General features: G+C 45.1%; 3 protein-coding genes across 5 annotated transcripts; 2 read left to right on the plus strand and 1 right to left on the minus strand.

The window, feature by feature from the left end:
* The first annotated feature begins 3,996 nt into the window (after positions 1-3,996).
* Positions 3,997-64,380, plus strand: LOC121358799. 3 transcript variants are annotated; one of them, XM_041477263.1, is made up of 5 exons: positions 3,997-4,604; positions 23,320-23,395; positions 24,656-25,146; positions 47,478-47,531; positions 62,004-64,380. In XM_041477263.1, exons 1-5 carry the CDS (start codon positions 4,500-4,502, stop codon positions 62,130-62,132), a joined length of 855 nt encoding a protein of 284 aa, XP_041333197.1. In that variant the 5' UTR covers positions 3,997-4,499; the 3' UTR covers positions 62,133-64,380. The 3 variants fall into 3 exon arrangements, with proteins under 3 accessions (XP_041333197.1, XP_041333198.1, XP_041333199.1); XM_041477264.1 differs by having other exon boundaries at positions 47,481-47,531; XM_041477265.1 differs by lacking the exon at positions 47,478-47,531.
* Positions 64,381-97,424: 33,044 nt separating this feature from the next.
* On the minus strand, positions 97,425-113,984 carry LOC121358568 (solute carrier family 4 member 1 adaptor protein). Its single transcript, XM_041476857.1, has 14 exons — positions 113,303-113,984; positions 112,408-112,591; positions 111,608-111,730; positions 110,650-110,710; positions 109,663-109,802; positions 109,377-109,537; positions 108,758-108,827; positions 104,907-105,096; positions 104,009-104,120; positions 103,184-103,421; positions 102,353-102,427; positions 101,271-101,341; positions 99,063-99,135; positions 97,425-97,875 (listed from the first exon to the last, which is right to left on the minus strand). The coding sequence occupies exons 1-14, from the start codon at positions 113,828-113,830 to the stop codon at positions 97,826-97,828; spliced, it is 2,076 nt and encodes a 691-aa protein (XP_041332791.1). The 5' UTR covers positions 113,831-113,984; the 3' UTR covers positions 97,425-97,825.
* A 19-nt stretch (positions 113,985-114,003) lies between these two features.
* SUPT7L (SPT7 like, STAGA complex subunit gamma) lies at positions 114,004-131,993 on the plus strand. Its single transcript, XM_041476858.1, has 5 exons — positions 114,004-114,130; positions 114,354-115,015; positions 121,790-122,114; positions 123,575-123,812; positions 126,766-131,993. Exons 2-5 carry the CDS (start codon positions 114,603-114,605, stop codon positions 127,026-127,028), a joined length of 1,239 nt encoding a protein of 412 aa, XP_041332792.1. The 5' UTR covers positions 114,004-114,130; positions 114,354-114,602; the 3' UTR covers positions 127,029-131,993.
* Positions 131,994-142,154: the final 10,161 nt, after the last annotated feature.

Consider the following 142,154-nt stretch of genomic DNA (forward strand, 5'->3'; position numbering starts at 1 on the left):
TGCCTGTCCCATCCTCCTGGTATAAAAGACCACACAGTCAGAGCTTGGAGAGCCCTTGTGTGTGCTGCAGCTTCAGCCCTGCAGCTGGGTCAGCGGGTGTTTGTGCTTAGTTTGGCCTGTGTTAAGGCAGGCATTGTGCAGAGGCCGAGCCAGAGATGATCCCTTCTGGAGGAGCTCACAGGCTCAGCAGTTCACATGCCAGGAGGAGGAATGCCCTGTGGTTCCTGCTAGAAGTGACTGGTGGCTGGCTAGGGACAAGGCTTGGTGCCCTTTATCTGTTTTGTCAGTCACACTGTTCTGGGAACAATTCTCATTATTTTTTGTGGATTGTCCTTCTCTTCTGCTTTTATCTACATACATTGGACTGTGTTTGAATCTGTTGGTGGATGGCCCTGCTCTGGAGCACCATTCAACATGTGCCTAGCTTTGGGTTCACATCTTCCTCCAAGCAAGTTCCAGGCTCAGCTTTGATTCTGCTCCTGCCCTCCTGTTCTCTTGTAGCATTTTCCTTGGCAGATGCTCCTTCCCTGCCTGGAACTGGCAGTACCTCCAGTGTCTGTCTTGCACACCACCCGGTTAGGGTCATAAGCAAGCAGGAATGGATGGGGTTTTTCCAGCTCAGCCTGGTGTCCCTGGGTGTAATGCGGGGAGATCCCCAACAGATGGCACTTGAAGCTCTTCCCTGGCTGGCTTTTCCCTCCAGCCTCGCGATGCTCAGACCCGTGTACGCACAGATGCAGCATGAGCCTGTTACGGCACGGTGTGTGGGAAAAGGAGACCAAAAAGCGGTTCACTGTGTAACAAGGGGCGAGCAAATCCCCAGGTGACTTCAAAGGGTGAAAAAAGCATCTCTTTCCTTTTGAGAAGGCTTGGCCAGGCCTGCCTAATGAGGCTTTCTGCACCCACACACATATTCCTGTTCTTGCACCTGGCAATGTCAGTGGTACACCTTGGGCAGGATAAACTGCAGAAAGGATTAGCTTGTCCTCTGAGCACAAGAGGAAACACAGCCCAGAGGGAATCTGTGCATTAAACTAATCCTCACTGCATTTTCTTCACCCCTACTGCCTGTCTCCCCATTGCACTGTTTGGTCAGGATTCCCACAGAGGAATGTGTCCAAAGGAAAGTAAGATGAGGCACAGCAGACATCCAGCAATATCTTCCCCATGGCAGCAGTGGGCAGGAACATGTGGAAGTGAACCAGTACCCTGCCTCAGCTCACAGTCCCCTGCCCTCTCCCTGTCACCTCAGTGCCATGTGTTCTTGCAGGGAAAACTTGCCACTTGCCTCTTTTCTGCTCCTGGTCTGACCATGAGGAACTTAAAGAGCTCTACAAGAAATACTGGAGCAGGCATATGGGTTTACCCTAAATGTTCATGCTTTTGTCATGTGACCAGAGGAAACTTGAACTAGGTTTGAGATTTGAGATTTGGTTTGAACCCAGTAGGCAGATCAAAACTCCAGGGGTGAGAAACCCACACGAACCAAAACCAGAGCAGAGTGATCACATGAGATGCTTGGGAACAGAAACCACTGAATTTTGCATAGCTCCAGCAGTGTGATCTCGTAACAGGCTAGATTACAGTCTGGGCACATATGGCTTAGGGACCAGGAGGTACCACTTCTATTCTAGGATCTTCCACAGCTTTTCTCAGTGACCTTCAGAAAGTCAAGTAACCTTCTCTGACTTGGGTTTTTTTCTTTGGGAATAATACTATGACTTACCCTTGGAAAATATTTTGCTATCCTCAGATAGAAGTTACTTGGTAGTGTTCTGCAACCTGTGTGTGGAGGAGCAATGTCTCCAGCCCTTTCAGGAAGCTTTCTTTCCACTATGTGATGCAGCAGTGTGACTTGTCATCTACTGAGAACCCATTCAGCATGTTGAGCCTCATCCTCAGGGCACAGATCACCTAAGACAAGGGTTGCAGCAGTAGGTTGTAGCTCTGCTTTCTGTGATGGTTTCTTTTCCTCTGGGGGGTCTGCTAAATTGCTTGTCGCTGGTTGCAGCAGTGTGTCACTGTGCCTTATTCAGAGAAGATGCTGGATGCCATGGATTGATGATTCTGGTCATATGAAATACAAAGCAAGAAAGAAACAGCTGCTCTGCAGGTATTTGCTGAAACACATAGAGGTAAAGGTTGCAGAAGCAGGATTTGTAGAATTAGTTTCCCTCAAATTGCAAGTGCCCCAAAAAAGCTTCATCAGCACTTGGTTTTGCTGCTTGCCCTGAGAAGGCCTGGCCCTGCAGCTGGTTAGGAAGTCTAGCACCAACCCTTCCCAGGCTGGGGTCCACACTGCTGTCCTGTGCTGTGGTGGGGTGGGGTGAGCTCATGTAGAGCCTGTGATGTGTTACAGTTGGGATGGCAGGTTCTGCCCTTCTCTGTTTCAGGGAGCTTTTTCAGCTTCATCTGTTCTGAAACAAAAACTAGGCCCTAGAGTTGATTGATCTCTGAATGGGAATGCAATCATACACAGTAGTTTAAGCTGATTGTGGTTTATGGGTTATATCTTACAGACCATTACAAGGACAGTCAGTGTCTCCAGAGCTGAAATAAGGATTGAATAAAGGCTTGGGGAATTTCGCTTTATATGGAAAAAAAAAAAAAAAAAAAAAAGGAAAAAATTATAAGAGAGTCTCAGTTGTTGGACTTTCGGATATACATTGGTTATTGGTTAGGTCCCAGAAATAATTCTTATCTAACATGAAATAAAATATTGCATATTTATATGGAGGATTTCTGGTTTCAGTCAGCGTTTTACTCCCTCCTACTGGATGCAGGATGCCAGACTAGTAATCTGCCCATGTGCACTATTCTCTGGTTTTTTAAATCCATGCAATAAGAAAAGCAGAAGTACCTACAGCAATATGTGGTGGCTTAGAGTCATAAGGTTGGATTGTGATTTCAATTTGCTGTGAACTCGGGGAAAACTAGGTGAAAACTAGGTGAAAAAGTCCTTGGTGTGAATGCAGAAGGCACAGAACAAGTATGGTTTAACAGATGGACAGTTTCCTACTGCAGACATCTTCTAAGAAGGCACTATCTGAAAAGCAAAATTTTTGCTTTCTGGCTCAGGCTCTGTGCTTGTTGTACTCATTCAAGAAAAAATACTTTGCTAAGTGGAGCTGAACCGAGGCCCTTTCCCCTGCAGCAAAGATGTGCTCTCTCTTTTCCACAGTCAGCACTTTAGGAGTGCTCTTATCTTGTTACAGGCCTGCTGGCTGAGAACTGGGAACCCACAGTTAACCAGCCTGCGCTCCTCTGGAATTTGTACACAAGCAGAGACCTCTGCAATGCTTCCTAGCTTGTCCCAGGAGGAAGGTTGGGACAAAAGATTCTGCTGGCCCCCAGGGACGGGTGATGGCCAAAAGGGACCTTTCACCTAGACACGGGGAGTTCATCGCCGGCACGGAGCTGGCAGTGGGTGAAAGCCCTTTGTTGTTACTGCCGGCAAACGTGTCGGCGGCTTCCTGTGCGTTCAAAGTGGCCGGGAGCCTATCAGTCAGCCCCGGATAACTTTCCTGACTGTTTTGCCAGGGAGGTGCTGGGGGACTGCCCATGGAAATGGGGCACCTTGTGCCCGAGGATGGCCTGTGCAGCAGGAGCTGGTGCTGGCCTGGCCCTGCGCTTGCGTTTCTGTGGGGAAAGGCTGTGGCGAGCTTCCCTGCTGCTGCAGGCGCCGTGCAAGTTCCCGGGGTGGCTCAAGGAACTCGAGACAGGACCCACGAGCCCTCCCTATGGATCTGTGCTCTGAATGGGAGGACAGGACAGACGGCTCACGGCATCCCGTTTTGGGATCCCTGGACTGAGCGGGCGGCAAGCCAGGATGCGGTAGCGCAGAGGCAGCTACCAGTCCCCTATATGCCGAGCAGAGCCCGCCCAGGTCGGGGAACTCAAGGACCGCCAGCGGTCGGGAAGGGCCGGTGACCCTTTAAGCGGAGTCCCCGCCCCGTCCCGCCCCGTCGGGCCAATGTGCGCCGCGGCTGCCGCGCCGCTTGTTACAAGTTTCCCGTGGCGGCGGTGCCGGAGGGAGCCCGGCGTGGTGGCGGGCCGCGGCAGCAGCGGGGCGCGATGCCCGGTGCCTGCCCGGGGCTGACCGGGCGGGAGCGCTGCCATGAGCGGAGCCCGGCGGCTCGGCCAGGGAGCTCTGCCGTCCCGCAGTGAGCACTCTGCGCCGAGTGTCTCTTGTCCCCTGCAGCACGCTGCCAGCTGGTACCTCCCTCCTTTCTGAAGCGTAACTGAGGAGGGGGTGGAAGGCAGAGGAAGTTTGGTGCTCAGTTTTTTTCCGCAGGCTTTGGAGAGGGATCCCCTTTGCGTCCCAGCGCGGAGGGCTGCAGGACGGGGTGCGGTGGCGGAGGGCAGAGGGGCAGAGCCGGGAGCGGCCGTGCGGAGCCGTGCCCCGCCGCCGCGTACCTGGCGTGCTGGATGCGAGCTCCGCGCAGCTCCGCCGAGCGTAGCGGCAGCGGCGCGGCAGATGCAGATGAGTGCGTGTGTGTATGCTTAACCCTTTCTTGGCTCCTCGGATTTGTACCATGCTGAAGATCCTCACCAAAAAGCTCAGGAACCAGAGTTTGAACGAAATTCAACCTTTCCAGCTAAAGGTAAGAGAAGCCGGTTTTGTCTCCGTTGTTTTTTTGTCCCCTTCAGGTAACTAGTAAGAGGGCCTTGAGAAGCTGGAAACTTGCAGTGTTTATTATGCTGGGTCAGTTTCCTCTCAGCCAGTGTGCTCAGGAGGAACTGGCCTAGGCTGTATTCCTGTTACTTAAAGTCCCGTTCCTTTGCACTCAGAATTACCCTGCACAATTCAGATAATACAGAAAGGTGTATGAAGACAGATGCAACTGTCTGTTCTTTAGAATGTTTTCCTTTTGATGGGATTCACATTGTGTAGGCATTTGCCTAGATACCCTTGTACGTGGGCAATCTGGAGCCTCTCAGCCCTTTCCAGGCTAGAACCCCACTGTGCTAGGTACTGTACAAACATGATTTACCTAAAATGCCTTTCAGCTCGTTATTTGCATTTCTCTCTCTTCTGGTCCTAAGGCCAGAATCTGAGCTGAAGTTTGCAGGCTGGATCATTGCTTTGACCCATAGCTTTCCAGATTCTTCTTGTACATCCGTTTTTAATGTTTAAAATAAAACTGAGGACCACAGATTCAGGATAAGAACTGTCTAAGCCCTTCCTGCCAAATATAAAGAGGAATTTTTGAGCCATATACTGCGGGATAAAAATGGAGCCATGACGAATGAGAAAAAAATACCAGATCCTGATTTGGCAAAATTGTTGTGAACCAAGGGATATCCTCTGAAATCAGCAGAGTTACTCTGGATTTGCACCAGTACTGTGGGAAGTGCAGCACCTGGCCCCAAATAAAAGAAGGGATCTGGGAAAAATAGCAGCCCTCGTTGCCTGAGTTGGGGGCTGGGGATTCGTATACCAGACTCTAGTGGAGTCTTTTGTATGTGTTACACAGAGGCTCATTGCCGTGTGGCTGCACTTCTGCGCAGTCACTCTGGACAGGCTGATGGCAACTTTGATGAAACATCAGCACTGTTTCTAACAAAGTTTGCTGTACTTCTTCCTCTGGGGATTGCACATTCTGTGGCTCTCAGGGGAGGCTGGGTTAGATTTTATTTTTGGAAGTAAAGTAAGGGCAGTGCTGTAGGTTGTAGTGGATTGATTCAGTGCAGAGTATTTGCAGAGGCAGTGAGGGTTTTTTTAACACTGTGTTTCTGGGCCTTAGGCTGCAATCTCCTCCTTTAGCTTTATTGTTTGTCTCTTGGAGCCTCAGGTCGTGAAACCGCGAGAATCTTTGGAAGGAGCTCTCAGAGGCAGATACAGCCTTCAGGATGCTTGGAGGTCTGCAGGAAAATGTGCATGAGTGGGCATCTGCAGCCATTTTGTTCATGTTAATGCCAAGGTTGTGCTGCAGACAGGTGGTCTGCATTTTTGCAGGCTTAGTGGAGACAGTCAAGCTTGCACTGTGCCTTGCTTGCAAGGCTTTTGCATAGCCCATCAGAGCTGTCTTTGCAGCCTGCAGTGGGGAGTGCTACAATGACTGGTACACATGTGTATGGGCAGAAAGCCAGACTTGCAAACTCTGAGTTTAAATCTGTTTTGTAGGTCTTTGGGGACCATGTGCAGCTGCCTGGTCTTGGTTGAGCCTTGCAGCAGCATACTAATTGCTTAATGGAGTGTGCAGTGCTGTGTCTTAGGTGTTGGACCAGAGCTCCTTGCAGGTATGGACCCTGGGTAGGTGTCACAGGGGGTGAGCAGTGTGGAAGCTTCTGGTGGCTGTGCTGTGCATGGACCCTGTGTCAAGGCCAAATGTCCTGTACCATTTTGCTCTACTGCCCTCATGATGTGGGGCTGCCAGGCACTGACCAGACTCAGCCTTCTTGGCCTTGGTCCGTGTCTATGCGGGCCTGTACGTATTCTGGCTTGTATGGTCAATGCATTAGTTAAAAGGTCCAGTGTGCTGTCATTGAAACCTAGTAAAAACCTAGGTAAGAGCACAGAACCAGGTCTGTAGAGGTCTGTAGCCCTGTAAGTGGAGAATGAGCATCAAGTTTGGATAGAGTAAGAATTGATCTACATTCACCACCCAAACCAAGTGCTTTCTGAGCTTTAATAACAGTGTGCTTAGCTGCTCATCTCCTTCATTGCCCACTTGCTTTAGCACTTTGGGTTTTTTGGGAAGTTCCCAAATTGAAGGAAAAGCAAGCTGCTGTTGTGCTTCTAGGTTACAACTGTACTGAAATTAGCCAAAGTCTCAGGAGACTGTCCTTGGGTAAACTGTCAACTCATTTTTACAAGTGTGGAAGATTTGACCAATCTTGGATTGGCATCAAGCTTTGGAAGTATTTTCAGGATGAAATTTCTGCCCACTGTAAAGGTTTTATTTTTGTAAGAAGTGTCCCAAATTGGTTTAGTGTGGCTGTAATAGGTCCTCCTAGTTTTCCCCTGCTTGGAGAAGCTGAGAGGATGCCATGTCCTTCTGTAAGTGAAACCACAAAATATGCAATCTTTGGGTGTTGATGTAATGGACTTCTCCTTTTCCATTCTAAAGCTGGCCTTTGGGCAGTTGGCAGCTAGGGCTGCTCAGAGGACTTTGACTCGAGATGTGCTGGTGTCTCTCAGAAAGTGTCCTTCCATTTCCCTTTCACCAGAAGTCACCATGGTGGGAAGGGGAGGACTGACTGACACTTCACCTGATGTTGGGTTAGCCTGATCAGCCAGTAGTTCCTGATAAGGGTGGCTGGGCTGTCAAGTGTGATAGGGTTCAAATTTGAGTGCCTCGCCTTGGAAGACAGCTGACCTTGCTTCACAGAATACCAGAATGGGTAAGGTTGGAAGGAATCACAGTTCCGGAATCATCTGTTCCAGGTTCCCTGCTCAAGCAGGGTCATGGTAGAGCACATGGCACAGGATAGTGCCCAGACAACTCTTGAATATCTTTAGTGAGGGAGACTCCACAACCTCTCTGGGCTTGGTCACCTACACAGTAAAGAAGTTCTTCCTTGTGTTCAGGTGGAACTTCCTGTGCATCTATCTGTTCCTGCCTGTTGCCCCTTGTCCTATTGCTCAGCACCATTGAGAAGAGCCTGGTTCCATCTTCTTGACACCCCCTCTTCAGGTATTTATATACATTGGTGAGATTCTCTCTGTTGCCTCTCTTTGAAACTGTTGAAACTGACCAGGTCCAGATCCCTCAGCCTCTCCTGCTAAGAGAGATGTTCCAGTCCTTTAATCATCTTTGTTACCCTCCACTGGACCCACTCAGGAGCTCCAGGTCTCTCTTGTACTGAGGAGCCCAGAACTGGACACAGCACTCCAGGTGTGGCCTCACCAGGGCTGAGTAGAGGGGCAGGATCACCTCCTCGACCTGCTGGCAGTGCTCTTCCTAATGCACCCCAGGACAGCACTGCCCTCCTTGGCCGCAGGACACGCTGCTGGCTCATGGATGGCTTGTTGTCCAACAGGACCCCAAGGTCCTTCTCCACAGAGCTGCTTTCCAGCATGTCAGCCACAGCTGTCATCTATGTGCTGGTCCATGGGGTTATTCTTCCTTAGGTGCAGAACTCTGCACTTACCTTTGTTGAATTTCAGAAGGTTCCTCTGTGCCCATCTCTCCAACCTGTCCTTCTGAAGGGCTGCACAGCCCTCTGGGGTATCAGCCACTCCTCCCAATTTTGTGACATCAGTGAACTCAATGAGGAGGCATCTGTCCCTTCATCCAAGTCATCGATGAGTGAGTTAAACAATATTGAGCCCAATACTGAACTTTGTAGGATACCTCTAATGACAGGCCTTCAGCCAGACCATCTACCACTGATTATGACCATCAGCCAGTTCTCAATCCGCCTCACTGTCCACTCATCTTGTCCACGCTTCCTGAGTTTGCCTATGAGGATGTTGTGAGAGACTGTGTTGGAAGTCTTGCTGAAGTCAATGTAGACAATATCCACTGCTCTCCCTTTATCCAGCCAGGTAGTTTTTTCCTTTTAGGAGGCAATTGGGTTTGTCAGGCATGACATTGGTAAATTCATGCTGACTACTCCTTGTCCTCCATGTGGATAGACATGGCCTCCAGAATGAGGCATTCCATCACACATTTCTGGGGATTGAGGTGAGGCACACTGGCAGGTGTTAGTTCCCTAACTCCTAATTCTTGCCTTTTTTGAAGACTGGGATAACATTTGCTTTTTTCCAGTTCTCAGGCACCTCTCGTGATCGCCATGACCTTCCAAAGATGATCGTGACTGGCCTAGCCCCATGGTATTTGCCAGCTTTCTCAACATTTGTGGAAGCATCTCATCAGAGCCTGTGGATTTGTGGATGTCAAGTTTTCTGAGGTGTCTTTTCCATTGGATACTTGTGCCCCTGTAGCAGGGGCAGCATGTCTGCTCCTGAGCTCTTAGCACAGCCTGTTAGCTTAAGAGCTTCAGCTCTTCAATCTTCAGCTTCTGTGGCTCAATCCAAAAAAGGAGAGGGCATTGCCTGGTGCCTCAGTCTTTGGTCTACCACTTGCTTCAATGGTCTGTTGTTATTGGCTAGATATTAGGCCAAATTCAGGAACCTTTTTGGCTGCTTTTGAGCCAGAAGTGGGTCTGACTTTACAGGTTAAGGATCATCTTTGATAATGGCTGGCAACTGGGTCTGTTTCAGAGCAGTTGAGACAGGACAAAAAAGTGAGATCAGAGGTGTGTCCCACACAGTAGTGAAATGCTTCAAAACCAGGAAAGTGAGAGGGACCTGTAACTCAATGCCTGATTTTTTTTTTTTTTTTTGTGTTAGTTGTCCAGTACTACAGTCTAGTGTAGTTTTTTATTATTTTCTTTCCTAGTTTTAGACTCGTAGCCCTGAGAAGCACTTCCTGAACTATTAAGTCAGGCTGATCAAGGAGCTTTTAAAATGCATATCTTGGGCTTGCATCTGGGTTTGTGATGGAGAACTGATATTGAGCCCTTAGAAGTGTTCTCTAACCAGCCCCATGAGCTTTCTGCAAATCAAATGTCTTATTCATCCCCACAGTTTGGGGTAGGGGTTTCTCACACAAATGTGTTTCTTCCAAGTTTCTCTTTAACTCTTGGGGCCTTGCTATTTATGTAGTGGCTCAAGTGTGGGTGTCTGTTTTCTGAGCTTTGCTTGCAAGCAAGCTCCTTCGGGCAGGGAGCATCTGGCTGGAACAAGTCTGTGCATTGCCAGTCAAACTAAGCCCTTAATTAGTGGCCCTAGGTGTTATCAGAATGAAACAGTTGGATTGTGGTGTGTTAAAAAATTAACTGGCTGGAACATGCAGCTAAAGAAGACTGAGCCCTTTAAAGGTGGCAATTTCATTCCAACTTGCTGTTGACACAAACAACTTTGGAGGTGATACAACTGATGTTCTAATCAACAAAAGTTGTTAAATTACTTATATACTTGGCATATTCACTTTGGTCGTGGGCAGACATAGTACAGGTACATTTGTCACTTCCTTAATGTTGATCAGTGATACAAAGTCAAATGTGAGTGTTCTGGTGACAGGGAACTCTTCTACATAACTTTAGCCTTGTACTTGCTTAAAGGGAATTGTGTGCTAGGTGCTAACACAGCCACTGTGTCAGTTGTCTTCATGTACTCTTGCAGCTTATATGTGTGCATACACAGCACTGGGGGCCAGAAAGTCATCCCAGTTATTTTCTGCTGGCATCTCTACCTGGAATCAGCTATGAGACTCTGGTCTGGCTGGCCAGCCCTGACAGGCAACTGGGAATCATCTTCATCCTCCCTGTATGAAGGGGATTCAGCTGGCTGTGCAAAGTGAACCTCAAGGCTGCAGGCAGTGAGTCCTGCAGTCAGCTTGTTACTCTGTGGAGTTGGGAGCATTATTTTTTTTCTCAGACCAAAAAAAGGAGTGGAGTAGCAATATTATTGATGCACGGTGCGTATGCTTTCAAAGATCTGCAGAAGTGCTCAGGCTTATTATGAATGAGGACAGGCTGATTTCTGCCTTCCTTTGGGCTGACTGCTTGTTGTGTGTCACAGGTCTTCGGCTTGGTGCAGGGAACATTTAGCTTTGAATGCTGTGGTGTATGCAGGTTTTCTCTCCTTTGTTGGTTTTCCAGCAGATGCCACAGGTTCATTCCTCTAAAGCTAGAGGACTCTGTTTTACATTGAAATTTTGCTTTTCTTCCTGTTACACCAGCTGGCTAAGTTAGATGCTTCTGGTTTGTCATAATTTCAGGAAAGTCACAAATGCGTGAATCTAAGTGTGCAAGTACAATTTTGACTTTTGGAGTACCTATGAATATGCGTGAAGTTAAACTTGTGATAATTTGGACTGGAAATATGTAGGTTTGTGGCTTAGAAAGGCTGTGATAGATACTTAGCTAAGGCAAAGAATAGAAGAGGCAATCCCAGTCACTTTAAGCCTTAGGTTTTTGAGACTTTTGCCTAAGGCATTGTAAAATAATAGGTTTGCAATTCTTTCTACTTGACTTTGAAGATCTGAATCTTTGAGGGTTGTCATCTTTTCTGTGCAGACATTCAGCACTGATAATCTCCTGTAATGACTTAATTCCAAAGAGTGATACTTCAGACAAATTGCAGATAACTACATATACAGCATGATTCGTTGACATTGAGGTAGTTTGTTGAGACATTCTCTCAGCTGGCCTTTATGACTGATAGGAAACTGTGGACTAGCTTAAAAAAAGTCCACCTCCCAAAGGCACAAATAAATCTCATTACTTTGTCTTGTATTTCCCAATTGTTGGTTTTTATTTGAATGAAAAACTAAATTCTGAAAAGTCAGTGCTATGTATTTAACTTGGGGATTTCAGTGAAAATGGATTATTTTTCTTTGCTGAATAGTGCAGTTCTTCATTTCCTGCTGTCATGCATTGTCCTACAAGTTCCAAATTGTCAAACTGTTTGGGATGCTAAATGTCTTCTTGAGCACGTAAAGAGCTCATATTTGACATGAAAACAGAAAGCAAAACCAGGTCATTATTTATTTTAATTATATGGCTTTCACAAAAAAGTAGGTTCACCTTTTCTTTTATTGTAAAAAGAAGGCATGCATCTGCTTAGGAGAATTCTGTGGAGTGGTGGGTGGGCAGAACACCGCTCTACTGTAGTGTGTCAGCCTGGCCAGCTTCCCTGGCTGTTCCTGGAGCATGCCTGGGGTCACAGCAGTGTTGTTGGGCTTCCTCGGAATGGGAACCAAGGGCTGTATTCCCTTTTCAGTGGGAAATAACACTCCCACACACATTGTAGGCAGCGCCAACCCCTCCCACCCCCGTGCCTTTATCTGTAGCCCCTGTTCTCCTGTTGAGTGGGATTCAGGTTGCCGGGTGATCCAGCTCTTCCTAGCAACCGGCATCACAGGTATGTGTGTGCTGGGCTGCGCGCTGCCGCAGGAGCCGCTGTGCGTGGCCGTGGGCAGCGCCTGTCTGTGCTCCTGCCACCGCTGGCCAGCAGTCAGCCAGCCGAGCTGCTTGTGAATAGGCACCAGCACCACCCACAAGTACTCAGCGGGAACACCCAGGCAAGGATTTAGAGAAAAGCCAATTAGTTGTGACCTTTATCTGCGCTGAAAGCATTCCCTGTGCAGCGAACTCTGCTGTGACCCAGGCCTGAAAGTCGATGTAAAGGACATATGGCCCAGTGTGACCTGTGCAGAGCCAGTCTGGGCACAGGGCTGCCCAGGCTGTGGGGATGCAGCAAGCAGGTGAAGCACAGCTCTTCTGGTTGGGCATGGTCACTCCTTGGGGGCGGACAGCTCAGGGTCTCTAGGCATTTCTTCCCCCTCTTGGTGTGTTCTTGCTTTTTGTGCCCATTATAACCTCCTCTCTGCCATGGGCTGGTCTGTTTGGACACAGACTTGGCATCCATATGTGCCCCAGTCTATATGTCACACTGAATTGTTCAGTTCCTATAGGACAGGCATTTTTAAGCTGGGGCATCTTAGGAGCTGGCTGAGGCAGAGGGAGCAGATCTTACATGATTAGTAGGGTTGTTTTTTTGTTTTGTTGGTTTTTTGGTTTGTAGGGTTTTGTTGTTGTTGTTTTAATCTCCTTTGTAGTCACTGCACGCCAAGTGCTCAGCCAGGTGAACTTTTGCTGTCCTGTTGAGCAGCTCTAGCAGAACTGGAATGCCACAATAGAGTACCCTTGTAAAGAACTCACATGGTTAGTTCTCTGAACCATCCCTGATGGCTTTATGGAGGGTGAAATACCATGGATGCTTATGGAAACTTCCTCTTGGACTTGTATGTAAGAAAGTTATCTTGCTTGGTAGATTTGCACCGAAGTGGTCACATGGCTGTATGTGCAGTAATCCAAATCCTGGTTCTTTCTAGCTATTCTGTGTTAGCACAACAGAATGTCATCTAACGGTGGCAGGAGCTAAAAGCCCAAAGAAGATTTTGGATTTTTGAGTGCTTTACAAAGCAGCTGGTGTGGACCAGCCCCTTGTTTCTTTGTTTCCAGCCCTCTCCTCCCCCAGTGCTCTTCTCCAGGCAGCTCGTCATCCAGGCTCAGCCTGCTGCCGGGAATCCAGCTTGCCAAGGCCTGAGCTGTGGTCCTGGGAGCAGATCCATGTCTGTGCATCTGGCATGCACCCTTCAGATGAGTGTTGTGAGCCAGCAGATGTGGTGAAACTTGGGGAAGTATCCCTAAGGCATGGTAGCCTGCTAGGCTGTGGGTTGCCTTCCTCAAACAGCGTGACTGGGTTAGTTGGTCCTTGTGCCCAGCAAACACGCCTGAGAAAAGCCTCTGCAGCTTTGCCTGGATTCACCTCCCCATCCTAGCTCCAGCATCAGACCATATGAGAAGAACTATGAGTTCAGGGCTTGAAACACTTTCTGAGGAGGAAAAGGAAACCAATTCCTGAGGTCTCCAGAGGAGGCTTTTATTAGTCACGTCTCCTGTTTCATCTATAGGTTCACCTGAGGTTTGTTGCCTGACTTCAGGGTAGATGGTCCTTATCTAAATTTAGATTTTTGAAAAGATGGGAGATGGCTGGTATTTGTGAGATGTCCAAATACCTCAATGTTCATAAATATCCACAATGAGAATAGGTGGGCCTTGGTTTCTGATATATCTAGGGACCAAATGATTGCTTGGTAGCTGATTAATTGATTTGTCTGGGCTACAAACCTGGTTTTGAGTCAGGATTTCAAGGAGATCGCACAATTTGAGGTGTTGATAGCACAAAGATCCTATCCCTTCACACTTATTTTGTTCAGCAGTCTGTCTCATCTTACCCCTTCCTAACGGGGTCACATTGTTTCCATGATGCATGCTGGTTTTTATTTAACTGATGTCCTTGCTTCTTGGCATGAAACAATCTGCCAAGCTCTATATGGACATAAGATGAGAATAAAATTTCCTTTGGTTGAATGGGGAATTTCCCATCTTAAGGAAAGGTGCCAGACAGGCAACTAAGTTCTCCAGTTTGCTAAGAGTGTGTCTGGATGTAAGCTGGAAAAATATAAAATAATCCTTCCATATCCTGTCACCCAGTTATTACACATAAAGCCAAGTGGTTATTCCAGACAGTTGTCTGCAGCTAGACTATTCTTGTGTGTGCCATTTTTTTTTTAAATATAGTTTTTTCTTTATTCCTATGAGTTGGTTATTCCAAGGGAATAAATTTCTATGGTCAAAGGCTAATTAAGAGGAAAGAACAGAGGTATTTGGTGTGAAGCATATAAACTGAAATAATTTAGAGGCTTGAAAAATCAGCAGCTTCCATGTACACATTTTTTTTTTGTTCACAGAGAACCCTTTTTGTTCTGGCTTGGACAGAGCAAATCACTTTTGGGAAGCCCCTCAATGGTGTTTTGCGGAGGGCTGCAGTGCAGTGCAGCTTTTCCTATCTTGCCCCTGAACTGATACATGGGGATGCTAATTTAGTATGTAGTGCTTGGACACTGTCTCAGTAGCACTCTGTGGTGGGGTGGGTTGGACCTGGCAGAACACTGTCACACTTTGCTGTGTGCATCCCCCTTATGTTGTGACATTGCAAGTAATTGCATGGTGCTCTGTTCTGCTTCCATGAATGGGATTTAGGAGCATCCATCCCATGTCAGACCTACAGTTTCCCCCAGTAGCCTATCCTCCTGAATTAGTAACCTAGTAAGTTTCTTCTGCCTAAACCTGTTGATTTTACACCACCATATCTGTGTAGGGTTATTTACATCCAGAACATCCTGTGGCAGAGTATTTCACACCTTAACTACACCTGCCAAATGATCACCTGTTATTTGTTTAGGACATAACTCATACTAATTTAATTTTGTGCCTCCTGTCCTGTATATTGGAGAAGAGAGTGAATATTCAAATTCTGTCTTTGTGAATATTCAAATTCTGTCTTCTTTTCTAGGTCACCCCTCCATGTGTGGGATGATCTGACAACCCATTTGTCAGATTTTCCCAACTAGGAACCGCTTGAAATCACAAAATATTTACCAGAAAAGGATCTGGTGCAGTGAGAGACATTGCAAGTTGTGACATGCTCCTGACTCTTACTTTGAAGGTGCCTGACCAGACGGATCAAAGACCTGGTCTGAAAGGATTAACCTACTGGTTTGCCCTCTGATAAAACACAAGAAGTTTGGTGTAAATCCATAGAGATGAAACAGCTCTCATCTGCTTGCACTCAGAGGGGTTAATGTGAGATTTTGAGGGGAGGAGAAGCCTGAAATGTCTCATGTGCTCCAAATGTATTTTCCAGCCTGACTGTAAGGCATTGTTCCTTGTGTTTGCAAATGTGGCTAATGTAGTTCTTTATGGCTGAGCAGAGGTGAGTGTCGAGTGAGGTCTCCCAACACAAGCAGCTTCTCCTTAGCTAAGGAAGTATCTCAGGGCAAAGGCAGTTGCCCTCTGAGTCTTTTGAGTAGGGAGTGGAAAAACTGTTACCAGATGTGTTGTTTATGCCAGCTGCTGTCAGCCGTGCTTCCCTGGTTGAGGGGGCTCATGGAATGCTGAGGAGCTGCTGTAAACTGCCTGAGAAGTTGGCCTGTGCAAAGAAACCTTTTCCCATCACAGCAATGTAGTAACTGAGCCAGGCTGATGGGATGGGGTATGGGTCGGGAGGGGGGGGTGTATTTAAATCCCCGTGGCCAAGGCTGGAATGGTTGGCAGTGGTGTGAGCAGCGAGCTCCCGTCCTCCCTCCTAATTTAAATGCATTACAGATAAGATCAGCTATTAGAGGTGCCTCTCCAGTTGTAGGTGTCCCTTGTACTGTCTTCCTCTTATGTCTGAGAGGGTTTTAAACCTCCGATAAATAGTGTTGCTTTTAATCTGACTATTTGGAGCTGAGGTTTAGCAGCAAATGGGCTGTAAATTACAGATGGAGCTAAGTCACTGTGTTTTAGTGCAGCGTGGATGAGGCCCTGTAAAGAAGGTCTTTAATCCTTTTTGTCTTCCTGGATTGCTGTGCTTTGTGGTGTCAACCCTGCTGAGTGACGCTGCTCCTGCCGGGTGTGAGCCAGGCGATTGCCAGGGCTCCAAGCTGAGAGCTGTCAGGGGAGTGGACCTCCTTTGCAAAGGGGTCTCTTTGCATCACAACTGCGTTGCTGCTTCTTTCTGATACGTTTCTTTGTTCTCATCTGAGCTATGTTGTCTCCCTTCATGGGATGAGAAAGCTAACAGGTGAACGCCACCCTCACAAGAATCCTTGAAATTTGTGTAGGAATTAGCCATAGCTCTCTTTATTGCAGCAGCAAAGCTATAAGTAGAGTAACAGAGCTATTGAGAAGCTCATAGTGTGATTCTGTCACATGCAGGTGACTGCCAGCTGGGGCAGGCTGGGCTGGGTATCTGCGAGGAGCAGAAGCTGAGTGTGGGAGGAATGTAGGAGGTTGGTGGGACACTTACTGGGCAGTGGCACAGCTGGGAGCTTTATGTGCAGGTAGAAGTGGAGTTGGAGGAGTGTATGGTTTCAATGGTTATAGCAGAGCTATAAGCCTCAACTAGCCTCTTAAGCTAACAACATAAGGATAGTTTGAGAATTTTGTAAAAGTTCTTGCTACCAGAAGGAGTGATACATATCACAGCATGGAGCTGCACCGTTCCCCTGGCTCCCATGCTGAAGAAGTGGTCTTACTTTGGAACTCAGTGGTCTGGGAAGTCAAGAAGGAAATTGAAGGATTAAAGACTCTACTTCCGTGGTAACACCTTTGTTACCAGACCCCATCCACCTGCTGAGTGAGGGCTGTAGTGACTTTATCTCTATTTTTAACAAGTGAAATTTATAACATTGAAACCATGGCTCCAAACATGACTGCAGCTATGTTCTATCAGAGAGGTTCTTGTTCTCATAGTGGCTTTGAGGATAAATAAACTTAATAATGTTCTCTCAGATTTGAGTATTTTGTGTGGTAAGGAACAGAGTCTGGGTGGTTTTTGTCTAGGAGGCCTTTTAAAGACTAAGTTTTTAATTGATAGCATTCATTTTTTGCCTTTTGTTGTCACAGAAGCATGATGCCTGATAGGAGGAGTGAGTGCCTCTATATGGGTGCCTATACCATTGGTAGAACTAAGTCTGTTCTAGGCTGTTTGCAAGTAATTATTTCTATTTCAGGTGGAATTTAAAAGCTTGATCTTAGTTTTATTCTTGTAACAATATTTGCCCAGAGTTCCTGAGAACAGACCCAGAGTGGGTAGGAGTCTCAATTGCAGGCATCAGCTGTATTCACTTCCCTGGCACTGGGGAACGTGGGATATTTACTTTCTGGTGCCTGTGCACACCAAGTGTTCAAGCACCGTAGGCTCACTGGTGGTGTAAACATACTTTTCTGGATTAATGGTAAAGCACTGGGACTTGCTGGGTTTCTCGGGGGTTTTTTGTTTGGTTGGTTTCTGTTTTGTAAACCCTCTGGTGTTTTTATCTTTACTTTCCTTCTGAAAAATCATCTCAGCTTAGCCCTGGGAAGAGCAGGGGAAGATTTTGAAAAAGAGGTTTGTACACTCTGACTGCTGCAAAGAGAACTAATGTGGGGCACATGAGAGAGTGCAGAGAGTCAGTTGTGTTGGCGTGAACCATGTTTTGACCAGTGAAAACAGCAACCCTTTCCAGGGCTGAAGCCAGCCCCACTGCACTTGTCTGCATAGAGTCCTCTGGCTTACTCTGCTTGCAGATGAGGATCCCCAGCACTAGGGTAGTGTATCTCTGCTTTAGTTCTAGTCAGATTTGTCCACAGGTGCCATTTCTTTCCAGAAGCTGTAGACAGTATGGTCAATACACACCTATGTATTTGTGGAAGTGCAGGTGGATGAGGGAGACGATTTAAAATGGTAAGAGGACCAAGCATGTGCCTCCTCACACCCACACACCACTCATATCCTTACTGTTCTGTGTAGGCCTTGTGCCTTCCTTTCAAGATCTAGGTAGCCCAATTTAAGCCCATGCTTCTGGAAATGCAGGTCAGTCATTGCTCCTCAGAACAGAAGCTTGGCTTCCATGTTCTTTGATTAATGACTGCCACCACTTGCATCCTGAAAGTTGCCAGTGACAACCATGTTTGACTGTTTTTGTTCAGCACTGAACAAAAATAATAACTGTATTGTTAAAGCATTGCAGATTTGTCTACCTGGAGTGACTCTCTGCTTCCCTCACATCTGTGAAACCACTGACAATTAATACACTCCAGGCTCATGCAGAAGCTGGCATTCCTACAACAGGCATTTTGCTGTACTTGGCATAGGTAGGGCTTAGAAAACAAGGGCCTCAGGGAATGCTGTATCCCACTGGCCCATCCCAGCTTTCATTTACCCAACAGCTGCTCTGTCAAGCAGGACCATGTTCAAGGGTTATGAGCCCTGGATTTGACTGTAGCCATGTGCAAGGAAATGGTGAATAGAGTTTGAAGGCAGACCTACTGTGATAATTAAAGAGGAACATAGTAACATGGAAAAAATATTCTAGAAGAGCTTTTCCAAACCAGGACGGTTCTTGCTGGGAATTTAGCTGTTGAAGGACCCCAGCTGTAAACCCCAGATATAGCCTGGGCAGTCACATCTCATATGTGGGTGTTTGAAGATTGAACTGAACTTTAACTTGGCAACTTTTCTTCAGGAGACAACCAGCCTGTTGTACTAGCATATATTCTTCCTGATATTCACTGAATATCTCTCAAAATTAAAGGAGATGTTGGGAAAGGAGTTGCACATTAATTTGAAGGTCTTTTGACTCATTCCTTCCTTCTTCCTAATGTTCCATGGCTCAAAACTGCCTTTCAGTGTCTCATCTACCTTGTTTTCCAACTCTCTCTAATTCAGAGTCTCTTATAGTTGGCAGGATGGCACCTCCCTCATTCAAGATCAGGCAGTGTCCCGTGGCAACTGTACCAGTTGTTGACTTGGAAAAATAACACTAGGGAAATTCAGTGAAATGTTTTTGCTAAAGCCAAGCAATGGAAATGGAGAAGAGCCAGCAGCAGAGCCCTGTGCTGTAGGTTGCCCATGTCTGTAGCAGCTGCTCTGTAGGCAGTGTGGCAGGGGGGAGGTGAGTGAGTACTGGTTTCATTTCTCCAGTCTGAAGTCTGAAGAAATGGAAATCAGTTCCCCATCACAGAGATACCAGTAGTTGTTGTTGAGCTCATCCATTGCTTTCTGGTTTTGTGCCAGGAACCGGGGTGTGAGACCAACTTAGCAGAGTCTCTTTCCAGGGCTCTTGGAAGGGACTTCACTTAGTTGCAGAGATTCCCTGGAGTGGCTGGCCTGAAGTGAGCAAGCCTGGGTCACAAACAGCCTTGTATGTGCAGCACAGGCAGCATTGGCCTCTGCCAGGGAAACTGCCTCCCTGGAGGTAAACTCCCTCCTTCCCTCCCTCCTTTACTCCCAGAGGGAGGTTGGGAATGATGCCCTCCAGCCTGTGTACATTCTTCATTCAAGCTGGGAACAAGGGGTTGCCTGTGGTCAGTTGTATCTTTGTATTATCTCTTCCTCATAAACATACCTATGCTGAACCAAACCATGCTGTTGGTATTTTAGGTTTTTGGGACAATGCAGCCTTTAAGTGGAGCCTGGTGGGAGAGTTTTAGTCTGTCTTAAATTTGAGATTTCTTATCCTTTGTAAGCTCACAGATGATTTTTAATGTCATTGCTTTTGATTGTATGATAGCAGGATAATTTCTCTTCTGGAAGCCAAACCAAGAGGAACTCCACCTTAACATAATGGGACTTTTTAATTATCTGAGGTATTTCAGAGCTTTAGACTTTGAGGGTGATGTGACCCTTTAGGACCTGGACAGTTTCAATTGCAGTTTGTTACTCAGTTGACAAGCAGCAGTGTCATCAGAAGGACATATTTTTCTGTCTCTAGTTTATTTCTTGTATCTCCTAATTTGTCTTTCATGTTAAAACTCCCTCAGAAGTGTAAGCTTTACTCTTAAGTTTTCCTTAAATACCATCTGGTTATTTTACACCAAGCTGTATTTCCTTACTAGAGATGGATGAGAAATGAAATGCATGGGGAAGTCAGTTTGTTTCTGTCTGGAACAGAAGAAGTCCTTATCCTGACTGAAGGTGTGTCAGGTGCCTGAGCTGAAGTTCCCAGGTGTAACACTGGGTGGTCCTCATCAACAGGAGGCTGCTTTCTGATGCATTTACTGAAGAAAGACTGAAGGGTGGATGGCCACCTGTCCTTTGGTTTTTGGCTTCTTTTGTGCCATAGGTTGTAAACATTTACACATTTATGTGAATTGAAGAATTTTTTTTTCTATTCTTTTCAATTTTGCATGTTAAAGCACATAGTGTGTTGGGCAGAGTCCTGGCAACTTTTCTAGTTGTTCCAGCTTGAGCAAGAGCTTGGACTATTGTGACACCAAGAGGAGTCTTTCAGTATAAACAGTTCTGCAATTGATGTGCTGTGAATGAAGCCATGATCTGGTGGGACTTTTGATGTGAAGTTTTTGAATCTTCTGCTACAGCAGTGTCACAGTTCTGAATTTCTGAGGAAAATGAGGCTGTGCTGCCTTGGACAAAAGTAAATCTGTGGCTAATATATGGGAGGCTGGAGGCCTGAACACAGTACTGCTGTGTTTAGTGAAATGTTTTTGAATGTTTAGGAGAGGGTACTGTTAAAGCCTGGGAAGAGTCAAAGGAGAAAGTATTTATCTCCAACTAGTCAGAGCATTAGTCTTTGATTCCACAGATCTCTAGTTTTTGGAAAGTCTTGTTATCCAGACTGACAGAGAATCTTTTTTTTACCGCGAAAAAAAATTTTTTTTTTTTTTTTTTTTTTTTTTTTTTTTTTTTTTTTTTTTTTATCTTCCATTAATCTTTGCCTATGTGAGGTATTGTGACAAGGAGTTTCAGGTAAAAAATTTCAGCTCTGCAAGATTAATGATTAGCCTGCTATGAATGGTGGTTCTCTGTTGGGGGACATGAGAGCTAGAGTCTCTTGTTTGAAAGATTTTTCTTTCAGGTGCTCTGAAGAAAACCTCTAGCAGAGTGTTTAAGGCAACTCACAAGGGTATTGGTCTGGTTGCCTGAGGGACTGGGGAGGACTCAGTAGAGGAGAGTTATCCATATGAGGCCAAGGGATGGTAAAATTTCACTTGTACAGGGAAGAGTGAATATTTTGGGAGCCTGTGACCTTCAAACCAAAGACCTTCAAATGTCAGTCGTTGACTCAAATTGAGCTCCTGTCTTAAGCATCTCAAGCCAGTGATATTGTGCAGTAGCTGTTTGACCTGCATGTGCTAGATGTCATTGGTTTTTTTTTTTTGAAGCAGTGCCATGCCATATATTGACATTCACATTGTACAGAAACTGAAGCTGCTAGGTTTCCCACGCAGAGCTGCTAAACCTCCCTGAAAACCCTGCCGTGTCCAAATGAAAGGTTTTTATGTGGGAATGAGGCACAGACTAAGGTCAGTACCTCTCGAGTTAGAAAGGGAGCCTTAGCTTTTATAACAGAGACAGGACCTCTGTCTGTCTGTACAGCAGCTACACAATGGCACCTCAGTGTCAGCTGTCCCCTCTGTGAACTACCATGGTACAAACAAGGTATTATACCTGCTCTGGGGACAACTAGAAGTCTCTGTGTTTGGCAGTGTTCCTCAGTGCCAGCTGCCTTTATTAAATGATGCATGTGTGTGAACACATACAAGAAAATTGTAGTTGTAGAAGGAAAAACAATGTCCTCCGTTTACTTCAGGAATATCTGCACCGGGGATAAATCTGCAATCTGACTTGCCTGATTCATCTTTTGACAGTTGAGAACATAGTTTAAAGACTAGCAAGGAAGGAAAATATATTTTGATTTCTCAAAGGGCAATGTAAATACAGAAGGGTGAAAGGTAGCTTTAAAGGAGGAGGGGGGAAAAAAGGTGTCAACATGCTTTTGAGGGGAACAAAATGCCACAAACACAATCCTGGAGGATGGTCACAAAATAGGTGTGTTGATTTAATAGCTGTCAAATTCAGTATCAGTCAGAATTCCTCAACTATTACTATTTCTCTGCATCAGCAGTGTGTCTTTCATAGACACCTAGGTAAGTTTAGCTGCTCTTTTGTGTCTTTGGGTGGCTGAAACACTACAAAGACATCTCCCCAGGGTGGTGGAGGTAAAATGGGTCCAAATCAGTGTAATGACTGCATGCTTGCCCCCTCTTCGTAAAAGTCAAGCACAGCGCATCAAAGGTGTAAAATGGAAATGGCATGTAACCTTTTGAAATGTACTGCCATTAGATTCTGTTGTCAGCAAGTATTTTGAGGCAGCTAAGAATGATGGCCATGTTTGTTATTCTGAATAAAAAGTTGTAAGAAATAATGAAGTTCATCTTGCCATGATCATGTTATTCCAGAACTGTTTCTTATAAAGGTTTCTTTTAAGTATTGCATTTTCCTTTGACTCACTTGGTTTTGGCTGCTGCCAGAGACACATACTAAGCTGTGTAGCTCAGTGGTTTGATCTAATAACTTCCAGGTAGGCTCTATGCGGCTGAACAAAAGTCACTTTAGTAACAAGGTAGGTGGGATTTCCTCTGTATAGGAAACTCAGAAGCAGTGTAATCTATCTGACCTATAAAAGCTTGGTTTCAGACCTCTAAATCCTCTCAGCTACCAGGTTTGTTCAGTGTTAGACATCTTTTGAGGGAGTAAGTGGCTTGAAGTCCATTGGCTGACACAGAGCAGATGTTCCTGAAAAGTCTTGACATTGACAAAATATGTGAATTGTTAATCTTGGAGCATTCAAAGGTGTTCAGTGGTACTGTAAATTATATCTTGGAGGGGACAGCTTAACAGTATTGTCTGTGTTTCTGTGAAATCATGTTTCTTTTATTTCTATTAAATACTTCAGGGCTGTCCTGTAGGAAAGCAAGGTGAGTCTGTTCTGTGGTGGATTGTGTGTGAACTTCAAGGGGGAAGTGTGGGTACATACACAGGATGGCTAAAGCTAACGTGCCACTTCCATTTGTGGGTGCCTTGCAAGTGCTGTTGACAGGATGTGTCTTTATCTCGGCAGTGGAGATTTTGGAGATTCAGTTATCCACGTGATGTGGATGTGGTAGGCCATGATGGTTGTAAGCTACATGTCTGGGAAGTGAAAGGCAGGATATTTTGTACTTGGGAAAGATCTGGCAGGGCAGTGTGGTGGAAACAGCAGTAGTCCATGTGTTGTGTGAAGATATGATGGGAGATTTGGGCTGGGATAGAGGATGTGTATACAGGAAGGTGCTATGGCTGGGCGTGTGTGGTTAGGTGAGGTGGATGCCTCCAGGATATGAGAGGGGGATGGTGGGGGAAGTGGCTTGGGCAGCAATATTCAGTGTTCATGATGAAGCCTTTTCTTTCTCCTTGTCCCCTCCTAGATCTCCTATCCCCCAAGTGATGAGGACAGCGATGACTCTGAGGGAGAGAACCAGGAACTTGCTCAGATCGACAGAGGTAAAGGGATGAAGATAGAAGGATCCCGGGATACTACGGCTGAAGTCAGTTTTTCTTTTCACTCGTGCTCTTGCAAGTGCCTCCTTTTCAGTCCCCAATGTACCACAATCAGATGCATTAAATCAGTCACCTTTGAAGTATTTGGGACCTCACAGGGAGAGGCTGGTATTATCAGATGCTGCAGTTGCATTTTTACCACCAGAAATAGACATTGTTATCTATGTGTTAAAGTCCCAGTGCTGGAGACATGGGGCAGAGATGGTCCACAATTGTGCCAGCAGGAGAGCTGGGACTAAAAATTTATCTTCTATTCCGTGCTTTTGCACTTGTGTCATCTTTGTTCTGGGTTTCCTCATCCTTGCTATTTTGAGTTTTAACCTTCAGTTTATTAATTCCCCTGGACTCATTATTTGATCATCTCTCTCCCTTCCTCCTAGACTGTTGGTATTGTGCAGCCCTATTCTTGCATCTAGTGAGAGTCTTTGATAGAGATGATACAGGTGCTCTGCTGTTGTTTTTGGTCTTGATATGAAGTTGCTTAGAACTGCAGGTGAAATCTGTAGTAAATGCATCTCTTAAATTACACTAAGTTTGCTGTTAGTGTGTGCCCTGTGCCCAGGCTGAACCAGATTCTTATGCAGAGGAAGCAGAAGTTCAGTTCCTGACCACAGGACATATCCTGTTAGAATTCAAATCCCTGTTCCATATGCTTAGCATAAAAAGACATCAGCAGAAGAGATAAAGCATGCCTAGCTTGTGCCTGAAGACAGGCTCTCTTGTGTGACAAGTCTTGTAACAGAGGACTTTGATTTCCAGAAACCAGATCTCATTTATTTGAGCCATAAAGGTGACACTTAAGGTAGTGTAACTTACTTGGCTCTTCTGCCCTGAGAACTGGTAACTAGAAGTTCATGTTTTTGGTTAGAGGCAAGTGCCTAGCAATACATTTGTAGGCTTGTCTCCACCTTGAGGAGGTGAGGTGGGTGACAGATCTGTGTTCTTTCTCTGGAGCTAGACTTCCAAGTGATGGTTTGAAAGGGGATGGCATTTAGCAGTCTGGTCTGAAAAAAGTCTGGAAACTTGCAAAGGGAAGCATTCAGCTGGAGGGTGTTTCATCTGGGAAAGAGAAGGTGGAGAAACAGCTCAGAAGTTTACTTGGGAGGAGATGAAAGCAGCAGGTCAGGAGAAAACACGCCCATTTTATATAGGCTGTGGGACGCAGATCTGCTCTGCCACTTCTCAATCTCCTCCTCCCTCTAGAGAGAAGACGGAATTGTACCCTGACTCCTCTGGCCACCAACCAGCTCCAGAACCAGGAGAGCCAATGCTGCAAGGTTCGGGCCCTCTTCCATGCCAGCCTTGACCGCCACAGCTCGGAAGAGGAGCTGGAGCGCATCAACCGAGAGTTTGCCGCGGAGAAGCGGAAGTGGTCCCAGGTCAGCCGGCTCACCTGCTGCAGCGACGGCAACAACACCTCCTCCAGTGATGAAGAAGTGAAGAACTTGTGCGCCATGTCCTTCCGGCCCGTGGCAGAGCAGGGCGATGGCCTCCAGGCCAGCCCGAGCCCCGTGCTGTTCAGTGCCTCCCCTCCCAAGAGACTCCAGCCCCTGGTGCGCAGCCCGGCCTCCGGATCTTTAATCTTCACAAGCGTTGGGGCGGGCCTTGAGCAAGTCATGCCTTGTAAGAGACATCGACAGGGATATGGGGATAAGGTCAGCAGGCCCAGCCTTGACCTGGAAAAAATGCAGCAGGTAAGGCAGAACTTCATGTGAGGAAAGCAGCATTGCTTGAGAAAAAGGCGTGGTAAGCAAAGACAGAATAGGGTTATTGAGGCGAGAATCAGTAAATTCATAGGGCTGCTTCTTGTGGTCTTGTCTTCAGGGGCACACCTTCAGGGTACTTCTGCTGTGTCTCTAGGATAAAATTGGGGTAAGTGTAGATACCCCTCCTGAGAGGTAAAGGCACTGCTTCTTGGTTCCTGCTCTGCTTGGGCTGCTCTCTTGCTACCCCAGGAGGAAGGCAGCACTCGTACTGTCCAGTTCATTGCATGGCACAGAAACAAAATCACTGGCATTTGCTTTCATCGAGTTATCACTGCTTCCATGATCTGACCTATGTCACTTACTCCAAAATAAATTAATTGCTTAGCATGTATAAAAAGAGCCTTTGGTGAAAGTGGTTGTCGACGTGATGATGATAGGAATTTCCACACTTGTTGACCTCCTTGGGCCTAGATCTCTTCATGCCTCCTAGGAGTTCTATAGTGATGTAAAGGAGTGCTTGTTTACCTTCTTAACACTGTACAAACTGCTTACAGTTTGCTCTAGATGCAGTTACTCTTGATTTTTCAGGACTTTAATTTGGCCTGGGACTGAGGCATGGAAATGCTAGAAGTCTGCCTTGTCTCTGCAGAGCCTGGGAAATGGGGCAGGCTGCCCTGTGCATTTCCCATCTGGCGCCTCTCTTTCAAAAGGCCTTGCTGTAGAGTTAGTATTTCATGTCTCCATTATTTTTCTATTTGCTCTGGTGTAGTGTCAGTTTAAAAGGGTATCTGCAGACATCTGCTGGCCCTGGTATGTTGCAGTAAGTTAAAAACAATTATTTTCAGTTGTGAATTTCCTCTCATTAGGAAAGAATTTCACTGCCTCTGGTTTGTTGGACGTACTAGTTTTAACCTTGCTTGCAACAATTCCTTTAACCCTACAAGATGGACCCACTAAAAGAAAGGACTATGCGTTTATTTTCCAAGAACCCTAAAAGTGAGATTTCTGTTTCCCTATTATGTTGTTGGTTTTTCTCAGTCCTGCTGGCAGCATACATCCCATGAATACATAATGCAGAGACTTGTGCTTTCAGTACGGTTTTCCTCACCCCCTTTTCAACCTTCTAGCCAAGTTTCTGCTCACAGAACATTCAAAAGGCCCAGTCTTGCATTTCACATCACCCAAATCTTCTACTGATACTGACAGACTTTAATTAGTCTCACATCCTTACGAGAGAAGAAGAAAGCTGCTAAGCCTGTGCCCAGCCATCTATTTTTTCAGAATGCACATAAGTAAATGGGAAAATGTTTCTTTTGGCCCAGGTGATTTCTCTGATTTGGATGCCAGGCATAGCATCTGCCTGCTCTCCCTTAAGCATCTTTCAGCACTGTCTTGAGAAGTGTATTGATAAAGGTTAGGGGCTAATTTAAATGAGCTTTCCAAACTGCTGGTTTTTTTTGCGGGGGGGGGAAACCTTGCGAGAATTATTGGCTTCCTTGTCTATTTGCTCTCTACACTTCTGGATTAATTGTGGCAAAGATTTTTGCAAAAGAAGTTGAAACCTGGAGGGGAGATGGCAGTGTGTTTTTAAAATAACATTTTTACTGTGATGTCATTAATATTCCATGGTTGTGGAATCCATGTTATATAGAAAGGATAGTCAGCTGGTGGCTTTAATTTGACAGAAAGTGTACTGAGGGCACAACATGACGTGACACACACATGCACAGTGAGATGTAGCCTGAATATTTTATTTGGTCATTTGTATTATTTTTGTAGTTTGAATTGGTTAACGTTCAGCCAGTAACATGTTGAAGCTTTATGATGAGTCTTTGCTTTCTACCTGTACTTATTTCTCCTATGAAAATCATTCAGGGCCCCCATTCCCCACTTATAAAATGGGACCAGGGTGTTTGTATTTTAGTCTGTTTCCATTTTCCAACAAAAATGGCTCTTAACTGCCTGGGTGGTGTGTGGCATCCTGTGTTTCTTAGTCAGGTAAATGATGCATATGAGGAATGTTAATATTAAACAGGCTACTCGAAGGCTTCATCTGGGCTTCAAACATCAAGCTTTTCTTGCTTTGTGATTCTTATCCTTCCATCATATGCATGCCCATGAGAGCACAGCTGAAAAGTTTATCAGCTAGACATTTTTTTTTGAGCAGCAGATGTGGCTTTCACTCTTATCCCTGAGCCTTACTTCTCATCCCTGCAGCTCTGTGCGGCTGACAGAAGACAAAGAGTATCAGGCAAGATGAATTCGTGCCTGAAGCAAATGTGCTGTGAGACAAGAAGACACTTTGAGGGTGTGATGTGGTATGGGTAACTCAAGGGTGGATGAAGAGATGCCAAATGCTTTGCATCAAATTCTGTTTATGTTGGATGGTGATGGAATGTTGGTCCAGAAGGTTGTGGTGTAGAATGGATCTGTGTTGGGATGTTTAAGAAGATTCTGCTTCTTCCCATGGGTCAGTGGCAAGTGGTGTCCAAATGCCTCCCTGTATTCCAGTGATTTGGTGCCCTTTGATAAAAAAGGGGAGCAAATTTGGGAGACAAGTGGGTTGGGGGCAGTCAGAGTGCTTTAAAGAAGTCGGGGAATTGCTGTCCTTTCTTGGCCTGTGAATAAATGGAAATCTCCATCATCCATGCCTCCTGCAGCAGGGAAGGCTGTACGAGGAGCAGGTTTAAAAAGCCTTGTTTTGGTTAGATGCCAGGCTATGCCTTTCCAGCTTCACAGGGTACAGTAATTCAGCCCTTCTATGTCCCAGACATGAGTTTGGACTGTTGGCAGATGTATTTCCCACCCTGGCTGGTCAGCTGGCCACCCAGTGTCTCTCTGTTGAGGCTGAGTGACGATATTTCAATGCATGCTTTTCTCTTCACTTGTCCAAAGGAGTAGAAAATTAGCTCAGAAGACTTCTATTCTTTCCCTTAATTGGGCAGAAATGCCCTGGCTTGTGCAGACACTCGCTTTGCTGCAGTGAATGCCCTCTCCCAGCACCCCTTGATCATGGTCCCTGGACAGACACATCATTGCATGCAGGCCCTGCTGCCAGCCACTTGCTATTTAATGAAGCCTGCTGTCACCCTGCATGGCTGCTACCACTTTAGCATATCTGACTTTTTTGGCAATGCTGAGAGCACAAAGTCAGGGAGAGCAGGGATATCCTTGGGTTCAAGATGAAGGCACCAGGTTCACCTGAGGCATAAGGAAGTCTAGGGTGTCACAAAGACTTCTTGGAGCTGCTGAGCTCATTCCCAGGGGACTAATTGCTCTTGGCATGTTGTGTAAACAGAGAGGAAGTAAAGGATCCTCCTGTGCTATTCAGTGGGACTGCCAGGAACACCTTTGAAATCTACTTAAAGAAGCTTGTGAAGTCAGAGTGTAGTATTTGCAGGCAGAGAGATCTCTTGGAGGGAAAACCGCTTTGGGGTAGCACAACAAGCAATCCAAATTCTTTGTGTGGGAAGGTGCCTGATACAGAAAGCATAATTTTGAAGTACAAGGCAAAGAGGATGGGTACATGGGTATGTTTCCAGGTACGTTGCAAAGTGATTAGATAGGTCTGAGCAAGACATGAAACCTTTCTGCTGTGGTTTGCCTGCTTGTATAGACAGAATCAGAAATTCATAGCATATCTTGAGTTGGAAACAAACCACAAGTTCAAATCCTGGCCCTGCACAGGACAGCACCAAGAATCACACCATGTGCCTGAGAGTGTTGTCCAAATGCTTTTTGAACCTTGGCAGGGTTGGTGCCATGGCCACTAACCTAGAGAGCCTCTTAGAGTGCCGAGCTACCCTCTGGGTGAAGAACCTTTTCTTATATCCAACCCAAACCTCCCCTGACACAGTTTCAGGCCATTTCCTTGGATCTGGTCACTGGTCACCATGGAGAAGAGAGCAGTGCCTGCCCCCCTGCTTCCCCTCATAAGGAAGTTCTAGACTGTAATGAGGTGTCCTTTCAGTCTCCTCTTCTTCAGGCTGAACAAGCCAAGTGATCTCAGCTGCTCTTTATTTGGCTTCTTCTACAGAGTGCTGATACCATTTTCTTTTTGGAGGCTTAGTGCCTTCTTTAAAACGCAATGAGATGCTAGCATGAAAAAGGCTATCTGAGAAGAGAAAAACGCATCCTAGGCTAACATTTGGATTGTTCATTGCAGTGTCTGCACCCCCTTTAGTGGTGATGAGTGGATCTTCATCTTGACTTGACACTGGAATGGCGTGGATAAAGTGCCTGATGAGAATCCTAATTTGGGTTTAACTGTGTAATATCAAGACCATCTTCCTTCTGCTATGTTTCAATATTCGCATTTTGGTTGGACTGATTATTGGTGGGGTGATCAGCACTGAAAATGTCCTCTGAGTCAATACTGGTTGCACAGAGGCTGCAGAACACCACTGGCCACACGTGACCAAGGACCCAGTGTGTGACCCTGGTGCACTGGGGTCTGGGCTTTGGGCTGCTAATGGCTCCAGGGTGATATTTCCATATCCTTAGCACAGCTGGGTTTTGCCCTTGCCTGTCTCTCCAGGTCTTGACAAATAGCTTCCAGATAGCTTCCACGTGTGAGCTTGTGAGTCCTTTTCACCTCTTGGCCTCCCATTGGAATCCAGGCCTTTTCAGAATTGTTACCATCTGTTTGCCCATCTGAGCTTCTCTCTGTGGTGAGAGGGTGCCAGAAAATCTTCTGCTGGTTCTGGTGGTAGTTTCAGCACAGTCTCTGCCCTGGGCCTCACTCTCCAGAATGACTGAGTGGAGTTCAGGGGCCTGTGCTGGGCATAGTGGCTTACACCAATTCTTAAGGGGCCCAGTACCAGAATTTGTCTCTCAGGTGTGGGAAGTTGGGCCGTAGCAGTTCTTTGTCTGTGGGCTTGTTGAAGCAACATAGTAAAGAAAGTGTTGCAGAAACTGGTTGCATCAGTAGAGAATGAGAAATTCTGCTTCTGGTAACCCCCTGCAATTTTGCTTTAATTTTTCACTCCGAGAAATATGCTGCAGCAGCTGTTCTTCCAGCACAGAAGTGCTGGTCTCAACCCTGACAGTGTTTGGCACTGAAGTGGCCAGAAAACAAATGTTATGTGTGGCTGCTGCAAGGCAGTCCTAGCATGAGGAAATTTGGGGCTGAACATGATCGATGATATTGTCTGGTCTGCTTGCCTGTGAGGATGCAGTTCCATGGTGGGAGGCTCTGGGACTCTAGACATGTACCATATGAGTGGGAGATGGGCATGGTACAGGTGTCTTGTTCTTTGCATCTTTGGAAGAGCTGGGGGGATGTTCTCGGGTGGTTTGATCTGTGTTGTAAAGACTGGCTCAGTGCTGGCTAGCTGATGTTCAGTTTGCTGACATCAGACACTGATAGTCTGACAGTGCTGGGGAGAAAAGTGTGCTGTCTGGGAGGTGGAGTGAGACTCAATAGCAGGGGAAATCATGAGGAACTCCACCTAGCCCCAAGGAGGTGATTATGACTCTACCATGCAGCAGATACCTCTGTCTCTGTGTCTCATAAGTGTTCCCTGGATGGTTATCTAAACATTATGCAAAAACATTAGGAAGTGCCTGTGTGCAGCTGCAGCTGGGTGAATCGGAATGTAAGAGAGGAGTAACCCATGTACAACTTGGCTTAGCTGCTTCTTAAAAAGCATAATGATTTCCTTCCGGAAGAGACAAGTAAATTGACTGTGTTGTCTTTTCACTGACAGTAGGGTTCATCTTGCTGCCAGCTTGTAAATGCCAAAGGCAAGGCAGGCAGGATGTCCTAGTCCTAAATTCTGGGCATCAACCAGTGTACCAGAGATTAGAGCATTCTTACAGAATGGTTGAGGTTGGAGAGGCCCTCTGGAAGTTATACAGCCTGTATATCAACAGCTTCTCCAAGAGGATCTGTGTTCTCTGTGCGTTGTTGAAATACAGAATTAATTTTAGTGGAAGTCCACTCCTGTTCTGCCTTGCCCCATGGCATCTGTTGATACTGTGTTCACCTTTCAGGTGTGCTACTAGCAGATTTTCATTCTGAGCACATGCCCCTCTTTGCACCTCTTCCACTGTTGTATGAGCCCTGGCACAGAATGTGTAGTCCATTCCTAGAGCCAAATGCTTCTGTTCTTCTCCCTTGATGTTTTCCTTCCTTGTTTTATCTCAGTGCAATTTTGTTCCATTTTTGTAACGTGCAAAGGGACAACAGTTCAAGAGGGAGATGGACAAATGACCTGCTGTCTGGAAGTACTTATCAGTCTCTCTTTCCTGGGGTATGTGGCTGTGTAATTTTGCTGCCTTTTTCTGGAAGCTCTGGAAGCTTGTGTGCTGGTGAATATATCCATCTGGACTACCAAGGGAGGGTGAGCCAGTAGCTAGAACATATGCTGAGACATCTGAAATGTGGTTCCTTGAGGTGCTACTGCAAATCATGAAAGAGCAGGAATTAGGTTGGTTGGTTGGTCAGGGTCATTTGGGTAACACCAGAGAGCTTAGTTGAGCAAAAGGAAGATGAGGGAAGGAAATTTGATGTGGCTGAAGTCTGAGAAGCAGCAGTGATCTGTGGAATAGGAAGGTTAAGAATGGCAGAGACAGATCTGGAAGAGACTATTTTTGTTACATTAAGATTCCCAAAGGGACAATAATAGCACCTGGCAGAAGTGGCAGAAAATTATGAGCCTGAAGTTCAAGCCAAGGGCTTATCATTTAGATTGGCAGGCTTGCTGGCTACCTTCCCAACCCTGCTGTCCTTCTTTTTTTTCCTCAAAGCTCTAAAGCCTGGAAAGAAGGTATTAAACTAGAGCTGAGTCTTTGGCTGCAGTCCAAAGAAAGGAGATCAAATGGGCATATGGGCATCACTGGCATGTGGCCTTGGGATGTGACTTGGGGAGAAGTCCTGGGTGATGCTGTGTAGGACTTGAACTCTTGGTTTGACTCTGATGGTTAGGTAGGCCTGGGAGGAGCAAATTGGGAAGGAGGTAAAACACTTCCATTGGAAGCATCTGCCAGAAGTTCTGCATGTGAATGGACAAGGCTGGGGTTTTGACCTCTAGCATTTTGCTTTCAAAGCACCACATGTAATAGTTCCTACAGAACTAATAGAAGGAAGAGCCCAGCCTCCCATATCTGCTAGCTGTGTTTTATGGTGAGCTGCCAGCTAGCCACAGGAAACATCACTCAGCAAAACCGAGAGCTCCTAAGTGCTGCAACAACACAACTGGTTAAAATGTGATTGATTTGTGGAGTGAGCAGCAGTCACAGAGTGGGTGCTGGATTGGATCCCCAAGGGTGGCCATTCTGCAGCATATCACTGTTCTGTCTCTTGTGTGTTGACTTCTGGTCCTTTTCAAATAAGGTTTTCTGAAGGATATTTTCTTTCTTGTTTTTATACAGTACTGTGTAGGAGGATAATGTTGGCATGTTATTTCCCAGTTCCTGAGTTCAGCCCAAGTAATCTCAAGAGCCTGACAGATTAAAAAGTTTTGCTGTGACCTGTGTATATGTTTCAAAAACACCAGCTTGGAGATGCTGCTTGGAAGCGAAGGTCAGGGCTTTCTCTGCAGTACTCTCCTCTTCTGCAGTAGCACTGGATTGTCCTCACCTCCCCCAGCCTTGCTGTGTCTGCACTAGAGGGGCTGCCTGGGTTGTCCCAGTGTGGCTGTTGAGTTGGCCAGATACCTCTCCCTGCCCCCTCCTCCCTCAGCTTGTGGCTCACTGTGATACAAATATCTCATCCTTGCCTGGGGAGAGAAGGAGTGTGCAGGCGGCTCCACCATATGCTGTCACTGCCCAAGTCGTATTTGGTCTGCGAGTGAGCAGATCGCTCTTTAGATGTAATAAGTTGCATCTTTTGCTTGTGGTAGTGACCTCTGAAAAGGAGAGAGCCTTACCGTTTGGTTCTTTGGAGGGCCAGTGAAGTGGCTTGAGGAAACTGGAGAGGGTGAATGGCTATTTAGAACCAATCTGGTTATTCCTCATATAGTCCAGAGGGCATCTGATGGTGGTGGCTGTTTTCTGCTTGATTTTCTGACTTTGTTGTATAGGTTAAGAAACTGAAATAAGCAGTAGAGATGATTAAGTTTTTTTCCTTTGTTCCTACTTTACCACCACTAAGTGTTGAATTCTCTTAGAATTCAGCAGCTACAAGATAACAGGGGCTGCTGTTGCTTAGAATTCAGATGGTTATAGAGTTGTTCAAAGCACTGTACAGAAGAGACGGTAGCAAGGAATAGAAAACAAGAGCTTGGTTTTCCTTAGTTTTTCCCTGGCATTGCTTAGTGCTGTATCTGTGAACCAGAACACCTTCCTTGCCCATCACGGCGTGGCACTGGTGTCTGAGAGGTGACACGGGTGTGCTCTGCACCCAGCAGTCTCCCATGGGGCACTGCCCATGAGCGAGAAGGAAGGAGGGGAGTGGTAGTATGAGTGGTAACAGCAGCAACAGAGCAGTCATGTGATGGTGCCGATTAACTATTGATATTGGGTGTTTGTGCTCCAGTTTGTCACCACACATGGAGAGCAAGCAGCTTGTCCAGAGCATGTCTGAGTCTTGAAAACGCAGCAGCCATTACTGCTCAATAGGCAGAAGCTGGCTGAGCTTTTAAGGCCAAGCCCGTGACTAGAGTAAACACTCTGGGAAATGCTGTATTTGAGACAAGCTTTGGAGTGGTAGAATAGCCAGCCTGGCTGTCAACAACACAGCTGTCCTTGGCGTGGGCTGGGGTTTAGCTCTGATTTTCTGCCTTAGCTCTGAATAACCTCTCCATTGTTGGCTCACATGAGAACCGCACTGCTGGGCTCTGCTCGCGCTTTCTTTCAGCCTGTTGATGTCAATGGGAGTTTTGGGCATTGGTCCACAGCTCATCTCACAGGGGGGAGGCACTCAATAGAGGCATCTACTTCTCATGTAGATGGAGACTGAGTTAAACCAGAGCAAATTGCCTTGTAAAACTCCCTGCCCTTTTCCAGAGCTGTGAGCCCAGATACACTTCTCATTGAGCTGCAATTTGTTTTGAAGAAATGCTGACCAATAAGGGAGAGACAAACACTCCCTCTTCAAGCCAAAAAAACATGTAACAACACTTTTTCTAAATTAAAGATTTCAAAAACATAGGTGTCCTGGGGGCCATAGGTAAATTGAAACACAAATGAAGACAGTTAAGAGAAACCCTCTGAAACTTGCTGGTTTTCCTCATTGCAAACAACCTTTTTGGTTTCCTGCTGGACTTTAACTGCTTATGCAAAGCAGTTTTCATAGGAATGAATTTGTAAAACTGAGCTTTGTCTAGAGTGTTAGGAACTTAATGTAAATGAAGTCTGTGGTCATGTCTATACTAGGAAAGGCTGTATTTTTAATTCAAAAACATGCTTGTGTTTTAAAATCCTGGCATACGCTTGCAAGCTATAATTTCACCTTCACATGTTTAATTATGAAAAAATCAGGTTGATCTGCTGCATAAAGGATAAACCCCTAAAATGCTTTGCAAGTTACTTTGCAGTCTTATTGTAAGCATGCTCTTTTTGACAGCAAAACAAAATTATTTTAAACAAAATAAAAATTGTCTACCTATGGAGGCTTTAGAAACTCCCTCTCTTGCCTGTGACTTCAGAGGCCAATCTGCCATGATGGTATGTGGGCATGTTATGGTTAAGAAACAAGAAACAGTTTTAAAAAAATAATTTTCCAAATTTCAAATCTAGTTGATCTCTGTAATTCCTAATACAGGTAGAAATATCTCTAAAATGGAGCTAGTCAGATGTCTGATTTTTCTCACTTCTGTAAACCTGTTCCTTATGTTTCAGGTGATGTGATTTGCAGCTGGGAGAGCAACCATAGGTCAGGGAATGCCCTGAGTTTTTTCAGGAAAGTTTGTTACAGCTACTGTTTGCTGTATGTGCCAGAAAGACAGACAGACCTCACACAAGAACATGGTGTACCTGACTGGATGATAAGACTGTATATTGATCATTCTTTAAAGTGAGTCTTTAAGTTGCAGTGCTTTGTTCAGAGCTCTGGTGGAAATAGCACAGTGAGTTCATGGTATGTTTGTTTTCATTGTAGTACTGAATTTGGTGTGTTATCCAGTCAAGCTTTTAACTAATTTTCAACTTAATATAATTTCTTGTTTTCCTCTGAATAACATAACCAACCCTTTTAGTTTCAAATTATTGTTAGCGGAATGAGTGCAATTATGAGCACTGAAAGTGGTGCTCTTGGAAAATATTTTCTAAGCAGAAAGACTTACAGTACAACTATTCTAGCATTCTTATCTCTTCTCTTTCATGGTACACCAATGTTCTATTCAAGCCTGACTGCTACAAGAAATGTGAAAGGTGATTTTGCTGTGCTGGTTTGTCCTGTTTGCATTTTGCACTCTTACTGTGGGCAGTTGTGCTAAGCAGTAGGGCTGAATGAAAGGTATAACCACAAGAAGCTGAAAAAAAGCCAGATTGCTATCTCATGATGGGGCTGCTGGTAGGGTTAGAGGTAGAAAACAGCTGTAACTACTGCTTCAACGGTGAGACTTGTCTGTGTTGCTCAGTCCACTGTATGAAACTCTGTACTGACCTGAGGCACTGGTTCATTTGCTTTCCAGATGCAAGCATTAAAATCATTCAAACACCCTCAAAACTATTAATATAATTGGATGTAAACTTCTGCTTTTGTTACCAACCTTTCTCTCTACAGAGGATCCTAATGAACTTGGTCTTGAGACATTCTGATCACTTTTGAATGTGTTAATCTGTACTTTTGTCCTTCTGCAGTGTGGTGAGTGAAGGAGCACTCTTAGTCCTAGGGCATGACTGTTTTGTAAGCATGAGATGGGCTGAAATCCTGAGCTGAAAGAAGGAAAAACTGATATGATTTGTGCATTAAAACTGATGCACAAATCATATCATGCATGCATGTGTTATGAATACTGACATGTGTTATACAGGCTCTGATACGATCTTGCAAGCTATTGAGTTGATGGTTTATTTCTAACTATTTGGAAAGTGGATCTTGATGCAGACAATGGAGTGGCATGCTTGAGGACAGCAGTTCTCCAACAAATACTTCATTCATGCACAGCTCTGAGGGTTGCTGTGCTCTGCTAACACCTGTTCAGAAGGGCAATGATCTGCTTCTGGCTCTGATGGTGCCTCACTACCCTCACATATGGGAGTTTCAAAAAGTTGCAGGAGTAATGTGTATCCTGGGCTGATACCCATGGGCAAGTAGAGATGCTGAAGCTCACTCAGCTCATTGGAGTGTCCAGGGGAGAAACACTGATTGCTGGATTGGTTGTATTGTTTCTTGCACTGGAGATGGTTCCCTGGACCAGCCTTACACCATCTGAAGCCATGTGCACTGTTGAGGATGTGAATGAAAGGATGCAAAATGGTATCAGAATCTGCAAGTACTGATCAGCAGCACTGAAGGGAGATATATGCCTACTTAAGAGGAAGGACAGTGCCCCAGGCGAGAGATACTGGCTCCTCTGGAATATTTGCAGGTTGTTCACATGGGTACAGGCCTAGGCCAGCCCTTTCACTGTTGGTAGGTCAAACCCCATCACAAGTTCTAAGTTTCAACACTCAGGCACCACCTGAGCAAGACCCTGTGTGCTGTGTGGCGTTGTGCTGTGAGGCACGTGTGGGCAGGCCCTGCTGCATGTGGGCATGGGAGAGCAATCTCCAAGTGCAGTCATTAGTTATGTTCTGCATAAATGGATTAGCTCCCTGGAGTAAGAGGCCTTTATGCTATTAGCTGCCTAGCTGCTTCAGCATGCTCTTCTTCCCTATTGAACCTCACAGCACTAGTGTGTGAGGTTCAGCAGGGAAGAAGAGCAGGGGAACAAGTAGGTGATTGGGTGGGGAATGTGGGAACGGTTGGCTTATGTCATCATTTCTCTCTGTGTTGGTTGGTGTTGTACTACTCCCACTACATGGATGTCTGTAGGCAAAAATGCTATCTCAGGTTTGTTAATCATCTTCTGGTTTCCAATTTCTAATTTAGTATTTGTTTATTTTCATGTGCTTGTGCAAGCACATGAGATTTCCCCAACAGACATAGTGAAAGGAGAATATGCTCAAGTATTTTGCAGGTCAGTGCAGACATGATACATGTGTGTGTCTTTCAAGGAGAAGAAGAGGAACTCTGTTGCCCTGTGCTCAGAGCCTGAGCAAGCCCTGTGGCTTGGGATGTTTGCTTCTGTAAGACAGGCTTGTTTTGGCTTTCCAAAGCTGTTTATATAGTCAGTCTGCATTTGGCTTTTTCAGTTTTCCTGCTGTCCATAAATCCAAGTTCTCATCTGAAGATGTGACCTTATGTGTTTTCTGCTTAAAGTTCCACTTGTGAGTGCTCCCAGCAGCACCAGATGAACCCAAGGCAAGGGTTCCCACAGGGTAATGTCATTTGCACTCAGCTGGAGAGTGTGGGAGGCAATTCAGAGCCACCTTTTGAGGTTCCTGTTGTGAAGATCCAGGCCATTGACAAATCCTTTATTCATTTAGTGCAATGTGTATATCTCATGTTGCCCTATTTTTGAGAAGCTCCACTAAGTCAAATCCTCTGGCTAAAAATCTCATTAATAGGTACATATTCCAGGTTCTCCTCACAGGAAACCCACTGATCTCTACTGGATATTTTCTGTGGTGGATTAGGTAGATTTTGTGTGGGTTTTACACCTCCTGAAAAGTTCCTTGTACTAACTTTGGGGCAGGGTTTTGGACTGACAAACAAGCATTTAAGTCTAAGAGTTTCTACTTTTAAACATAAATACTTAATATGAACATCTAAAATGTTCTAGTTGTTTCAAAACCAGGAAGAAATTGGCTTAAAAATTTAGAATTGAAACCATTCTGAGCTGGTTGTTTTGGCCTGTTTTTTTCCTTTCACCATCCACACACACATCTATCCTTTCATGTGGCAAACCTGTGTGAGCATGCAGTCTCTTCTGGAAATCTGGTATTCTGTATGCTTGGCTGTTCACTTTGTGGCTGGTGTGCAAGAGGCCCTGTGGCATGCACAGAGCATTTGGAATGTCTTGTAGTTTTTTCAGCTACCCAAGGATAGCTTAAAGGCATGCACTTTTATCCCTGTGTCCTCTGGGTTTGGAGCAGCTATCTGTGGATTCTCTTCCTCTCCATGTCCCTGTAATGTCACAGCTGACAAGAGTTGGTACCTTTCAGTTATTTCAGTTTTTCTTCTTCTTTCCCAGGGTATGCAGCTGTGTGATTTTCAGAGCTCTCTGCATCTCCCTGTTTAAAGGGGAACTGTGTTTACTGTATTGCCTGACTTGTGCTGATGTCTTAACCCCTCCTTAGGGCACTTGGGGACAGCATTTAAACAGCAAAGGGTGGAAGAGTCTGGGACTGCTTGTTTCAAGCCCCCAGCACTGCCATCTCCCATGTGCTGCAGCAGCAGTGGTGAGGGGAGTGGGACAAAGCTGCAGGAGGCAGTGTGCCTTCTGCTTAGCTCTGTTTGAAAAGTCTGTGGGGAGGGAGGGCTTTGGAGTCATGTCCAAGCCAAGGCCTCAGTTAGAAGTGAGATAAACTATAGAGACATCAGATGATATGTTAGACTAGACTGGACATTCCCTGTGGACAACTTTGGAGCCAAGGCCAGAAAGGAAGGGAGGAAACAGTCACGTTGGCCTTACTGAATTAAAAGATTTGTAAGCTTTTTCTCAGGAGCTGCTACCATGCCTGCCAGCTGTGAAACTAGACACCCCCCCCCCCCCCCCCCCCAGTCCCTTTGCACCCCTCCTCCTCCACAGACTCTAGTGAGCAGGAGGGGCAAGCCCAACATTTGAACTTTGGTAGCTTTGGCATGTGCAGATGAGTGATAGGGAATTAATGAATCCTCTCCTTTCTTTACGTTTTTGTTACTCCACAGGTGCTGGAGTTTTTGATCAGGTCTATTTCCTGCACAAGTGGAGCTTTGGGTTTTTTCCAGGCCTCAAAGAAAACTCAGTGAGGGATTTGGGGTTGGCATGGAGTGAATAGATGAACCATCTGATGTACCCTGCAGATCAGCAGACTCAAGACTCTGCCAGACCAGCAGGGAAAGCGGCTGCTACGCCAGAGATGCTCCGTGGATAGTGTTTGCTTCCTCCATCCCCAAATTCCAATCAAAGGGCTAGTGGTAAAAGTGCCAGGGCAAATACAGCCTGTTTTATCTGTTCCGAAAGGGACAGGGCTTCTGTACAGGTACAGAGTGTATCTGATAACTGTGTGCCACAAAGAAGACAGAGAGGCAGTAGAAAACCAGTCACCTACAGGCAGGCAGACAGTCTGTTTGCTTAGACCACAGCTGTGTGAGTAGGTAGCTGTGTTTGTTAGCTGTGGCTCTAGTGTGATATGCAGGGAAAACTTCAAAAAGCAGCCTGAAATTTGAATAATTTTATCTGTTCTCTGGGCCTTGGGAATAGTGAGAATTCAGAAGTTCTGCCAGGCGGCAGACCTTGCTGGCCAGACTTAGCTCACTCTCTTCTGTAGCAGGCATTGACCAGGCCAGGAGCCTGGTGCCACTCTGCAGTGGTCACTTGCACATCGCCTTTCTGGGGCTGCAGTGCAACTGGGTTTTGCTTAATTAGAGGGCAGTTACTGGTCAGACTAACTTGCTGTTCTGCCAGTTTGTATTTGCTGTAGGCTCTCGCTCATTTCTCTTCAGCAGTGATAGCTGAGCCCTTTCCAGTAGTGCACGAAATGAGGTGATTAATGATAACCCTGCTGGAAAGGATTTTGGTGACCACAGGAATTCATTTGTTTTGGTTTTCATGGGCCACTGTTTGCCAAGTGCAAGTCCTTGCAATACATCTTTTTTTATAAGGCCTTGCCTGACTTTTTTTTTTTAACTGGGAGTTGTTCTCAATGATCACTTAATAATCAGCATTTCCTCTGCTGCCTTGTCCAGATACACTAAGTTGTCAGTGTTTGCACTATATGGAGGCTGAGGATTTTTGGCCCTTGCTGGCAGAGGATGATGCCTGGGTAACTGGGACTCCCATCTAGGTGGAGATGGGAGCTCTTTATGACATTGTTAAGAGACCAGGTATGTTGATGTTTAGAAGGGGCTTCTGATGGACTGAGGATAAATGTGGCAAAAAAAGCATGAATGACTAATTCAACAGAATATTTAACTAGAAATGACTTTCAAAAGAGTTAAGAGGCTTTTCACGATGTTCCACACTATCACCACAGCTTAGTGTTTGGATGCTAGGGTTTGTTTTTGTAGGAGGGGACTGTTGGCCAAACCATTTGAGTTGGCCTGTATTTTAAAATGCTGTGAGGCCATTTAACTTCTGATGGAGAAATCTGGAGACTGTGACTAATGATAATTGTAATTTAAAGCTATGCCTGAACTATAGCCTTCCTGTTGCTGTGCTGCTTCAGGGGCTGGGCAGGGAGCTTGTGTTTGTGTCTGGCACATGGATGCTTTGCACCCCTGGGCCCAGACAGTGGGTGATCCCCTGGCACCGGGCATCCCCAGTGATGCAAATGCAGAGTTACCCTCAGGTGCCTGCTGGGAAAGCTTGGCCCTCTGGTTTGTCTGCCAATTTAAGTCATGTCTGCCTGGGAGCCTGAGCCTGGATGGGGGTTGGTGTCAGCTGGAGCTTCTTCAGCTGAAAAGCAGCAAGGAGGAGCCTGTCACTTTACTGTTTTTTCTGTACGGTTTTTGCACTGCAGGGCTAAGAGGTGATGCCCATGTCCTAGCAACACTTCTCAGTGCCAAGGAATTAAAAAACCCAGTCCAAAATCAACCTACAAAGTAGATTTTTTTTTTTTTTTTTTTTTTTTTTTTTTTTTTTTTTTTTTTTTTTTTTTTTCTCCTGTTATTCTCCTAAACTCATTGGGACAGCAGACCTGGCTTTGTTCCTTGCAGAAAACTCATCTCTGTGTTGGCCAAAGGACAGGAGCCACGGCCCTCCTCCCTTGTGCCCTGCCACGCGGGCATGAGGCACTGCTCTCCTGGGTGGAGGATGTCTCTAAAGCAGTGGGCACGGGGCTGTGATGTTTAAGCCTGAAGGTGCACGGAGCTGTTGTGTTGGGCCTTGCTACTGAAGTGGGGCTGTGCTGGGCTTTCACATCTGGCCTGTGTAAGCACTGCCTTTGTGGGTAGCCGGTCCCCCTGCTTTAATTCAGCCTGTGCTCTCGAGAGGGCCTTGCTGGATCGCTGTTCTTCAGCAGCAGGGGGAGGCTGCCGCTGGTTTGCCGGCGTGTGCCTGCCCGTTCTGCCGGGGAGCAGCTGCGGGCCTGCGGCCCCGGTGCTGTCCCGGTGCCACGCCGTGGGACGGAGGTGGGGCCCGGTCAAGCAGAAGCCTACAGCCACAGTGTGCTGCACAATGGCCACTTTGTGCGGCACCCTGACCTCATCTGCCCACTGCGCTGCAGCTGCACCCCTGCCCCTGCCTTAACCCTCTGCAGCTCTCCCCGCCCAGCAGTGCTGGGGTAGGGGACAGGCTTGCAGCAGCAGGGTAAAGCTGTTCCTGCTGGCCCAAACCTGGCGCTGAGGGCTGCTAGGAAAGGAGATGAGGCAGGCTCTTTGCTCTGCAATGCCTTCCCAGGGCAGGAAAAAGGGCCACAGGGCTGTGCTTCCCTGGCTGGCTCGCTGGGTGTAATGGGATTGGTGTCAGGCTGGAGCTCACATGTAAGCATTGCCTCTGCACCAGCATCCGCTTCACCTCGCTATCCCAAGACTTTCTTATTGAGGCCCCTGCAGTCCTCAGCTTAATGGGCCATGCAGCTGCCTCCCTGCCTTGCTGTGAGGCGATGTTCTCTGTGCACATTGCATCACTGGGCATGGTTTTTCCCTTTTCATCAGCCCTCTGCTGTGGGTTAGAGTGCAATTTCTCCTCACACTGTACTGTTTCTTCTTTGGTCTTTTTTTTTTTTTTTTTTTTTTTTTTTTGTTTGAACAAAGCAAACACAGCAAGCAACATCATGGGTTTGTTTGTTTCTGTGCTAGACTTTCAAGCTTGGTCTGCCTTGTTCCTGGAAGACTCTGGACAACTGGGAAGCTGGCTGGTAGGGTTAACAGCATAGAAGTAAAACAGGGGTAATGGAGCTGAGGAGGCTTTTTCTGAAAATTTGGACTGTTTAAACTTTGTATCCTGTCAAGAGCCTTAAGATGTTAACGAGAAACAGAAATGTCCATACCTTTAAAGTGCACTTGTCCTGTGAAGGGTCATTAGCAAAACTAAAGAAAGGCAGACTTCTGGCCTGCTTGATGTTCTTTGGAAAGTTTGGTCTTTGAGTCAAATTAAAGCACAGTTACTGAATACAGATTTTTTTTTTTAACTTTGAAAATCTCTTTCATTAAGCAAGTGAAAATCCCTGCAATATTCTTATATTGTAACAAGTTGTATATAAGTATGTAGCATTTGATGAAGTGTGTCATTAGCTGATGGGTTATGTTGAGAAACTGAGAGTTCCTGTGCTCTTTTGCTTGTTTTTCCTCAGGCTAAACTAGTCTGAGGAAACCAGTAGCAGTTAAACTGTGTCCAACCCTGGACAGACGCCTAAGTTTAAAACTGTGACCAGATAATAAAATAAATATCAATTTACACCCTGCCCCCCACAACACTAATGGACAAAAGAGTTGTTCTGTTTTGTGGAGGTAGTGAAAATGAAACTATTCTAGAACCAGAATTGTGTATATAAAAAGCAGATGTATGATGAAAAGTGTTTATTAATATCTGTTATTGTAAAATATTTTACATTGTATGCTGGTTTGAGTTTGTTCAAACTCTTAAACATTTGAAAATTAAGTTGTGATGCCTGTCTTTAAACTGTGTGTTGACGGAGTTTTAAATACTTTTGAACTGTTTTGAACTGTTGCAGCAGTGTGACATAAATGCATTAATCCTGGGGATATCAGTATTCCTAGAGTGATCTTGCATTAAGAATGCCTGTATTTTGATTGTTAATATATATTCCAGTCATCTGGGTGGTGCAGTTTGTATAGAATAGCTCTGTGGTGGCTTTTGTGCATAAGCAAATGCAGGAATTCACCATTTCCTTCTGGGTTAGTTCAGAACTGCTCAAGTCAGTGTTGGAGGACTTGGAGCACTGCTGCTTAAGCACTTGGAGGTATTTCCTGCAGCAAGGCTGGATTTGAGAGCTGTGCTCCAAGAGAAGCAGGGCTAGTGGCTCATTTCTGCTCTGATGGGGGTATTTTGATGTGGCAGTGATGTGCGGCAGAGCCACACGTGTGGCAGATCAGGGGTTCATTACATTTCATTCAGTTAATATGTGATTCTGTTCTTCCAGTCCCTGCAACTCTCATTTGAATCCAGGCTCAGGACTGAGAGAGTCTCTGGGTTATGAGCAGGAGGTGAGATTGGTGGGCGGGTTCTTGAGCTGAACTGATTCTGCTGCTTTCTGGAGGGTTAACCCTGAAGCGTTTCAATTTAGCTTTGCTTTTAGAGCGAGGCATAACTCTTGTGTCCTCAAAAAGGCTTTAACATTTCCTTAGTCATACCATTTCCTCCTTTTAGTAGAAGTCACAATAGATAGCAAAATAAACTTCCCTTCATGCAAATAATAGTGTTTCCAAGCTGTATTTTTCAGCTCTGATGCTAGCAGTTCTGTCAGAGACCAGCAGGAAGGACTTTTTAATTGAAATAGGGACACTGCCTCTTCTTCCATTTCATTTTCTGCAGGTGGAAGAAAGTTTTGGAAACCATCTCCTATGGTTTTATTCTCAGCTCTGCTACTAAAATCCTCCATGACCTTTGACAAATCTCTGCTCTGCTCATTGTCGTAACTCCCAGACAATAGCTTGAGGAAATAAAACTGCACTTTCACATTGGTGTAGTAGTTAGGAATGATCCCAGGGTTACTAAATTGAATATGTCACCTTTCTTTATAGGCCGTTTCTCCTGCTTTAGGCTACTGCAAGCCAAATAAATGTTATTTCAGCTCTGCCTTGTGTCTGTGTAAATAGGAGTTAATGAGTTGCTGCATCTCGTGGTTGGCTTGTGACGTGGAGGTCTCCAGAGGGAGGATGAGGAGAGACTGCCATGGAAAGTCCCTGGCTGTTGCTAGGCAGCACTGCATTTTAGCTTCCCTGTCCGAAAGTCTGTGCTCAGGTTTGGCAAGAAAAGGGAAGACTGAGGGATGGAAAACCATTCAAAGATGGCTTGACTTACTTTTTCTAAAGAGTGGCTCTACTGTGCTGGGTGCAGAAAGAGTGTGGCTGCAAGTGAGGTGGAAGCAATTTAATTAAATAGAATAATATTTGATAACTTGCCTTCCATGTATTCATTCTCAGCTGCAGGATCATGTGGCTGGCTTGCTCTCTCTCTCCAGCTCTCTGTTTCAGATTTTATTATGATGTGGGATCTGGAAGCTGTGAGAGTGCAGCAGAAGTGGTCTTGCTCTGCTTTCAGTCTAAGTGGAAATAAGAGAGCTCCAGGATGCTTCATATGCTGAGGTTTATGCTCCAGTTTAACAGTCTGTGGATGTGGGGATGTCATGTTTTTATTTTTCTACTTAGTTCATCAAGAGGAGCGCCAGGAACAAAGAGGAAACACAAGAGGAACAAAAATTATGTAGGGTGTCAAGACACTTGCTGCACAATGAGACCTTTGCAAATGTATCAGTAGCGTAACTAGTGGTAAGATTCTTGTATAATTAAAGCTTATCACAACAGCATCACTAAAAGAGCACTTCTGTTTCCTACCAGAAGAGCAGGACTTGGGATACAGCTCAGCACTTGAATTTCTCTTGGAAGAGTCTGGCTGGTTGTCCCATCTATCTGCAGGCTAGCTCAAACCTTTTATTCATTCTTTCATTCACATTCTGTTGGTCCTCCCTGTATTTTAATGTAAGGCCAGGATGGGTAAACATCTTGCTGCCTCTGCTGATTTTACTTGGGAAATAATGTCTTTTGTTGCATCCTGATGAAGTCCTTGGGGGACCTGTGGATGTGACCATGCTAGGCATTTTATCCCACTGGACTGTACTGGAAGGTGTTTTACTTGCTCCTTGGCCAGCAGAGCTCTGTTTTTCCCCTTTCAGCAGAGGATTCTGTTGTGCTCACTGAGGTGATGTAGAATTTTGTGTCACAGCCCCACTTCATCCTGGGTGTTCAGCCAAGTACCACTCACTATAAAGCTCAGCTTTACAGTAGCCTTGGGAAGCTGAGGGTCTCACTTGAAGTCAAAAAGCTTGTAGTCATATGGGATGCAGCAGGGTTGTGTTCTGCTCCAACAGCATTCTTCCCCTAAAGGATGAGGCTCAAAATCATTAATACTTATTCTAATTTTCATTGCTCAACCTGACTTTGTCTTGCACATTTTATCCCACCTGTGGGCTTGTGGCTTGAGCTATCTAGTCTACTCTTCCTCATCCTACCAACCAACATTTCACAGCACCTGGAAGAGCAACTTAAGGAGAGACCAAAACTTGGCAAGACCTCACAGCTCCTCACTTTGCTCTTCCTTGCACCCTGGGTTTTGTCAGCCCTACCAAGGTCTCCTTCCTTCTGTAAAGGAAGGAGGCCTTAAGAAAGGCAGTGACCTCACAATAAATACCAGCCTTACCACAGTGCCTTGCAACCTGGCTGGGAGCTGAGTCCTGCAATATTTTATATGAATTCCCAGGATTACTTGTTTAGTTGGACAGCTGTGGGCTGGGCTAGTTCAGTTCAGCAGTTCCCTTTGTCTCCTGACTGGTTTGTGCAGAAAACTGTTGGGTCCTTTTGGGTTAGAAACCTTGGAGCTGTGCTGCCAGGTCAAACCTGGGATCAGAGCAGTCAGGCATGGCTACTGTTGAATAACAGAGACAGCAGTAGGATTCACCTGCTGAAGGATTAACAGAAAAAGCTCAAAATCCTTGCAGCACCTCCTTTCTTCCCCCATGCATGCTTGGATAGTAAAATACACTATCCTTGAGCCCCAAACTATTCATGTGAAAGTTTCAAAGTGGGACGAGTGTGTGCCAAGTTCTGGATTTTAGATCAAAGAGGCTGATGTGCTTAGAAATGCTGGGTGGATCTCTAACTCCCTCTCCAAGTTTTGGGCAGTAATGTGGATTGGGACTGCAAAGACGTGCTTATGGGATGTAGAGTGGCAGAGGGCGGTGGAGGAATGGGACTACTTCCCACCTCCCAGCAGTACTTTCTACTGGAAAAATAATAAATACTTTCACCTAAGCACTGACTTCAATTTTAGGGTGGTGCTTTTTCTTCTGAATTTTTTTGGGTGTTGTTTGTATGTTTTGGATTTTTTTTAGCTTTTTGAGTTTCCAAGCCTCCCTGTACTGTGTTGCTTTTTATCTTGCTTTGTGCTAAAGAAAGCAGAAGGATAACAAACAAACAAAAAGAGAAAATAGAAAGGTCTCACTATTTACCACTCATATTGGTAAAATGGTGGGATGTCTTTCTGCAGCCTTTAAGAGCTTCATCTGAAAAACACTTCAGTTGCTTTGTAAAAGCATGTGATTGTGGGGAGTGTTTTCCCATACTTCACACAGCTTTCCAACTGCAGAAGTGTTGAAAACAGAAGTGAGGAAAATTTTTTATTTCTTTCAAAAGCTGATGGAGAAGATTCTTCCTGATGTGCCTCCCTCACCAGGTTTTTCAGTATGAAAAATGCAGTTAAAGTATTTTTTTTAAATGAAGGAACTCTTCTCTTGAAGACTTGTTTTTCCACTTGGGAGTTGTTTTGTGACAATTTTTTGAGGGGAAAGAATGATTTTATTTACTTGCCAGCTTTCAAAACGCTGCCTCAAAACTGGGATAGAACTTCAACTCATCTGTTTATTTCTGTAATTTCGCAGAATAATTGCTGGTTCAAGTATATCCTCTTTGCTAAGTTGTGTGGTTCATGTTATGACAACTTTAATGACTCTTGTAATATATGGCAAAGAGATTTAGAACTGCAGGCAGGTGCTTTTGCCTTGGGTTTTTTTTTTTCATTCTAAATAAATAAGCATAATGAAATATCTGTTTAATAATGGGAACATCCACATTTACATGAAATAGACCATTTTTTCCTTTGTAAAGGAAGATAAATTCACCTGCTTCAGGGCGAAATTTAACCACTAATTGATGGAAATTAAGAAGATATTTCCTTTCAGGCAGTTGTTCTATCTTTTTCCTTGTGAAATTTCTTGTATGTTCTTTCAAAACCTAGGCCAGAGGACTCTATGCAGGCTGTGAGACAGCCTCAGATTAGGTTGATTTACTTGCTGGCCACCTTTGGTAATTCTTAATCTTTCATATCCCACTTAAACATCCATCCATCTTGTTTTAATGAAGTGTTGATTAAAAGGGACTCCTTACAATATCCCTCTTTCTGTTCATTCATGCTATTTCTACTAATCCCTGGATTCTACTTCTCTTTCAGAAGATGCTGCTCAAGAAGAATTGTGGAGCGAAGACTAGAGTAATTAAAATTCGTGTAAGTTGCCCTTTTCTGGTGCAGTTCCTTCATCTTTCCACATATACCTAATGTGATTCTCACTGAACATCTGTGTCCAGAAGATGATTTCTAGAGATTTCTTTTGGCTTGATCAGCTGCATAACAAAAGTTGCTAGTGTGGAGTATGGAATGTAGTTGCAGTTTAGGTTAGGGTGCTGACAAGGCTAATAATACATTGTCTTTTCCATTTTGGAGACCGTGGTTTCAAAGCTTCCTTGGTGTCAAAGTCTACATCCCATGCTGTGAGCTCATACAGCATAGCTGTCTGGTAGGGTGTCACTTGGATCTTCTTCACCAAGTGGTGTTTGGTGGGGGTGAGAGGTCTGGTGGATAGCTGGGGAAAAGGGACTGTACCTGCATTGTGTGCTGGTGTTTGCAGAACCAGATGGGATATGGGACTGGGTGATGACAGGTAAGAGCTACATTGCTTGGGTGGCTTTTTAGCTGGGATGAAGCTGCAGTGTCCTGAGTCTCTCCATGCTTGGCAGCCTGCATCCCTGTCATATATGCTCAAGTCTCATCCTTGTAGATTTTGTTACCTGCACCTCTGAGAGTTTTGTCTTTAGCAGCACATTCCTGGACTCATCAGCCAACCCCTGCTTCCTCTGTGGGTACCTTGTATTTCTTTTGGTCAGTGCTGTATGGTTGTGTGGGAGATGTATCCTGGGCTGAATCAAAGAGAAATGGGACAAGTAGGTTGAGGGAGGTGATTCTCCTGCTCTGCTCTGCTCTGGTGAGACCCCACCTGAGACTCCCAGCTGGCATGCTGCATCCAGCTCTGGAGTCCCTAAACAAAGAGAGACATGTAACTGTTGGAGCAACAGTTACAGCCAGAGGAGGGCTGTGAAGTTGTTAAGAGGACTGCAGCACCTTCCCTACAAAGACAGGCTGACAGAGCAGGGGCTGCTCTGCCTGGAGAAAATAAGGCTCCTAGGCAACTTTGTACCACCTTCCAGTAGCTAAAGGGGGCTATGAGTGAGCTGGAGAGGGACTTTTCACAGGGATGTGTAGCAATAGAACAAGGGGGAATGACTCTAAGCTGAAGGACAGTAGATTTAGATTAAATTTTGTGAGGAAATTCTTTACAGTGAAGGTGATGGATGTACTGGAGCAGGTTGCCCAGAGAAGTTGTGGCTGCCCCATCCCTGAAAGAAGAATTGTGGCCAGGATGGATGGGGTTCTGAGCAACTTGGTCTAGTAGAAGGTGTCCTTGTCACAGCAGGGGCATTGGAACTAGATGATCCTGAAGGACCCCTACAACCAAAAATATTCTAAGATTCTTTTGTTTATTTGTGACCTTGCATGTTGTCACCAAAGCAGGTGTACCTCAGTCCACATGATCCTCCATGTTTGTGATACACAGGCAAAAATAGGTTAGGGGGAAGAAAACAAATAGTCTTCATGATGAAGCTGCTGTTTTCACTGCAGTGTCTTTTATAGCCTTGCAAGAGGGATGAATGACAGACCAGGAGCCTCTCAAGGTTTTTACCTTGCCCAGCAGGCAATAGGAACACTGCCTTTGTGTACCCAGCAGTGCTGCAGTTGATAAGCATGCTGTTGGATGTCCTTGCCCATCGCTGCTCTGGAAATGAATTCGGTGTCTGAGACAAGGAGGAGCAGGTAGAGCTGGCTAGAGCCTGGTACACAGCTGGGGGTGGTATTTTTCTGACTTCTCAAGCACCTTCTGTCAGGGCTCTTCAGTCCTGTCTTCCAGCAACCCCACAGTGACCCAGTACTTCTGATTGCATAATTAATCTTGATCTCTTATGTTCTTTCATCTGCTTCTGCCTGGATTGTTTTCAATGTAGTTGTGTCCTTCTGTGCCCCGCAAGCTCTCCCCAGGCTTGTGCCTGTCCTTCAGACCTGCCAGCTGTCTAATCCTGCTGCAATGTTTTAGCACATCTTGTTTATCACCTTCCTTTATGCCTGCCCCGTGCTCTTTCATTGGGTTTTTTTCTGGGTGTCTGTCCCTGGACACCAGCTATTTCCAGCGGTGCTTGGTGATGGTTCTGTAGTCCCTTGGGTTTCAGTGATGCCTCAGTGAGGTGGTTTCCTGACACCTTAAGCTCATTATTGTGGCTTACTATTGTGTCCCTGGAGAATCTGAAAGGAGAATTATCCCTTTGCTCCTTGAGCCCATGTCAACTTGCAGTAAAATAAGCAGCAGAAACTGAGAGCACACTTTTCTAACAGATGGCACAAAATCCACTCTTCTCTGGCCAGCCTTGCCAAGCTGGGACATTGCCTCTCCACCTGAGGCACTTGTGGCTTCCATGATAATAGCACGTGATACTTCACAGCCTCTTGCTGGTCTGTTGTGGTGGCAGAGTTGTTAAGTAAAGGTGCATTTTTGCCTCCATTTTTCAAGGGATTGTGAATGCCCACTTTTGTGTACCCAGCTGAGAAAGGAAGCAGCAGATCCCTGGCAGAACTCTTTGCTGAAGTGCCTCCGCTCTGGAAACAGCTGAGAGAGATCAATACTTCTGAAAAACAGTGCTGTGCTCTCATCACATAAAGGGAAACCTCAATCCAGCCAGCAGGACATGCTTGGCATGGTATTCCTTCTCAGTGTTGCCCAGCAGCCAAAGAAGGGGTAACGGGCACAAGTAGAAATGTAAGTTATTCAGGTTGCCCAGAGAAATTGTGGCATCTCTGTCCATGGAAAGAGCCACTGTGGGCCAGGATGCAGTCCTGGGCAACAGGCTCCTGCTGACCCTGCTCAGAGGAGGGGGTTTGAACTCAGCTATCTCTAGAGCAACATCAAGACTTCTGTGATTTCTGGGTCTTGTCCATAGCGGAGTCAAAGCACTCTAGGTACCTAGGTTCTATTGGAAGGGCTATTCTAAGGCCCTGCTGAATGTGGCATTTTGCCAAGAGTGATAGCAGGAGGCAAGGTGAGAGGCTTGGCTCTCTATTGCTGAGGGTCTGGTGGCACAGATTCATTGTTGGAACCTGTCCATTGTGGTGAGGGTAGAAGAAATGAAGACAGATCTCATATTGATGGGTTGATGAGCTGTCACAGGAGGAACCAGGCAGCTGTCTGTGTGTCTGAACAGGAAACATCACCATGTGAACCACTTTGCTTGTGTCACTGTGGCACTGATGTGCAAGTGTTCCTGTTTCAGCTCAGGAAGAGTCTCTTTCTGAACTGAGATGGTCACAGATACCCAGACAGTGTACAGCTGGATGAACAGGCAGTGAGTGAACTGATCTGAGGAGCAGGCAGGATATCTAGTGGCTTGTGCGAGGGATTTGAAGCAAGGATCCTTGCTTTCTCCCTTCAGTTTTCCTGCTGCTGAATAACTTGTAGGAGAAAGGATCTTGCTTATTCCATCTTGTGTGAGGGCAGTGAAGACAGTGACTTGGTAATATCATCAGTGAAGCATTTTCATCCTGTTCTTGCTGAGATCAGTGTCTCCATGTGGTTGTGATATGATGCCTGCTTTTAAAAAACCCTCCTCCTGGCTGATACTGCAGTTGCCTTGACATCTTGGTGCTTTGTTGCGTGTCAGTGTGAAAGGTGTTGTTTTCTCATGCATCATTGCGGCTGTTCCTTCCTCTGTCTTCTGCTGGAAAAGTCTCCCATGGGAAGGTGAGATGGAGGGGCAGTATCTTTGCCCTCTGGCATGGAAACACAGCTACAGCCTTTGGAAATGTTTGTGGTCCTTGGTAGTCTTTCCTAAACAGGTGACCTGCTGCTGTTAAGCAGTTTTTTGCTGCTGTTTTAACACTAAGGTGTCACCTTGCTCTTGTTTCCTGTGCTTCAGTTTCCCAAGGGCCAGCTGGGGTGGTGATCAGCTACAGCCTTTCCACTCACTCAGTGGTTCTTAAGTGGGATGATGGGATAGTGATGTGACTACTCCAAGAACCTAACAGTTATGGAAGAGAGATTGATAGCCTTTTCTAATGTGCAGCAGCTCAGTTTGAAATGTTTTCAGGAATAGCAGCTGTGAGAGGTGGCAGCCTACAGTGAAGAGCAAATAATATTAAAAAAGAAATCTTCCTTCTGTTCCCACCCAGTAAAGGATAATGGAACAGAAGAATCATCCCCTGTGGGCAAGTGAGCAGCGATAGATTAGAGGTGACAGCACATACATGAACTATGGATTTGTACATAATAGTTAAATGTAGCAAAGCGCATGCCACTGCAAGGTTGGGGCAGATGTTGGCCTGTGTGCAGGTGGCACATGAGCTGGGCAGTGTGAGTGTACAGACCTGGTCCCTGGTGCCCCACAGTGTCAGCCAGTGTCGTGTCTGTAACTGGAAGCGAGGCACTGGGAGTGGGGAGGGGCACACACATGTTGTGGGTGTTTTGGTGTCCCGAGTGCGTTCGTGTAGTGAGGTGTGTTTTGCAATGGAGACAATTCCTCAGCACTGGAAGGAGGATGACTGGGTGACCATGTGCTCATGGGGGGTAAGTCTGCCCTAGACCAGGCTTGGCCAGCTCTGAATGCAGAGACCTGTCTTCCAGTCTATCTGTAATATCAACAGTCTTCAATTCTCTAGGCCATCTTGGGATGAAGGTTAAAAGTCTGTCACTTATCCCTGGTTTTGTTCTTCCTTGACAAACTTCTACATGCAGTCTCTGAATGGGATTAGTGGAGCTGAGCTTGTCTTAACAGCAGTAGGTGGGTAGAAGGCACCCAGGGGCTTACCAGTTGTGTCTCAAGGATCTTGTTGGGGCTAGCAGAAAGGAAGGAAGGATTTCAAGGCCAATCTGATAACCTGGCTGATCAGAGAGATGTTTTCTGCTATGTAAAAATAAGAATTTTAAATCAGAACATAAACCTCTTGTGCTCTTGCCTTGATCTTATCAATGTTGAGAACGCCTCCTGCTTGGACAGGGGCCAGATCCCTCGAATGACTTTCCTATCTCTTACCTCTTACTCTGCATCCTAAAAGGCCACTGCAGAAACATGCTGGCTTTCCTTCTTCTAAAACAAGGGACCTTTTCAGCTTGGAGCTGAACAGGAGATATGCTGGCCAGAGCCTTCTGGGCAGATGCCTGAGCTATTCACAAGTGCAAGGCATACCAGGTGACAGAGCAGTATTGATGCAAACCTCTTGTTCTGGCTGAGCAGCACTAAGTAAAGATTTCTAAAAAATCAGAAGGTTCAGTGTGTGTATACACAGACACACACACACACATATATACATATATATATAAAACCACAGATGTTGCTCCTTCCATCACAGGCTCCCAAGGAGCTGTGCAAGCATTTATCATTGGATGCATCTAAATATGCAGAGTGAGTTACACTGAGAAACCAGCAGAAGGTGCAACTCATTTGAAGAGAGGGTGACAAGAACTTTAGGCCACGTGTCCTTATTCATACCGTATAATAAATGTAAACACCCAGGGTATCTCAGGCAGCAGAAATCCCAAACTGCAGCTTACAAACAGTTTCTCAAACCTTCCAGGTTGTTTCTAGTATGTGACTATCTAAACCTGACCCTGATCTTGGAATCTACAAGAGAGACTTCCCTCCCTGGCCAGTCACATGCTTGGATTACTTTATGGTGAGAAGCCCCTCATGGAGATTTTGGTGTTCCATTTTCCCCTGTGGTGTCTTGGCTACAGTTGATGGTCATCCCTCTGCTGAGCAAAATGGAGAAGGCCCTCTGCTAAGTGGGAGCATGAATATCACTTTGGGTATCCTACACTCCTCCCAGCCCAGCTACTGAACTGCCTGCTGAAGATGACAGTTGGTTCTGGAGAACACCAGCCCTTGTTCTGAATAATTCCTGACAAAAGACTTTGTCCGGAGTTTCCTCAGTGTGGCGAAGGGTCCTGTGTAGCCAAGGGGGCAATGCCTTTGTCTGTTAAAAACTATTCCAAATACCTGGCTTTTACTAGATTTCATGGCAAAGGCTAACCAGCCTTTAGTCTGCCCATAGTAGGTAGAAGTGGGACTGTCATGTCTCTCTTCTGTTTCTGTAAGGATGAGAACATCTGTTGCTTCCTGCTTTTCATAAATTTCTGCCTTCACACCTGTTGAATCATCTAAGTGCCCACAGAACAGACTTTGTGGAATAACCAAGAGCTCTGTAATCCACACAGCACCATGAAAGTAGCAAGTGGCTGTTGAGTGAGGAGGCTGACTTCCTATTTTCAGCACTGTTCCTGCTTTGTGGTCTGGTGTGGGTTGTGGGTCTGGTTTTAGAACATGGGGAGGTGGGGAGTGGTAGAAACAAGGTGCAGCCCAATTGTTTCTGGGACAGCCTTGTGTGTCAATGGTGGCTATGGCTAGTGGCACTGTGGTTCAAGGAAATGGAAAATGGCAAGGCATGTTTCACAGAGAGAGGGTGAGATTTAAGGACTTCTGGATCATATCTGGGCAATGGAGCAGAGAGAGAGATGTAGGGGATGGCACAGGGTCACAGAGAGCCACTGTTCTCTGTCAGAGCTTCACGTCCAAGATGGCTGATTAGGCACGTCTGCTCACTGTATCCAGGCCCACTGCAGCTGTTCCTGCTCCCTTTTTGTTCACGTGGCTGTGGGAACCTGGCGCCCGTTGCCTCTCCCAGTCCCTAGAGCTGTGATCCTCTTTTCCCACACACCTCTCCCATAATACACCCACTTCCTGCACTTGGCCTCCACAGCTGGGGTGGTTTGTCCAGAGGCAAGTGCACTATGTCAGCATGTGTTCGCAGCCTGCTCATGCCAGGCTAATTAATCCTCACTTTGCAGGTTTAATTTGTGTACCCTTCAAGTTGAAAGCAGCGTGCTGCTCTGTGCCAGCCTGCCTGGCCAGAGGGAATCTGCTTGTCCTGGCCTCATGCAAACTGGAAGCTGCACACGCCCAAGTACACACCACGTGCCGGCTCTGTGGGAAGCACGGTACCTGCGCTTCCTGGCCCCGAGGGAGGAGGACTCTGAGGCAGCTAGTGGGATCCCTCTGAGAGGAGGGTGTTCCTGCTGCACAGTAAGGGCTGGAACAGGAGGGCGGAGAGGAAAGAGAGGGTAAGGTAGTGTCACTTGGGTAAGACCAAAACTAAGGACTCGGATGCACTTGGAGATTTAGGGCCAGATTGTGGCTTGTCTGTGTTTGTTTGGAGCTACTCTTGCCTCTTCTCCTGCTCAGGCACACACAGAGCCTGTAGTATTTGCAGGAACTGCTGCAGGAAGCACAGGCAACTTCTTATCAGAAGGAAAAATGTGGGTGCGAGACATGGCTCACTAGTAGGGAAATACAGGTTCATGCACTTGTTCCTAAGGTATTTGTTTTGTCTTCACAGCATGATCTTTACTGGGACCCTGGAGTGGTGGGTTCCCCAGCTTGGCCAGGGAGCAACGACAGACTGCCCCTGTGAATGACCCATCTGTCCCTTTTAAGCCTCTTTCCTTCAGGTTGTCAGGCAGGCAAAATCAAAGCTTGCAGTCAGCTTTGTCAAAGACGTATCTAAAGATGTGTGAGAGAGGAGAAGAAAGGCTTATCATGCTGGTGCCAGCAAGGATCCAGAGCGGAAAATGCCTATTTCTGGGCAAGTAACCAACAAGCATCTGCTAGGCCCTTTGAAGTACCTTCCAAAAAGGTTCAGTGTTGTCTGTCTGGTGGCACCTCTGTAAGGCTGGTAGTTGCCACCTGACAACTCTGCACACACATTTGCAAACGTTTGATTTTTTTAAAATTTTTTTTAAACCTTTCCAAGAGGAACAGTGATGTGTTTGTAAACCATTGAACTGCTCTTTGCAATGTGGTGGTATGGAAAAAAATAGGTGTTAGGCAGCCTTATGTTGGTGATGGCAGACAGGTCTTTCAGTCTTTTAGGGGAGTGTGATGAAAATCATAAGAAAACAGTACCCACTTCGAAGTCTTGGGTTCCTTTTCAGAACAACATTTGGAGATTATCTTTTTGTTCTTGCAAGAGAAAGGAAAAGAGTAGTCATAAAATGAAGTTCTGGCTATTTTGAAGCTATTCCTTGAAATAAAATTCTATATGAACCTGGGAGAGGAGGACAAACTTTCAGGAGGAAAGGAGTTTGCCTGTGAAAATTTCTTCCTTGAGCTGCTCCGGGTCTGTGACTGGAATAAATTGTTAGAGGCCCTATCGGAGTTAATGAATAAGCAGTTAAATGTGAATTGTTGCTCCACTGGAGGAGCTGGTCCTGCTTGCCAACGACTATTTCTTGAAAACTGCCTGAAGCAAGACTGTAATTGAAAAGAAATCGCCTCTCATCAGAAGGTTGAAACACCTAGAAGTTAATTAATTCATCCTGGCTGTAGTGTACTGTTGTGCCTTAACCCCATGACGAAGTTGCTAGCTTGCTACCCTGGTGGGTTGGGGGAGAGAATTGGGAGGGTGAATGTCAGATGTCTTGTGGGGTGGGATAAAGACGATTTAATAGAGAAAGCAAAAACTGTGCATGCAGGCAAAGCAAAACAAGGAATTCATTCACTGCTTCCCGTAGGCAGGCAGGTGTTCAGCCTTCTCCAGGAAAGTAGGACTGCATCATGGCTACTTGGGAAAGCAAAACACCAGCTTATGCCATCATGTGGTATGGAGAAGTCCTTTTTCCAGTTTGGGTCAGATGTCCTGGTGGTTTGCTTCCCAGCTTCTCATGGCCTTCCAAACCTTCTCACTGTCACGGCATGAGAAGCTGAGAAGTCCTTACCTTAGTATAAACACTGCTTAACAGACTGATATTTTTAGTTATTGCTGTCACCATTATTCTCATCCTCAATCTAAGCCAAAGGATACACTAGCTACTAGGCAGAAAATTAATGTTATCCCAGCAGAAACCAGGACATGTATGTATTATGCGTTGAAGAAACTGAGGCAGAGATGTTGGGAAGTGGCCTGGGCAGAACCATGTTTGGAATTACAGATGTAACTAGGAGCAGGCATGTGGGTCCTCTTCCCTTGCTGATGGTTTCACACATCCAAGTTGAAGAGTGAAGAAGTTTATTTTCTAGCACCTAGCAGGGGTGAGAGGAAGGAGGACAAAGTGGAGTTAAATCAGTGTACCTGTAAATGTTCCTCTGACGGTCTGACAGCCTTTACTCTTTCTGTGCCCTGCCTGAATATTGGTGCTACCTCTGACTTTGCCCATTCCTGGGCAAGGCAGCTGTCTCACAGAGAGGCAGCATCCCAGGCAAGCATCTGTCCCTGCCAAAGCTATTCTGGGGATTTATTCCTTTCCACACGGGGTGGTGGTGGAAATCGGATGCGCCTTTACAACTTGCAATTACATGGTGCCTTTCATCCCAAAGGACTTTTAACAAGTGAGTCTACAGACTGCAAAGGGATCATTCACCCACCACTGGAAGGCAGCATCCTTTAAATGGAGCTCAGCAGCACTGGGGCCCAAGAGTAGGAAAGAAGGGACTCCTTTGCTGGATTGGCCTTGAGTAGGGACAGGTTGGCAGAGTGCGCAAGCTGATCTGGTTTTGAATCCCACCTGGATACTAGAGCTCTTGAGAAAGAGGACCAAAGAGTCCTCTTAGTGTTCCATCTCCCCCAGCACACCACTCCCTTCAAAGACATTGTTGTGTTGGGTAGCTGCATTTCCCCACTCCTGTGGGGATTGTCATTTCCATAGCTGAAAGCTCACTGTGCTCACTTTGGCTTTGTCCAGAAAGGAGAACTGTGATTGTATGGAATCATGAGACCAAAATCATGTTACTGTCTGCATTTGAGATATTTTCCCAGACTTCATAGAAGTAAGTGACCTGTTTCTAGGAGGAATATGGCTTCATATTAATAGATTTAGCTTTATGTGTTTGTCTTCTTCCTTATACTCTTTCCTTGCCAAAATGTACAGTTATGTTACAGGTGGGTTTATGGAACAGTTGTGCACTTGTCTGTTTTCTGAGAGCTGCTAATATGATTGAAATCAGCATTTCTTCTGTGATGTTTGATCTTACTGGCCTTCTTTGAGGCACCTCCCTCCACTCACTATATTTAGGTGTGCTTCTTTGTTAATACACTTCAGATATGTTTCAAACCTTGTTGTTTATTTGCCCCCCTGTATTTAAAGGTGATAATGCTATTGGTGAGAACAGTACATGTTGGCAGGAGTGTACATGTAGGCTCATGTACACGGGTGAAGAGGCATCCTTGACCAAGGTGGTTTGTGGATAGTGGCTTGAAACATGTACCTCCCTTAGGAGCTCATCTAACCCAAATCAGGTGTGCAGTAGGGCAGTGTGGGTATCTTCAGGTGCTGGAGCTACCTTGTGTTCTGACCAGCTGTACAAGCCAGTGATGAGCTGTGGTGCCTTAGACCATCCCCTGGATACTGTGAAGTTCTGGCTCTGAATGGCTTGAATTACTTTACAAGCAAGCAAGATTTGAGTGGAACAGCCCTCCTTGTGATTTCTGAGTCAGGAGTCTGTGTGTGCACAGAGGGATGTGCACAAGTGACCAGGGAAACGCCTGTGTACTGGGGAGAATCTGAGGCAGGTGAGTATGTGCAAGTGAGCACGTGTGTTTGACAGAGTATGTCTGAGCCTGTGTGCTCTCCTGTGGCAGCCGTGTGAGTCTGACTCGGGCCACTCTCCAGCTGTGTAAATACATTGCTTAGCAAATTGAGGGCTCTGGTTAATGATTTCCATTAGCACAGGGCCCATATTAGGCTCCGTTCTGTGAGCAGTACCCAGCTGTCTGAATGCCATTAGAGTGAACACATGAGCCTTTAATGTCAAGTGAGTATTGTTTGTGCTCTGAGGAGCTTCTGCAGGAGCTGGCCTGGGGTTGCTCACCAGGGGCTGTCAGGCAGGTTTATGGCAAGCTCCCTGGGGACCTGCTGCAGTGGCAACAACTCCTAACACCCCTCCCTAGTCAAAGCAAAGTCCCAGGCATGGTGTGCCCAAGGAGAAGGGCAGGCTGGTGAGGATGCTTGCCCAGACTACAGGGAGGCAGGTGGCTCAAGCAATAGGGTGGCAGGAATGTTCCCCTCTCTGGCAGCTGGCTCTATCCATTTTTGTTCTGGAAGTACATCTACAGAGCTTTGCCTTGTGCTACTCATCAGGACCAGACCACCACATGCTGTGATCCCAAATGGTGTCTTGGACTAAGCCAGATCAGACCTGGTCATCTTTAGAGCTGGATATGAACTCCATTCTAAAAATGCTTTTCTGCAAGAAGAGAGATGAGGGATTTGTAAGTTTCTTACCTCCAGCAAGGTCGGTACCAGAGGTGCTGTTCTGTCAGTCAGGGAGCAGGTGCACAAGGATCCTGTATAGCTCAGGGTTATAAAGGAGTGCAGATTGGTCAGGGTGTTGCTATGGATGAGAGCAGTCAGGTTACTGCCTCTCCTGTTACTGCCTGCAGTTGTGCACAGGCCCGTTCTCTCTCTGCCCTTGTCTGCGGTTGTTGAAAGCCAGTGGTCCTCTTGTGGCTGCTTGAGAGGTGCCATGATGAAGAGGCAGGATTGAGTGCATTTTGAGCCTCACTTGCAGCTGTGTGACTACCCATCAATCTCAGCATCCTCCTGTGTCTTCTCACATCCCTGACCTTCAGCCTCACCTGTTCTGTGCCCATCATCCTGGCAGTGCCCTGGGAAGGCTCTCTGCCCCACACATTGGCCCCAGAAAAAGACCCAGAGAGAAACCATAGCACAGCTTTCCACACAAAGCCTGGTGAGTTTTGTAGATGACTTTTGTCTGTCCTTTGGGCCCGTCTTTCCCCAGCCTCTTCATCTGCCGTCTGCCAGAAATGAACAGATTCAGCTGCCTTCCCTAATCCTGTCTGGCATTTCAAAATGGAGGGGACTGCCAGGTTCTTTGTTCCCATTCCCTCTTGGCACTGGCAGGGGACCTTCTCTGCTCTGGAGAAGGACAAATGTGCTGATTTATTCTGCCCCTTAGCTTTGAATAGGGGTTGCTATGTTACCTTCCAGCTCTGAGGCCTGCCAGAGCATACACCATATATAACCCCACAGCAGGTGGCTATTGAGTAAAGGCCCTTAAATCTGCCTCTCTTGTTTCTTATGCTGCTGGCCAAGGTGTCAGGGGGATGTAGCAGGGCATGATTTGCTGGCTGAAACTCCAGGCACAGCTGATGCCAAGCACCATGTTGGCATTTTCCATTCTCGAGTGCCTGTCTTAATTTGCAGAAGAGATACCAACTAGGCAGGAACATGCTGCTCACACTGGCTTTTAGAGGTCTTTCCTGACATAAAGGCTGCTGCCCATCGGGGCTGAGCTGTGACCAAGAGCCTTGGAGACAAGAGGCTTCGAGATCCTGCTGTAGTTGTTGCAGCACTTAGGGCCTGGCTTGGACACTTCCTTAGCTCACTCTGATTTGCTGTGTGTGTTTGGATGAGACAAACCATCTGAGCAGCTTTTAGGGGATATTTGTGTGTTGCTGTCTTGTGATGACAAGTTAAAACTTAGGCAGAGGAGAGGTGGAGGCATCAAAACATCATGTTGCCATGCTGTTAGGTGTGTGATAGACCTGGATCTGAAGTGCTCAAATGAACTCTGTCTTCTGTGAGACAGTAGAGTTGGTAATTGTTCCTAAAAAGCCTAATTCTTTGAGGAACAGTCCCACAGTGCAGGCTAAGCAAAGGAGACCACAGTTCTAGTTAGGAAAGGTCTAGAAAAAGAACAGGGAGTCACATAACAACGGAGCCCAGTGTGAATCACATGCAATGTTAAGAGTTGGAAGTGACCTTAAAGATCATCTAACTCTAATTCCACCTGCCATGGTAGGGACACCTGCCATCAGACCAGGCTGCTCAAGGCCTTATCCAGCCTCATCTTGAGCCCTGCCAGGGTTGGGGCATTCACAACCTCCCTGGGCAACCTGTTCCAGTGTCTCATCACTCTCACAAGAAAGAATGTCTTCCTAATATCTAGACTAAAATTTGACCTCTTCCAATTTGTACCCATAACTCCTTATCTTGTCACTACAATTCTTGAGGAAGAGTCTCTCTCTGGCTTCCCTGTAGACCCTTTCCAGGTACTGGAAGGTCCCTGTGAGGTCTCCGTGCTACATTTTTCCCTCCAGGCTCCAACTTTCTCAGCCTGTCTTCACTGGGGAGATGCTCCAGTCCTCTGAACAACTTCATGTCTTCCTCTGGACTTGCTCCAGCAATTTCATGTCCTCCTTCTGTTGGAGACTCCACAGCTAGATACAATAGTCCAAGTGGGGTCTCACCAAGAGCAGAATAGGGCGGGAGAATCACTTCCTTTGACCTGCTGGCTGTTTTGATGCAGCCCAAGATTCCACTGGCTTTCTGAGCTGTGAGTGCACAGTGCTAACCCACCTTGAGTTTTTCATCAACCACCACCCCCAAGTCCTTTCCTGCAGGGCTGCTCTCAATCACTTCTCTGCCCTGAAAATCTGTAGGTTTTTGGGTTTTTTTCCTAACCTGTTTCTCATCGGGTTTTTTCCTAACCTCTGTGAAAACAGTGGTCAAGTCCTTCCCAAGAGTGTTAGAAGTGCCATAAGAATAGGGGACGTTTGCATGAGTTTCTGAGCTGCTGAACTTCCCACGTGTTCCTTGGGAATGAACTCTACAGAATCATGATTAAACACCTTCCTGGACCCTAGAGCAGTGAGACCTCCTCTCCTGACCAGAAATTTTCAGTGAAATAGCTGTCCCACTAGTGCTTCTCCTTGCATAAGGAAAGAAACAAACCAAAGTTCCTGAAAAGTTAAATGAAAGCTCTTCACATTTAACAGAGTGGAATTACTTCTTTGGCATGATAATTTCTCTGGAATCTACATATCTTAGCACAGCCTAGTGGAAAACAGCATTTCTGTCCTGTCACACAGTGCAGGGAGTACATGGCTATTTCTGGCCTCCTTACTGTGGACCTGCTCTGAACACTGGGAGCAAAAGGGGAGAGAATGGTTTTTAGTGGCCATGGTAAAACCAGTCTGTAAGGCCTTGGGGGTGGAATGTTTTCCTCCAAGCAATTCTCAGCCATTCCTCCTCAAACTTTAGAGTCTGGAACCAGAGCCCTGGAGAGCTTCAGCATGCCTGGGACTTTAAGAAAGAGTGGCTTGTAAATCCTTATTGGAGAGCTGTTGAAAAATGCGGCTGCAGATGTGTTTCCAGAGATAACTTGGTTTGTTTCCATGCTCTAAAAGTGTACCAGATCTTACTTCAAGGCCAAGTGAATTTAGCTTTTTGATGTGAACCTTTTGGTAGTGATGCTTTTCTGACCGGGCTGCTCTAAATGCATCATAGATATCCTGTTTCATTTAGTGACTACAGATGCCTACATGGACCCTAGTCAGGTGGATCCTAGGGACCTTAGTCCTGGAGGAAGGGAGGTGTGTCTGCTTTTTATCTTGAAGGGTACGAGCAAGGATGTGAGCAAAGTGCTCGCACTGCTTATGTTTGTGCCATTTGCTGCAAGTGCAGGCATGACCACCTATTCAAGGAGGTGTAATTGTATCAGAGGGGGGCATGACAAAGTACTCAAGGCAGGAACTTCACCCTTTGCAGGTGAGATGAGCACTGACTTCATGTGTCTTTTTATTCCCCTGCAGAGCATCAGCGGAGGCCGCCCGCCGTCCCACTTTATGTACGATCCCTCCACTTTTGCCTTCCGTTCCCTCAGCACCTTGAAGCCGCTGAGCCCGATAGCTCCAGTGGAAGAACCGTCATGTGCCTACTGAAGGAGTTTCTCCAAAAAAACCTCAGGAACTATCAACCAGTGTCCTGCCTGGCAGGGAGAAGGGGAGGTGGTGATACCCAAGGCGGGGGGTGGGAGAAGAAGGGGCAATGACACATCTTTGCAATGCAGCTGCTCTGGCAGGAGGAAGCGAATGGCCTGGCAGCAGTGCCTGTTCTCATACTACTGATGGATCCCAGCAGTGGCAGAGGGGAGTGAGTTTTGTCTTTCAGGGCAAAGCAAACCAGTCAGGTCCACAAACTGCAATAACTGCCACCAAGGCAGTGTCAAACATGAGGATGGTGGCAAATGAAGATATCCAGGAGGTGTTCAGGGGTTAGTATGACCTGCATGGCAGCAGGGATGAGTGATCAAGCTGTGAAACCAAATCCAGTCAGTTTCCCAAGGATACCTGGGTCTATAGTGCTTTGCTCTAGACCTGACACTTCTCCCACTCAGAAGTGAGCTCAGGATTGGAGAAGGAGGCTATACACAGCTGCTTGCAAAACAAGATCCCTCTCTGAGAATTGTTATAATTGCATTCACATCAAGCTCTCTCAAGTGGAAAACCCTAGGACAAGGAGGTGTATGGAGGAGTAACTGGCACATTTAGCTGTGCGTTCCAGATGATCTGCTGGCAGTTTGGTGATCGTACTGTCCAAAAAGAGATTGAAATGGGAGAGTGAGACATCCATAGGTAGATCTGGGGTTAGAATAAAATTCTAGAATTGGAAGGTCTGTGTTGAGCTATCCAGGGAAATGCAGCAGCCACCTTCAGTCGTCTCAGCATCGTCAAAGAGAAGAACTTGGGGGTGACTGTGTGCTCATGGGTCTCCTCTCTGCTGAGGCAGTGTGTGTTCTGGGGTATGTAACACTTCTCCATAGTATTGTCCCACTACATGATGGTGGAGGTAAGTGGTGCCACCAAACCTAAACCAATTTAATGTCTCCAGCAAGCTTTCCACCCGCCTTGTTTATGCTAGCTCTTAAATTCAGGTACTCTCTTCTGGTATCAGTGGGACAGTATTCTCAGATGAAGCAAGCAGTGGGAAAAAGTCGATTTTGTGGCTGTTGGTGGAAGAAACAGGAGGGGAGTTTTGAGTGAAGGTGGGGGGTGTTTCTCCACAGACAGTTCTGAGGCTGTTGGGACCATGCTAGGCCTTGCTACCACTGGTGTTGGGCTGGGATCTGTCCTCAAGGCATGTGTGTGTCTTGTGCCAAAGGCAGGAGTTAACAGAACAAGCTCTCACCTTTCCTGTTGAGGCAGGGGAACAAAGCCTTTCCTCTTGCTGCACCTGGTGGAGAGAGTAACCTCTTGCTGTAGGCATTGCCCACCATGAGCCTGTACCTGAGTGCAAGGGGAAGCAAGTAGTTTGTCCAGAGGAGCAACTGTGAGTAATACAAAATAATTTTTGTTTTTTTAAATTTGCCTCAGTGTAGAGTCTTTGCTGCTGCTCTTTGGTTGAGACCAATGGTCAGTCCAGCTGCCAGTAGGAGGATATCCAGTGAGCTGGTCTGGGCCCTTCACTGAGACCCCTGGGAAAGTCCAAAGGCTGTAGGCTTGGGGACCTGAATCTCCCACCCCCCCGCCTCTTCTCCCTAACTCCTGTTATTCAGGCAGGCAGAGCAGCTGGGCAAGGTGGTGAGGGGATGTCTGTCCTGATGCTGTCCCAGCTCTGCCTGCTGTTTGGCTCTGGACTGTGACAGCTGGGTCACCCCCTGCACCAGCATCACCTCCAAGAGGTCACTTGTGTTTACGTGAGGGACCTCTGGCAGACCATCATGGTTCCCTGCAAGTCCCTGTTTCCAAGAGAGTGCAGTTCCTCTGCGGATTGCTCCTGCCCCTGTAGAAATTCTGCTTATCTTGTTTTGATGGCACACCCCAGCTCTTTAACTGCTGCCAGATCAAGCTGCCCAGTGCAGGACAGGAAGCATTGCTCCTTTGGACCAAATCCCTGTGCTCAGGAGATGGGACAGCCATAGCCTGGTACCCATCTAAGAGGCACATTCCTTGTGCAAATGGCTGGGGTGGCAGCCTTCTGTATGGCTCTGCAGCCTCCGGCTTTGCTCAGCAAGAGCTGCCAAGGTGCTGGGGCCCAGAGGTGTGTTCCTGCCAGCCAGTCGGTGGGGCAGGCTGCCTTGCCCCAGCTGGGAGCAGGGAACAGGGATGTCCTGCTAATATTGTTGCCTTTTACTACTTTTGTAACTTTTCTGTCTTTTCTTTTTCAATCTGAAGAAAAAATAAAAAATTTAAAACCCCACAGTGAAAGAAAGTGTAAGAGCTGCTATATTCACACTTCTGGTGGGTCTGGTGCATTTGCCATCTTCTGGGTGTTTGTGGGTGGGGGTATGGAGGGGGTGGAGTAGAGTGAGCTATGACACAGTGCAGCCACTCCCAAGCACTCCACAATGCAAGGAGGCCACCTCTGCAGGTGAATGGCTTTGGAAATGAAGAGCTTGTCCAAAATGAATGCCAGGTTCTTTGTATGTATACCTGCTCCATTTGAGGTATGGTGTATTGTCCCTCACTGGTGCTTCCCTCACCAAGATTGTGCTTTGGCTTTTGAGTAACTGTCCAAATGGTCTTTGGCTTGTAATTTTGAGTTCAGGAAGTCTTGCATGTCTGTCCTGAGAGTCTCCACAGCCCTTTTGTTTACAGCCAGAGTACTTTTCCTTCTCTATAATTTAGCTGTAGTTCATCCCTTTCTCTGGATTTTGCTCTCTGTGCTCCATCTCGGGTATTTGTAATGTGCATTCCCCACCCCTTGTTATTTACTTGAGCTAATTCCTGTCTCTCCCTCACTCCTAACTCTGTATCTTCACTAGCATCTCACAAGGCTATTACCTATGTCCCCTTTTCCAAGGCCTCCTGAGAGATATTAGCATAAATTCCCTTAGCAGCCCTACTTAGATTCATTCCCAGGAGGCCTTTTCCATTCTTCCCTCCAAGCTCTGATCTCCTCTAGGCTTCTTGCCATCTCTCTTATCTTGAAGTCCTCCCCTCTCTGTCAGCTGCAGCTTGTTAATTGGCCTTGGCCAATTTTGCAAGGGTTGTATGGTGCCTTGCTGGCTCCCCCGAGCCCTTGCTCTTGTCCCTCCCTTACAGAATGCTTTCCTCTGGGATGCTTCTTCCAGCACAGCCTGATCCCTCAGCGCACCCGCCCTTGGAGCCCCAGATGCCGTCAAAACCGTGGTGGTGGCTATGACTCCACAAACACTGATCGTCTGTAGGCTCTGCCAGGTCAAGCTTGTTGTCAGTCTGTTTTGTGTATTTAGAGAGGGATGCACTGCCCTTGTATCCGCTGGGCTGGAGTATGGACACCTGGCGCTCCAAAGCCAGGGGACAGCTGGTGAAGGCCCGGAAGCTGGCATACAGCTTGGCATTGCACAGCCAGCCCAGCACCAAGGTAAGCTGGGGGTACAGCTGCTGTCCCTGGGCTCTCATCTGGGCCCCCTGCATCTGTTTGGAGTTAGTTCAATTGTGCCCACCCATCATCTCTCCCTGCAAGCTGGACCTCTGGGTTAACAGCAGAACAGGGCAGTTTTTGTGGTGAAACATGGTGGTAAACTGCAATATGGCAACAACTCTGAAGCTCAAGGAAGGCGGGTTAGGGGTATTCATGAAGATCTTACAGGGTACTTTTCAGTTGTAGGTACCACTGTTACTGACAAAGGAGAGTGGGGATGTTGGCCTCCTTTGGATGCCAGACCCTGGCATGTGGGAACAGTTTCCCAAAGCCCCCTGCAGAAGGTAGCAGAAACAAGGGAAATGAGAGCTGAGCTGTGGTCTTTGAGCCAAAGTCCTTGCTGTAGCCACTGCCCTCTGTTGCGGCCTCTGGCATCTGTCCTGCAGGGCTGATCACCTCTGTGGCTTCCAACCAGCTTGTGCAAACACTTCCTCCTCTGCCAGAGAGGGCAGGGATGCCGGCTGAGGTCTGAGCGCTGTCAGCACAGTCAGCTTGGTGTGGGTCCCTCAGGACCTCTACTTTGCTGGAGCTCCTGGCTTCCCATCAGGTTTGGGTCCTGGCTCAGCATGGGACCCTGTAACTTCTAAGCTGAGTCCTTTTTCTGCTCTGAGCCATCTTGCTTGGAGATGTGCAGGTGTTTCCCTTCAGAGCAGAAAACACCCTGTGAAGAGAGCAGGGCTGTTGTGCCAGAGTGCAGCTCAGCTGTGTTAACTATCTGCAGGAGGCTGAATGGGGACAAGCGGCTGTTTGAAGAGCTTGGCTACAGCTCCTCTATGATTTAAGCAGGACCATTTAAGCTAATACTGTTCTCCAATTAAAGCAAATTAATTAGTGCTAAGGCCTTTTAAAAATAGCAGAGAAGAATGAAGATCACAGCAGTGGCAAAATGGATTGTTACATGTGTACCCTGAGCCTCGGTGAGTCCCTTTGCAGCCAGCACACAGGATTGTCTCTTCTTTGCATTGTCCTAACATTTTCTGACATATATGTATGTACATGCATGCACACATGTAATATATATATTTCTGTCTCACTGTGTTTCATTTGTGCAGAAATCTCTGTCCTCTGACAGTCACTCATGAGCAGGGTGCCCTGTGCTCACCTGCCTGGCTCAGTCTTTGACAGGGCTCTGTATGAAGCCCCTCTGTGGCACACTCACCAACTCTGTGCTGCAAAGCTTGGAAAACCCACCCTGTTTCCAGCTGCATGCTGAGTGTTCACCCATCTGCCCACCTATGGGATTGACTAGATAAATGGATAAAACTGGCAGTGCCGCTGGGGCCAGGGTTTTCACCCCAGGCTTGATGGAGGCCACTGAAACATAGCTTGGGACAGGAAAAATTGAGAAGCAGAAGTTCCATTTCCAGGAGCTGCATAGCATGTTGAGGCAAGGTGTGGGGTGGAAGAATGCATTGAAGGGTGTGTATCAAGTTAGGATTGAATGGGGTATGTGCTGATAAAGCATGGATATATAGACACAGTGCATTTACAGTGGCATTTATATGCCTGTAGTGTTTGTATTCATGGCATATTAGTTATATTTTAATCAGGACGTATTGGAGGAGTAAAGACAAAGGGGCATGCAAGCATGCAAGTGTGGTTCTGGAAGGATGGATGCTGGTGGATGTGCAGCTGGAACTCAATACTAGGTGATCTCAATACAAATTAGAGTGTGATTGTATGCTGCTGCTTCTCAGACAAGAACTGCAGGGGCATCAAATAAAAGTAGCAGGTGTCAGGTTCAAAGCAAACAACCAGAGGCAGATCTGCACAGAGTGTGTGGTTGCACTCTGGACCCCTATGCCACAGGATGCTGTGGCTGCTTGGTTTTTACACTGCTACAGACTTGAAAAGAAAGAAAGAAAAACAAATACTACCTAGGAAACTGCATGCACAAATACCCCCTCTGGTTGAGGAGGGTGGTGACATAGGGGCATTTTCTGGGGTAGGTTACTGTGTGCCAGTCCCATCTCTGCCCCCTCCTCAGTGGCAGGGACTGCTCCTGCCAGGGTTCCAGGTGGGGCAGTAGCTCCAAACAGGCACATGCACCAGCAACTGACCCTGCTGTGCCAGCACTGCCTTGTATGCATGTTCATTGCCTTTACACTTCCAAGAATTTCTCCCTGGGCAGGCCTCAGTGGTGACTGGGCCTCACGTGTTTGATGGTGAGGCCGGGGTGGCCACATTCACCTCCTGCACTGCTCCTCAGGGAGTGCTTGAAACCTGAGCCACTCACTGATCTACCTGCATGGCTGCAGTGGGCATCCTACAGATCCTCTCTGCCCTCAGTGTGGGGGTGCTGGGGCCTGCTAGGAGAGCCCTGGCTCATCAGGGCTGTCTGGCATCCATCATGTCCCTTGGCACAGCCAGGCTGAGCCTGAATCATCTGTGGTCACTGTGTGCAGGGGTTGGTCACAAAGGCATAGCTCAGGCTCAGGTTTCTGAAGTGTGTGAGGTCTGTCCACAGTGGCAGGCCAGTGTTCCTGTGTCACAGGAACAAAGTGAGTTTGGTTTGAACACTGCTGAAGGCTTATGCTGGGTATGTTATGCATGGAATTATCTTTTGAAATTTAGGAACATGTTAGGAAAGCAAGGACAAGCATCCTCCAGTGATGGGTAACCCTCATGTGATGGGTAACCCTCAACCCAGCAAGCCAGAGAGGATGCAGCTGAAGCAGCAAGGCTCTGAACATCAGTGATGATGAGAACGTTTAAGCATGTCGGTATCGCACCATTTCCTGAGCTAGATTTCAGTGGGCTTATTCAAGCAAGGGGGTGAGGAAACTGGAGTTGTAGATGCTTTGAGAGCTTACTCTGGCTGTAGCTGCATGCCAGCCTGGCAGGACCTGACCACATGTTTTCAGTTAACCTGGGGCAGGATGTGCAGGCAGCTCCAGACACATGAGGAGCCCAAAGATCTGTTTGCTTTTGTGGCTGCTCACATCAGTGCCTGCTGTAGCAACAGCTGGCTCTGTTGGTAGGTTGGCCAGAACTGTTTGCATGTTCCTCTCTGACATGCTCACAGCAGAGCAGCTCCGAGGCTGGATGAGTGGATGAACTGAAAGTGCCCTGGGAGCTGGATGCCAAGTAGGGAGGTGAATGGGGACAACAAAGCCCCTTTGAAAGGAACGTGGTTGCCATCTGCAGTGGGAGAAAAGTTGCTTTCTACCAAAGGGTCCCCTAGGAGCAATGCCTGTCTTGCCCTGGCATGTCCTGCAGACACTCCAAGGCATGCTGGTCAGCATCTGTCCTTGTTCTAGTGGCCTGGAAGTGTGTTGTGACACAGGCCTTTGCTCCCCACTGAGGGATGGTGAGTACTGCTGGTGCGACACCTGTGCTGCTGGGCCTACAGCTCTCCTATTTGTGTGCTCCTGCAAGTGTTTGAAGCACCTTTGCTAAGTTTTTCCCAAATGGGTTGCCAAATTGTTCTACCCTGAGTGGTTTCTTTGCCAGTGGGTGACATTTGGCAATGTGTTGGTCAGGGTCTTGTCCAAGACCAGGCTGCTCAGCAAACCTGGCCTTGGCAGTGCCACCAAGCCAAACACATCAGGGCCAAACCTCAGTCATATATAGCTCTTGTGAAGCCTGAAAGCCTTTTTCAGATCTTTGCCACGGAGCCTCCACAGGCCCTGTTTTGAACAGAGATGTTTTGTCCTTTCTAGGTTTTAAACAGTTCCCCAAAACAAACCCTCTGCTATTTACCAGCGTTGTTTTCTTTCTGGTGTTGAATGCTGATAAATAATCAGACCCATTATATTGTATTCGTATCTGCCCTGGTAGCAAATAATTACCACAATTACTACCAAATCAAAATGCTTCTGTTTCTCCTGGTGTCATTAGCATGTCCCAAACATTTTGTTCTTGTGGTTGAAAGTGCAGTAATAACATAGTCCAAGTGCAACACCCGGAGCGGAGCTTCCCAGCACAGCAAGCTTCCCAGCCATGATTGCCTCTGAGATGCTGCTAATTTTCAATCACAGTGTCAGATCCTCTTCTACCGCAGGGAGAGCAACTGCTTAGCCTGTGATTTACCCAATTTATTCCGGTAATAACCGGGTTGGCTGTGTAGCCATCTGTCTGCTTTGCGTGCTCCTCCTGCCCCCGCCCTCCTCCAGCACACAGACTGAGCCGTGCCTGTGCCCTTGCGGAGCAGAGGGAAGGCACCGCTTTGCCTAGGCCATGAAGCAGGTCTGTGTCCACCGAGAAGGGAAGAAATGTTCCTCCCTGTCTCTGCTGACCTCTAGATGCCAGGACTGCCAGCAGTGGGGTCTGCTGCAGTTATTTCCATCAAGTAGGGCAGGAAAGATCCCTTTTCAGATAGGGCAGGGTGGATTATCGAGATTTGGTGGCACTTTGGCCCAAGTGAAGGGAGCTATGGCCCAAGTTTGTGAGGGGGAAACTAAGGTAGGGAGCAGCTGAGGGGGGAAACTGAGGGAGCAGCTGAGGCAAGGACTGAACACAAAGATAGGGGAAAGATATACATCAGCCTGAAACTGAATCCACAGATATGAAAACCATCATGGTCACATGGCTCTGTCTGTGAAGAAAAACATTGTATTGACTGGATCATTATAAAGCTTCTAATTAAAGAGCAGACTCCTCTCTGCCCTGTGTAATGTTACTCAAACAGACCTGCACACATCTCCTTCAAAGCAGATTTCAGTCAGGGTGCAGCCCTAGATCAACAGTCATTCAGAATCAGTATTGCTTGAAACCACTGGGTAAAATCAAATATAAATAGAGCAGAGAGCATTTGAAGCAATTAGGGTCTCGGGGGAGATTCAGTCCCCATAACGAAGCCAAGGAAAGGGGAGATGATGCATCATGTCTGTAATGCAGCGAGGACATGCAGAAGCTGGATTACTCAGAAAACTTGGAGCAGCACATATGGTTCCTATTAAATCACCTGACCTTTCCATCTCCACTGGTATTTCTGGGGCTTTCATTTACTGTAGTGCTCTACAAACTGTAGACTTATGATTGCCCCTGGGACACAGCACAATATTTGAGGTAAATAGGCTTTTACTTGTGCACACCAAAACAACAAATTTTCTGGCTATTTTTGAACCCCACTGATACTGCACAGAGGAAAGATCCTCCCTTTGGAGCTGAAATGCAGAACAGAGTAAGCAAAGAGTTTAGGTCCTTAGGGAGATCACTCGTTGCACAAAGACTTTCAGCTGTGGCTGGAATGGAAAGGGAAGCAGGTGGCAGAAGTGTTGGCACTAACTGGCATGCTTGATGTAGGTACTGATGGGTAGTTCACCACCACAATTGATCTCAAGTGAGTGGGATCATCTGAAGCACGAGTTAAAAGAAGAAAATGTTCTATAATTTGTGGCCATGGGAATCCAATTTCTTTGTGCCTAAAGCAGTGCTGTCTAAACACCATGAGCAAGGTATTCAGAGGGGCTTCACACTTCCCATTGCTCCTTCAGTGAGCTTTGTCCACGTGCCAAAGGATGTTACAGCTGTTCTTCAGGTGAGTGGGGAGCTGGGGCAGCTGAGTGGCTTTGCCCAGTGCTGGGTTAGGCTATAGGAACCAGGCCTACACCCCTGTCCAGGGTGTGCAGGATGAGAGCTGTGAGTGAGTGCCTCTCCAGCCCCACTCATGAGGGAACGCTGCTCCATCAAGCTCCTCTGTTCTAGACCCAGGATTTCAGGGTAGCTCACCAAAGGCACCTCCTGGTGCTGAGCTGGGGATGCTGCCAAGGGCTTCCTGCATGAGCTGGCCTTTGCTCTGTGAGTGGTGCTGCTGCTCTGTGGAGCTGAGGCTGGCCAGGGCTCACTGCAGAGTGTCTGGAAATGCCCTGGACATGAACCAGAGACTTTGGGCTTCTCAGCTGGGGTCATCTGCTGTGTGGTTGCTTACCACTGTAAAAGGCTGGGCACCATGGACTGGGTAACTCCTCATCTCACCTTCCCATGGCATCTTTGCCTGGCAAAGTTTTAGCCCTTTCCTTACAGAAGCCACTCAGAAATTAATCTTCTAAGACCTGTACAGTTTGGAAACCCCCATCAGGCTTTGGAGATGCCAGCATTGCCTCTGCCTGATGGCTGAGCTCAAAGGTGGCCTGGCCTTGACAATCCTACATCAACCAGGAGAACAGCACATTGTCCTGGTGCTGGCACTACCAAATTCACTGACTCCAAAGGAAGAGTATTTATCTTCCCTCTGAGAAATGAAAAGTTTCTTGATGTCTGAATCACTCCCTTGCTTCCCTTTGTGTCAGGTAAATAATTTGGGCTTCCTGGGCTTGTGACAGAAAGAGCAGGGATGGAAATAAACAGGGTGTAGCTCAAGTCATCCTTTCATGTCATGATCTTGGCTGGGCCAGGCTGTTGGGGATGTGCAGCTTTGGTGGGGACTCCCTTCATGGTGAGGACAGAGCAAAGGTTCCATTTCTCTTTGATGCCGTGTCCAGGTGTCCCACCACAGCTGCCAGCACAGACTTGCCCCTGTATCTCTGAACAGAAGAAAGACCCTGAGACCAATGCCAGGCAGATGGGGATGTGCCTGAGCTGATGTGGTCCGGAACAAAAGATGTCCCTTGAAGATGGTGGAGCATGTGGAGCTGCCTTCCAGTCAGCAGTTCCCTATGGGGCCTGCAGGCAACATGAGCCTCCTGCTTCTCAAGGACTTAGCTGGGGCAGCCACGTTGCTGATTCTGGGGCAAAATAGGAGTGGGCAGGAGGGCGGCACTGGCCATGCTAACAAACTGCTATTCCCAATCACTTCCTGAAGAGGAAAAGCAAACAGCAAATATCTGCTTGATTTCTCTTTTTTTTTTTTTTTCTTTGATAAGCCAAGAGAAGGAGTGGCAGCAGATACCCATTTGCAGCTCAGGGGTGTGCAACAAAGAAGTGCCTGCAGCCAAAAAAGCAGGACTGGTAGTGCCTGAGAGGAAGAAGAGGTTCTTCTCCCTGTGGATTTACAAAGTCTTGGCTCACAAAACAGGAGGACAAAGTGCATTGCCAAAACGGCATCATGCTTAATGTCTGGGTCAGAGAAGCTCCAGCTGAGCCCAGGCAGCCCCTTCCACTTCCCCACCTCTTGAGAGCTGGCCAGCAGCCGGGGGCCAGGCCAGCACCTCACCCCGGCACTGACAGGAAGGTGAAAGAACCGTGGGAAAACCCAGCTCTGGTTGCTGCTGTCAGCCTGGCAGCAGCTGCAGTATGGAGAATATTCCTCTGCCCATGGGCCTGCCCCACCCTGCCGTGGTCTGCCTCAGCTGTATGAAGGCAGCAGCAAAGGCTGTCCCAAGGGAGCAGGGAGTGATGGATGACTCAGCCGGCCCAAGTGCCTGACTGCTGCACACGAGGACCAGCTTCAGAGCAAGTGCTGGGTGCTGCAGCTGGGTCATCTCAGTACTGTGCTAAGCCCATGGAGCACGAGCAGGTCCCTGTTGCCTGTGCTTGTTGCACGGGCACTCAGAGCACAGCTCTGCCCCATCCTCTGCCAACGCAGTGCCTGGCACTGCTGGGGCTGTCCCCAGGGGCGATCATGTAAAGCCAGCCCTCACCTTCTCCCTTGTCCAGGGCACCTTGCACTCTGCTGTAAAAGCAGCCTTTCCCCATGTGCCCCTGTGCCTTGCCATTTACTACACTGCAAGGGGAAAAGGTGGCTCTGGCACTTTCTGGGATTTTGGGATGTGATGCAGCATAGTCAGTGGGGTGGGCTCAGAGAACACCAGCACCAGGGAGACGGCAAATCTCCCATGGTACAGTGCCCTATGTGTAATAAAAACCTAGCAGTCCATTCTAGTCAAAGCAAAGAGAGCCCTTTGGAAAAGCCTGCCTTAAGAGGACATGCTGTTCCCAGAGCATCCTACAGCCCCCTGATGATGCTGCAGTTGGTGTCAGTGCACACAGTAAACTGCTACAGTATTAGCAGCCCCAGAGATTACAAAATCTTAAAGAAAGCATCAAAACTCACAGCACTGGCTTTAAAAATAGATTTAAAACTCTGCAGTTTGAACTCTGGCTACTCTGGCTTTTGAAAACTTTTGGATTTAGCTGGTCTGCATTTTTAGGTACCCTTTGCATTGCAATGGCAAGGTCACAATAATTACAGCAGAGAAAGGAGTTTATTTCTTGAAGGGTGTTGAGATTATCATATATTTATATTTAGAGGGAGGGGGCTTTAACAGTTCTCTAGGCCCTGAGTCTGTTAAAAATTTCAACAGCCCCTGACCAGATAACAGATTAACCTCAGACCAGTTTATCTGTGTGGTTACTGATCACCTGCTCTAAATAAGCAAGTAGTGGACTTGCCTTTTCAAGGAAATCTACATGTTTGCAGATGTGCTGACAGAGCATAATTTCCACTGGAAATATTGGCAAGGAGGAGGGAGAAAGTGAAGTGAATCTCAATGCCCAGGAAAGCATAAAGGCAGGCTGATAAATAATCAGGTGGTGAAACAGCTACTTGGCAGTAAGTGGCAATAACTGGTGAGGCAATTGCAGTGCAGTAAAGCCCAATAAGAAAATATGATGTCATGCGTGGCCCTGCTTGGCCAAAGTGTGCCACTCCCTGCAGAAAATAGCAAAGAACTGTAAAAACAAAATATGTTTGTGTTTCAACTGGAAACTGAGGCAATAATCACTATAGTGAAGTAGCAACCAAGCTCTTGGTGAGACATTTAATTTTTTCTCCCAAGGAAGACTCTGCTGCACATTGGCTGGGGAGGCTGGAAGCTGGGACACAAAGCGAACATTGGCTGCCTCTTTATGTGCTCCAGCCTCTGGGGCTGGAGCAAACATAGAGGGAGGCCCTGAGGGTGTGTTCCAGAGGACCCACAGCCTTGTGTGCCATGGTCCTTTCTCCTCTCCCAGCTCCTCCATATCAAACTGGAGAGTGAGCCATCAGGAGATGCAAAAATATAAATATATAGGGTTTAGAGCCTCATGTAATGGCTGTGTGTGGGGAGGAACAGTGTATCTGAAGATGTGGAAATCTTCCCAAAATCCTTGCAGGGAGATACATCAGAAGGTCAGACTCGCCATGAAAGTGAAAACCAGGGAGTGAAGTTTGCAAGTTTGGTACCATGGTTTTTGCTCCTGATTTTGCAGGTATCTATTGCTGCACAGCAATCCCTGTGCCAACAGTGTTTCTTGCTGGGCATCCTCAAAAGCAAAGCCCCTACAATTGCCAGCCTCTAGCAGTGCTTCCACTTGTCCCAAATTTCTGCTGAGAGATCCATGGAAGCTGCCAAGGCCCCACCCCAGAGACAGCCACCCTTCATAGGGAAGATGGGGTCAGGTTCCATCAATACTTGTGGAACAGTTTGGGGTGAATTACAGAAACATAATGATTCTTTTGATTCTGGGGAAGATTTCCCAAACCTCCTCACTGATCCAGTCCAACTTCAACTCCACTTCTGTCTGTCAATCAGCACCAGGCTGCTGCTGACAGTGGGGTGACAGGGTTTGTTTTCCCACCTTCACCACTCAGGTTTAAAAAGCAAATCAGACCCTTTAAAAAGATCCAAAGAAGAAGACAAACAAAGCACCCACCAGCCTATGTTAGAGATGTTATGAATTGCTTTTGAAGATGCTTGTTTGCCTGCATAAGGACAGAAGTGCCTTCCTCTAACAATGCTGCAGAAAAAAAAACACCGTCCCCCAAGTTTGGGGTGCTCTGGAGGGCAGCCATGCTGGAATTGTGATTAAGTGTTTTGGGCCATGCCTTTCACTGCAGCCTGCCAGATAAATATTTACAGCTGACCACGGAGAAGCAGGGGGGGGAAGGAAAGAAGACATCTGTAAATTCTTTGGAGTCTTGCTGCGTTTTAATTTTAATTTCATTCTCTTTTTTTGTTGTTTTTCCATCCACACATCATTGTCTCTTTCTCTCAACCCACAGACAGCTAAAGAAAAGAGTTTTGAGAGAAAGAGGTTATTTCTAAAACCTCAGGGGACGGATCCTGCTTGCAGTGACCGTGTGATAAACCAGTGCTGCAGAGAGCAGACCACAACCTTTGGTTTACTAACTGGCGTAAATCTAATGTAACATTATTGATCTCTGTGGATTTACTCTCAGCCTCATTGCCTCCTCCCTTGTTTTCTTCACAGCTCGCTTTATCCATGCGAAGTCACTGCCTCTGTGGCTGCAATATGCCAGTAAATTGCAGTGTTACACCCACTTCTCAATGGTGTAAATGATTCCCTCTGTTTGGCCTCTGTTTTCAGAAGAAAGCAATTCTCCATGCCCAGTGGGAAAGCATCAGCCACAGCCTCAGCCAGAGCATCTCCTCCCACTGCCCCCAGCCTGCCAAGGTGTCCACAGCTGAGCCCTGCAAAGAGGGGGCAACCTGGAATGGATTATGTGAGTGAGGGCCCTTCGCCCTGGGGGCTCTGTGCATCTTGATCTGTGAGCATATTGTCCTGCTCAGAAACATATGCAGGAATCTGTAGCTGTAAAAGCCACTGCACCACCCTGTAATCCAGCCCAGATGTGCCTCTCCTTTCATGGCACACTCAAGGGACCCCTCCAAGCTGAGGCAGGCAGGGATGGAAAGCACTGCTCATGTTCCCTCACCCCAGTGAAAAGTGACCCTTGCAGAGGTCCAGAACAAGAAGGCTGGTGGGGACAATTGACTTTGGGATGGGGATTGGAGCAGCAGGAGTCAAGTGATGCTGGTCCTGGTGCACAGGCTGGGAGGCTGGCGAGCTTGGGGCCCCTCTGAGAGTCAGACATGAGCGTGTGCAATGCAAATGCTGCTCTCACCTGAGCTCCCAAAGCTTGGTGCGGAGATCATGCAGGCAGCTGAGCCTGCAGTGATAATGTGGTGGGGGCTGCTCACCTCCTTAAAGGCTTCAGACCTGAGAAACAGAGGCCAGGTAATGAGAGTCTGGGGAGTGGAATTAATGCTGATCCATTTGGAAGAACAGGGGAAAGAGTTTATGTTTTCTTGTAGGTCATGTTTGCAAGTGAGCTACCAGGATCTCCTGATCCCCATGTGGTAGCAGCTTGGGCTTGAGGCTTATCCCTGCTTTTATCAGTGACCTTCTGAGTAGCCAAAAAAGTAGCATTTCAAAAAAACTTCTGTGATGGCTGCAAAGTCATCTGGGAAGTTACTCTTTCTGTTAGTGTCATAAAGCTGCATGGCCCTAAATAGAAAGTGTGGAGGCAAAGGTCTTGCCCCCAGGGCTTTGCAGTCTCAGCACAAAGAGTGCGGTTATAAAGCAAGTCACGGAGTCCAGGAAGGAAATTTATGGCTCGGGAGATGGATAAATAATACGCCAAGATCAACAGCAGTGGTAATGTTGAATCGTACCGAGTGGAGTTGCTCTGCTATTACAGGGCTGTAACAGGCTTGGAACCTTGCACTGCAATGAGCCAGCTGCTGGAGAGCTGCTGCAGCAGTGAGGCCCTGCCATGGGCACCACCAACTCCTGGCAGCCTGAAGAGGCTGTTTGGATGGGGGAGAGCAGTGCCACTCACCAGGGATGTGTCCTCCCAGCACGACCCTGCTCCTGGGGTCAGCGCTGGCTCGTGATGAAGACAGGGGTTTTACAGTCACGATCTCATGCATCACCTCCCAGTGGTGATGTGACCTCATGGTGTGCTGACATGGCTCTGACTCTTCTTTTGTCGACCATCTGGAAGCCTTTTGGGCCCCCAGATGTGGTGAGAGGAGGATTAGGGTTTGTGTAGCTCTTGGAGGTGGAAGGAGACAAAATTTCAAATCTTGGCAGTTTTTTGTGGCTCTTCTCAGCTTTCCCATCCACCTCCTTACTTCTGTTTGACTTTCTTCTCTCATGCTGGAAAGTAAAGTCACTCCACTGTTTACTTTCTCTGTTCCCTGCCCAAGTTGTTAAACATGTCCTAGGTCACCCCTACTAATGGATAAAAGAGTGGTGGAAATCCATTTGTGGATGTGTCTCAAAGGAGAGGTTGGAAAAACATGTCAGAAGCACTGCAGGGATAGCTGATGTACTCTTGGGATTGGTGATGGATTAAACAACCTCCCATAGTGTTTTCCAGCCTTAATTTCTGAGCTCCTCCGACCCCTAAGTTCTGTGCTGTACAGAACATGTAGCCAGTGTTTAGTGCCATACTTATTCTCCATGTGCACTGTCTGAAAGCAGAATGAATTGTTTGGGGGAACATCCCAGCCGCCCCCAGCTGCTCCCAGGCACTGTACAACCATCCCCTGTGCATGACCTGAGACACCAGAGACAAACTTAACCCCTCTCCTCGGGGTTTGCCCTTTGAATACTCTTGAAGCTCCAGCTCCTGGCGTGCTGTGCTGACACGTGGCTCTCATCTCCCACATCCTCAAAGCAATGACAACAGGGCTCCTGAGGGGAGAGGAAAGCTTGTGTGTAGCTTTCACAGCAAGAAAGCAAACCCAAGACCTCAATCCTTTAAAAAGAAATCTTACATTTTAAGAAGGATCTTCTGATTTTGGTAGGGACAATTGCCTGAAGCTTGGCTTATACAATCCTCATGGTTAGAAGACCTAGTGTGAGAGGGATCTGAGAAGCAGCTGGTGAACAAGACCTTCTTAAGACCTTTCCAGGCTAAAAGGAGCCTGGAAAATTATTATGGAAGGATCCATAGTGGGCAGCGGAGGATCAGCATTTTGCTCAGCCCTTCTGCCTATGACACAGACCTGCATCTGTCCAAACACTGGCGCTCCCCTCCGCTGGCCGACTCCATCCAAGGAGGGGCAGCACGGTTCGCGTCCGTCTCCCGCAGGGATGGAGAGCTCCCCGCTTCCCTGCGTGTCAGGCTGGCTCCCTGCAGCTTGCCCCGGCTCAGGTTTCAGGCTCTGGGCTCCGCGTGTGTGCACTCGCTTGTGCTTTTAACTCACTCTGAAGTCTTCGCAGGAAATTAATTTGTGTCAAACGACTGGGTTTTGTCCTCCCTTTGGTTTCATGAGGGCAGGGGCTGGAGGATGCTGTTGATTCAGAATGCTGCAGCTACTGCCCTGCTCTTCTGGCCCCACAGCTGTGTGTGCCTGGTGCAGCTTTTCTCCAGAATCAACTAAGTAAGGGGAAACCTTCTGGTGACAGCTCAACCATTCTGGGCATAGTTATCAGGAATGAGCCCAAAAAAGCAGCAGAAGTTGTTATTCTGGAGTTTGAATTGATTCTTGCACAATAGCAGGGTAGCAAGTGGCTGGATTATCCAGAAAATGGGTAAGAATAACAGGCAGCAACCTTCTGTGTGTTCCTCAGGATGTAACATCTCCATCACACAGCAAGTGCTGCAGCTGATCTGTTTGCAGTGTAGGGGATGTGCCCGTGGATCTCCTCACTCCTATCGTGATCCTGTCAGTTCATGGAAACCAAAGAGGTTTGATCCAGGTTGGCTCTTGGCTGAGAGTCCTAGGAGAAGAGGCCAGGGTGTCTCCAGACGTGACCACTTCTTTTCTGGCTCGGTAGGATTGATCTCTGTAGCCTGCTGTGACAGAGCTCTGTGAGTACTGACTCCTGGAGCCTGAGCTGATGAAACAGGGCCTTCACATTTCTGTGACCAGGAAATATGAGCCTGGGCCACACATGCCTCTCACAGCCAGATTTCACTCTATTTCTTTGAGCTGTGGATTTTTTTTTTTTTTCTTGTCCCAAATTGCTATGCTTAGAGATCCCATTTACTTGCTAATCTACAGCAATTTTACTGGCCCAGGGCAGCTGTATTTGGGAATTGAATGAGTGATGCACTGGTGATTAACGTGCAGTTCAGAAATGCTCTGCATCCCTTCAGCTCAATGGCTGTGGGAGGCCATAGTGGACTCAGCTATACAGCCACTAGAGTGGTGAAGTGATCACATCATTATTTTTCCACTGTCAACAACTGTCTGTGAACCCCACAGGCAAAGTGTCCAGAGCAGGCTTACACAAAGGATGACAAATAGCTATTGCCCTCACTTGCTCTGCCAGTTCAGGGCTGAAGGCTGCGTAGTAGAACTCATGGACGTGACCCTGCTGAGGTTCTTGTGGGTACAAGGAAGATATGCAATAAAGTTCCTTTCCTCTTCTCTCACTGTGCTTAAAAAACCCCAAGCCCTATTGCTTATAACCACTTCCTGCCCCTATCACTGAACAATTAATTCTGCCACTGTGACCTTAAATGATGCTGTTTACCAGGGTTGCAGTGGTCACATCTCTGACGATGTCCTTTTACCAAAAGAGCTTTGCTCACATGTGCATCCCTGAGTGGGTGCACGTCGCGTGTTACAGCCATCCATGACCTCCCTCATGCCCATCACCAGCGGTGGAGAACAACCTCCCATGGCATGGTGGGTTCAGCAGGACGTGCAAGTGCATCAGGGTGTGCACACGGCTGCAGTGGGGGTACCAAGCTGAAGATCAAAGGGAAAATGAATCTCTAAAATGTCTCATTTATAAAGTGTATTGCTGTTGCACTGCTGACCTTGGGCCCCAGATTTATTGTCTCAGCACACTTCAGAGATATTTGTTGTAGATTAAAAATGGAAGAAATAGGAAGGGGGCCAGGTATGTGGATTACTGAGTAAAAATAGAAGCTCTCACATTTGTTTGTTGTATGAATTTAGGTTTTGTTGCTTTCTTCTCCTGCTAATTCTTTTCTCCCCTCCCCCTTTCATTTATTCCTAAGAGCCAAGGGGTCACGTCTGTGTTTTCTTGTGTGGCCGCACGCAGTATGTCCTGACAGCTCTGCTATCTCTTAGGTAGAAACTGAGATTATCCAGGCATGGCTTTTGGAAAGGAAAACTCACTACAGGCAAATCTGCTTCGCTTTTAGTACTGGAGGTACCATTTAATCTCAGCCCCTGACTGTTTCTCTTCCCACAGCTCCTCTGCTTGGAGGAAAGTCATCAACTCAACACATGACAAACAAATTAACTCTTTTTTGTGGCCACATATTTTCAAAAGAAGAGCAGTTCTTTGGATCCTGCTCAGCTGGTTGTGTAACGCAGCCCAGAGAGCCTGGGCCGTGGTGTGAAGCTTACTGGCATGGCAAGGTTGGCATGTCCCTGGCAGGATCTGACCGGGCACTGGCTGTGATGGTGCTGTGGGCAGGCACAGAATGCACTTACACTGCCTGGGCCCATGCAGGGGCTTGTGAAGAGCTTCTGCCCTCACTGACTACTTATATACTGACCTTCCCACCAAACCAGTCTCCAGTCACTCCTTTCTGTAGTGTAGCTGGGATGATGGTGGGAGGCAGCAGGGGAGAGCATGTGCTGTGAGGGGGAGAGATGAGAAGCGTAAACCCACAACTTTTTTTCACCTTTAATTGCCAGCATTGAGCTCTTTCTCTGAGTTCCAGTGGGCTGATGGAGGTTTGCTCACACTATCACGATCTGACTTTGCCATGGAATGAGGCAGGTTTGTCCACATTCACAACTGAAAGTACAAGATCTCAAATACTTCTCCTCACCACCTCTTACTGATTATCTCCTGGGCTAAATGTGCTGGATATGTCCTCACTGTGGCACTGGCTATGTCTTGTAAGGCAAAAAATCTCTGGGTATCAAGCATTCAGTACCAACAGAGCACCTTTCTACAAAAGCTTACACTGTAGGTTGAGAAGACAGCCACAAGGAAGGAGATACAGATCCAGAGAGGGGAAGTGCTGAAGTCTTTTGAGCCAGAGATTGTATCAAATGCCTTGTGTTTGATTTATGGTTCTGGTTCTCCATAAAGCTTTACTCCAAATGGTAAATTCCCCTTGCAACTCTGAGCCCTTCCTAGCAGGCCTGGGCAAATTTAAAGGGCTAAGATTTGGGATCCTACATCCTATCACTTGAAGGGAGCATAATCTTTGTGCTAAGTGTCAGCCCTAGCTGTGTGAATCTTAAAGCCACAACTATAAGCAGCCACAACTATAATACTTCATCCATCTTATGACCCTCTTAGGAGGCAGAGCATCCCACATAAGTCCCCTGCTAATGCCTATCTCTCAGGGATTCCTGACAGCCATCCAGTAGCTTTCAGCTGAAGAGCTGGAAGCTATGGCCATCTTGCTGGATGCCAGGATCCCCACTCAGCTGTGTTTGTGGTGTTGGGTAATCTTATGAGTGCTCTCCCCACACCTATCTTGTCACCTTTTACCTCTGCATCCTGCTGTCCATTGCAAAGGCTGTGGTACATTAAAAAATCTCTGTCTCCAGTGAGGTTTAGGTATAGATTTTAATATCATAATTACAGCATGTAAACAAAATACCACTCGATTATTGAAACCATATTCAGTGAAGCTTAGCTCCCATGCAAGAGATACATATGAATTTAATTGCTGTTAGACCTCTGCAAATATACTTTCAGGGAGGCACTGGTATTATTTAACACACAGATCAAAACAACTACTGAAATCTAGAGCCGATGCTGGAGATTAATCAGCGGGCTTTGGCCATTTCACTGCACAACCGGTTATTTGTGGGACGCTTCCTGCATTTTGGCAGCTGGTACAACAATGTCACGCCCATGGCATCCAGCTCCAGCCATTGCTCAGACCCATCCAGGGCCTTCCCTTAACCTGTCCTCCTCGTGGGAGAGCAGCTGGGACATAGCTGCTCTTACCAACAGTGACCAGGCTGTCTTTCATACCGGCAGGATCAGCACTGGGAATAGGCTTGTGAATGCCAGTGGAGCTGGGTGCTGCTGTGGGGACAGGAGGGCAATGCCACCTTTGCCAGGATCTCCTCTGGCTGTGATGGGCAGTGTGTCCATCACATCCCTCTCCTGCGGCTGCTGTTGTCTGCAGCTTGGCTGCTCCCTTCTGCTGCTGACATCTGGAGCAACAATGTATACAAAGTCTTTACAGAGCAAAAACATACACAGAAGAAGGAGATTAGGTTCTTTTGAGCCTCTTCCAGGCCCAGCCTCCCCCAGAGCTCTTTGCTATGTTTTGCTTTGTACACTGGGAGGAAAAGAGCTTGGGTAGAGAAGAAAGGACATTTTGCAGGTTAATGAAGCCTAGATTTGATGCAGGTGTTGCTTCCTGGGTCTTTCAAACCCTGGTGACAATTGAAGATGTTTTGCAGAGCCCAGAGGGTGGTGGGGAAGCTTGGGACAGCTTACAGACGTGTGCTTTCCCTGGTCTTTCCAGCCTGAAAACCCAGCGATGGCTGTCTTTGGCTGACTGCAGCAGGACCCCTGCAAAAGCAGTGAGCTCGCCGAGGCAGAGCCCCCGTGGCCTGTGGGCACCGCCGGGAAGTGCCAGGGCAGCAGCGGTGGTGGCACGGAGCTCCAGCGTGAGCCCTGGCTGGGGAGCGCCCAGTGAAGGACAGCAGTGTCCCTCCCTGACTGCCAGTGCTGCCCACCTCACCAGGAAGAGCTTTGTCACCTCACAAATACCGTCCTTAAAATTTGAGGTGCTGTTATTCTCATTTTACATACAGATCCTCAAAAATGTTTAGCTATCCAATTTCCTGCTCAATTGAGAACTCAGTACCTAAATTCCTACTTGGACCTAGGTAATTTGCTGATAATATGCTGCAAATGAAATTTTGGCCTTCCAAACTGTTTGCTGGTGGCCTTACCCCGAAGCATCTGTTTCTGACAGAGTACAGGCCGCTGCTCCCACATGAGGCAGCCGAAGAGCTTGTGGCTCCTTGGTGGGGCTCACCTCTGCCTCCAGCCCTGCTGGTGCTCCCCTGTGGCACCGGGAGGGCCTGAGATGCTGTGGGGATGGGCTTGTGCTCAGAGGAGATAGGACATCAGAGTCCTGGCCACACACAGCAGGAGATATTCTACAGCTTCTCCCCCTTCTTCTCTGCCCCCTCCTCCCCCAGCAATGGGGTGCCACCCTGTTGTTTTTGGCAGTTCCCAGTGGGAATAATTACATTGTGCATGCCTTAAATTCCCTCTTTTGCAATGACAACTGGATGCAATTTCCTTTGGAGTCTCACAAATGAAGCTCTCACATTGTTGGAAGCCATTCAGTGAGTGCTGCAATATGTTCAGAGGTGGCTGCTTCTCAGCAGGACCCCAAGAGATTTCTAGAAACCTTCCTGTTGTGTGGCTGTTGTGCACCTCGGGACCCACTCAGCAGGTGACAGAGGGGAGCAGGGTCTTTCAGCTAAATGCAAGCCTGTTATTGCCACGCTGCAGAATACCAAGATAGCCCGGTTGGAGGCACACACTCACATGAGAGAGAGTGTGAAATGCAGATCTGAAGGTTTAAAGATTTCATATGCTGTTGGGATTTTACTCAGGAAATGCCAAACCAGAACTGAAACCTGTGCTTGATGTCTGATTCTCATTCATGCTTAACATAAATATTGCTCTTGCTAACCAAACATTCCCCGGAACAGCTCTACGGAGCTGAGTCTCTGCAGAGGACTTTATGGACAAGTTTTGGCCTTTGCCTGTGACAGCAAGGGACTTAGATACAGCCCAGGTCTCTTCCGTTCTCATTGCCCCATGATGAAAGAGGGAGACTCACCAGGGCAGGCTGCTCAGGGAAGTGACTTTTGAGACCACATGCACGTGCATTAAGGTGGTCTGTTTGGTAGGAGGGGAAATAGTCCTTTTCATCTGGAGATGCTGAGATAATAAAAAATATTTCCTCCAGCAAAAGGCTGGAGGACATGGAGGAAAATGCTCTTCTGATAATGAAAAGCACCACATCCCTCCTTGCTACACACTGTGCTGTGCTGAAGATGGCCAGCACTGGGCCACCAGGCTCAGCACCAAGTCAGGCTCTGAGCGACCTGAGCTAGCTGGACATGTCCCTGCTCACTGCAGGGGCGTGCACAGGTGATCTTTAAAGGTCCCTCCTACCCAAACCTTCTATGGTTTGGTGCTACTTTCAGACTTCTCCTGTTGACTTGCAAAGGTTTTCATGCCAACACCCCACCGAAGTGCTTGACCACTGAAGGACAGCCTACAACACCCTTCCAGAAGGTTCTCCAGGCAGCTCCTGAAAAAGCATGATAACTCTAGAGACCTGATGAAACCCAGCTCCTGCCTGTGTGGGCAAATGGTCTGTGCAGTGTACATCAGGAGAGGAGAGGAGAGGAGAGGAGAGGAGAGGAGAGGAGAATGCCTCTAGGACTTGCAAAAACAATGTCCAAGGGAGGTAAATGACAGACAGAGGAGGAGCAATACGTATTGTGGTTGGAGAGAAGGGGTAAAAGAAAGAGCCTGCTTCTCTCATTTGTAATTTGGGAGGGAGGTCTTGCACAGATAGTTTATTCCAAGGTCCTGATCTTTGCCCTATCTGGGGAACACAGGAATTAACTCAGATATTAAGCAAATGCTTTGGTCTCACTGGAAAGCAGCTTGCACTTATGTGGAGCAAGTGTGGCCTTGGGCAAAAGTCCATGTCAAACAGCACCTTGGGGAAACTGTGCACATGGTTTTGGATAAAGAAATGCCATCTCAGTCCTTGAGCATGGTGGGAAAGAAGCTGCCTTAATGGCTGAGTATGGAGGAAACCAGCATGGCCCAGTAGAGCAGTGGGGATATTTTGGGAGCTCTGCTGGGCTATGGTCACCTGAGAGGGTCAGCTGTCCCACAGTGCTTGATGAGCAGAGCTGCCCTCCCAACAACAGTGCTGGGCAGGTAGTGCTGTGTTTGTGTCACTGTTTTTTTCCCATTTCCTGACAGCCATAGCACCTCAGGTGTCCTTAAGGCATGGCAGCCATCCCTCTGTGCTCTGACACAGCACAGTCCTTGCCAGCCTGCAGTCCATGCAGTTCTCAGGCATCCAACAATACTCAGCAAATGTACAAAGTGCAATACAAACCATAACATTCCTGCATTCGCAGTCCAGTGTGTGCAATCAAAGCTGGGGAATGAAGAGGAATAAACAGGCACTTAGAGCTGAGGTTCACTTTTACCTGGGCCTAAGTACAAATCACTTGGTGACTGTGCCACAGGATGCCTTCAGTTTATTCAGGAAAGGCTTAGCAGACCTTTGAATAAAGCACATACAAGATGCTGGTCCAATATTTTCAAGGCAGAAGCTTGGAGAGCAAGATGGGAGCATGGTAAGCACATGGTCCTGAGGTGTTCCAGGTGCTCAGAGTCAAATAAACTCTGCTCTGCCATTCAAGACTCTGTGGGACCTAAGGACTGCTGCTGTCCTTTGAGGAGTTCATCAAGGCTGTGCTCCTTTCTGTGGACACTGCAGGATTGTGTTCTGCCCAACATTGCAGGCTGATAGGGACACTGCTGAGTAAGGGCTTATGGAGCACTGGGAACAAGAGAAAAATGTCTCAACTTCAATAGCTTCAGTAGAAAAAAAACCTTTCTGCATACAGGGTGGAATATGATGGTGCTGGCCACACTCAAACCCAAGAGCAGCTACAGGTTACAATGGCTTTCCAATACCTGCTCTAATTTCTTTCTGGTTTCACAGCTTACTTGCTGTGGGAAGAGGAAATTTGCCCCAAAAGGAGGGAACCAGGGCATTTGCTTTATTTATACTTCATTTTCCTCAGTGATTGTTTATTCTTGGGGAACATCATTACCCATCCAGTCATCAAAGCATCAGGTTCTCATAGTCAATGTCCTGGCCTTGGACTGTAACCACAAAAAAATGGAAGAGTTCACTTTGCTGTGGACATTTTGGGTGTTGGCAATATTTGGAGATACAGTCCCATGCTGGTGGTGCCTGTGTGGTCTAATTAGCCTTCATTGCTACTCTCGCCTGCCCTTCTTCCATGTTAATTTATGTGTCCCAAGACGTGCCTGCGCATCTGTTCCTTATTTCCTGGGTATGCATCTATTTTCTTGCTGAGTACTGAAAGGGAAGGAGATGAAATGCATTGAAGATCTTGATTTACAGCTTCAGCATTTCCTTAAATCTGTTAAGAACTGTGTTTTCATGTCCCTCTCCTCTCTACCCTCTGTGATGGCAGTGAGACACCCAGCCTGGCATGCTGGAACATGAGCACCAAAGCAGAGAGAGACCCTGTCACTTCCCTGACCACAGCCAATAATGGGCACTGTCTGCCCTGCACCCAGTCCTGAGTTCACTTTTTGGGATATCTTGACCCTCCAGTGCAGCATTGTACACTCACCATTTGGTTCTTCCAGCAACACTCCTGTGTCATTTTGAAGTCGGTGATGTAACTGGAGGTGGTGATGCACAGGGACTACTTTGGGATGCAGCTTGTCTAAGACAAGGAGGAAAAGATGGGAGCAGGTCAGAGCAACTTCAGCTCAAACAGCCACCACGCTGTCTGACCCCATGGCTGCCCAGCTGCCTCTTCCTTGTGATGCTTTGCTACAAGGAAGAAACTTCTGTCAGTGGAACAGATCTAACCTAACTCTACAATGAATTTCATCACATTTTTTCTCCTTCACTTGCTGTGCTTTGTCCAGTGATGCTTCTCATGTGCACATGTCAGAGCAAGCCTGTGCTGCCAGAAGAGGGGGGACAACTCAAAGGCAAAGCTCAGGACAGGGTGATTCCCTGAACAGAGTGACAGCCAGACTACTCCAGGATGTCACAGCCTCGACTGGACTGTTCTGTCCACTAAGCCTTCATGTTTGGTTTACTGTATCAGTCAGGATCACAGGGAAAAGCAGCTGCTGGTTGATCCAAAATGTTGATGTCAGTGGTTGATTAGGAAAAATCTGTCAGGGTGCACCTGCCTCTCAATCCCTTGAAAAGGGACTTCTTTTGGTGGTGGGTCCTTCCTGGTTCCCCAACAGCACATACTTGCACATACTTGCCAGTCCATGCTGCTGCGATGAGAGGGCTTTGAGTCAGCTGGGATAGCACATCCAAGAGAGGTCGCTGAGATATGTCATCCCTTCCTGCTGCTCTGAGGTCCTGTGTGACTACTAGCAAGCTTTCCCAAGCAGGAATTATGGCACTCTGGAGTCCACTGAACCATTTCTCCTGCGCTTCCTCAGGCCTTTCCTCTCAATTACATTAAAACTGCCGAAGTCATGGGAAGAGCATTTCTCAGCTTGTGGAAAAGCCTTTATTTAGGTGTAGGAAGCAGCTTGTTTGAACAGGTTGTGTCCAACCACTCTCCTCACTTCACCCTTGCCTGGGCATGTACGAGGAAAGGAAAAACAGAGACCAGTTTGTGCTCTTGGCTGTTTTGGGGAATCCTGCCACTGCACGGGTCAAACCCATGTGCTTGGGCCTCTGGGGATCAGCAGAGGTAGAAGACATCTGGAGGTTTTCTGGAAGACTTCTGGAGGAGGCAGCAGGACTTGCACTCCTGACCAGGATAATTTTTTTTTGGGAGACTGAAGAGCAAACATCTATTAGCTTTAATTTTGCTGGCAAAGGAAGGTGGCAGGCACCTGGGAGAAGCTCCCCCCTCACCTGTGGCACATGAAAGTTCCCTACCAGGCTCGCAGACACACTTGGGTTGGAGGAGGGAGCCCATACATCCTGGGGGGACTCCCTGGCAAAGCTGGCATGAGCCATTCATGATGGAACACGAGCTGAGGACCCTGCAGGGCACCCCAGTGTCATCCCCCTGCCGTGGCTGGCCTGAGGAGTCTGTGTCAGTTGAACCCAGCCTGCTGCTTGGAAAACCCCTGGCTGTGCCATGGGACTAAGTGAAATATCATTTCCCAGCCTAATGGACAGATTGTTAAATATACAATGATTTACCAGCTCTTTCACTGCAATAACTGTTCACACATTGTCTCTTTGCCTCTTTCACTGTTTTTATGATTCACGCTGTTTGGTTGCCCAATCGACATTTCCAAAATGAGGTTTTCCTTCCTCATTTCTCCCCTTTGACAGTTTATAGGCCTGAGAGAAGTTTTTCCAATCACGATAATATCTTCATGTTTTGTTGACAAAAGGTCAACCTAGGAATAAGCCAAACTGGTTTTAGGAAAAATATTTGCTTATTTAGTAAGGGGATGTGTGTAGGAGATCAAATTTATGAGGGTGAAATTGAATCTGGTTGTTTGAAGGATTCTGAAATAAAAGCTTCCCACCCACTCACAAGAGGAAGAACAAGATTAATAAATTGCTTTAGGCTGAAGCAGAATGTAGAAATAAACTAAGTTTTTGTGCAAAAGGTAATAGGATCCAAAGAAAGAAGTAAAACCAGAGCTTAAGAGACAACAACCCCTTCACTGACTCATGCACTGTGTTCATTTCACACTATCATTCCTTGCAGAAGAAAGGTCATCATCAGGTTCCCCAGTATCTGACCTTCCAGTTTCACAGCATCCATCCTTACCTGTTGGTCAAACACTTGCTCAGTCTCAGAAAAGGAAGATCTGGTAGCTACACTGGTCACCTAGCCAGGGAATCCCTCCCGTAGCATGATTTCTCTGGTTTGACTTTACATTATAGTTCTAAAACAGGCCTCTCACACCTTTTCATGAGAATGGCCCATGCCAGGAGCCCTACTCAGTTCAAGAGTAATTTGCACGAATAGCACTGCTGAACACGTGTGTTTGGAGGGTCTTGTCCCAAAGATCTTCTCTCTTTTTTCTGAAAAGACTAGCCAACAGTGCAACAGGTTAAGTCACACTTTTCCATACTGAATATGAAGACGGAATGTGCTACATACATGCATATATATTTTAAAACTCTATATGTGAATGTGCATGTGTATGTATATACTTGTATGTGAATTAGAATAATTCAGGCTGGAAAACCCCTCTAGAGGGGTGCTTTCAACCCCTCTGGAGGTGATCATGTTTAATCCCTGGAAAGACAGCCCAACCTGATTGTTCAGGCCCTTGTCCAGTTGTGGTGAGCCCTTCCAGATGTGAAGAAAATCCCCTGATATCTAATTGGAATTTTCTTTCCTGCACCTTGTGACTGCTGCCTCTGTCCTACCACCATGCACCTCTGAGGACAGTCTGACATACATATGAGTGTATCTGGGCACACACACACACACATACACATACAAACACACACACAAGGTTTCTTTTGTCCTTGCTCTGTGCATCTGAGAGATAACAAGCAAGCGGACTTTGCTCTGCCCCAGTGCAACTATTCCTATTTCTAGTAAACTCCGAGGGACTGTGGGGAGGATCTGGCATTTTCTTCCTTCTCCTGCTGTTGCACAGCTCCAGTTCCTTTGTATTATTTAGACACATGCCCCCCTCATGGCTTGGGACATGACATTTATTTCCTTTTGAAGCATGATTATTACAAAACACGAATTGGAGCAAGAACTACAGTAAAAAAAAAAAAAAAACCTCTTTAATGAAGTCCCATTGACACTGGATGCTTGTTAAAAAGCTTAACAAAACATTAAGCAGGTCTTTGCAACTATTAGAAACAAAGATGAGCCATTATTGAAAGTGTTCAACTGGTTTGGTTTAACCCTACTGTCATGCGTGACACATTTTGGCAATTCTAGATAAGGAAGAGGCAGGATTCAAAAATGAAATAAAATTTGCTGGAGATGTTATATAATTTTTAAACAAGATAACAATATTGGTTTTAGGTTCTTGTTATTGTTTGTAGATATTCTGCCTCTCTTTCTGTATGTAGCCACCACAGATCATGAGTGCAGGACTGGAGATGAGCTATCATCAAATCCTGCTGGACACAGGACTTGCTTGGGCACAGCTGCATCTGTCTTGGGCTTAGAGCCAGAAGAAGAATGAGGCCAAACTATCTCCCAGCATAGAGGCAAAAATGATGAAGCTGTTTGATTGTGAAACAATCTTCTTGCTGGGAAAGCTGCTTGGGATTTCATAGTTGTTTTGTCCTCAAACACACCACAGCTGCTGTGACCTGGCCTGTGAAAGGATGATTAGAGAGAAATGCATGGCCAGCGCTCACAGGCACGGTATCTATTTCTGATAGAGGTAAATGGAGATTAATCTATCTGTACCTGTGGACCTCCCAGCCAATTTTCTCCCTAATGGATGGTAGAGGTTTTTTCATTCATGCTTTTCTCACTTTGTAACATGAAAGCAATCACACAGTGAGAGCTGTAACCTCTCACCATTACTCTAAGAGCACATCTTCACATTTGTCTTTGGGGAACAATCAGGCCTATTCCAAGAGGATTTTAGTTACTCCAGTGCCACAACAGCTAACCAGCATAATTTTTTTGAAATAATAAAATTGTATCTCCTGCCCATTTGCTCTCAGTGGCCCATCAAAGTATATAGTGAGCTTTTTTATAGTTATTACAAACATACCTCAAATTCTGCCCTTTTCTACACAAGAGAGCTCCGGTCATCCTCCCCTCTCTCCCTCCCACTCCAAACACCAACCCCATCTCCAGAGGGAGGAGAAACTTGGCTGCACCTGGCTAACAAAGCTCTTCACAAAGGCCTTACATGTACTGCCAGTGTCTCTCAGAGAGATCACACTCCCCAAGTACAGCTGCATTTCTGTAAAATTAGCCACACTTCACTGCTGGATGTGTTGGGCAGCAAGAGGTAAATGCCATAGAGAAGTCAGAAGTTGGGAGTAGGTCAGGGTGCAATCTCAGTAGCTGATTCTGCTTGGGCCAGAGCCTAAACTGTTTAGTACTTGTCTGTGTGTTTTGAGCAGTCAAGGAGAATGTGCATCAGAGCATCAGTGCTTCACAACATGTCTCCTTGTCTGACTGCTTTCCAAGAGCAGATGACAGTTCTCAGGCAAATCTGCTAATTTGGAGGGAGAAAATGGTTTCATCTGTCTTGCGGCGAGACACCTGAGAAGCCAAGGGAGCTGTTTCAGGAGAAAGCACAGAGAAGGTCTGTGTACTTACAGCTGTGCTTTCAACACAGGAAAATAAATCATCTTTCCACCACAGAACCCATTATAGTTACCCTCACATGTAAGAGCAATTAGGATGTTACTGCCTTTCTGTCACAGAGTAGCCTGAAGAGGTGTAATGGGAGTAGGGTTATTATTTGTGGTTGGGGAATAAGGGTATGAATGAGTGAATTATGAGATTTCAGATAAATAATCCTCTTTGCTTTTTGCAAAGAGGTGTTGTCCCACCCCATCACAAGCTTACAACTCTGCTATTTCCTGCCCAAAGAAATTCATAAGAGCAAATATCGACTCTTCCCTGACTCCTCTCTAACGAGGGAGAACAAGAAGGGAGAAATTTGGCAGTGGCTGTTTGGTGTTGTGCCACTTCATACTGCTGGCTCAGAAGCCAGCAGCCTGTTCAGTTCTGCCCAAATGCAAACACACCTCCTGCCCAGGACAGCTGCGTGAGCCAGCCCTTGCTGGCAGAGGTAAGGGCACAGCATGGAGCTAAACCTGGTTTAGCCACAGATACTGCCCACTTTGTTCTGTGCTGGATGGACCCCCCCAAAAAGAAATATGTGACAGATCCAAAGAAAAGGAGCAGCTAGGAGACAGGTGTGTGTCCTCTCCAGTCTACTTTCCCAAAAGAAAACAAACACCAAAAATGGTTCAGGTTCCACTGGGATTGGAGGCTCCTCTCAAATCTTTGAAATACAAATTCAGATTTAGTTTCTGCTTCATGGATGGGAAAAAATCATGGTTCAGGCTGGTTTCTGGTTAAGTTCAACTCCTAGCAGAACCCCTCCTGTAACTCAGAAGCAGGACAAAAGTATGATGGAGGTGTTTTGCCATATGGGTAAGTAGAGTTGGGCTTGAGAATGAAGATGAATAAAGGAAGAGACTCAGCACAATGATGTCCTGTCCCATGGGAAACAATGAAGCTTGAACTGACTTCAGTATACAGGAAAAGCAGTAGTGGAACAGAGAAACAGCAGCAGCAGCAGTCAAACAGTCTAAGATCAAATTAAATCAGGAAAGCTGTTGTCAAGGGGTGGCTTCAAGAGGTGTCTGTTAGTCCCTGGCTTCTGCATGAAAAGAAAATGATCACTTGTCAAACAGAAGAAACTCAGAGAAGCAACTGGATAAATCTTTCCCTTTAGGAATTGCCTTTTTGGAGCAAACTCTAGTCTGCTTGTATTACACATGCCAGCTCTTAAAACCTTCTGTATATATGAAGATTTTTGATTCACACAAACATCAATTTTTGTCAGAGTCCACGTGCTGCATTTAAACCAAAGCACTGCACAGCAAGAATGTATTTGTGTACAGGGGTGTGAACATGATCCATACATCAAGAGAAGCTCTTTGCCTTGGGTGTGGGGCAGCTGATGAGCCTTCTAATGTGCATCCAAGCACCCTCATTGCTGGGTTGGGTTTTGATCTGCTGTTCCATGAGCCTAATCGCCATTAGACTTCCCTTGAGCAGTCACCTGCAGGAGGATTCATATCATATGCTATTCTTAGCTCACATATCTCATTTCTGGGTGTTACAAGAAACTGGATTAGAAACAGGTAATCAGCATGAACAAGTGAGCTGCTTGAAATGCCCTAAGACTGCAGTTTCAGCAGTCTGCATCCAGCAAAAGAATAAACCAGAGTTTCAAGTGGTTTAACAGGTCAAAGCAAAGGAACAAAGTAATATATTCATGGTTGAAAGAGTGCATATACACCTGCATGTACATCCACACAGCTGCACAACAATCAACAAAACACTTCCACAATTTAAAAGCATAATTATGCAAATTAGGCTGATATATAGATCTTTTTTTTGACTTAAAGAACATTTTTAACGTCTTACATCACATTGACTTCACTGAAAATGAAAGTGAGAGCTCATAAGACAGCATTTCATTTTCAGAATGTAAAAAAGTAAACCTAAAAATGTCCCCCCTCATCAAGTCTACAGCTATGCTGAGTGTACTTTGTACCTCAGAACAGCAGAACGTGATGCTACGCAGGTATCAAAAATATATATTCTTCATGCATGGAACTGCAGCCAGCTGCCCAAACATTAGGTGCTCAAGGGCCTTAGGGCATTGATGCCTCATAAATTTAAGAGTATGTATTAGGTGACTACAGAACTGGAAGTTTTTTAGCAGTGGAAAGTAAGTATGATAATGAGGTAAACACATGTTCCAAAGAAAATACGAGCTAATCATGCCCTCTGTACAGGAGACAGCAGCTTTAAACAATCACCTGGGGAATGCTGGAGCAAGGCCTGCAAGCTGCTACAGGATGGGCTCCTTGTTAATGACATCTCCCTGTATTCTGTAGCTTTTTAATCCTGCAAACAGTTTGACAAGTAGGTGATCATGGTGTTCTGCTCCTTTGACTGCTTTGAAGAACCTTTTGAATGCTCCTTTCTGTTCCAAAAAGTGGTGTGCTACATGCAGCCTCAGTTTTCCTTAGACGAGTAAGAGAAAGCATCCTTCAGGGACCATAACCACAGAAAAAGCTGGGATTCCTCCTTGGGTCGCAGGACACCTCAGGTGTGGTGAGGTCTGTGCATCGTGGGCTCCATCTGGAGGTTGTATGCTCTAATCTGTGCTTTCGGAAGAAATGGAGAGAAAATGCAGCAGTGCTGGGTCAAAGTCACCAAGTCATCGGGAAAACAATGATCTTGCAAGCTGATGTGCTGATGTGGAGGTGTCACACAGAGATTGGTGGGTGGTGGATGAGCTTTACTTGCCCTTGATAAGGGGAACCTTACAGCCATGCCTGAGATGAAGCCTTTGCTGTAAGTTTCCTTATGCATTGGTCAATGCAGCAAGCACAGCCAAGACTGTCCTGTCAGACTACTTATGGTGGAAGCAGCTGCCCTCACAAGTCTCCAGGGTGTGTATTTAAAAGTCTGTCTCTACCCCCACCTTCAAATGTAAAGAGGATGGTAAAGGAGACATTGGCCTGATCTGTGGCTTCCACAGAGCAAACAAGCAGTGGGAATGGTCACTCCAGAGGTTCAGGGTGAGGTAGCACGTGAAAAATGAGAGGTTTGGTAATTTGAATGAGGTTCTGATGCATGAAGCTCACAAAGCACTTGTTTGAGACGGGACAGGGTAAGTTCCTGATGACTTATTCCAAATTGCTGCTGCTGGTGGTGTTGCTCAGATCTTTCCTACAGCTTCCACTGCAGTCTTCCGCTGGTATCTTAAGCAATAGGAATTCTGACAGAAGTTTCAGACTGAGTCATTATGCTTGTGCAAAGTCAAAGAGAACTGAGGTGTGACCAGGCTTTCCTCCCACTACTCTGACAGTAAAAGCTGTTGGGAGTGGGGTACATAGGACCTCACAGCCTATCTCTGTTCTAATGTTATACAAAAATCAGTTCTGCATGGTTAAACCCCAACAGTGATGGTTCTTTCCATTTTGCCAGAGGTCTCAAGAGTGCTTTAGCAGTGAGGGGTTGGAGTGGTGTAGAACTGTTGAGCAGAGCAAGAGAGCTCCATGAAAAACCAGTGTTCTGTGCACAGGAAGGTCACGCTCAGTGGGTTCTCTTTGTTTGAGGACCTGCTGCATATTAATGTACTTATCATCCTCTTACCTGAATAGAAAAAAAGTGCCAGGGGATTCTTAAGCCAAGGAACCGATCTAGATATCCCAGGGGCCTTTTCCTCTTCTGACACAGTGAACATCATTGTGGGATTAGGGAGGTCAGGAAAAGTCTTTGGGGTGAGAAATGTCTGTGACATTTGCTATACACCCTATAATCACAGCCATAGCTGTAAATATTATTGCCAGCTCTGCTTGCTGCGTGACCACGCACTTAACACAGCCAGGAGAAGGAGATGCCCCAGCTGCAGACTGCTGCATGGGCCTGGGGAACCCAGACTGCTTTGCTGTGATTTTATGTGGAAAAGCAGCTCAAAGGTAGAGACTGGAAGGGCAGTCTGTACCATGAACAGGCCTGCAACACAAGCCAGCAGCAGAGCTCCATGTCTGGGATCAAAACCCCATGAGCAGGGCAGGGCTCTCCTCTTGAGATGGAACGTGCAGGAAACCATGCATGCCCAAATTACCATGGAGTCAGTGCCAGATGCCCCATGGGATGAAGGAGTGCCATGGAAAACTTAAGGAGAATGGGAGCTTTAAGAGACACGTGGACTTTAGTCAGCTGCTTAATGACAAGTTTCAGGGCTACACTTCTGTAATGCCAGAGGCTATGATGGCTGCTCCATTGTCAGGCAGCTTCTGAAAGAAAATACATGTCTGCAATTAATTACCCAGGGTGTTAAACTGATGTGCAAGCTGAGTTTTCATTTTCATAGACTTTTACATTTTTTAGTCATTAAACTAAGCAGTCTTCTCTAAGTTGGGAAAGTTATTTCCTGCATTTTTTCAACAAAAAAATCAGTTACATAGGCCCACTTCCACAAGAGGATTATTATAGACTGCACAGGGTGGTGCTTAAGGAAAAAAAAAGTACTTTTTGACATGTACATAGACCATCAGGACATCTCTAACTTGCAGGAAGAGCTGAGTTACTGTTGCCAGCAAGATGTAAAAATTTGGAGGAAAGCCCGTAGATCATACAGAGATAAGATTATGGTGATGGCTTATCACACAGTGAATGAGAAAGAATTTGATGAAAAGATGAAGCTTTATTGCTGTGTAGGTCCTTTTCTGTGTAATATAGTGATCTCTACTCCCATGTTCATGTACTGGCTTACAGCTCTTACTGGAGGAAAAAGGTATTTGATGAATGATATGCATACCTGGCCCAAAAGGAGAGCATTCAAACCTGTCACGCATTACACAGCTGTGGAGTATCAAGTGAGAAAGTGCTTCTGGGGTGGCAAAGTGATAACTGATGGGAGGACAACAACTTTCAAATGTAATGGCTGCTTTTTCCATGGCTTTATCAAATGCCACCATGAAAATGACTGGAACCATCCACTGGGGGATGACCTTTGGCTGTTCATGTTACACAATGAAGCAAAAGATGGATGGCCTAAAGAAAGCAGGGGTTACCATCAGGCTCAGATGGGAGCAAAAGTGAACTGCTAGGAAAAGAAACAGATGGGGAGCTCATGGTCTTAGCCAGGAGCAAACTATCCAGGCCCTCATCCCTAGAGATGTTTTCTGGCAGCAGGTCAGTGCCATTTGTCTGTACTACAAAGCAGCCCCTGATGAAAAGATACACTGACCACCTACTTCAGGATGGTAACAATAAAGATGCACTTACATGGGCTCTTTCCCCTAGTGCTTTTCATGAGCATAAAAGGCAAATTATTATTTTCTCTGTCTGAAACCTGCCAGGCCTACTGCTGATGAATGGAACTCACTTGCAGTTGCCTGGTACACCCTGGAACTGAAAAAACACTCTGGGGAAGTGCTACAGCTATGAAACCTATGAGGTCTGGCCTTTTGAATAGAGAGGCAACAGCCTTTCCTTGGATTACATAAAGATATGCCTCTGCCAGAAGCAGGAAGCTTTAGGCTGCCCAGCCTGGTGTGCAGATGCAGACAAAACCCTGCTACGTATGCTGAAGATTACAGGCAGAAAGATGCTGTTTTGTAGCTTGAGCCTGTTAAGTAAGGAGTTGTGTGGTTATCCCTTCACCCCAGCTTCTGATGTGCCCTCCTGTGATTTGTCCACAAAGATGCAGCCACTGGCTGCTGGAAGCACCCCAAAGGATGTGTGCCCCTGGTTTGCAAGACTAATTTCTGCAGTTTTCTTTGCTGCTGTATGGTTGTGCCTACAGCTATTTAAACCCTCACACATCCTGTGTGACCTTGCCTTTACCAGAGCACAGCCTCTGGGACAATCATGAGTCACCCAGGGGATTTCTCCAGACAAAGACTATTTACCAGGCATGCCTTGAACCACATTAAGATGGCACTTTGCTCATGTTGTGACACAAGAAGGACAGGCTCCATTACAAGCTTTTCCAGGATATCCTTCCACCTGGTTCTTCTGTTATCCCCTGTGCCAAGCAGTGTCAGCCTCTTCAGTTCTTTGGCATTTCTGAAACTTTATATAACACTATACACTCACTATTTCCTGTCCACTCCATACCAGGTATTCCAACAACTGCACGGGGGAGAAATAAAAACAATTTTCTTTTCAATATGTAAGTTGTTCTTTTTTCCATAGAAAAGGAAAAAAAAAAATGAACCCTCGAGTTTTAGGTTGTGTTTACCATGACAGTATTTTCAAACAGCAGCCACAGAAAAAAACCAATAGTGTTTCTTATTTTAATTGCATAAACCCAATATGAAAAAATTTTATCAAGCCTGTAAGTATACAGAGGTGTATTCCTTTAATATTTTTGTCTACTTTTATGTACAAATGGAAAAATGAGCTTACAGTTTCAAGCCAAATTTAAAAAAAAAAAACCAAACAAACAAGGCTAAAAGTGAAAGAAGAGGCAAAAGAATGTGTGGGCTTTTACTTTAAAAAAGTATCTGGAAGACAAACAGAGGACACACAGGGAGAGCTAAGAGCCAGAGCAGCTGCTGATGCCCTTGAATTTAAATAGCATCTGAAAATCCAAGTCTCTTATCTGTCACTTAACGTGTAGTGAAAGAGTCCAAAACAGAGCAGTCCTTCAAGCCTCAGATGTACTCTGGGGCACTGGAAGTTCAGTAGCCATATTTTTCATTGAGATGAGTCTTGCCATCACCACTTTGACCTAACGGACAAAGAGGAAGAGTTGCATTATTCCTTTTATCCCTCACCTAAGAGAAATGTGTATCCCTGCATGAAAGAGTCTCTAGGTAGCACCAGCCATACAAGCGCAGAGGATACAAAGTCAGAGTGCATATTGCAATGTGTCTTTTGAATTACACTTAGAATTAATTTCAATTTTACTAACAGTGTTAAGATTACATCAGCTATTCCTGTTTGTGTGGCTGTTTTTTTTTGGGTTTTTTTCTGGAGTCCTCATAATGCCAGCTTAGAAGGAATGTTTGACTATTTATTGTTAGGCAGAGCCAAAAAACAGAGCTCCCTCTTATGGACACTATCCCAGATCAGACTTTGGAGTTACTGAATCCAGGATTCTGCTCCTGTGGATTCATAGGTCAGAGATGTGCAGTCATTTCATTGAAGGATGATTCACCAGATTACAGTTTTCTTCAGTGAAATTTATTCTTATTTCTATAATCTTGCAACAGCCTTACAAAAATTATAGTAATAAATCTATCAAGTGAAGGCTAAACTTTGAACTTACTCTGAAAACCTCAATGCACCAAAATGAATTCTCTATTTTAGAAGAAGTGAACATTCATTACCCTGTTTAAAAATAACTTCACCTAGCTAAAAACACCCTGGAACTAAAGATAAAAAATTATTCAAGTTTAACATATGTTGGATGAGTGCATCAATTATTCACTGCCTTCACTGAAGCATTATCAATACTTTTCTCCAAAACAGCTGACACAGTGTTTATATTCTAATGATTTTTGAAAAAAACTGCAAAGGAGCATTTTTGGATTTCACAGACTTCTATGAAAACTGAGAATTCTGACATTGCTGGAGCATTTATCCCTAGAGGAGGTTTGAGCTAGTCTTTCAGCTAGGTTATCATACCACCATATGTGAATGCAGTTAGCTCTCTCAGGTGTTACAAAACTGAAAAACAAACTTCAGGTGTCTCTCTCCTTTGCCATGAAGCTACTACAGATATGGTCTGTATTTAACTGCAATACTTGCATGGCCATACAACAAACATGGGGCATAGCATGCCACAAAACATCAGGTTCTGAGTAAGGTATTCTGGAATCAGCTTTTTTCCAAGGACTTAGAAGGACATCCTGACAATTTATTAGGAAGATTCCTGAGTTATGAGACTAAAATCAGTAAGGAAATGGTTGATACCTGCAGGAGGAATCCATATGCAGTAGTCTGGGTCATCATCTGGGTACTGTGAGGAAAAAAAAGGTTGTTGGACCTGCAAAGAGAAGAAAGATTTTTTTAAGGTGCTGTACCCCTCCACCAATGTGTCACAACCACTAAATCCCTCACTAATTCAGAGATAAATAATCAGAAGTGAGGGTGATTTCCACAAGAGTCAGGGATGAAAACTAATACCTAAGAAAAATCAAACCCTCAAACAGATCCAGTTCATTTCCATTAGAGTCACAGACTACTAAAAATGCTGTTTAGAGAGGACCTCTGGAGATCATCCAGTCCTATTTCTCCCTCAAAACAGAGTCTGTCCACTTCTGGACAGTTTAAGTCTAATGTTTGGTGAAGTCATTTGGCATAGGATTTCTTTATGCAAGGAAAAGCTTTAGAGTAGAATTTTCAATAGGTGCTTTACTGATTTCAATGCACAATACCACTGAAAACTTTGGGTTTAAGGTGACTTTCAAACTGGAGCTTATAAAAGTTCATTGTTTTCAGGTCTCACTGGCATCCTGAAATGTTAAAGCAAACCACAACAGGTCACTTGCAATGCAGTTGTTGACACAGCAGTATCTTTTTGTCCCTAGATTTTTAGATTTTGCCACATCAGCATCATTTTCTCAACAACTTCTGTTTTCAACAACTGCAGGTAAAAAAAAATCATACAACTGTAGAGTACAAGACTTAAGAGCTCAAAATAATGCCAAGTTACTCACTGATTTGCATTACTCTGTAGCATCATTGCAGTCTACAGTTATGCAGTTGAAACAAATCTTCATTCCCTCAATAACTTTCCTTCCCCAAATTAACATCTAAAGCAGCTTTTTTAGAAGACTAATGTTTTCCAAAGCATTAGAGTGCAGAGTTGTACAGCTTTTAAATACGGCTTGTGAACAATCACTTGGAAATTTTTTTTCCAGTTTTACATGATTCAAAGTTATTGAGATGTTACAAAAAAAAAACAACCCAAAAAACACCCCAACAAAACCAATACCAAAAAAAACCAACTGACTTCTGCTTGATACTTTCCATGCAAGATCTAAGCCCAAAGGCAGAGACAACATGTGGAAAAAGTGATTTGTCATGGGAGAAAGAATACATCTAAGCCATCTGGCCTTTGGAGAATGCTCAGTGTTAGAGCAAACTCTCTGCTGATGAGAGGTGCTGACTTGACTGCCTCAGCATGAGAAACTGCCTTGTCCTCCCATATTCATAAAAGTGGTAAAACTTGGGCTTTACCAGTATAAATAACCTCTCAATTTCTTCAGGATCTTCAGCGAGGCCAGCAACAAAAGACAGTTCTGAGGACTGTGCCTACCCAATCCCTGGGTCCTCAGCCAGGACTAACAAAGGAGCAGTCAGCACACACAGGATGCAGGGATCTGAGGTTCAGTAAGTACTGCAGGGCTAAAATTAGATGGTCCCCACAAAAAACCTGTTCCAGTGGTCAGAACTCATGGTCCACCAAGTACAGTAACCAAGTCAGCAGAAGGGTGGGATGCCCTCTAAAGGGAAGAGCCTCACAATAATCTTTAGGCTGTCAGAGAAGATCCTTTCCAGCTGGCAGGCAACAGGAAGGCAACAACTGACAGTGCCAAAATGTGCAAAGCTCACATAATTTACACTTTAATACAAATCTTATGTACAGGAGAAACATTATCTGGTACAACCACTCAAATTTAGTGGCAACTTGGTTGCAGAAGACATTAATCTCTCAAACTCATCTCTTTCACATCTTACAGAGAAGGATGAGGTTTGACACCGACTAACTGCAGCTTTAGTACAGTGTTCTGGGTCAGCCAATATGTATTTCCCAGGCTACTCTCCAAGGAAAGCTCTGCACTGATATTCCAAAGCCTGGAGAGCACCGATGTTCTACAACACTTGTGATACAGGAGAAGCAGCAATCAGTACCTGCCAAGTGAAAAGGTGAAAAAACCAATTTTTGTGATTGAACAGGGAGCCTCTAGCATACCTGAAACGCTGTGCTTTACCTTGTCATTGGAGACCCCAAAATCTGTGTTCAATGGCAGTGTACAGTACTACATCTGGGTCTTAGTCAGCAGAGAAGCATTGCTATCACCAAGTTAGACTCCATCAACTTGTTACTCTTTCACTAAAAAAGAGCCTAGAAATGACTTCCTCTTAAGCTGCAGGAGTCATGGTATTATAACTGACCTTGCTTGAGCTATTGATTTTCTTAACTTTCTCAGATGTCTCTTCAGGTGCCTTATTTACTACCTTGGATGCTGGAAAGAAAGCAGAATGGTTTTATGACAGAGCCCAAATGACCAGTTCTACAGATATAAACTTACAGGAAGTTCACATAAAAATTAATACACCCATAATGAAATCAAAGATATCTCAATGCACCACAATTCTTACTTGAGAATAATACTGCTGGACATTGTTTTTCCTAGATTTAACTTAGGTTAAATACACTGTCAGTCACATAACTGAATGTAGTTTAGTAAGATCCTCTATTAGTGATTCTGTAATATTAACTTTAGTTAATAGCTGATGTTTATTTTCTAAAAGACACTCTCTGTAATCACTGCAGTGATTGATTTAGAAGGAAAGGAGCAATGTGCAGGACCAATTTGCTTTTTAAAAAAATAAACAAACATCAAACTTTAAAGTTGATGGGTGAAAAGAACTCCTTGATTTTCTGCCACTTAGTATTTGAAATACTGATACTCTCATGGCTCTCTATGGGTGAGATGATGAGGATAGATTCTAAGGAGTCTGAGTTACAAGAAAATAGAAACGTCATAAAAATCTCCTCCATGTACACCCAACATTCTTCATTTTGAAGATCTGATTTTTTGTACATACATGCAAAGACATTATGAAGGTCACCAGCAGATTATTACCTAATGTTATGTAGCATTTGTCACCTTATAAAAGAAAGTTTTGTCCTTCTGTAGTGTTAAGAGCTAGTGCAAGAGAATAACAGAAGAAAAAGCATCATCATAGTCTCCTAAATGAATTATTCTTCTCACACTGATTTTTTGGAACAAAAAAACCACCTCTAAACAGTTAATGACTATGAAAAGCAAGGACAGCTGTAATACAGTGGTGCCCAGTCTTTACCACACCCTTACCACTTCTCAAGCAAAACACAATCTTTCATTTCAATTCTAGATTCTTTAGGCTCTAGATTAGGCTCAGTTTGATTTGACCCACATAAGACACTAAGTCCTTTAGTCAGTTTCTAAACCCACATGCTATTACAAAATAGTCTGTATTGTACTGCTCACCTTGGGATTTCTCTTGTGAGGGTCCCATCTGAGATTCATTCCTCAGTACCTTTGGCTCAGGCAGAAAATCAACCCCTGTAACACAAGAAAGGAAGAGCTTAGTGGCACTGCAGTAACTCTGATGAGCAAAGTGCATCCCTGAGACCAAGTATAAAAGGGAACTCTGCTACATTTGTCTCAGGAAGAACTCTTCTCTGCAAAGCCTTCCAAATTATTTTATCCACCAAGTCCATTGCAATACAATAAAGAAAATTCTGTGATCTGTTAAAACACTTTTCTGCAGCAACATGTCCAGCATTAAGCCAAAAACCTAGAACTAGCTTTCTGTTATCAAACATGTTGTCCACTGAGAAACATCCTTACTGAGTTTTCAAGTGAATCAGGCTGATGCAGAAAAGGAGGAATTGGAGATACCTCAAAGGTACCTTTCCGTTACCACTTCTGAAATTGTTTTTCTCCCTAAAAATGGATCTGAAGTTTTGTACAGACATTTGTTTTCTTATTATGTCACTTTTACTGCCAACAAAACATTGCAGTTGTTTTCATTTGGACAATCAATTTAATGGAAACAGGGCTTATCAAAATAGGACTTCCTTACATCCAGGAGATTTGTTCTTTCACCAAAAAGCATGAAAAACTGACTGCCAAGCAGAGTTTCACCTAGAACCATGTGAAACTCAGCTGCTGCCACTGTGGACTCATGGCAAGAAAACTATGGAAAATAAACAGGCTGGAGAACCTGTGACTCAAACATTTGATTCACATAGCTCTTGAAGTTCAGCATTAACAGACTCATCTTCATTACCAGAAAAATCAAAAGCAATGGTTTACCGTCCTGAAGGGATTCTAGGTTTTTGTTATTGCACGGGGAGCCATCAGGAGCATGAGTTTCTTTCCCTGTTTCTTTTTCTACTGTCATCTTCATTTCCAGGTTTGAAACTCTGCTGTTTACTGCATCTGCTTCTTGCTGCTCTTCCATTTCTTCCTCTTCCTCCTCCTCCTCCTCTGGTCCATCATCTTTTGTTTTCAACAAGCTTTCAGGGATGTCTGGACGCTTAACAGGCAACTTCTGCAAGACAAAGACTTGGGAATCAGCGCCAAGACAGGCAGATGTCACAGATACTCATTACAGGAGAAAGCATACACATCACAGTCAGGGACAGCTGACAGGTAAGAAAACACTCTCAGGATGACAAATAGTTAGGATTTAAGGAAAAGTTATTAGTAGAGATGGCAAATGAAAAAACATATCCAGTCCATAAACAAGGAGTGCAGTCTTTTTCAAGAGGTACACTGGAAACTGAATCAATCATGGATATGATCTTGGCTATGAAGATGCAGAAAAACAAGAAAAGGACTGGCTGCTGAGGCAGAGCACTGGTTCAGCCTCATGTCCCCAGACTGCCTCTCTTGATCCACTGCCTCTTGATCACAGCTGTGCCCCAGGAAACACGGACACAGAATGGCAACTGCTGGCAGCAAACAACATCCAACAGTCCCTGCTCATTGCCCATGCGCCTTCCACTGCCACAGGCTGCACCTCCATGCTGTTTCCATGCATGTTAGAACACACAGTTGCTATCTACAGCCCCCACAGCCTGAGAAGGTGGTCCCACAAACAGCCACTGACCTGCAACACTTACAAGTACAACTTACCCCTAGGCTTCCAGTTTTCAGTTTGAATTTGCTCCCCCCTTTCATTGCACCAAAGAGAGGCAGGTTCATCTTTTTAGGCTTGTTCTCTGCATTCAGACTGTAACTCCCACCCCTAATAAAAATTAGACACAAAGGAAAACAATATACAAAGTATCAAACAAATCTTATATATAAAAAAAAAAAAAGTCTGCCTACGAGAAGATGATATATAAAAATCTTTTTATTTCTCTCCCACTTGCAGCATCCAACCAAGGAAGACACTGCAGGACTCCTCCATCCTACATATATGTTGTAGGATTCACATGCCATAATAGGAAGCAAAAAATAAATGAACAAGGAAAAAACCCTCTGTATCACATAGACTCTCTTAAATTCAACTGCATACATACACTCATTTATATATAAAAACACACTTGGAGGCCAAACCCTAATTTAAATGAAGCTCTAATCAAGCTGCCACTAGTAAATGAACCCAGCACATACCCTCTCAAACTGCAGTGGTGCTGTTAGGCAGTAGCTGAACAGCCACTGCATTTGACTTCCAAATACATTTCACAGAGTGAGAGTGGGTTTCATGTTGTACATAGTATCTGTAATATTCTTCAGCTCCTTTTGGATGCACATGGGAAAAAATTAAAGAAGCTAACAGTCTGCTTCCAGTCCCTTACCCGTGCCATCCTGCCAGCTTGGGCTGGTCTCACTTCAGTGTGTGCATTTCCCTCAGCCATAGATGCAGTAGCCCAGAGGCACTGCAGCTCCTTAAAGAGAAGAGCCAGGTAGTTTGGAAGGCTCTCCTGCTTTTGTGATTGGAAAGCTGCCTATTTACTGGGTTTGCACAACTGCCCATGGAAAAGAATAAAGGGAGAAGTAATTGTTTTATGTTTTCACCAAGACTTACTGGGGCTTCAGCTCAGGTAGTTCTGTAGGCTTGACAAGCTTTATCAACCCTTTCAGTCTCTGCTGCTCTTTCTTCAGTTCAAAGGACCGCAAGTGAAGCTTCTTGCGTGCCACGCTGTCTAACGTGCATCCTGATTTCATTTCAGTCATGAACTCATCCAAGGAATCTTGAGCTGCTGGATGGGACTGGACTAGGCAAGATAAAGGGAAGATATATAATGTTATGGTGGGGAGATAACTGTAATCATCAGGTCCTGCCTTTAGAGAATAAGGTACATAGGAGCAACTATCCTCTCTGTGAGTTCCTGTTGAATTGTGAAATAATGGAGTTGTCAGGCCTGGAAAGATGAAAGCATTTCTCCTAACAAAAGCCTGAAAGTAAACTTTAATTCACTTACCTAAAAAAGCCTCTCTTAAAACTGAATGTGTCTTTGTGAGTGCTATTCCTGGTTGTTCATCTCACTTCTGTATCTGCTATCCCTAAAAAAAGTGGTTTAGGGATTTTTTTGTAGTCACAAACTAAACTAATCCCAGCCACACGAAAATGTACACCACTGCACAGGGAATCAGATTTTGACGTTCCTGGGATGTTTATGTCATAACATTTGCAAAGTTCAAAATCAATCAATGCTGCCTTGTACTCCTGAAAGAGTGCATACAAAGCAAATTTCATGCATTAGGCCAATCACACAGAATGTACCTTTGTTTTCACTGGATTTTCTGCAAGAAAACTGCTTTGAACTTGAAAAAGAGTAATGATAGTCTTTCTACTCCACCTGATTTCAAAATATTAACAATATTATGCATACTTGACTAATTAAAATAAAACTCAGGAGGTAAAACTAAATCTCTAACAACTAAGAAAAATAAATACTCTTATAATACTTGGATTTAAAATAACCGAACAAAAAGATCCAGAAAAATCCCTTTCTGTGGCTTGAACAGTATTTCAGAAGTTGTTATACGGTATTCAAAAATAACCTGGAGGCAAACAAAGAAAAATGTTCTTGCCAGAATTTTAACAAGTATTTTGACAGATAGTTTTATGCCATTTAATATTCACTGGAACGTGGCAAATTCAATATGTATTTTCTGCCTTATAAGTGTTTTTGTATATATGCACAAGCGTAACTGTTTGATCAAAGAGTTATTTTCAGTTCAGCTTGAGCTAATTAAGTAGCACTTGATATTTTAAATGCATAAAAATAAAACAAACTAAGTTATTCTAAAGATACATATTTGGGCAGTTTTACAAGACAAATAATTAGAGGAAAGTCTAATAAGACTCATGCTTAGAAATGGATTCAATTGAAAAGGGTATTTCTGACGTAAAACAAAACAGAGTTTACCATTTGAAAATACAAGAAAGCCATTAACAGTAACTGTTCAAAGATATACAGAATTAATAGGCTTCAAAAGATAAGAAACAGTTGTAGCATCTACCTCCATGCAAGCATAAATGATGACAAAACATGTCATAAAAGAAATTCTGATAGAAATACTCTTTCTTTCATCACAACTATTTATACAAACTAAGATAAAAACCAGCAGTGAGAAGGTATTGTTAACAATGACTAAACCTCCTTGCAGGCAGGAGCTGAGCAGAATGATAATTAGATTTAAACATCAAATTACAAAGATGTGGTTTAGTGAATAGTCATATTCTCCAGAACAATTAAAGCTCCACAATTATATTCAGAGCTCACTGCTGCACTGCAGAGTGGTGTAAGTTCTTCAGTCAGTGAGTGATGCTCAGGGAGTTGGATCACCCCTTCTTGCAAATTGGATTCTCTGCTCCATTCCACCAACAATGCCTAATACCAGCCAGTTCAGCTTGCATTACAATTAGCATTCCTTATCTGTTGCAGCAGTTTTCTACACTACTGAATTAAAATCTGACATTACTAGGAGGTGAATCAATCATGTCTATTATACTTTATGTCCCAGTGACAAAAAGCTACAGGGCTATTTAATGCACCATCAACTTATTGATATTTTTCCTGAACAGGCAACCAAAGATGAGACTGAAGAGCTCCACATATTTGATCTGCATTCAGCAGCACCAGTGAATGAGTGATACCAAGTCAGTCCACCAGTAATTAGCTCTGAAGAACCCCAGGGAACAATTTGTGAACTTCTACTGAGCCTTTTTTAGACAACTACTTAATTTCTCCAAGTGCTTGGTAAAAGGTGTAGCAATTTAGCCTCTCATTCACTCACTAGTGTCTCTATACTCTTGTCTTTAGCCTCCAAATAATCAGTTAGATCAAACAAAAGTGCATTGAGGTTTCAGAACTGGATGTAATGCAGCAGTTTTGCTGGACAGATCATGACATTGGGACAAATGTTTCATGGTCAATAACCCTGCTCCTGGCTTTCGCAACATCTGTGATTAACCTAAAGCATTCAAATAAGAGAAAACCAAAGGATCTAGAAAACACCCAAACAAATCAGCTGACTGATGCAATATTTGCTATGTTTGCTTTACCCTGGCCCAGTTCTAGGGAATTCCCATTCAATACTGAATGATTCTGTGCTTCAGTAAGTGCCAAGACTGCACTTTTTTCCAAGGCTCTAAACTAGCTGTGTAACCACTGCAATTTACAAAAACATGTGTATTGGGATTGCATGACCAGGTTTTGGTAGGGAAGGGGCCTACAGCATTATATGGTGTTAGCAGAAGTATAAAATGACCTGACTCTCCCTTCACCCAGTCTCTACTACAGTGTAATTCAACAGTCTTGTTGAGAAACAGCATCAGTAGAAAGAAAGGTATGAGAAGATAAGAAAGCTTGGAATTACACCTCTCAGACAATCTAAGCATTAGCTTATTTTGCTAGTCAATTGCTAATTATTTATCAAAAGTATAAGGCTGAAAACAATTCCTTCAAACATGCAGAACATCAGTTTGAATGCTTGGTGGAATGGTACTGCTTTTTGAACAGGGATCTGGCATAATTAATCACCAACAAAGATGTTGATATCGATGAGTTTTGGTGTGGAGCTGAATAACTCGAAAGAAACACAGCCATGTAACACACAGAAGATAGCCCAGCTGTCACATTGCTGCTGGGCTCCTTGGAGAGAAACTTCGGACAAACTAATGGTGCAGCCTTCATTAATGCCAACTCTGTTAGTAAAGTTTTTGTGTGAACAACTAGCCTAAACATATTTCCTTCCCACCTTCCTTTCACTCCATGAGACATCATCAGTAACAGAAAGCAAAATGCAGCCACTGGTACAGTCTGCTTTTAAACATAACTCACTAACAGATACCATCACTGGTCTGGAAAGGCTCTGCCTTTAGAAACAAAGGCATAATCCTAGAGCCTGAATGGCACTCTCCTCTACTGGCATGTTCACTGAACATATGGGTTAAGTGCCAACTGCTTTGTCTCCACATTTTTCACTTCCCACCTTTCCATTGTACAGCATGTTTATGAGAAGTGAAATAAAATACATTACCTTTTCTGTGAGTTTTTTCCTCCTCCCTTATAAATATTTTTTAAGGGAGTGGAAAAAACAGTGTTTCTCAAATTGGGTCATTTTCAGCAATATGGGCAGATAAACAGTAATAATACTCACTCTCTTAGAACTCCAGGAACTTGTACAATTGCCACCTTACTTGAACTTAGATGTTGCTCGCTTTGGAAACAGCTGCATTCATTTGCAAGTGACTATAAACAGAGTACATAAACTACTGGATGAAGACTGTAAGAATTCTCTCAAGCTAACTCAGTGACCTGCAAACCTTCCTATCCCTTTGTGAAAAGTGGACACTGAAAAAAACAAACAACCCAAACCTTTGAAAAGGAAATCTCTCACTGTGATCAAATAAACTTCATGCCTTACCTTTCCCTGAAACCTTCAGCTTCTCTGTTATGTCAGAAAGCTCATTTTCTGCTTCTTTTAGCTTTGTGACCTATGAGAGAACAACATGCTTAGAGGACTTTACCTTGTTAAAATCTCATTTTAACAGTTACCCAAGTATCCTAATCACATTACTTCCACTTTTCTACTTCTGAGCTTTGACCAGGACTTCCTGGGCTGAAAAAAATTAGAAGTCTAGATTCTTCCTAACCTATTTACTCATTTTTTGACATGGAAAATTATTTAAACCATTTCTGAAACACGAGAGTACACATAATTCTTCTGCAGCAGTGTTATACCACCACTGAACCCTCCAACCCTCTGTACCCCTCACAACCTACTGTCTTTGTAGTAGTTGTTTGTCATATGCCTGTCAATCCAGGATTCTTATTCTTTGAAAGAGAAGGGGATATTTCTTTGAGATGTGTCCTGTAGACTTAAAAGCTTGGAATTATTTTCCAATTATTTAGAACTAATTTAAAATTATCCTGTTCTGGCATTTTCTTCATCCACTGCCATGATCCACTAAGATTTCTTCTCAGTCATAATATAATACAGGCATGAGAGAGTAACTCTGACATGTCATAACAACTGTTCTTACCAGGGAGTCATAAGTCTCTGGCTTTTCCTCTATTTTACCAGCTTTCTTCATTCTGTTCAGTCGTTTCTTTTCCACAGCACCAGTTCGATCGAGGAAGGTGTCATCATCACTGTCATAAAAATCCTCATCTTCCCAGTTCCTTGATTTCCTTTTTCGGGATACTGAGAAAGACATAGGAGAAGGCAAGAAACAAAATGATTTGCATATCACTCAGCAATAAAGCAAATTCAAGACAGCAATCTCAAATCCCTAATTTAGGGCATTTAGAATGATCACAGTTATTCACCTGCTTCTTGCCTCAGTACTCCTCGAGCATCAAGCAGCCTGCAAGCCTCCAGTGCACACTGTATCATTGCTTCCTTCTTTTTTCCTGAATGGAGAACCTCTGCCACCAGCTGCTTCCCTGATGCATCATCCACAGGCAACCTGTTCAGTTTGAAGGATCAGAGAACTGCTCAGATACAAACAGCTTTGCAGGGATGCTACCCAGATATTTTACAATAGCATTGCCATTTCATTTTAATTTTTTGTTGTGTTAAATTTTTCCAATTTTCATTTCATACAGAACCAATCAAAACACAAGCATGATCTCCTAATCATGCAAGTCAATTTGCATTTCACTGGTTTAAACAATAATTTTTCCTCTATTTATTCCATTAGAAATACAGGAAGTTAAAATGTTAAATGTCAATCCCTGAATCATTTTAAGTACAGGTATCTTGTATCCATACAACACAAGTAACAAATAGTCTCCATAACGAAGCAAAGGATTTTTAAGCAGTACAATTATTACCGTGTTGAGACTTGTTGACTTACTTTCTCCTGTCTTATAAAAGAATTACATTAGTGGCCTCTAGCAGAAAGCCCTCAAAAACTGTCATATACCATACAGGAACTGAAATTGGGCACACAGTAGAACTAAGTTTAGGGGTTTTTTGATCTTTCTCATTAGGAATTGAAAGAGATTTTTTCCTAGTTTCTTCTCTTGTATTTCTATTTCACATACTGCTCAAAACAAGGGAAGCTGAAAGAACCTAAACTCTTGCTTTCTCAATTGTCATCCCCTAGGAAAACCAAATCATGTCAGAACAAAAAAAGGAGCACAGACACTGAATTAGGCATTGATCCCTGAACTTATGTCTCAGTATCAAGGCTTAAGTCTAAATTCAGTTGGCTTCCTTGCCAAGTGTGACACAACAAGTAACTCCTTCAGCTTCTGTTTGCAAATTCAACAGTCAACTTCCATGCACCAAAGGTTTGGAGATGTACATACTTGATCCTGCATAGCCAGCTGTTGTGCCCACGATCATCATACTCATATTCTAACTCTTCTCCTAGAGAAGAAATGAAAATTAATGTAGTAACCAAAACTGAAATAAGCAGGAATAATCTTTATAGCAGAGAAGAATGTCATGGGACATTCTTCTAAACAAAAAAGGATATAACAAGCTCTTGTTACATACCATGATTTTGTTTTACTTGTTTTTTTTTTAAAGCTGTGGGATCTTCAGTTATGCTGATTCATTTTTTTTTTTTTTTTCAAAATCAAGGCTTTTTTCAGACCAAAAAATCTCTAAGTGGCCTGTTTAAAAACATCTAGTCCAAAGAAAAAACCAATCTTGTCTCTGTATGTATTAATGTAAATGATGTTGAAGCAACAACTGTTTGCAATCTGAATTCACAGATCCTGTTTGTCTTGAAGGTTGCTTTTTCACTTCAACAAGTAAGTGAATATTCTTCAAGTTTCACTAGCAACCACTGAAACTTTAGACCACTTAATTATTGCCCTTTTTCTTTTTTAGATTTTCCCTTTTTACAGCTATACACAATTACAGCCATCTCCAAAACAAATAAAACATCTCCAAAACATTTTCCAAAGTCTGAAGTTGAGGGGTTTTGATATTTCTGCATAGCTTCAAAGCATGGGTGAAGTCTGAGTGTCACTCCAGAGGATACAAGTTGAAGAATATTCCAGAATACAAGCTGCTCACAGCAGTTTAGGAATTAGTAACTAAGACTCAGATATACAATGGCGAGCCAAGTTTTAATGAAAAAACCCAAAACAAACCACCACAAATCCCCACCAAAACCTGATGAAACAAAAAGTGTTACCCACAGTGTAATAGAAAAGTTTTTCTCCCACATGACACCTTAAATCCCCCTGAAACATACAACAAAGTAACACTTCACTAAGTAAAAAATCTAATTTAATAAAAAAAAGAAATAATTACCTTCTCTATCAAAAAAGCCCTGCAAGGCCTTCCTAGGGTCTTTCATATAAAAGGCATCTTGAACATCCTGAAAATCAACAGCAATAGGATTTTCTTCAACCTCATCCTCCTCAGCATCCTCACCTAGAAGACATACAAAGTCCAAAAAAACCCCGTGAAACATGAGAAAGAGAACATCAGCATATTTCAACTTTCATTCGTTTGAAAGAAGTAGCAGCTACATCATAAAATTACTTCCCTTAAATTTATTATTAATGTACCCAATAAAAAAAAAGTTTTTTTGCTATTAGTTTTTCCAGTAGGATTCAGTTTTGCAGATCAATGTCAGTTTCAGTACTTTCAAAGGTTTATGACCGTATACATTTTCTCTCAAAAAAGCCCAACTCACTTTGTTGCAAAAAGCTCATTAATTATAATTCACCTAGCTCTAATATATGAACTTCCTGTTTAAATGTAAAGATAGCTATACTGCATAGAAGTCTCAAGCAGTTAAATTTCACCTCTTGGGCAAAAGTGTGGACATCATCACAGGAGCAACCCAAAGAGCATTAATTAAGCTCTAAGTTTCACAGCCTTTTATAGTTATAGACAAATTACCTCCTTGTGTTTAAAAGGAGCTCACCAGATGTCAGTTTGTCACTTATCCTTCTTTTTAACAGCAAAAGGATTAATTTGTACTCAAAAAATTTGACTGGATTGTGACTCTTGGCAGCCAGTTGGGATATTAACCCTAATATTCAGTGAAAACAGGCTTACAGACCTTTGAATGCATATCAGCCAATCAATACATCATCACTTACCCATGCCCCACGAGCAGCTCATATCACTGTTCTCACTCCTTTCATTTCTCTCCTCTTTCTCATCTTCCTCATCAGAGTCCTCTCCCAACATTGTCTTTTCTAATTTTGCTTGCTGCTGCTTGCGTAGCGCCTTCAGTTCAGTCACAGTTAGTTCTGACTCAGACTCCTGGTCCTCTTTGGGTCCCTAAGTCAAAACAGAAAATTAGCAGAAGTGCTTTTAAAAAACCCCAAACATTTATTTCCAGCACACATGCAGGTTACATATAATCACATAAACACATCATTACATCGCTCTTCAAAAAGTGGAATTATTTGACCATTAGTTATGGTTTGCATTCCAAAATATGTTAAGTTTTAACGGCATTTTCAAAAGAAGGGCACAGAGAAATAAGCATTATTGTGTACTTGCAATCAGATCCATCTCACATATAACTGTAATTAAAAGGCTAAAGGCAAAAAGTCATGTCAGAACTACATGGGTGATCCTGACGAACGAGCAGCTTCTGAAGTCCATGTTCAACATGCAACATGCTGGCCAAGTCCTTATTAAGAAACACTCCCCTTTTTCACAAAGAAATATTAGCTCTTTATTTAATGGGGCATAATAGAGTCAGAAACACATTCCTAATACACCACACTGTTGGTGAGAAACGCCTTTTGCACTCACTGCACATCAGCAGAAACCCGCAGCCCCGCACCTCACTGCAGAGCCGGCAGCAGACACCCACAGCTTTTCTCCCAGTGATCAACCCCGGCAGCGCGGGGCTGTTTCCAAACCGCCTCACACCTCAGGCGGTCACCCGATGGGGCCGGGAAAACTCCTGCGCCTGATGCGGGCCAGCCTTTACCACCCCGCACACGCTCCGGAGCCGCCCGAGCCCGAACCCCGACCCACCTGCAGCAGGAAGAGGCGGGAGCTGCCCCCGAAGCGCAGCCCGTGGCCCACCCGCACCCGGCAGTAGGTGCGGGGCGGCACCCGCGCCTTGTTGAGGAAGGTGCCGTGGGTGCTGCCCAGGTCGTACACGTAGAACCCGGCGGCATCGGCGCCGCTGGGCTCGTCGGGGGAGCAGCCGGCGCCGCGGTACTGCAGCACGGCGTGGTGTCGCGACACCGATGGGTGCTCCAGGGACACGGCGCAGCCGGGCAGCCGCCCCACCAAGAACCAGCTGCTGTCCTCCAGCCGCACCGAGCCCAGCAGCACGCCGCCCTTCAGCACCTCCAGCCCGTACCCGGAGCCGGCGGGCGGGCGGCTGCCCCACGGCGGCTCCTCGTAACGCGGCGCGGGCGGCGCGGCGGCGGCTGCGCGGGGGGCTCCCGGCGGGCTGGGCCCCGGGTCGCCGGGCCCGGGGGCGGCGGGCAGCGGGCGGCTCGGGCGCTTGAAGGCGGCGGGCTCGGCTTCCATTGCCTCTGCCGCCTCCGCCATCTTCCTGGGTCCGTCCCCAAACCCAGTCCTCCGCGGATGAGCGCCGCGGCGCTGCAGTGCCGGGTGCAGGGCGCAGATCCCGGGGTCGCTCCGCCGCCGCCCAGCGCGGCCCGGGGCAGCGTGAGGGGCGAGTTAGAGAGGGCGGCGATGGCGGGCGAGGCGGTGGCAGCAGCGGCAGCAGCAGCGGCGGGCGCTTTCCTCCTCCGGGCCGGAGGAGCGCGGGTGGCGGGGTAGCCGCTTTCGGTGGCGGACCGGCACGCAGTTCCGGCTGGGCGGCCGGGAGGGGAGCGGAGCGGAGGGGTAGGCGGGGGGCGGACGAGCCGCGGGCCCGGGGTGTGGGACAGCTGCGGGCCCGGGCAGGGAAAGAGGGCGAGTGGCGGGCGAGTCGAGTGCGGCCCCCGGAATTTCTCCACGCCGCGGGTCCCGTTCACCGAGGCCCAGGTGGGCCCACACCAGCCCTTGTTATACACGGAAGCAATTTCCGTCTCACGAATGCGTTTGTTTCTGCCCCTTCTCCCCTCAGGAAAAGCCGCGATGCGAGCTGTAAGCCGCCAGAGTGGCAACCTGATGCCGTCGAGGACACTGCGCTGCTCGGCGGGGCACTGAGCGACAGCCTGCTTGGCAGCCGTAACTTGGGTTGGCTGGAGCGTATTCCCTGCTCCAGTGTCTGTTCCTGCCCAAAGTGCTTTTCCCTGCAACAAGGGTCCTTTGTACCCGCAGTACTTGGTAGCCTTCTTCTGGGTTCTGAGCACGACAGGTGACCTATGCAAAAATGTTACGATACTGGGGCGAGATCCCGGTTTCTTCCAACCAGGCCAACCGCAGCTCCTTTGACCTGCTGCAGCGTGAGTTTCGCACTGTGGAAGTCCAGGATCCTCCACTGCACCAGCCGTCTGCGAACAAACCCCGTCCCACCACCATGCTGGACATCCCCTCCGAGCCCTGCAGCCTCACCATTCACACCATCCAGCTCATCCAGCACAACCGGCGGCTGCGCAGCCTCATCGCCGCGGCTCAGGCTCAAAACCAGCAGCAAGCAGAGGGCATAAAAACCGAGGAGAACGAACCTCTGCCTTCTTGTCCGGCCTCCCCACCTCTCCCTGATGACCTGCTTCCTCTGGATAGCAAAACCCCCAAAATGCCATTTCAGCTGAGGCACAGTGACCCAGAAAGTGATTTCTACAGGTGTGTTAGTATTTCTTTAGGTTAGTTCTTGGCTGAAGGAAAGCTGAGTGTTCTAAAATATATATGTAGTTATGTTGATTCCCTTAGGCTGAAGGGTCAAGGAAGTTCTATGTAAAGTATAAAACCAGCTTTAGAAAGGAAATACTTGGATTTTTCCTGTGTGAATAACATGCACATTGCTTGCTTTTGCTTCCTGTCTGTAAAATGTGTGTGATGCTGATTTCTGTCTTGTTAGTGCCACACTAAGTGCGTGTGCATGCTTTTGTCCGTGGTATTTCAACAGTTTTAGTTACAGCATGTGAAGTCTCTTCTGTTCAGATCACTTACAACTAAAGTTGTGTTACTGTAATTGCAAATCCAGAAAACACATGGCTAGGTTTAGGCTGTTCAGCTGTAGGTTCAGAAAAGATGATTTGATAATGTATTTATAAGGTTTCGGTGGCCGAGGATCTGTGACACGGTGACTATCACATTCCACCCAGTTTGGTGGGCTTCCAGTCAGAGCTGGAAATGAACACAAGTGAAGGGAATTCTTGTCTCTGCTACTGGCTCTACCAGCTGGAGAAAGTGTGAAGAAAATTTGTGCTGCTTCTACCTCTGCTGCCAGCCTTTGATTAAATAGTATTGCCACCACTGCCTGTCAGTCCCTCCGACAGGCACTAATTTCAGAAGGAGGTATTGCGTTTCTTGCAATATCTTACAGTACTTTGTAGGTTATGTGCATTTAAATTAAGGGATTAATCCTTGCTACTATGTCCACTAATGAACACTTTGAGGGAGAGGATAACACATTTTAGTTTTTAAAATTGGTAAATGTGCATCAACAGAATGTAATTTATCAGTTAAATGCCACTGAAATCTTTAATGGCCTGAGGTTACATAAAATGCATTTTATTGAAAGATGTTGCATTTGGTAAGAGAGTCTCTCTGAACAGTAGAGTGATTCTTTAGTGCTGTTTCTGGAGGAACACTGTCATCCTTCTCAGAAGATACAAAGTAATTAGCAGAGAGCAGAGATTGAAGTATGTTTTGTGAGAGTGGTCAGGGCCTGTGACTCCTGCACCGTGACCCTGTAGTTTGTAGAACTGGGAAATGTTCTGTTCCGTCCTCCTCAGTGGCTTCAGCTTGAATTTCAGATTTCTATGGCTCTGGCTATGTTTTGAGGGCTGCTCTGTCCTTTTGTTGTTCCTTCTGAGTTTTTGGGGTCTGGGTAAAGAAATGTTATTTAGTGGTCAGCCACGTGGGGGAGTGTAAGGACTACCTTGTGAAAACTGGAGAGACAGTTTTGAAATGAAATGTTTTGTGGCTGACAGTGGATTTATAATGAGCTGCAGTGTATTCTAGAATTTATTTGTGTGCTTGCTAACCCAAACACATATATGCTTTTCCAGGGGGAAGGCTTTGAGTTGTTGTTGCATGTTTGTTCCTAACTGTTTTGAGACACATGAATTAAGAATAGCAGCTGTTTTATAGATGCTGTTCTAGTAGCAAAAATGAAGTTCAATGATTTGCTGATGCTTCTGAGTGTGTAAAATCAAATTAAAGCAAGAACATTCTTCCCCCTAATAAGACATGGTAGTGCTTAATTCTATGCTGCGTTCTGAAGTGCAGTTGTCAGAATTAGAGTATTTGGATAAATCCATATTTTAATTCCATTTTTTTGGTCAGTAGCCTGGGTCTGAGAAGTGGTGTAGGTACATTTAGATATGACAAGAAGGGAAGGTAAGAGTAGCCAGCCTGAATCAGATCACAGGTTTAGTTAATGTAGGTCTGTCCTCTTCTGTTTCCCTGTTACTTATTTTCATTCTTTGACACACTGTCCCCTTGTCTTTTAATCTGTTATCTCCTGAATTGGTTTTGGTTTTCCTCTGCCCCATATATAACTCCTACCTCCTTGTATGATGAGGAAAAGGCAGAGCTTAGTTTATGGCTATTTTTGAGTTGGTTTGGTCTTATCAATCCCCCAAAGTCTGTACTAACAATGGTTTTATAATTACTACACTGTTCCTTTTCTACAGTTTTCCAGACTGTTTATAAATATGTTAAAAAACCATGATAAAAAAATGTTGTTTGTGGCACAGATCCCCCAGGGAGGACCTGGTCTCCAGAGTGGAGATCTCTGATCTACTCGCTTGTTGATAGATTTGGAGGACTCTGGTAGGTTTGTGAAGCAGGTTTCACAGTTAAAAATAAGCTCTCTGGGTTCTTTCTGAGCATAACATATTTACTTTTGTGTCCTCTAGTTCTTTGAATTTCCCTGATGCACCAAATATATCCATGCTTCCCAGCCTGCAGTTTTCCACATCTCTTCTGAAAGTATTAAAGGAAAATGTTTTCACAGTTTCTGTCTTCTGGTCCTCATGGGCCAAGGCAGTTTAAGCAAGAGGAGACTCACCACAGCTATTCAGCTATTTCATCCTTGCATTCCTTTAATATTCTTGGATGAATGGTGATGTTACAGTTCTTGGAATGCACAGTAAGGATTAACATTTGGTTTTGCTTGGTGTAGAAATAGAAAAGAAGCTTGAAGTGTAATTGATGAAGAATGAATAAGGAACTGTAGACTAGAAACTACCATTTTGACAGGAGACTCTTACCATATAACAGCTGCTAGCTTTTTTCCATCTTCTCTGCTCAGTTTTCTCTGGTTAGCATGCATCCATCTTCAAAAGAAGCCTGACCTACTCATGTGCCTCTTCTTGTATGTGCATGGTTGGGCTCTTAAGAGATTTCTCAGTCATTTGGTCATTTGCATTCCTGGCCACGTTGGATTGCCTTGAAAGGTAATCTGTAAACAAAATTGGGAGCTTGCAATGGGAAGACAGCTCTTGGCAGAAGGACTTGTGAAGAAATGTCTTTACAGAAGTAGAGGAGTACATGTCAGTGGCATAGCAGTTTTAATGTAGGGAAGGATTTGGAGCAGTGGTAATTAAAGTGGGCAGGAGACACTTCCCCTGATGATCTAAGTGCTTTGGCATAGGCCATTTCTAAGCTGACTGGTCTGGGTTATGCCACTGAGACCCAATTTATTTTTGCCATTATCTATTGAGCATTTTTTTTTTCATACCTGTGCAGCCTTCTGTAGACATAGCAGAGGTATTTAAAAAGAGACTTACCTAGGATGAGGTGTAAAAAAGGCTCTTTCCTGAAAGAAAACAACTTTCTGGTTTGAGTTAGTGTGCTGTGTTCTTTGACTAGTGTATCTCTCTGTGTGTGCTCCCTCTGACTAGTTTATCTTGTTTCTACAATGTTCTTTATTTTACTGCTTTGGGAAAATGGCTCTGAAGCAGCCTTGGTGCAGCTCATTTGGTAGAAATTCAACTTCACAGCGTAATGTTACATCAAATTGTCCTGTTCATAGGAAAAGCAGTCCCTCCTTCCATCTGCTGCTGGCTTATGCTCACCTAGGAGGGAGCAGGGCACTTCAATCCATTCCTGCAGTTGATTGAACCTCAGCTGCTGATCCTTGTGCTGACTTAGCCTGTTCCCTGAAGACATGAGAAAGGATCGATAAGCTCCCTTTCCCTCTGAGAAAACTGTCCTGCAGGAGAGGAGCTTGGAGTAACAGATGGTGCTGCCTTTGTGGAGTGGCTTGTTGTCATTTTGTTGACTGACACAGAAAGTGGGCCTTTCGTGAGTTCTGAAAACTGACTAAATCAGAAAATAAGTCTGGTTGGTATAAATGGACATTATTTTCCTGTCTTCTGTTGGAAAGTTCTGTATGTTTTTGATAGGGGTGGGAGAAGGCTGGCCTTTGGGTCTAATGAATTTGTAGCTTGACAAGTAGATTTCTGTCTGGAACACAATCTAGTGTTGGTGACCCATGTATAAAATATATAGCACTGTTAGAAATACAAAATTGAAGAGTGGCAAGTTGGCCAGTATTTGTGATAAATTTCAGACTATATATTCTGTAGAGGAGATTGCCTCCATGTCACAGGCCTAATTCCCTGTCCTGCTAATCTCTGGTGACAAAACTTCAGGGATTAAAGCACTCGTGTTTACTTGTAGATATATGACTGAGCCTTTCAGGAAAAGAACTAAGTACTGCACAGGTGGCATTCTGCATAATGATAATGTCTGGGTGGGTGCTTTTTTGGTGCTGAGTATCTGGATGAAATCTAAGACAAAGGCTCTTTAGCTATGATCATCAGGCAGAAGAAGAAGTTTGCTTGTCCTTTTTGGGAAGGCTTGACATTAGATGACTGCTTTCAACATAAATGTCTATATGACTTTTTGTTCATCTGCATTATTACAAGAGGGTACCTCGAAGTTGAAGGAGATGAAGAAAAATATTTTCATTGTTGGTTTCTATTAACATCTACAACAACATTTCAATTTTTGCTCTCTGTTGTGGTTTTTAATCATATTTCTCAGTTGTTTATTATGAGAAACAGGAAGACAAGAGAAGAAAACATAAGAAAAACAAAACTAAATTGATTGGCCTTACCAAGAGCAAGAGATGGACATTTGGATTTGAGTACAGTACCTGAAATGTCTTTCCTCTCTGTCTTTAATTGATTAGATTTCAAGTTGATTATATGCCTTCCAGCATAGTGACCTAGCTGTATTTTAATGCTCACAATTAGTTTCTTTTCCTCTAGGAGATTAAAAGAGACACAGTATTCTCTGCTACTTCTGAGCAGTAATATGCATTACTGAATGGTTCTTTTACTCTATTTTGCAAGTGGCTAAGTATCCTGCTTGGGATTGCCAAAATCTGTGTAATTTAAGTTTATCTACAGTGTTTTTAGTGAATGTCTCTTTATTAATAGTAGGCTGGCATTCAGTTTTGGTAGCATAAGATGGTCTCCACTGCTGGCTGCTAGACAACTAGGTATGTCCTTTATATATAAAAAAGAGATTCTTTTTTATAGACATCAATTTTAATATTGTTTTCTGGTTGATTTTCTTTGATGGTTATTTATTTCTGTTGTAAACTCTTGGTCCTGGTGTTGTGTGAGACATATGGCTGTTTGTGAACTTCAGAATTCTGCTGCTGAGGTGGAGGGGGCAGTGAGGGAGATGCAAAAATAGTATGGGTGACGCTTTTTTTAATAAAGAAACTGATGATCTTTTAATTAATCTTGTCAGGGTGCCTGCTGTCTTCTTTGCAAAGTAGTTACATAATTGAGTAGAAATTGGGATGCTAATCATTTTCCATCAGTTAATAGCTGGGATGAATCCATGACCTGAGATTCACATACTGTTTTTAATAACTACTTAGAAATGTGATCATATGCCACTCTTAATATAGTGTGATTCCCTATTTATTTGAGTAATCAGAAAGTGTTGTGCTGGCATTTGTAAAAATGAATAATCTTCATCCTGATAGTTCCAAGTTTCACCTTTTCACTCCTCTTCACTTTTTTACTGCTGTGTTTCAGTGGTTTTACTGCTGTGTTTTCTATGTGTCAGCTCTGAGGATCAGGGGAAGCTGAGACTGTGGCCCAGCTTCTCAGTGAGACTGAAGGGCACCTCATGAATTGTTGGAGAGACAAGAGTAGTGAGAACTTTAACAAGCCATCAATACTGTCTGTGAGCTGTTAAATCAGGTCCTTCTACTGGAAAGAGTTTGTGGTGACGCAGGTGAGCGAGGAGAATCTCCAGTGCAATGTGGAAGATGTTGGGAGAAATTGATCAGAAACAAATGAAGAGTGAAATTGTTACCTCAGTTCTGCCCCTGGTGCTGAATGGAGTGTAAAAAAATGTATGAGTATCGTACTTAGCAGTAATGGAATTTGATTTTTTGACATCAGCATTTGAAGTCCATGTTACTGATATGGGCAAATAGATGACATGCACTTAATTGTAAGTTGAGAAATCTGGTAGATATATGTTTCTCTATCAGAGGCCTTGCCTTAACTCCTCTGGGAGTTAATGAATAGTTAATGAAATATGATTAATAGTGAATGTCTATTTGTTAATTCATGTTGATGAAAAATTTGGTTGGGTGACTATAAGCAAATGATGTTTGAAGTGCTCATGACTGTTGTTCTCCATCTCCTCCATCCTGTTTAGCTACTCCTTCCTGCTTAGCAACAGAGGAGGGAAGTCTTAAACCCAAGACCAGGGAATGGTACTTTATGGCCAAACTTCTCCAGGCCTCCTCCCAGGGCCTGGTGTTCACATCTTGTTCACATCTTAGGTTGCATATGGGGATACTTCTTTCAGTGTCATGCTTAGTGACTACTGGAAATGAGAGCAGAGAAAGTCTTTTTGGCTACAGTGTATCTCTGTGAAATGTATGTATGTCACATTTCTTGCTTTTTTATGTGTGTCTTTTACTATAGGAATTCCAATCTTGTCTACCCCAGAAGTCTTTGTATCTGACTATTAGGCCTGTGACATCAGAGATAATAAGGAAGAGCAATGTAATTAGCTGAGAGGGGAAATTATTTGCATTCATGTTATTTAAAATGCCTTTTTTTTGTTTGTGTCAAGGACCCATTTAATTCACATCTCCAGGAGAAAAGCTCTTGGGTGGGAAGGGAGATGCTTAAGGGTTCAGCATCACATTCATGTATCACCCAAAGAATATGGTGGAATTAGAAGGGAAAATGAAACTTGAAAGTGCTGATTTGGAGGGAGGGGAAGAAGGAAAAGCAGATAAACGCTTTCATATGGTGTGTTCATATGTAACAGAAGCTGTGGAGAACCCCAAACCCCCTGCTTTCCCTTTGTACATCACCTTATTATTGACAGTGTCTCTTCAACTGACACAGTCCTTCAGATTTTTGAAGGTGTGCTATTTTTGTCTTTTCTGTATTTCAGAGGAAAAGGGGAGCCAGTGACAGAGCTGAGCTGGTCCTCCTGCCGGCAGCTTCTGTACCAGTCGATGGCCACCATCCTGGCACACACAGGCTTTGAGTGCGCCAACGAGAGCGTCCTGGAGACCCTGACAGACATCGCACATGAGTACTGCCTCAAGTTCACCAAGCTGCTGCGCTTTGCGGTGGATCGGGAGGCTCGGCTCGGGCACACCCCTTTCCCTGACGTCATGGAGCAGGTCTTCCATGAAGTGGGCATTGGCAGTGTGCTCTCACTGCAGAAGTTCTGGCAGCACCGCATCAAGGATTATCACAGCTACATGCTCCAGGTGAGAACAGCATTAGGGACCTGGTGGCACAAGAAATGTACCCCTAGTACAGTTGCTTATTCCTGAGTCTTACTGAGGGAAATCTGACTGGAAAACCTGCTGGGTGTGGAGAGAAGTCATCATGGAAAAGAGAACAGGAACTTTTTGACTGGAAGACAGAGCCCCTTATTTGTCTTCCTAGTGAGATTACTAAGCATGCCCTACTGATGGCTTGCCTGAATTTAAGAAGAGTCTTCCAGCTCTTGAATTACCCAGTCAAAATTATCAAGTAGAGTTAAAATCAGAACTGATTGAGGAACTGAATTTTATCCTTTAGTAAGATATTTGTCTGGTTAACATTTTGGAAAACATGTAAGCTGACATAAATTTCTAGGCTGTAGAGTGGTTTGTGTTCACTTAAGCAAGGAGTGACTTCCTTGAGCTTTAGGAGTGTAGTATTGTAGTAGGGGTAGTATTTTGCTGATCTGAGTTGTCACACAGGTGCTACCTTCTTATATAAAAATAACATCCCTAAAGAGTTGTCTTTGTTAGAAACGTTCCTGCTCAAAATACCAGTTCTGTTCATTTTTGTTCAAATGTTTTTGTTCAAATGTTGTGTCATTTTGGAATCTGGATTTTCTGCATCATTCTGCTGCTGCAGTTTACTCTCACCCTGCAGCTGACCATTGTCTTAATGATCATTGTTCTTTATGCAGGACTAAGGTCCACAGTAGCCCCTTTATTTGGAAGTATATCTAGAAGGGGGAAATAGGCTTTGCTATTAATTTTCCTCCTTGCTTCTGCTGTTAGAAAGTCTTGCAGTTTTCCTGAGCACAGGTCGCTGACTGTTGGGTTTTAGTTGTATAAACAAGTATTTGTTAGAAGCAGATGAAACCTAAAATGTTTAAATTTAAATGTTTACTGTTGTTAAGTTTCTGGAAGTGCAGGGTAGTTCTAAATCTCATTCCTGTATTTGTTTCACTTCTCTAACTGGAGAAAACTTCTGTGTTTTTTGCTGTGAATATGGCAGAATATACTCAGGCTTTGCCCATTGGGGACTGCAGGGTTACTGAAGATCTGAAGCACTTGGTTTTTCATGCTGGGGTGAATTTGTTACTGGGGGATGCGGACAGTCTTATAGGTAAAACCAAAGAGTAAGACTGAGACATTTTGCTTTTGTTTCATGCTCTGTTTAAATTTCTGAGCCTCATAATCTCTGTTTATAAAACAACGGTGCTCATAATTATCAGTCAGATGTTAGTGGATTAAACCTCTTATTAAAGTCCCTTGTTACAGCACAGAAGGTGCACTTAAAGGGGAAAAAAAAGCTCTTGTGTAGCTGGTAAGTTGTTTACTTGTTCATTCAGGTCAGATGTTAATAATGTTCAGGGAACAGAGTGCGCTGTGATGTAATTGCCATCAGAGCCTCTGAAGTCACTCTCACCTTTCTGTCTTCTTTTTCACCTGCTGATGTGTGACAGGTTAGCAAGCAGCTCTCTGAAGAGTATGAGAAGATTGTCAACCCTGAAAAGGCAACAGAAGACACAAAACCTGTGAAGATTAAGGAGGAACCTGTTAGTGATATTACTTTCCCAATAAGCGAAGAGCTGGAAGGGGATCTAGCTTCTGGTGACCAGTCATTGCCTGTGGGAGTTCTTGGAGTTCAAAGTGAGCGCTTCTCTGCCAACTTGGAAGTAGAAGCTTCCCCACAGACTTCAGGTAGGGGTTTCTTGCTTCTCCCAGAAACAGTCTTTCAGCAGTTCCACGTGATCTTGTTTCCCCGGTTTAGGTTTGGATTTGTGTCCAGAGATTCATATTCCTGCAAGCTTGAAAGCCGTGTCCCTTACATAGTTTAAGCACTGAATGAATTCTGGAAATATGAATGGTACTTGGTGCTGTCCTCCATATTCAGGAGTCCTCCATATTCCCTGGTAATGACAGTCACTGTTTTATGAAAGCCTGTCGGTGACTTATGTGAAATGGGCTCCTGGGAATCCCTCCTAGTGTCTATACCCAAAGCCTGCTGTACTTGGCTGAGGCCATGGAAAGTGAAATGGTGAGTAAATTAGTGGGGTTGTGGAGACCACTCTTTTCCTCAAAGTGCCATCCCTTGGTGACATTGAAGCACACTGGTGGCAAGCATGGCAGAAGCTGCTATGGCCATGCCTGCTCTATATCTACATAGAAGTTTCATTCTCTTCACTGTTCAATGAAGCTGAATGTCCTGGAATGAAAAAGAGGCAGTTTTGATTTTGCATAGAATCATCTGAACTCTGCAATAATAACTATTTCACTTAAAAATCTGGTTAGAAAACAATGAAGCTTGTCCTCCTATTAACCCTAAGCTAAGTAGCATATATAGTGAGGTTAGAGCATACCTCTAAGTCCACTAGTGTTTTTTGCATTTTTATGAGTTTTAAAAAACATAAATCCATCTAATGTTTTTCTGAAAGCTCATACTGTTTTCCATGTCACCTCTGAAATGTAAACTGTTTGTAATATTGTGGGAGAAGGAGCAGCAGATTCCTCTGGCCCATCCAGGATTGCAAGTGATGCATCTGGAAGGCTTTGTATTAGTATCTACCACTTGAGACCAAGAGGTTAGCACGCTAGCTGTGTATTAAATGCCTCTTGCTTCTCTGATACAGAATTGATGTTTTCTAATTAAGAATACAAGTGCTCTGTTCCTTCCTCAAAATCCCTCTTCACTTCACAAGAGCCTTTGGAGATCTCATCTGTGAGAAGTTCCAGTCTAGACCTGGGCAGGCTGGAGAGTTGTAATATCCTAAGGAGCAAGAAAATCTGCTGCAATTAGACCACTGCCATCTCGAAATGCAGGTGTGAAGCCTGCAGGGAGGGCAGCGAGGCTTCAGTGTCTGAGGGCAAAACTCTCATTACAGCTTTCCATGTTCTTCCTGTGTTTTTGTGGATGTCTGACACTGCAGTTGTGAGCTGGTTGCTTATATTCATTGCAGTTGGAAAAATGGAGGCAAAATTGTTCCTTGTTCCTCTGCCTCTCAGGATAACGTGAAGATTAGCTTATTTCTGAAGTACTTTGAAGTTAAAGTGCTTTGAAGATGAAACATCCTTTGTTGATGCTTAAGTACTTTTAGTTATTAGTGACACTCTTAGTGACAGGTGACAGAGCTGAAAGGAATAAGGCTGAGCGATGAAGAGCAGCTGATGAAGGAAAGACACAGTTTAGTTTAGTGAGCACCTTTGATTATTATGTAGACTGGAGCTGTAACTCTGGAACAGCATTTTAATGATGTGTCCATTGTTGTTGAGAGAGATGCATTTACTTATGATTGACATAGGAAGGCCTTCCATTAAGGCAACTGAGCTAATGTAGGCTGTGTTGCCAAAAAGGTCTCATGAACCTTGGTTTTGGCTAAGCTGGTCTGGGAAAGATTCCTGACTTCTTCATAAAGGAGAATTCTTGGCACAGACGCATGTTGGAGCATTTGTTCTCTTTGTAATTTCTACTAATAATAGCCTGTTGTTACTAGTATACTGATAATAGGGAATAGGTTATAGGTTTGGCTCAGTGCAAGAGCTTTGGTTGTGCTTTCAAACTGTAGCCATGCTCTTTGAGACATGAAGTTAGGAAAGCTTCCTAAAAACAGTTTCCTATTTTGTTTGTTGTTTTTTTAGCGGTTTTTTTTTGGTTGGAGGTTTTTTGTTTTTTGGTGGTTTTTTTTGTTTTTTTTTTGGGTGGGTTTTTTATTTTGGTGTTTTTTTAATTTTCCACGTGAGCTTAACCTCACACAAGAGAGAGAAGATTTCACAGTTTATTCAGTTCTGGTCTGTTTATGCCCATCTCAGCAAGGAGACCAATTAGTGTGTTTTTAATAGGATTTTTGTCTCACTTTAAACTTAAACAGATATAATGCAATCTGTAATTACTTCTCTTGGGGAGAAAACATTTGCTGTTATCAAGGAATATGGTTTGGTAATCTTGCACAGAAAATCCTCAATCAGTGCTCAGATTGCACACTAGTCCAGAAACGTTTTATAAAAAAGTGAGGCCGGGGGGAGCTATTTCCCAGCAGGGCATCTATCTGTGAGGTTGAGCCAAACGGATTTCTTTCTGTTCTGGTGAAGGATGGGATGAGACCTGTGGGTGCTGAGTAGAAGGAGGCAGGCAGGCAGACAGCTGACTGCAGCTTTGATACCTGCATTTCAGTGCTGAAAGTGGTATTTGGGACTGTTCATCTACCTAGTCCTCTTGCCCATTCACTTCACCTCCCCTGCAGAAGCCCAGGGTGTCTGACAGTTGCAAGGACCTCGTGATGACTTCTGGACTGCCTCAAAGTCCTGCTTATGCAGGGTCTAGTCCATGTGCTGTTGGTGTACTCATTGCTGCTGGGACATTCCTTCTGGAGAGTGGTGTGGAGTTGTTTCTCATGGAAAAAAATCACATGGAGGCTAACAGTGAAAGGATACCATCATATTTTTGCAGTGGTAATTGCTGGACTATTAAATAAGTTAGCAGATATTTTTTTATTGATCACAGTGCTTGGGTGTGTTTTGTTTGTTTTCCCCCAGACATAGTTAACCTGTGGCTTTGCTTCTGTTCCATCTTTACCTTTGCTGCTGTCCCTTGTATCTGCGTGCTGTTTGTGATTTATCTTTTTACTCAGTTACTACTGTTTGCTTTTTCCTTCTCTAGGGGCTGAAGTGAATGCTTCCCCACTGTGGAACCTGGCACAGGTGAAAATGGAGCCACAGGAAAATGAGGAGGCTAATGTACATGGCCACGGGGTTCTAGGCAGTGATGTCTTTGAGGAACCAATGTCAGGTATGAGTGAAGCTGGGATGCCACAAAGCCCCAATGGCTCTGAGAGCAGCTATGGTTCTCATTCTGCTGACAGCCTGATGGGATCCTCACCTGTCTTCAACCAGCGCTGCAAGAAAAAGATGAAGAAGATGTGAAAACGAACACTCTTTTTATTTAGTCCTGATGGTGTGCAACAGACACTTGAAAGGAACTAGTAGAGTACTGTGATGATTCCAACACAGGGCTGGCCCTGGTGTGTGAGGGACCTGCATAAAATGACTATGAGAAGTTTGATGTGTAGCTCCCCTCTTTGCTGGCTTCTGTACTCCAACCTGATTCATGAGACTGAAGATCACCCTTTACATTTGATGGTGGCATGGCTTGCTTTGGCAGATTAATGAGGAATGTGCCTGTGAAAAGTAGTTGTGAGGAGATTTTCTAAGTTACAGAACCATTGAATACTTTGGTTTAAAGGGACCTTGTGGCATTTCTATTCCAGCCTCCTGTTCAGATCTCAGCCAGTTAGAGCAGGTTGCTAACGACTTTGTCCATTTGAGTTTTGAGTAGCTACGAGGATGGTGATGCCAAATCTCTCTGGGCAACATTTTCCCATATTTGGCAACTATCACAGTAAGAAAAACAATATATTTGCATCTAGTTGGAATTTCCCATGTTCCAGCTTGTGTTCACTGCCTCTTGTTCTGTTATTGTTCATCTTTGAGAGTCTGACTGCCTTCTCTAACCCAGTTATTAAGGGATTATATACAATGAGATCTCTTTTTAGCCTTTTCTCTTAAATGTGGAGAAACCATGTTGCCTGAGCTCTCCTTACTTGTCCTGTGCTCCAGCCCCCAAACCAGCTCTGTGACCTTCCACTGAAATGGCTGCAGTGCCATTTGTAAGGGGGAGCACAAAAATGAATGACATCTTCCAAATACTATCTTGCAATTGCTAAGAGGAACAGTGATTTCCTTCGGTGTGCTGGCTACCTGCTTGCTGACTGTGGTGGGCAGCAAGAGAGTCCTAAGTCAGGGTATTTTAGTTGGAGAGCCATCACTGATGATGATGATGACGTAGCAAAGATGCTGTAGCGTGGTCTCACAGTGCCATTAGCTAGCTCCCTCAGTGCCTTCACGTTCAGCCTGTTGGTTTCAATGGGCTTAAGTTCTCACTAACTCAGTCTTCCTCTGCTGTAGGCAATGCTTTATTCCTGCATGCTGCTAGAAGGCTCGAGGACCTGGCAGGCCTTAAAATAGAACTTACAGTGAAAACAGGTGAAAAAGATGTTGTGTACTGAGCATGAAAGTACAAAAAGCATCCTTTGTTACCATATTCTTTGCACTGTTGAACAGTAAACTATATTTTATTTAACGTTCCTTTTGCTTCCAGTGTACTTAAAGAAGCCCTTCTTACTTCTTACCAGTTTGAACTCCGGCTGAGCTTTGGCTTTCCTAATTGTCTCTGTGTACTTGGGCTGTGTTTCTATATCTCTGCTGGCCAGCCCATCATCACTTTCACTTCTGTGTACCTTTCTGTTTGTGTTTGAGGTCGGTCAGGAGTTCCTCAGTCATCTGTGCTGGCCTTCTGTCATGCCTGGTGTAATTTCTGTTTGTCAAGAAACAATCAGAAAGGACTCATTTTTTACTTTGATAAGGCTGTCTTTGAAGATAAAGGACCTCACTTGGGTTCCTTTGAGTAGCCAGGACAGACTTTCCCTTGTGAAGTTCTGGTGAGACATTCCTTGAATAAAACAAAATATGTTGATCTAAAGGTACAGGACTCTGTCTTGTACACGTTTCTCAGGATTTTAAATGCCACAGTTCTATGTCTTCTGCAGCCAATACATTCACATTCTCCACCAATTCTTCCTTGTTGGAATCCAGACCAGTAGAGCTTACTCCCTACTTGATTACTTGATCATCTATTCAGGGAAGTTGATGTAGTTTTCTGAGAGAATGAAACAGCTTTTACTAGTTGTGTGAGCCTGTACTGGCAATGCAAACTTTTTCTTTGCTGTCATTGGATTAAGTGCAGCAACTTCAGGTTGGCTGAGCTTTCATATTCAAGGTTGTTATCTTGACAGCTTAGTCTGAAACAGAGTCTATTTTGCTGCTTGCTTTTATGGCTCAGCTGACTGATGGAATTTTTTTTGTTCTTCACAATCCTCAGTTGATCAGCTCGGTCTTTAACTTGATTCAGTGTGTCTCTCTCTCAAAAGAGCTAGAATGAACATGAATCAAGAATGAACAGCCACTTAAACCATCTTTATACCTGTAACCCCTTGGGATGGTTGAGGGAAATTTACCAAACCTACCATTTATCATTACAATTGCAGGTTTATCTTTTGAAAGAATGAGCTTCAGGCATAGTATTTTTGTTTCTGTATAACGTGCCTGGCCTTAATTCTTTTTTTCTAACTGTATTTCTCTTCCACTTTATCAAAGTGGAATCCAAACAGGAAATTTCTCAATGTCAAATAAGAATGCATGACCATAGGCTTTTATGGACAATGGAGTTAAAATTGTCCATCAGCGTTTTAAAGGTCTCTCCTGGGGGGGGGTAAATTCTCACTATTTTAAGCCTAGTCAGTAGTAGAAGAGCATACCAGGAAATCTTTATTTTGATTCCCCCTGAGTCACCATTAGCCAAGCTGCAATGTCCCTTTTTTCTCAGCTGTAAAAAAGAATAGTAATATTTGCCTTTTAGAAGTGTGTTTGAGATTTAGTTACTCTGCAAGAAAAAGGTGCAGTAATCATTCAGAGAGTTTTGTGAGAGCTGCAAGCTTTTATTCCACTTCAGTTGGCCTGTTGCTGGCTGACAATACTTAGATGGTCACTGAACTGTCCTATATGACACAGATTTTAAGCAAAACTGCTGATCACAGAGACTGACACAACTCTGCTGTTCAACTGTCCAGGTATAAGGAAGGCATTTGGGGTGGTACCTTCTCACTCAGCTTTATATATCTGCATCTGACCTTGTTCCTTTGGACCACACTTGCAGATGAATAGAAATAATCATTCTTAGGTCACAGTCCTTTTGGCCTTGAGGTAGAAGTATAAAGCAGTTTGAATGAATGGCTTTTTTAGAAAGGTCTATTTTTACTTTGTGTGCCCATGAAGTGAGTTCAACTTGACTACCTCAGCTGAAGACATCCACACTGTCAGTGTATGAGTTAAGTGATGTGACTTAAGCCTTTCCTGGATGGGAATCAGAGACTTCCTCCTGCTGGGCCTGTGCTTTTTCTTTTCTGCACATTTACTAGAGCTTGCAGTTCAAATGGTAGTACAGGGCTAAGAGCAGGCTGCCCATCTCAGCTAAACCAGCAGATCCAGCATTCCCCACAACACCTAGAATGTGCCAGGATGGGGCCTTGAGGCTCAGCCTGATTTGCCCCTTGTGTCTTTGACACTGTGTGAGAACACCTGTCATTGGGCCTTTCTCTGTAGGTGCTTTGCAAACTGGTTGTTGTAGTAGTGTTCTTGCAGCCAGGGTACTTATGCAAAGTCCATTGCACTGTTTTCAGGAGCCAAATGGCAGAGTGACTGCTGCCAGCATCGCTTGCTCATTTGCAGGATTTCAAGTGGGCTAAAAATGAAAATCTAGTGTTCTCTAGGGCTTTGGTTAAACCTCATAAGTGTTAATCTTAAGTGCTTTCTCTGTATTGTTCCTGTGCAGATGTTCTGTCTTGTTTTTTTTGTGATTTTTTTTTTTTTTATTTCACATTCCTTTTCCACATACACCCATTTCACCCTGTAACATGCACTCTACAACAAGGCAAGCCTGAGTGCTTCAAGTGTATCTAAATACAGTGTATACTCACTGTCTTTTGAATCAGCTGTGTTGTTGCAGTGTAAGGGAGAAGTGCTATTGATTCTCTTTGGGATACATGTTTATGGAGAGGTGAGAAACCCATCAGCATCACTTATACACTTAAAAATGAAGGCAGAGTAATAGCTGTACGTCCTGTTCCCCCATTGTGCTAAGGGTTGCAGCTGACTTTTGTGTACTTGATGTTTCCCTTTATGCATGTGGAAGCTTTACCTTCTGGGTGAGCCCTTCGCCTCTGAACATTTATGGTTCTTATATTTACAGTGGTGTTCATCATGCATGAAATAGTGAAATTTAAAAACTAGCTCACAAAGTCAGACACAGACTGTGTACTCTTTTGATGACTCAAATAAGATTTTGCTAGGTGTTAATGCAGCCTTGGGCAACTAGTGAGATGTGTTCATTGACCATGTTATCCTCAAATTTCAAACCACAGTGAGATTATGCAGTAGGTTGGAATGAAGCTCTGCTCTCGCAGTTGCTGTTTCTTGCTGATGGCTGGTGAAGCACTCTGCTGACCCACCTGCTTCAACAGTCTGCAGTTTTTACAGTTCTTTCATCTTTCTCCTTTCTCTTTCCAAAAGTGGGTGGGTGAAAAATAGGAATATTGAGTATTGACCGTATCCATATCCAGTAGCATTGATGTCTTACAGTGATTTATTTTGCCATGATTGAAATTGGTAGGAACTTTGATATCAATTTGGAGAGCAGGATCTGTAAATTACTTGGCTTTTGAAGTGTTTTGCATAGGAATCATACAGGATTGTAGTTGAGAGAGTGCTGTGTATCATATTCCTTTTCCCCTCTAGCAATACCTTTTTATTCCTTTTGAAGAGTTTTGCCTAGTATCCAGTAAAGTTTGCTGTATAAATGGCAGTGTAACAACTTATGTGTACAGCTGTATGTCAGACTACACTACCTAGTGATTTAATTCCAAGGCCATCCATGATAATTGGAATATGCATAATACTGTGCAGAAAAAGAGATGTTTCCTGCATAGAAATGTACAATTTAAAAAGAAAACAGGAAAACAAGATTAGGTAGGGTAGGTGAGGCCAATCTGATTATGTGCTCAGTTCTGAGACTAATGCACATGTTATGTGTGAAGGATGTTTTACTTAAAAGTTTTTGTACATGCATGTGAAAAAAATATGTAACTTTGCTTTGTGTTTATATGGAACAAAATTACTTGGAAATATTTCAGGGTTGGGTTTTTTTTCCCTTACTCTCCTGGAGAGAGTTGCTTTGTAATTTCTAAGAAAAGAAATAAAACTATTCAGAAATAAAAATTCCAAAGGTGTTGTGTGTGTTTTTTGGTTTGTTTTAGAGAATGATGCTGTGAACACAAAAGCCAGTCTTGGGGTTCTGTTTACCCGTATGTGGGATCTGGAGGAGACATTTTGCAGGCCTGAATAAGGTACTGGGATGATATATCACAGCCAGGAAGACAAGAAATGTTATTCAAGGATGTGGCCAGGGAAAATGGAAGTCTTATTTTGCACAGGTGCCAGTGCTAGTGAGCCCCTGAAGTGATATTAGAACCACAGTGCTACTATTGGTATTCATCCAGCATAAGCAAGTGCTGTTTCTGGGGTAACTACTTATATATACTTCTACTACTTACATTAACAGACTACCTAGGAGCCCTGCTTCAAGCCGTGTGCTTTGCTCTTTTATGTGCTGGTCTGCTTATTTTACATTCTTTTTTTTTTTTTTTTCTTTGTTTCCTTTTTTTTTTTCTTTTTTTTTTTTTTTTTTTTTTTTTTTTTTTTTTTTTTTTTTTTAACTGGTGAACTGCTTTAGACTGCAGTGAACGAAGCACAGTGTGCTTTCCCCTCTGCTCTGTCATGGCAGGGCTGAGGAAGGAGGTTTGAAGTAGTCCTGCAAAGCAATTGCAAATAGCACACCCTGAATTAGGATATTGGCCGGTGCCGCTTGCCAAGGGAGGAAATAGTGCTTGCTTCCCATCAGGCTTGTACTTCAGCACAGCTGGTTCTTCCAAGCCTGCCCAGCTGAACTGATTTCCCGGTCCCAGTCCGGGGCTGTTCTTGCCCCCTTCCCTGCCAGGACTTGGAGGCAGAGGACAGCAATCCCCCCTTGCCATTGCCCCCACCAGGTAAAAGCCTGAGCCCTCGGATCGCTCGGCTCCAGCAGCATGGGGTGTGTGTGCGGCAGTCTCGGGAGCAGCCGGGAGCCCGGATGGCAGCGGGCCTGGGCTGGCTGCTTCCCGAGGGTCGCCCGAGGGCGCTGCGGGCGCGGCGGTGGCCGCGGGGTGGTGCTGGCCGCTCGCCCTGCGGGGGCTGCCGGCCGGGGGGCTGCAGCCGCAGCCTCTGCGCTCCCCTAAAAACCCCAAACCGTGTCGTGTTCGCCGCGTCTTTTATATTGGAGATTAGAATTTCCTCTTTGTTGCTATGGAAACGCTGCGTGAGAGAAGTCGACCTCATTATGAGTTGGGATGAAAAGTCCTTAGGGGTGGGCTCGGCACCCAGCGCCCTTGCAGTGGGGAGAATGGGGCTGCGGGATCTGTGGCAGGGGCGTCGCTGCTTTTGCGGGGATCCTTAGTGGTTTGCAGAGCTTGTCAGTCTTTCCCTTCAGACTCATCAGGCCAGAAACAGCCCCTGCTCCTGGACCATTTCCCTTGGGAATCGGGAAGAGTCGTGGCAGCATCACTTGTGCACCTGGACTGCAGGTGCCCTTGCTTCAGCTTGTGTGGAGGCTGTCACTGCAACAGGCAGCGGGGCCGCAGCAGTGAGCTGGATGAAAGGCTTGAGTGTTGTGAGGGGTCTTTGCTTCTGGTGCCTGTGAGGGCCCTGGCATACACTCTGTGTGCCTTTCCCTCAAGTCTGGGCTGCCACCTCTGAGCCCAAACTGTCCCTGGAGGTGTGCCTCATTGTCAGCATTGTTTGTACCCATCCAAACATCCTGCTGCCTCTGCTCATCCTTGCCACTCAGGTTTGTCTTGTCCCTTCCCTGACCTTCACTGCTCATTCTCCTCTTGAACTCCTGACAGCATTTCTGAGCCCTTGCTGCACAGCTTCTTGTGGCAATTATTGCTGCCCATCTTGAGTTGCAAACACACTTAGGAAGCAACTTTTTTCCCCGAGTGAAAAAAAAAAAACAAACCCCAAACTATTATTTTTCTGAGTTTTAGGCAAATTTTTCTTTCTCTTGGTGGAGGAAAGGAAGTTGGAACTCGCTGTAATTATATCAGTTGTAAAAGCTGATGGCTCTTCTCAGTTATTCCATCTTGTTGCTGTTGGACAAACTGCCTGACATGGAGGGTGTGCTGGGTTCCAGCTCTGGTATAAACTCCTCCATCCCTTCAGGCTGAAGTGGGGGTACAGGCAGAACTTGTACAGCAGGAGAAGATAAGGCAGGGGTTCTACAGGGGCTGAGCCAGGGCTGAGTGTGACATGTGCTCAGGGGTGGGGTCTGTGTTACCCTGCTGTGCCAAAGCTGGCATTTGTTAAAAGGTAACCCCATGAAAGATTTTGAGAACTACAGTTTTTTAGCCTTTCTGGATCTCAATTTCAGAGTATTTGGAGAAAGGCTGGAAAAATGAAAGTATTTGCCAATACTAATACTAAAACCAAGAAAAACAGGCCCCTTATTTTCCATGTTGGTGGGTTTGGGGCCTCCTCTCCTCTCCTCTCCTCTCCTCTCCTCTCCTCTCCTCTCCTCTCCTCTCCTCTCCCTCAGTCTCTTTCTCTTTCTCTTCTCTTCTCTTCTCTTCTCTTCTCTTCTCTTCTCTTCTCTTCTCTTCTCTTCTCACCCTCCTTTCATTACATTTTCCAGTCATGGAGCAGCCACAATGGTTGGTTTTGGTGTTCCTGATTTTGCTGGAGGAACTTCAGTGTGCTTGGTGAATGTGACATTGGTGCTGTTGCAGCAGCTCCTTTGAAGACGGTGATGCTGAATATTTAGCCAAACCCTTCTTTTTTCATCTGCAATGCCCAGTAGTGAATAGACTTAGATAAATGTAGCCAGACCAGTTTGACACTCCATCTTTCCCTTTTGACAGTCTCTTGACTCTTGTAATACCATAATTTTGCTATTATTTGAGTCAGTACAAACTCTTCTATTGTACAGCAGTCCTGGATTTCTCTGGTGAAGAAAGGAAACAAGGAAGCCAATTGCTGGTAACTCTGAATGCCTAAAGAAAATTACATGAACCAATTCTAATCTAAAAAGCTGTAGTATATAAAAACTGTCTGAGTCTTCCTTTTATAGTCTAAAGAAACAAAACCACACCTCCACTTCCCAGCTTCTTTGATGGTCACATTGAAAGCAAATTAGTTGCATTTATATTGTGATATCTGAATTAAATTTGTCTGATATGGCTGAGATGTCACAGCCCTGTTAACTACTGATGCTCTATAATACAGTGTCTTTTTAAACAGGCAGGAAGGATAAAATAAAATACGATTCTTTGTCTACTGAATGGATTTTTTCTGTGGGAAACAGTGAGCAAACCAGCTACATCTCAGTATAACCAAATCTTTCACAATGACTTCAAAAGAAAGCAGAGAAATTAAATAACTAGAGACACTGTCCTTCTTGTATTCATCTCCTCTAGCCCAAAGCTCAGAGACCTTCCTACACTCATTTCTAGTCTTTAAAAAAATTAGCATTTCACAAAAAAACCAGCAGAGCTCTACAGCTCTCAGCCGTGATTTCTGTTGTTCTGTTTTGTCATTCTGTTTGCATGCTCCGTTTTGATAAATTGTCTTCTTCTTGGGTTGGGTGCAAAATATATTTCTGTAATGAATGAATGTACTTCTTGCTATAGAGCATCTAATAAGATACCTTCTAAGATCCCTATCTTGTGTTTAATTATACAAAATCATCCTAGAAAATACTAACTGATGTCTGGGTCCTGAAGCAAGTGTGAATGAAAGATATCTGATCTTGTAATTGTGGGCTAGAAAGGAGATTGTGGGCCAGCTTGTGGGCTGGCCACAGACCCTTATGCAGAGACACTGCTTTTTCTGTTTTATAAATTCTTCACGAGTGTGACGTCTTCCACAGTAGTAAGCAGTTTCAGAAACTACAGGCGCAGACTTCAGTGCTGTTTGTGGGAGTTTCCAGGTGGTTTTAACGAGGCACAGAGGTAATTTTGCAGAGTCATGCTGCAAGTAGATGTACCTGTGAGTGCCAGTGTGGGACTGTGAAAGAAATGGGGTTTTTTTGAGTGGCAGATAGAAGAGAAAGTGACAGTATGCACAGAAAATCTGTGTGCAGCCTCCTCATGGGGAGAAAACATGAGCTCTTGGAGCATCTACTGAAAATTCATAGAGGGCGAAGGATTTAAAAGTGAAAGGAAAGGCAGAAAAGGGCGAAAGATGAAACAAATTGTTCTAGAAACTGCAGAAGTTAAAAACTGCAAGTCTTGATTCCTCCCTCTCCCTCTGCCTGGAATCCCTTTGCATCCATGAGATGTCAGTGATTCAAACTGACGTAAGGAAAACTGACGAGATAGTCAATATATGTGGGCATGTATTTAGGATTTAGTTAGTTGATATTTGTATATGCATTTATTAAGGCAGAGATGTACAGAGCAGTTATATATGTGGCTGTGCTGTTGCCATCATATAATTTACAGTTCCCAAGGATTATGAGTAGTTCCTGCGCCACTTCTGTCATCATCTTGTGGGATGTGTGACCTGAGGAGTTTTGGGTGCTTGAAATAACCACAAAGTGCTCCTAGTCTTTCATCTAGCAGTTCATACAAGCACATCTGTGATTTTAAGTGTATGAAGAACAGGGTGTAGATGTGCTTTGAATGATGCCTATACCTCAATGCTTTGCTGAATAAGAGCAGTACAGCAGAGTAATAAGCAAAATTGAAAAAAAAAAAAACAAAAAACCAAAAAAACCCCAAACTAAATCTACTTATTGGGCTATATTTAGGTCAGGATCTGCAGTTCATTTCTCTGGACACCTGATGCCTCTAGCTAACTGGCATGACCAGCCACTCCAAGAATGATATTTTATTCCACTGATCTGACAACACCCATCGTTTTCTTATACACAAATGTCCATATCACTAAATCACCTCTGCCATTGTTAGTGCTAATTGCCTCCCTGACTGTAACCTCAGAGGAGCTTGATAAGCCTGAATGGAAGCTAAAGGCCTGTCTCCCCACAGAATGGCACTGGAACAACCTATGAATATATAACAACCTCTGCTTTCACATTATGCTCCCTGGTCTCGCTACAGAGAGGCTTTCAAAAGCCAGGGCTATCACCCTCCCCATTTTCTGTCAGGACTGAGTTTGCCCACACAGAAGTTAAAGCATACTAGCCACTGGTAAATGTTTGCTTTCCATCATATTTTTCTGCTAGTGGGTGCCTGTGTGTGCAGTCGAGTGCGCTGGGCAGGCTCCAGCTCCTGGTAAACAAGAGAGACAAAATGGGGACGTGAGCAGAGTAGGAATGCAGATGGGTGTTGGCATGAGGTCAGATGCTTTTACAAAATATCACCCTTCATTTAAGCTGTGTCATGCTTTCTGATGTGTCATATCTTATGATGGATTAGACAAAGCTAGCAATTTTTTGGCAGGCTTAACAAAGCTTATGCAAGAGTAGATCTTTTTACTAAAATTTCCCTTTCAGAACCCTTCTGAGAAATTCTGAATTGTCCTGGAAATTCTGCTCTACCTGTAGAAGTTCAGTGTGTAATCCTGAAAAGATCATAAGTGTTGAGCAGTAATTCTTTGAGGACTAGTAAAAATGTATTCTTTTTCTTGCAAAGAAATTTTTTTATCCTTTTCCAAAAGGAGTGATGAGCTTCTCCTTTTATTGGGAACACAAGAAAGAGAGAAAGGGAGTGGCAGACCTGACATCTGTAGCTCCTGCATCTGAATTGGTCTCCATCATTTATTTTATATAACCAGAAAATCTTCTTTTGAGAAAGGAGAAATGGAGCAGGGTGTGGAGAATGGAAGAATCAAGATTTTGTTCCAAGGAAAGTGAAGGAGGAAAACCAAAATTCTGCCAACAGAAAACCAGTGTTTGTCCTCTGTCGCTTTCATTGCCATCCCACCTAGTACAGTGGAATTCCAAAGGGGAACAGAAGTAACCAGAAGGTACAGAAGTATTTTCATGTGTTTTCAAAGCATGTTGTCAGTCCAAGGTATTAACATTCTCTCTTTATCTTGTAGGCCTTGAGGGTTTTCTTGTCTTTTTGCCTTCAATGTATGTGGGTGAATTGTGGCATCCTCTCTGCTCCCCTCCTTATCTTCTTTAAGGTCTCTGCTTGATTTCCCAGTGAGATGCACGTAGATTTTCTGTTTGGCAAAATGTGGCATCACTATTCCACACTCCACTCTAAGTCTTATGTGTCAGTCTCCTTCCAGCTTTGCAGGTTTTGTTTGCATAAATGAGCGGATTGCAACAAAAAGAATCTGGATTGGCAGCTCTGAAGACTTTAATCCTCTTTTCATCCACAGAGCAAAAATAATGCAACAACAATGTAACTGGGATGACTGCTGTGCTGGCTAACACCAGAGACCAAACTGGGGAACCTCCAGAGCTTAAAAGCACAATCCCTTTTATAACCTGAGCTGAGGCAAGAGGTCTGTAAAACACCTGTAAGCTCTAGGGACTGGGAAGGCAGAGGGAGAGCTAGGCCACAGCTGGCTGCTCAGTTACATGAGTTTGCTCTGGAAATGAACTCTTTCCAAGTGTCTCGGCTTTACAGCATTGCAAATCCTGTGCAAGTCACTACCTAAGTGATAACAGTATCTTACTGGCCATACCGGAAACTGGATTAAGTCCTAAGCCTGAGGAAGACTAATCCTGAACTCAAGTTAATCTTAGATTCTCTGCAGATGTTACTGGCAAGTTTACCGGGCTTGTTCTGCATTAAGGATTCTGTCATGGTTATAAGGTTAATGGTGTTCCTGGCAGTTCCTGATGTCAAGCTCTTGGACGAACTGTGTAGTCATTCTCCTGTGCCTCATCTGGAATCATCTGTGCAGAAACAGAGCTGGCCTGCAACAGGTCTTCCTCAGAGTTCATTGGAAATACAGAGATGGGAGAGCCCTGTAGTCCATTATCTTCTTCAGGATCACTGGTACAGAAATGATTAACGAATGACATTTGTCCACATCTCTCCTTGACAATCTTGAGCTATGGGAGATTCCGCAGAGTCTTGGTACATGACCAAGCTCTTCCCTTACTTTTAAAATATATTTTTTAACAAGCAGCCTATGTGTTCTTTGCTGCAGGTTAAGGTTCCATAGGGTATGTTGGTGATTTCCTGTAAAACCTCCTCTCTTATTCATTCCTTTAAGTCCTGTTTTTGTGCTGGAGGTTATTCAATTATGTAAAATCCCATGCATACCCCTTGTCTAATGCTTTCCTTCCCCAGACCATTTCTACAGCCTGTTAAGGTCATTCTGAGTCCTGACCTTGTCAGGTCTGTACGTGCAGCCCTGCGCAGCTTAATGCTAGCAAGTTTACTAAGCATAATCTCTCTTCCATCAAGCAATCTGTAGTGAAAAAAATGCATAGAAGCAAGCCAAGGACAAGACATATAGAACAGTTTTGGAGAAACAACAGTGGCAAATAACTGAAGGCAGATGATATGATTCTCAAAACTAATACTTTTTGGTTTTTCACTGAGTTCTGAGATCTGGGAAATTCCTATTTGAATTAAAGGTATTTTAAAATAATTTTTAATAATGTTTTTACTAGCTGTTGTACCAGTTGGATCTCAATCTCAAGGCTACATTTCACCATTCTGAAATTATTTCACAGAACAGAGTGGCTCTACTCATAGCTGAGATTAGCCCATGGGTCACTTCCAGACCGGTGGCTTATCTCTCACTGAGAGGGCTGCACTGCACTGGCTCCAGGGCTGGCTGTGCCAGCCAGCATCATGCTGCCTTCACCAGCTAGAACATGGGCAACTGCTCTCACAGTCAGAATCTGGCAGAAAACACAGGATCTTCCCAGTAAGGTGGGAAATGTGCTGCTGTGTAAACTTTGGCAGAGTTTAGCCCCAAGATATTGAGTCTGATCTGGGGAGGAGGCTCCACTGTGAGGAGTTCTGGCACATTAAGTTTCACAGACCCAGCTGATACCTGCTCATTTAGAGAATAAATAAAACAGGGTTTAAGAATTAGTACTCTTTATTTTTTTTTTTTTTTTTTTTTTGGGGTGGTGATGTCAGGCCTTAGGAAAGGTATCTGATATAATTACTTGTAGAAAACTACAGGCAGGTAAGCAGCTTCCTGCTTTGTCCATCTCTTCCTACTCCCAACCTGACATTGGAAAAATACACAGCTGAGGACTCTTGTGGGAGGTGCCACAAAGCAGGGGTCTGACCTTCTGTTTATATTCTGCCTCGGTCATTTATTCACTCTGTAAGCAATTGTCTTGAGAGTTCTGAGCCACAGTAGTAAAAGAGGAGCAAAGTTCCATCCACTCCTCAACATATTTCTCAAGAGACTGGGAGACTTCAGTAGGCTGACTGATCTCACAGTCTCCTGAGCAGGTCAGGGCCATCCCATTAGATCAACAACTTGAGGAATCACAGAGCTTGTCCCAAGCCAGTGGCCAAATGTTCTGGCAGTCCTAAAAGTAACTTTGGCCACTGGACCCTTCCGTAGGTGGTGAGAAGGAAAAGATGTCGATGACGCACATCTCAGCCCTGATATGTGTGAGCTGTTGTGCTTATCATTACCATTGTTCATTTGCTGCAAAGCAGGTGTTAGCTCAGAAAAAACCCATAAAAGCTGCATTCTGGATTGTTTGTTCCTCGTTAAAATGATCTGGGCCCCCGTGGGCATGTGTTGTCTTAATATTCTGGTGCTGAGAAGTGCCACATTTTCATAATGAAAGCTGTTGCAGGAAAGCAATTCCGACCTCAGATAAAGGGAGAAGATTACACTTGCCACTCGAGTTATGGTATTAGAACAACTGATTTTATTTGTTTTCATTTTCCCTGTCAGCTGCTGCTGAACCTCTATGCAATGTTCTTCAGAGATGTTAATTGTATTTTGTGTGTCTGGATCCCCCTAAGAAGTGACAAACGTTTTCAGTCACAAATTGGATGTCTCTTTTCATTTAAACATCAACTAGGAAAACTAATTTAAGAATGGTGAAGCTGTTGTTCCAGCAAGGGCCCTAATATGTGATAGGAGCTGACAGATTTAGGGATATAAAGCAACAAATTTCAGTGTTGGGAATGTAAATCTATAAGATATTAACTTAATTTTTCCCTCAGCTGGGTCATGACTGAAGAAAAAGAGCCACATGTATGCAGTAGGACAAAATAATAAAGTAACTTCATTCAGTTTTCAGGGGTACAGTCACATAATTTAGGTCCAGCACTGAAGTGGACAGAGCAATTTTTGGACAAAGTTCCTGGAGACACCTATGGATGCCTTTGCCTTAAAAAAGACTGGATTGCTTCTTTTAAAGTCTTGAGTGAAAAGGAGAAAATAACAGATAAATAACATGCAAAGAGATGAGGAGAACATTGAGTACATGGATCTGTGCAAAGTGGGATGAGGAATAAATTGCGGATCCTCCAAACAACTGAGCTGCTGAATGGAAGAGGACCAGAAGCTACACTTCTGACAGAGGTGCCTAGGCAAATTCCCCTAACATGACCGAAGTCTTGTGAGGCTTGCGCCTGAGTACAGTACAGTCTGAGTTCCTTAGATCTGGGAACTCAAAACCAGACTTGACTCTGTCAGCAACACAAACAGATATTTTAAGAAGAGCTGCCCTCCCCATACTGGGAGACTTCACAGTGCTGAGCAAAGATGAAATGAAGGTGCTCAGCAGGTGTTAATGATTCTGTCAGATGCCCTGGAGAAAAAAGACCCCAGCAGAACACATATCCCTCTCCCAGGCACCTCTCCCTTCCTATCCTCTGATTCTGCATGGCCAGATGACATGTGGTAAAAGAGCATGTGAACATCAGGAAGGCAATGGAATATTTTCCTTTTGTTTGCAAGTCAGCGTCCAACACAGGTTTCAGAGCTGGAGTTCTCTTCCCATGAGTTCAGGGTCTGTTGCTCATGGTTCTCAGTTTCAAGCTAGTCTGGGTGTGCTCCAAGCAGAGGGAGCTTTGCAGCATTTAGGTAGCAGACATTTTCTGACAGGTATTGTGCTCTCCTGTGAAATGTGCAACAATCCTTGACCAGAGTCAGTCACTGTGTTCTTTAGTGAATGCCTGAAGGTGACTCCAAATGCATGTCTAAATGACATTTCTCTTGTCTTGGTGCTCAAGAGAAAAGAAGCCTCCTGTAGTTGCTGGAGCAAGACTGTCAGCTGCTGTGCATCCTATCGGACCATGGCCTCAGCTTACACATTGTGGGATGGGCTTTCTTATCTTATGTGGGATGGTTGCACAAAGCAAATTTCCAGCCTCATAGTCCTTTGTCTTTCCCTGTGGCTCCAATAACTTGTCAAACAGGAAGTTCAAAGGACCT

The sequence above is a fragment of the Pyrgilauda ruficollis genome, unplaced genomic scaffold, assembly GCF_017590135.1.
Source record: "Pyrgilauda ruficollis isolate IOZ18807 unplaced genomic scaffold, ASM1759013v1 scaffold4, whole genome shotgun sequence".
Lineage (NCBI taxonomy): Eukaryota > Metazoa > Chordata > Aves > Passeriformes > Passeridae > Pyrgilauda > Pyrgilauda ruficollis.

Coding starts and splice junctions, on each gene's coding strand:
- LOC121358799 (XM_041477263.1), top strand. CDS start 4,500: ATGCTTAACCCTTTCTTGGCTCCTCGGATTTGTACCATGCTGAAGATC. Junction 25,147..47,477: donor ACCTGGAAAAAATGCAGCAG/GTAAGGCAGAAC, acceptor CTTCTCTTTCAG/AAGATGCTGCTCAAGAAGAA. Junction 47,532..62,003: donor CTAGAGTAATTAAAATTCGT/GTAAGTTGCCCT, acceptor ATTCCCCTGCAG/AGCATCAGCGGAGGCCGCCC.
- LOC121358568 (XM_041476857.1), bottom strand. CDS start 113,830: ATGGCGGAGGCGGCAGAGGCAATGGAAGCCGAGCCCGCCGCCTTCAAG. Junction 111,731..112,407: donor GAGCTGCTCGTGGGGCATGG/GTAAGTGATGAT, acceptor TATGTCTTCTAG/GTGAGGATGCTGAGGAGGAT. Junction 101,342..102,352: donor CTCACAAGAGAAATCCCAAG/GTGAGCAGTACA, acceptor CTTTCTTTCCAG/CATCCAAGGTAGTAAATAAG.
- SUPT7L (XM_041476858.1), top strand. CDS start 114,603: ATGTTACGATACTGGGGCGAGATCCCGGTTTCTTCCAACCAGGCCAAC. Junction 115,016..121,789: donor CCAGAAAGTGATTTCTACAG/GTGTGTTAGTAT, acceptor TCTGTATTTCAG/AGGAAAAGGGGAGCCAGTGA. Junction 122,115..123,574: donor ATCACAGCTACATGCTCCAG/GTGAGAACAGCA, acceptor GATGTGTGACAG/GTTAGCAAGCAGCTCTCTGA.